Raw genomic sequence first — 121,896 nt, forward strand, 5'->3', positions numbered from 1 at the left:
CTCAAGGCAGGCAGCTTGAGAAGTAATCATATGAATGCATACCTGTGGACATCAGTACTTGTGACGCGTCTGTGATGAGTCATCAACTTCAAAGCTGCATGACAGATTATGCTGGTTTTTTTGTGATTTAGATACAATGCTGTACTCTTATCTGCATCTCCCCCTGCTGTTTTCTCTCAAACTCTCATATTCACAGTGAAGATCCTCTTCCATCGCTATGAAGTCCGACATATTTGTAATATTGGATTCTTTTTTTTATCTATTCCGTCTTCCTTCCTTTATGGGAAAGAAAATCAAGAATCGTTCTGTCCTAAGCTATCTCCACTCCGTACTTCCATCCATTCCTCCATCTACTCCTCTCCCACATCCTAAAACATCACCAGCAACATTCCCTAGTTACTTCACCCGCTGATCCCAGGCCAGCCCTTCATCATCCAACCAGGCATCAGCCTCCAAACTTCCTCTTGTTAACATTCACTAATTACTTCAATAAATCGCTGGTTCATATGCAGTGTCTTGGGTACGAACCCTTCACGACCCTTTCAATAAAGTTAGAGAAACCAATCTCTGGTAACCATGACTACCAAACTTTGTCTCGGTTTCCAAAACTTTCTAAATTACAATTTGAAACACCTTGTTCCCCTAAACCTGTGTTCCTGATACAATATGCTCGACGAGGGTCTTAATTGGTGACACAAACATACAGGAAACTAGCCATTAAACTGAAGGTAATTATATATTTTCTAAAGTCACACACACACACACACACACACACACACACACACACACACACACTCACCTCTTACTCTCCCAGTTTGTCAAAGTGACTACCAAATGCTCTACATATTGTATGTAGCAAGGCTTTCATTCCACCATCATGATGACAAATGTAAGACAAATTCTTATTCAATGCAAATTTCATCTCCATCGCTGCTCTCTTGTGGAGAAGTTAAACTTTATACAATTTCTAGAGCTTAAGGGGCTGGAACACCAAGAACACTATATGATTTCCAGACTCTAGATGGTACGTATGTGTACAACACTGGGTGCGGAAGCTGTGAAATTAGTCGTGAAAATACAAAACTAGAATGTGTGAGAACCACACTTCATCAGCCCACCAAGTATAACCTGTGGTTGTCTACAACTTGGATTCCCACATGAATACATTCATAACATTTACCAGTAATGAACCAGTAAGATAAATAATTGGCGAATGACGAGACATACATCACTAACGATGGAGAAACCTATAAAGTGTGAGGTAAAAGGAAATACACAAGACACACTGTGGTATATCATTGACTGCAGTCAATAAAGGAACCGCTCTGGTCAGCGCAAATAAGTGACTAGCAAAAAATTCGGGTCTGCTTTCTCCATTTCCGTCCGGGTGTTTTGCACGGTTGTCTGAGCACCATCTCGTGTCCTGTTCTTGTTGCTCCTGCTCTCACCTGTCACACTAAGCCATAAAAGACCCACTGTGGCGTCACACTGCAGTGTTGTCCCCAAGTGCAGACGATGGGGCCCCCGGCCATGAATGAGGGGACCCCCAGCCATGAATAAGCCCCCCCCCCCGCCATGAATGAGAGACAAAGGGGGAAAAAGGACACACTCACCGTGACAACCACTATGTCCCCACTTTGTACGCCCTGGATGAGCACCACACAAGGATCCCTCCACTGAGTCTAGACAGACAACTAATTAAAGGATAAAAACTCAGGTCCGCTGTAAGGAGAGGCGCGCCATCTTGCTGCGTTCTAGTGACAAATTGTGGTCGTCTTTCAGAACATTATACCATAGTAGACCGGAGTCCAGACAGAACAAAAACCAGTACAGTCCCTCCTGTGCGTCAGTCCCGCGTCCGGATTATGGTCAAGGCCCAGGTTCACTCCCCTACCACAGGCTGACGTCTGTAAGTCCAACATAAAGACACAACATCTGGCAGCATCAACATGTCAACACATTAGATCCACTGAGCAAACAATGGCAGAGAGGAAAGGGAAAACATTCGCTGTTAATCTGGGAGGTTTTTCATAGTTTTCAGAACATACAAAACTGATGAGTCTGCTTTCGTCTCAAATAAGAAGTTATGACTGTAGGTCTCTCATAGAACTATATCAAATACGTTTATTTTTCACGCGAAAATAGAATATATGTAGCCAGTTGTTGAACATACTCAACTTCCGAGCTTAAAGTGAAGTCTGCGGGTACGGGCTTTAATCTCATAAGACAGCTATTTGCATAAATGTAAATTAATGACTGATAACACGAAGGCATCGCGAGCGCCCAGACGTGTATAAGACCAAACAAAATGTTCGAAAAACGGTTTTCACGCGCCATATACTGATGTCTTGTCTGGCTCACAGTTTCAGGCAATATCCAGCAGTGTGTAGTGTCAGATATGAAAGTCTGGCTTTCGCAGATTCTATTCTTTTTTCCGAATCCTCGAAAAGGACCTGTCTTTCACCTACACAAAATTAATCTTAGATTTATTTCAGACTGGAAAACCGTCTCCTTACGGACTTGTAGCTTTCTGATGTAAGAGGACAGTCTTTGTCTCCAGTTATTGCTACACATCATCGATTGTATTTCTTATTGTCAAATAAGGAAAAAAAATGACCATTTTTTCTGAGACACAGGACGACGGAGCGGTAGATGTGTCAGATATGTCCACCACAGTGGGTTATTCTTGAAGGAAACTGTCTCGACACTGCCTCACTCACAGTTTTGAAATCCACGTTCAAACAACTCAACTCTTGGTCCCTCCCTCCCTCCTGCTGCTGCTTCGGCGTTAGGCACCATACACCAGCCAGGGAGCGCGAGGTGAGGAAGACGGCTCCCTGTGACTCACGTCTCCAGCAGAGAAAAGGAGCTTAACGCGACCGTAAGTAAACTGGATCGGCCGACGCGGCGGGGAGGGAAGAACTGGATAGTCTGTGGACAATGTCATCGCCGTTTGGTTAGGACCTGTGGCTGGCGGACCCTTGGGCGCTGCAGACGCTGGGTCTATGGATGTCTGACCTTCTGGAGGACAACAATATTTATATTCCAACATTGGACGACGGGATTGTGTACGGTAGATCTGAACCTTGGGTCTATGTATATATGAACTTTGGAAAACGGGTTTGTATAGATGTCCGAACTGTGGATTGTAGATTTGAATACATAATTTGAACTGGCTTTTTCTATTTCCGTGCTTAAGTACATTGTACGTCTAAAACATATGTTATATGTATATATGTTAATTGTATGTATACTGCATACATGATGTATGTATGTCTTACGTATATTCTATGTACAATGTATAGATATCATTTCGCATTGATATACGGCTCTTATATGCATAACATCTGTGTAGTGAACACTTACTATATGTATATTGTATCTGTTATGTATGGATATCAAAACAATAAGCCAGGGCTATTCAGCACACGTATGAAAGATAAGATAACAAAGATAATGACCGGAAGTTATCATCATAAGATGTAACTGACCATCCACGTAACAAGAGCAGTAACACAAAGCAGCGCCTGAAGCACAATTGACCGCTTGACCTTACTTCATCCTTTGGCCTGACCTCCCAGGAAAATTAATAACGTTACAGCCCTAGTACAGCTGACCTTTGACCTCTACGCACGTGTTACCTCGCCTGTGTATATCCTCTGTGTTGTGGTCAGATTTTTTTGACCTTTGACCTTAGTGCAGGAACAGATATCTCAAACCTTTTGACCTTTCGTGAGGCTGGGTGTGGTACACTGGGTCTGTGTGGTAGGCGAGAGGTGTCAGAGGAGGAGTGTAAAGGGCAGGGGGTGGAGGAGATCAGGAACAAGGTCAACTGGGTCAGGGTGTGTAGTTCTAGGGTCAACTTGCGTCATGGGAGACTTAATGAACACACACACACACACACACACACACACACACACACACACACACACATTTCACTGGTTAGAGAGAATTATTTGCGCCCAAATAAAAAAGTGCAATATTTTTACCGAATGTTCCCATTACTAAGATTTAACAATTGTATCCCTAATATGATTCTCTCTCTCTCTCTCTCTCTCTCTCTCTCTCTCTCTCTCCTTTCTGCCCTCACTTCTGTTTCCACACCACACGTCCCTCCCTCAGTACATCACTACATTATTGATGACGTTTATCAAGCAAAAGGAATATCATGATTCCTCACAACCAAAGCTCTAGATTCAACTCAGTCACTGGAGGGCACGTCAGAGGAGAGTCACACATGAATTATTTGCTTCAGATCGAGTTCGAATCAGTTTGGATCGCGAGATGAGCATCACTAGAACTGTTAGCCTTGAGGCGTCCCTGTAAGCTGAGTTAGTCAGTACCAGGATGTGGGTAGCAAGCAGTGTGGGTGATAAACCGGAGTGCTTGTACTCCTGCAGGGTTAATGCTTGGGGATCTACGCAAGAGAGAGTGAAAGACGAACAGAGAGAGAGAGAGAGAGAGAGAGAGAGAGAGAGAGAGAGAGAGAGAGAGAGAGAGAGAGAGAGAGAGAGAGAGAGAGAAGAGAGGGTAAGAGTAGGTGAGAAAAGAACAGGAAGAGAAAAGAAAGGTTAAGAGAGAGAGAGAGAGAGAGAGAGAGAGAGAGAGAGAGAGAGAGAGAGAGAGAGAGAGAGAGAGAGATGAACATGGAAAGAGATAAAGATAGGGCAAAAGAGAGTGGGAGACGATAAGAGAGAGTTAAGGGAAGGGATCCGAGAGAGTGAGAGACGAATAAGGAGAGAAAAAGTAGAGGGCAAGAGAGAATGAGACAGTCACCACGAGTCAAACAGTCCACCACACTGACTCATGAAGGCTAACTATAAACACTGACAGGCAGACACGTCCAGGGACAAACATCAAAGATTAATCATAAAACAGTAAGAGACAGTTGGCATGAACCTGACAACAGAAATGTATAGAACAGATTAAGAGAGGTTTCTGAGGATATAGAAAAAAAAGTATGTCTACAAATACACACAATATCACGCCCATTAAATATGGTTTACGTCTTCTCTGGCGGAGGAGGGAGGGAGAGGGAGGGGTGAAGGTCACCAAACTGCCTCCTCTTTCCTCCCCGCTCCTCACGCCCCGCCACACGCCCCAGGGAGGACAGGAACTATAACAGTGGAGCTCTTGAGAAAGATATCTCGGTGGTTTGTATACCGCAGGTACGGCCACGACCCGCCGTTATCTGACCTCCACGACCCTGATCATAAGCCTATCCCTGCCTCCTACCTCACCCTACCTGAAGGGTGGCGGGTTCTGACACACAACGAACTTGTGGGAAACTGTGAAGTTCAAAGATTGGAAGTTGGTCAGTTGTAGAGGCTGGTCTGCCCAACTCCCAGACTGAGAAACAGCTGAGCTTCGACAAAAACAAAATCTCAAGGAACGAAAGATAAGAATTTGCTGAACCGGGATATTCAAATAGACATATCTAAAAACTGGTAGTAAAGAAACTTACTGACGCTTTGTCTCCGTGTAGAAACATAAAGGTAACTGCACTGGAAAATGTTAAATGTGAACTGCTATCATCATGATCTTATGGTAAGAAGGATTGCATTCAGATGACTTGGTATTAGAGTTTATCTAATCAGGATTGGTGACGAGATCAGGTGAGTTATGACCTGAAGGGTTCGAGCCTCCTTACCACTAACGACCAGCCTCCCTTCAGCTCCATCTGTCTCTGTGTCTGTCTCTTTATCTGTAATTGACAGTGTGTCTGTCTGGCATGATGCTCCCTCCGGCCCCACTGTTGTCTGGTTGTTCAGCTTTATGTCTTTGTACTTGTGTACCTCACAGTCTTTATATATAACTGACTATGTATGTCTGTCCCTTTGTAACAATATTTCCATCAGCACATATATGTACATTAGCCATTTGTATGACGGTACGTTCTGCGATGTCTGGTATGTCTATATCCTTTTATTGTCTGATTACGAACGTCTGTGTTTACCAATACAAAGTTTTCAGACTGACTCACACAAGGACGAACAGCGAGTCCAGACGTGTCTTAGCTGCACCTCACCTCACCTCTCCTCTATGATGGCGAGGGCGTCTACCAGCACCATTCCCAGACACTTTCTTTCATTTCTCACACTCTTCTTCGTCTGAGCAGGCTGGCGAATGGCAAGCTGGTGCATTCCTTCCCACTGTCTGTCGTGTTCTTCCTCTGGCTGTATCTGCTGCCTTCGACATGGACCTGCACGACTTTTTACGAGGCCTGAAGAGCGTGCCAGATATCCAAAACCCTCGTTTTGTTTAAAGTATAGACTCCCGAACCCAACATTGCGTTCTTTCGAGACTTGTGTATTCTCAAGGCTTCACAATCAGTGCCAGGAATACTTAGGCATCAAGGGAAGTCTTTGTTTTCCAAAAACCTATTTCAACCATTTGAATGTGATTTTTCTCTATGATCTAGTTCCATCAGAGGCTCTTGAGTTTCAGATTGCACGTATTGCCCACTGATGATCCTGAGTTACTGAGTCACTATGAATGCTGACATCTCTCCACACATCTTCAAACTAAGTTTTCGTCTGAGTTTGGCTGACTAAGGAAGGTGTACTACACCTCGGAATGTCTCTCCCACAAGATGATTATATTTTTCAATGGTAATTTCCCTGACTGGTTCGTTCGGACCTGATGCTAAAGCTGGTGTTTCTTGATGATTGTGAGGTCATTCTCGTCAATAATCCTTCAGTACTGATCTTCTTTTCTTAAATCCTTCCTCAACAAGTTTGCAGATAATGCTGGAGCTGTGAGACAGATGAGGAGTACTAAGACAGACAGCCTATAAGGAGAGCAAGACAGACTACAGCGTTGTTTAAGTGTATTGTTCATGAGGCTCCACTCCTGCACACAGTGGCAGGAGGCAGGACTGGGGGAGGAGGAGGAAGGCAGACATGATCAAATCCTTTAAGTTCTTAAATCGATATAACAACGTCGACAATGACCAGCGTTCTCAGGCAATTAGCAAGGGATTCACGTGGGAACAATAGAGCAAGAAATGAGTTCGAAAAGACCTGAAGAAATATTTCTCTAGTGGCAGATTGATGAAGAAGTGGAGCATGTGGCTGTGGAGAGTATTGTGAAATATAATGTTAGTATGGTAGTAAAGAAAGATTTAGTGTTCTCAACGATTGTATGATATAGCTTGCAACGTACAGAAAAGATGTAATCCTAAGTAGTTAAACCTCTCCTACACTCACACACACACACACACACACACACACACACACACACACATATGCATGTGCGTACAGACAAAAAATTCCAACAAAGCTAATGAGGGACGTATCTTATAAAGGCGACTTGTAACACTCAAAACCACATTTTTTCTAGTTGACAACACCATTTCCAGTAACATAATGTTCGCCTTTGGCAAATATCATTTCAGTACATTGCCATGACAATACTGGTACGACCCGAATCTAAGTGCATTTTAGAACATTTTGAATAACTGATTAACTTTGCAAGAGTTGATGTATGCAACTCTGTACCATGACTGCTGCTCGTGCACACTGAACATCCCTCCTCCCCCACCCACCCACCCACCCACCCTGAACAAGCTCATAAAGAATGGGAAAGATGGAGAACAGCAAACCTAAAGCCACCCACACAAAGACTGCCGGGGTAAGGACATCAAAGACAGAAACCTCCTACGTCAGGTTTGCAGGGGAGGAACACCAAGGCCAGTGGCTACCCACGCCAAGCTTGCAGAGGAGGTACACGAGAGCCACGGGCCACCCACGCCAAGATTGCAGGAGAGGAACACCAGGGCCAGGGGCTACCCACGCCAAGCTTGCAAGGGGAGGGGGGCACCAGTACCGGTAGGAGCCAGTATTCCGCTCCTCCTGGGCAGAAAATCCATTCCTCTGGACCACTCAGAGTGGCAGTGAACCACAGCGGTCTGGCCTACGCGCACTTGGCCTCCCAGCCCCCACAACCTACCTACAGCTTCTTCTTTGCACCTCACGTCCCACATTCGTTGCTGCGAACATATATTTATAGCGTATTTCTGGCTTCCTCTCTGTTACCAACTCCCTTACATTTCCTGGTGATCTGTTGTTATTTCTATACACTTGTGTCGTGGTACAGACAACCCTTTCGATTTATATTTCTTAGAAGTATAGATATATTTTTGTTTCGTCATTTTCCGCAAACTGATATATCTCAAACCTGCTTCTGCTTCAAGATACTTCTCCTTCCTTCACCGATATCCACATATTCTTGAAATTCTTCATATTGTTTTCATACGTTATTATCAGATTGCTGGAACTGATCACTGGCTTAGTTGGTCAGAGTTCTGAGGGACTGTTTCACTGTTAACAATCAGCAGTCTAGTGACAGTTTAGTGAGACTCACAATAAGTCCAGCCTCGACCAAAGGCCCAGATGGTAGGTCACACTTCTCGCCTCAGACTTCACATTCTGGAAGTCATGACATCCAAGAGCAAGATATACACCTTTCTTGCCCCCATTACCGTGGAGGCCACCAGCACAGAAGGTCGATCTGTCCTCATATGCTGGTGCAAACTTTTGTCTTCCTTGCTGGAGGAAACGGAATGAGCCGTAATATCGGCGCTAAGTTTCTCCACCGTCTCTCAAGTATTTCCTCTGAGCAAACAAAGTTTTCCTGACCATCTTAAGGTTCAGTGTTACCATCAAGACAATGTCATGTGCTGCAATTTTCTTCTTGAACAGGTTCTCTGACGAGCTAACTCAGCGCTCGTACACCGCATGACCCTGGCTGTAGATGGTCGGGAAAACTCATCCTTGCCTCATCCACCTCATTATGATTCATTCATCCAACGCTTGACACCTACAGCAATGTCTTGGCAGTCACAGCAGTGTCTTGACAACCACTACAAAACAGTGACCCAATTATGGTCCACTGACACTTGATGAGTCATTGTAATAGCTTGACCAGATTACACTGAAAGAAGACTTGACAGCCACAGTGGCAGTATCCTGACCAGGTTTACACCGAACTACCACTTGACTGTTGGCTGAAGATTCTCATTACGTTTGACCCCCCGGATGAGCCATTTGTCTCTCCTGCAATACCAGACACTCTCTCTCTCTCTCTCTCTCTCTCTCTCTCTCTCTCTCTCTCTCTCTCTCTCTCTCTCTCTCTCTCTCTCTCTCTCTCCCCTCTTCATTTACTCCCGCATGTGTTGTTCGTTGTAGCTGCTGGGCGCGTTTAAATCTCGCTCACCATCGATTTCCGAAGTGAAGTTGGTAAAGACGAATATCACCGCCCAGAGTTACGCCGCCGGCAGCGATGGTCGCCCGTTACTGGCAACTCCCCATCCAGGGTTATATTGGCCGATCGTTCGCCAGTAGCGTCGGTCTCTCATTACTGGTAATTCTCCATCCAGGGTTACGTCAGCCTAACTCTAGCTGGTAGCAACAACCGCTCAGGTATCAGAAAATTCCCACTAAATAAACAAAGTAGTACAGTATAGCTCCATTCATCCGAAATCCAGTTAACCGAAGGGTCTGGACAACAGAGAGTCAGGTAAATTTCCCCGTTAGGAAGGAACTTTAAGGCCGATATGAATTAAAGCGGAACTGAACCTGTGATTATTCTTTGTAGTTCGACATGCAGCCACTGCAGGGCGCTGGCAGGTGATTCTGTGTATCCTGTGGGCCAGCAGGAGCGAGTACTGACCCATTGTTTCCCATTATTTGACGAGAATGGCCACCCTTATGACGGTTTACGAACACCTTGGACAAGACAGTGGTTTCTAACAAGAGAAGCTTACGTGTTATTCCCAGTATGAAAACAAAAATGAAATTAATTCCCCGACGAGAGAGAGAGAGAGAGAGAGAGAGAGAGAGAGAGAGAGAGAGAGAGAGAGAGAGAGAGAGAGAGAGAGAGAGAGAGAGAGAGAGGAGAGAGAATGATGCATGCTTAACCAACAAGCAGATCTCTCGTGACCTTAGGTTTTTCCATGAAAACATGGAGATCAAACGACCTCGTAGTTCTTTCTGAGTTGCGTGAGCAATTCTGAGCTGTGACGCTGCGTCACCATGTTAACACTGAGACGTCATCATCAGCCAGTGCCTCAGCTTGTCTCGTTTTCATCATCACCTGCTGCCAGGCCACCAGGTGACTGCCACCAACACCACACGGTAACCAGCAAGTCCAGGGGAGCCTCCGGGAGCCTTCTGAAGGTTACGTTCAACTCTGAAATCCACATGATATATTTCGGGATTTGCTCTGTGAAAGAAGGACGCAGCAAACTGAATCTTACGTCATCTGAATTCAGATAAAGTCCCACCTGAGTTGGATGAGTGATGGTCTGCTGTACACGGGTATGTTCTGGATGATCATCCAGTCCCTGTGTTCTGAGGCAACTTGGACGGGGTTGGTGGAGGAGGTGAGGATCGTTCTCAGGGTTGGAAGGAGTTAGAGGAGTGAGGGTCGTGTGCTGGACTGACCCCTCACCAATCCCATCCTCCCCGCGTTCTCTGGGATGTGGGGAGGGAGGAAGAGGTGCCGTGGGCCGGTCATTAAGCAACAGATATGCCCGTTCCAGATCACTATCCAAAGTATTATAGCTTGATCCCTTATGTATCTGCTCAGCTTTCGGTGTCCTTATATGAGGACTGCATCTAGCACCATCCAACCCTCTTAGTACACGATTGGATCTCCCTCATCCTCAATGGTTACCTTATCCTCCTCCAAAAGGTACTGTACTTGTGCCTTGGTCACTTCCTCATCATCGAGGACACTGAGTCTGACCAAACACACCAGACTAGGGGGAAAAAATCACTTGCCTTCCATGAGTACATGAAGTGCGTGATAAACAAGACATACAACGGAGCGGAATACCCATTTCTTACGAGAAGTGAACGGAAGCAACGGCACGCCAGTCTCCGGCTTGACTTGGGACCTGGAAAACGGAAGAGTCCTGCAACAATCGCCTGGCAAACTTCCCTACACGATTTTTTGATTCACTGTAGAGTTTTGGACCAAGAGTTTGTTTGTATGTACGTACATATTCTCGACGCTATATGAACTTTTGCTTTCTCTTCACCAGAAAAGTTAAAAAAGAAAACAGAGTTGTAAGAGAGGATGCCATTTTGTGATACAGTCAGAGTTCTGACATTTCAATGTAGCAGTAATATGCGTGACCATAGAATTCATTGGTGCGATTTCGTATCGACACACACGCTTACAAATCAGGGCACACACTCAGACACAAAAAAATCAACAAATATACAAACGAAGGCACAGACAGACAAACGAACATCAAAGAAAATAAACACACACACACACACACACACCCATACATGCACACACCAGACGTTCCGGACGCCCTGACTGATTCAAAGATAAACACTAGACGAATCATAACTTTCCTTACACCAAATCTTTCCACAGCGCCGGGAACACTGGCTGCCTGGGTCACAGGTCACACGAGATACGAAAGAGAAACACTGAAACAACTTGTTTTTTCCCCCACAGTGGTGGAACTGTGTATTGTTAACAACGAGGGACCTGGGATCTGGACGCTGGATTAGCAGCAAGAGAATGGGGCGACCGGGAATAAGAATCTTAACAGAATAAATCTGCTCATACATGGGAAGCTGCGGTGCAGGTGGTAAAAATGGAAGTAAATGAGATCAGAAACAATGAGAAAGTGAGGGGCAGAAAACAAGTTTTCTGGGTCAGATATTATTGTTTATTTTCCAAGTTGCATCGTCTGCCGGCTGATTGGTTCCTCGCGTACCTGTCGGCCAATCAGCACACACCTCCAAGGTAAATACACACTGATTGGTTCCCCGCACTTCACCCAGAAAATCAGCTGATGTGTGTCGTGCAAACATCGAGACACATCAAACATCTCACATGAAAACTCATACCACTCTAAACCTTAATTTGTATCTTGTGTCCCTAATATATATTTTTGATACATTCCAACGACAAAGAATTACAGTCATAACTGGAGACATTTTCTTATTTTTTTTTTAGTCTTTTAAAAGTTTTCAAAGAAGGATAATCCCAGGTCTCGCTAAGACCCGTCTACACCTGCCAGGATTCCGTCAAAACCTCCCCTCTGCTCTACCACTCGACCTGCACGATGCTCCATCACTTGACCTGCACGATGCTCTACCACTTGACCTAGACGATGCTCTACCACTTGACCTCTCCTGTTCTACCACTTGACCTCCTCTGTGCTCTACCACTCGACCTGCACGATGCTCTACCACTTGACCTGCACGATGCTCTACCACTTGACCTCTCCTGTTCTACCACTTGACCTCCCCTGTGCTCTACCACTTGACCTACACGATGCTTTACTCAGATTCACTAAAAACCTGGGAATACACACAGATTTTTTTTTCCTGTTCTCAGATACTCTCCAGATAAGCCAAGAACCATCACGTCTCGCCAAGATCCACTGAAAATCCGCCAAAAGCCCGCCAGTACCCCCGCCAAAATGAACCCAGACCCAGTAAAATCCACCGTAACCTCGCTAAAACCTTCCTTCTCCCCACGACAAGAGCCCAGGCGGATGCGAACCCGGCCCACCATCTATCCAGGCTCAAACCCTGCTCGTCGAAGGGGAAAAAAATATATATATTCAACAGTAAGTAGGGGAGCCATTGTCCAGCGCGGGCGGTGCTCGCCCGTAGAAAGGGGAGCTCCGCCTTTGTGAGCCAGACGTCCCTCCTTGCAAGACGTCCTCCTACTGTTATCCTCCGAGGCTTTGTTTAGTACCTTTTGTGTACACGACTAAAACATTGACGCATTAATTTTCTTATGTCTTCAGGGCGAGGGACCAGGCTCTCTACCTCTCTGATATCAGTTTCCGATAACTCATTTTCCTCATTGTAAGTTGGGTGACATATATATATATATATATATATATATATATATATATATATATATATATATATATATATATATATATATATATATATATATATGTGTGTGTGTGTGTGTGTGTGTGTGTGTGTGTGTGTGTGTGTGTGTGTGTGTGTGTGTGTGTGTGTGTGTGTGTGTGTGTGTGTGTGTGTGTGTGTGTGTGTGTGTTTAATGAGAGTAAGCGTAAGCAACGTCAGTAGACCGTGTCCCTCAGTAAAGGCAACATTCTCTTCCACTGCCACTCAACTATCGCCACATAAAGGAAACCCTTAGCTTAATCATGCCAAGACTCCGTAAGCCACCAAATTGGACTTTCTATCGTTCGTTATGGTATAACTTAATGACCAGCATAATCGAGTTTCACCAGCAGGTCACCCACCTTTCCCTCTGTGATCACTGTGTTTGCTTAGCGTCACCCCCCCCCCCCCCCCCAGGGGCCCCTGGAGCCAATGAACCCGCTCCATAAGCCTGACCTTGATGGTACGAAAATTATCCTCACTACGTATGAATTTGCTCTTCTGTAAGTCACATGGGTATTTACCATCCTCAAAGCTGCCCTGAAAGTGGAGAATCTTAACTATTTCACACTAAAATCTACCTTAAAAACACCACCAGTGTTTTCAATGCCGTCAAATTTGCCACAAAAGAGCACTAGTCTAGTGTTATCGAAATCACCCATATGCATACTGATAATGAGGTCGTCTTCAGCATCAACAAAGTCGATCACAAAGATAGCAAATGTCTTTACGTGAACAGAACTCACAACTTTAAAGATACTAGAATCGTCTTCCCCTCCATTAATTCATCTCTAAAGATGCCTAAGTTACCCTAAAGAAAGTCTATCAGATTATCTTTTGCTTCGCCCGCTCTGTCTCACCCTTCGCTCTCTAATGCCAGAAATAATATAGAATTGAAACCCCCTGCCAGGGATCTCGCAGGGTAATTAGTAAAACCAGCTCCTCGTCTCCAGTCCCCCGTTCTCAGAAGAACTTCAGTTCTTTGTTCGTCGATAACAATAGTTCTGGAGATCTTCTGGAAACGGTAAGATTAGCGCAGCATAACATGGTGTCTCAGTGAAATCAATTCACTTATATTTCCCTTGTTTCCTAAGAACAGAGACCTTTTCCTCCTTCGTCTCAGAAGAGAGTAAGTTTCCCCCATGCCTTGGAAAAGAGACGATTCTCCTCCATGTTCTGGAACAGAGTCTTAAGGTCTGGAAATCATCTATGCTTCAGCTAAAACTCGACCTTTCCCGACCTATCCATACACCAGTACAAATTATAAAAACATATGAGGAATTTTCACAACAATGTAAATGATAAATGACCTTATGTCCCATGTGATGTGATATGTCATTTTGAAATACATGCTATAAACGGTCATAAACCACACACACACACACACACACACACACACACACATACATACATAAATAAATAGAGAGAGAGAGAGAGAGAGAGAGAGAGAGAGAGAGAGAGAGAGAGAGAGAGAGAGAGAGAGAGAGAGAGAGAGAGAGAGAGAGAGAGAATCAGTTCTCTTCGCTTTTATGGAAAAAATTTAGTAAATCATTCTCATTCGTTCTTAAAACATCTATGACAAATCACTTTTCTTCGTTTAGAAAAAAAAAATGTGAAAGGAAATCTATTGGGAATCAGCGTTCTCGTTCTTACTAGAGAAAAAATCTTATGTTTGATCTCTTCGATGCAAGAGAGGGTAGAGAAGACCAGCGTGTGCCAGAGGGGCACTGTAGGGCCAGATGGGAGGGAGTGCCACCCTATATTGCCACTCACTAGGTTTCCGTACAACTTGCCTTCCTTCCTTCCTTCCTTTAGCTTTTTGCTCGGGTTTGAGGGGAGGGAGGAAGGGGTCGCTCTTAATACTTTTAATATCCGCCCATCACCACATCCTTCCTGGAGAGTTACCAGAGGGGGTTCACTCACACATCATGGACGATTTCTTTCCTGTGACATGTCTGAGTGACCCATACATCCCAGGTTCACACACACACACACACACACACACACACACACACACACACACACACACACTGGCCTCCTCACATGTCAACCCACCTCAACTTTCCGCTGCTTATCAACTGACTACCCAACACATTAGCCTGGTTTACGTAATCTTAAAGAACATCACACCAACTACAGTCGTCGAACAATGAATATATCTGAACAGTTTCAGCCCATAAAGGAACTGAAACGACCAGACGGTATTTCGTCGGCAAATTCAAATCGATTTTTCTCTTTTACCGACACTATGGCCAACCTTGACCTCTCCCCTCCCATGACCCAGCACTCTAGGATGCTGACCCTCCCTGCACAGCTACGGCAAATCTCATGAATTTCTTCTACAACTTGTCTTTGTGCCTCTGCAACTGCTTGTTTATACAAACCGTATTTCGAGGTCATATTTCTGTGTTTCCAGCTTAAACTCTACTTACAAAATGGCAACCCTTATTGATTTTATATTCTTACACACACACACACACACACACACACACACACACACACACAGTCATTTCCATCATGCTATTCCATCTGGTTTCAATCATCACTCACTTTACCCCAGGTCATACAATTCAATTCCTATCCATCTTTTACTCGTTTGCTGTTTCATTTACCTAACGCTCAGCACGCCCCAGTAACTCTCAATAAACAATTGACAATTACATGTCACATTTCTCATCGTTCACTTCTTTTCAATTATGCAAACTCAAATGAAAGATAGAGGCCTCTGAGCTAACGTTTATCCCACACTCTCACTTGATCTCTTTGTAAGAATTTGGTGTTACGGTTGGGTATTCAGACTAGAGCACAGACTAGCCTTAGTTATCTGTATATTCTTGTTCTGTGCCGAACATCCTGTGGTGGTAGTGAGTCCAACAGAACCAAGGTGTGGAGTTCAACAGAAATGAGGTGTAGAGTACAACAGAACCAAGGTTTGGAGTCCACCAGAACCAAGGCGTGTAGGTCTGATGCAATACCCAGGAAAGCGTATGTCCAAAACCAAGACATAACGTCATCTGAATTAACATTTATAAGTCTACAGAAGCCTATAAAAGCAAACAGTGAAATCCTGTTGCTCCTGTGTGTCCGAAACTACTGAACAAATGAGCCACTGTGTATAAACCCGCAGACTGGCTTGAGAAAACCTTAGAGAAAAAGACGGAAACCTAGAGAGAAGGTTTTGGACTCAAACAAAACCACTGCGCTAAATCCTGAGTCAAAAATGTGCACAAGTTTCCTACCACAAGATATGGAAACCTACAAAATCAGTCTTTTAAGGCCATAATAACATTCTTGAGGACAACAAGAGGGCCAGCTTGTAGAAGCTTTTAACTCAGCATTTGAAACGTTATGGATAAGTAGAAACCTAACAACTAACAATGAAATTAGCTTTACAAACTCTGTTTCAAAGATGCTTACAGAATTAGCATGTTGGAGCCCAAAGAACCAGGGCGGTCAAGTTCAAACGAATCAAATTTAAAAGCCTACAAGAATTACTCTACAGATACATACGAGAACGAGCCTGTAGGATATAAACTATACTGACCCAGGATCTGCAGGACTATCATCCAGAGAAGCATGAACTATGACCCGGGGGCCTGCGGAACTGTCATACAGAGAAGCATGAACTATGACCCGGGGGCCTGCGGAACTGTCATACAGAGAAGCATGAACTATGACCCGGGGGCCTGCGGAACTGTCATCAAGAGAAGCATGAACTATGACCCGGGGGCCTGCGGAACTGTCATCAAGAGAAGCATGAACTATGACCCGGGGGTGTGTAGAGCTGTCGTCCAGGACCAAGCAGGCAGCAGTGGTCCGGGGAAGCATCGCGAGGGGTAACGCACCACTGGGCCCCCAGATGTCACTACCTGCCGCTTCTCCCCACAACCTCCTCACAAGGTTTTCTCCCCAGAAATTAATACAATTCTGTTCACTAAACTTCAACTCCACAGTTGTTACTCTGGATTTATTTACCAGTGAGCACACATATAAGGAAAAGTTCTGGTTCACCTATTTTAGCCAGGACAGATTAAATAAGTCATCGGCTCAAGTTCCTTATGAGACAAGAATGAAACAATCTTTTCAATTCGTTTACATCTCAAGAAATACTGATAATGTATTCATCAGATCACAAACGATGGTTCGATACACCACACAACCTCCCCGGTTGCCATCACCACGTAAGGGAATTCAGTGCCATGATCCACAAATGTCCCACAATGATGTGAAATATACCAAAATGCTCGGAAGACATGTCCTATGTCCCAAAATATCCTGGAGTGCCTCAGAAACTCTCAGGCACGTCTTGAAATGTGCGTGAATATCCCCAAATGTCCTAGATATCCCAGAATACCACGTAATTTCACGGAATACCCCAGTTTCTCGATGTCTCCTTCAGTTCCAAATGTTTCCCGAAATTCCAGAGTGCCAGAACTCCGTGTAAGTTTCCGGCGTCTCCTGCAGTTTCCCAAAACTTCCCAGCCTTATCCATCGTTGTCAATTTCCTACCAGCTCCTCGTAGTCTCCCAGAGTCTACAGCAGTTTATTGTGGTCTCGTAAAATATACAGCAGTTTACCGTGATTTACTGAAGGAGTGAGGGCCACATCAGGCGGTGGTACCCCTCTGTAGTAAAACCTCTGGACGCAGAACACATTCGTTTATCCACACTAACTATATATCACACGTAATGATGTAAACCCAATTGGTAACCAGTAAATCACCAGTTAATAAACACGTCACCCCCAACCACAGTAAACCGCATGTACATTATATGTAAACCATGTGATAATTTGGAAACCATGTGATGCCTATCATCGACGTCACTATCAAAATACCTATCAATCATCAATAATTAACTAAAGATTAAATCCAAGTAAATCGAGACTGAATCTTGACTGAACTAGGCGTACTGAAGTAACCAATCACAAGTCAGCTATAGCTAAACTACTTATCGTCACAAGTAATCTAAGTCTAGAGTAGACCAAAACTTTATCAAAACAGTCCAACTGCAATCTAAACAAACTACTGTATACCCAGATTTCAACGGGATGTAAACCAAGATAAACTCGACAGTTTACCTACAGATCACAAACGTAAGAACAAGAGATAAGCCAGAGAGATATTCATTTAATATCCGGTATGAAGGATGACATGCACAGCTCTTAAAGGATATAATGCCACTGGCTCTTATAACATCCTTCCTTGTACGAGTGGTGGGGGGAGGGAAGAACACTGCAACTGAGGACAACATTAAAGCAAACACAAGCTATACATGATGTGTAATAATAATAATAATAATGATAATTATCATAATAATAATAATGATAATAATAATAATAATAATAATAATAATAATAATGATAATAATGATAATAAATAATAATAATATAATAATAATGATAATAATAATAATAATAATGATAATAATAATAATAATAGTAATAATAATGATATTAATGATGATAATGATAACAGTAATAGTAATAATAATGATAATAATTATAATAACAATAATAATAATAATGATAATAATAATAATAATAATAATAATAATAATAATAATAATAATAATAATAATAATAATAATAATAGTAATGATAATAATAATAATAATAATAATAATAATAATAATGATAATGATAATGATAATAATAATAATGATAATAATAACAATAATAATAATAATAATAATAATAATGATAGTAATAATAATAATAATAATAATAATAATAATAATAATAATGATAATAATAATAATAATAATAATAATAATAATAATAATAATAATAATGATAATAATAATGATAACAACAACGATAATAATAGTAATAATAATTATAGTAATAATGATAATAATAATAATAATAATAATAATAATAATAATAATAATAATAATAGTAATAATAATAATGATAATAGATAATGAATAGTAATTACAGATCATATGGTTAGGTTATGCTAATCGCTTCCTTAGTTAGCCATGTTAAGACAATCCTCACAGGTAGTCACATTATATGTTACAACTGGTTATGGTCACGTTATATCACACCCGGTTACCGGTCACAATATGTTACATCCGGGTTACAGTCATGCTATGCTACACATGCGGGTATGGCCATGTTATGTTAAACCCGGGTTATGGTCACGTTGTGTTACATCCAGCGCTTAGCCAATGTTACGCCGGTGGTAGGGCCATCCTGTGTTACACCGAGGGTATGGTCATGCTGTGTTACACCGGGAGTTTGGTCATGCTGTGTTACGCTGGAGTTATGGCCATATTTTGTTACAACCATGGATATGACACCGGAGTTTAGCCATGTAATGTTACACACCAGGTATGGCTATATCATATTACATCCAGGGTATGGCTACATTATGTTACACCCTGGGATATGACTGCTATGTTACGCCCCTGAGTATGGCCATGTTATGCTCCACTCAGGAGTATGGCCATGCTTTGCTACACCCAGGGTATGATCATGTTATACCCAGGGCATAGCCATGCTATGTTGCATGCTGTGTTAAACTCGGGATATGGCCATGCTACCTTACACCGGGGGTTTAGTCATGCTATATTACACTCGCGGGTATGGTCATGCTATGTTACATCCTAGGATATGGCCATGCTATGTTACATCCTAGGATATGGCCATGCTATGCTACAAATGAATGGTTTGGGTATCGATCTCATCAGCAACATAGTGAGTAAAGGAGTGAGGAGAACATAGTTAAGACGCTACTCTGTATGGAGTGAGTCATGACTCAGTGGGTAAAGCAGAGGTTAACGTTACTCATTTACTCACCAGCAACGACCAAGACGGCAGCGAAGGAGGACTGGATGACTAAGTGTCTGACCAGCTTCGCCTTCATGTTGGTCACCTGACCTCTCCGTCAGCAGCAGCAGCAGCAGCAAGCTCCTCTCCCCCAGCACCCAACACTGTCCCCTCTCTCACCACGGCGACTCACCCCCACCTCTCACCATAGCTCCACCACACCCTCAAGGTTCAAGAGCAGCGCCCGAGTCACGCAGAGAGAGTAGCGACCTCCCCCGGCCGAGTCTCCAGCCACACTGACGGAAGGCCATGGGTCTGATCTCGCTCTCGTTGCTCCTCCCCCGTTCCTCTCTCTCTCTCTCTCTCTCTCTCTCTCTCTCTCTCTCTCTCTCTCTCTCTCTCTCTCTCTCTCTCTCTCTCTCTCTCTCTCTCTCTCTCTCTCTCTCTCTCTCTCTCTCTCTCTCTCTCTCAGTATACACTTCCCCTGCGGCAAGATCCCCGCCATCCAGTGTAGTTACGGCAGGGAAGGACATGGCTGAGTTCCTGAAGGAGAAATACTTCTAAAACGATGACAAGACAGACGTCAGACGTGCCGCGCCAATCGTCATGCTCTATGCTGTTTTATTCCCAGGGTCTGCCAGACCTCCCTTAAAGAGAAGCCGAGGGTGGAGTATAGGCCGAGGTAGATGAGGGTGGAGGTGATGAGGAAGTGGTACGAGTGGAGGAGAAGGTAAAGTGGATGTGGAGTTTTACTGATGTGAAGTTAGGGATGTGGAGCAGTGTACTGGTGGAGGTGAGACAGATGGTAAGAAAGGGAGAGAGGAATGAGGGAAGAGTATGCAGACATGGAGGAGGGAAGCTAAAGGTTTAGGTGGAAGAAGGAAGGAGTGTGGAAATGGATGAAGATGGATGAAGGGGACACAACAGGAGAAGGAGGCACTCATGCAGGAAAGGTTGAAATTCAGAGTAGTCAAGAAATATCTTTATCATTTGTTTTCATTTGTATCAGAGTGGATCTCCAGAGGACAATAACCAAGATGATATGTTTCATCTCAGTAGGAAAACACAGGGACATTGCGAGAGGCAATGGACCCGCACCCCACCTTCATCACTCTCAGTTTTAGTGTGTGTGTGTGTGTGAGTGTGTGTGTGTGTGTGTGTGTGTGTGTGTCCCGAGGAGGATGGAGGACTGGGTAGGGAGAGAACTATAACACGTGCACAGAGGTTCGACCACAGGTGACGGGAGGGGGGGGGAGTGTTGTCTGCATCCTCACCACACAAGTCGTGAACCACTGTGTTTCCAGGTCGTGTTGTGATCACTGGCCACATGTGGACGATGTGTCTTACGCATAGTGTTTTGTGGTTAGGTCTCTTGTGGTGTCTTTGTTATCTTTATGATAAATCGTTTCGATAATGGACGATAGGAAAGCAGCTAAAGCAAAATGTACCGCACAAGGAAGAGTTTAATTATTATAAAAAAGAAAGACGATAATTTCCCCTCAACCTATTGGATCTTCGACAGTTACGACAGTAAACCATCACTGTGTCAATAAGGACTTTTTCAAAACCAAAAATACTGAATTTGTTTATCATCTTCAGACTCGCTGTATACCGACCATAGCATGTCCCTCACATCATCTTCAGACTCGCTGTATACCGACCATAGCATGTCCCTCACATCATCTTCAGACTCGCTGTATACCGACCATAGCATGTCCCTCACATCATCTTCAGACTCGCTGTATACCGACCATAGCATGTCCCTCACATGATGGATGGGAATCAAAGGTCTCTAAAAACGTTCTGTGCTGAAGACCAGAAATCTTTCTGCTTCGATTTTAATTGGAACGGTTCAGTGACAGATGGCACTAGCGATCCACAACTTTTTTGTCGTCTGCAAGCCTCCCTTTTCGTTCCTATTGCAGCCGTAGCCGAGAGGCGGGCTGGGAAAAAAAATATTTGTTTTCACACTTGTCACGAATCATTGTTCCTCGGTTGTTTCAAATGCACGTAACCATCGTTCGGTCGTTTCCGTAAAACTCAGTATTGTCCTCAAGTTGTAAATGGCTCAGCTTTTCACTGTTCACATCGACTTCCACACACATGTACACCAACAAGAACCCATAAACAAAGATGATAAAAACCAACACAACAAAATGAATCTGTAAATGTTTCCAGAAATTGATGGTCGTTTGACCTTAAAACAACCGTTATATACACAGCAGTATTTGTACGGTGTGACATATTAAGGTTCAGTTTCATCAAAGGTCTGGATCACATACAGGTAGGAATAGAACTAATTATAAATACCTATCACAACTACTCTAAACAAAAGTCGTGTGTACCAAATTACCAAGATGCTAGATAACTTATGCAAAACTTTCAATTTTTTTACAGGATCAAAACTTTACATAACATCTGCAATATTATACACATCACTAGCAATGTTATCTTAAAAAAGCAGTTTTAGATATTTCAAAAAGCAAATTCTTTGAAAATTACGTTTCTTGAGTGAATCATTACAAATCATCTTATGAATTGTTACCAGGAAGTTGGTCGACACTATTTTCCCATGTACAAAACAAATTCCTCAGAATCTCCGAAGTTTTTCAACAAATGTGTAAAGTTAGAAACTACCATATAAGAAACAGCATTTCAACAGAAACATCTGATTGTTAGATTTGTCTTCCGCCACACGATCTGATTCGGAATAAGTTTATTCTAACACCACAGTTTGAAATGTGTTCTTGACTGTATCAAATTACGCGGGAATATTGGAAGCTGTTATTAAATTTCAGGATGTGTGGGGGTCAGATATTTTCCTCTGATGATTTAGAGTACCAGCAGGTAATATCTGTATTTGTGGCGTTAAGGTATGAATATTGATTATGGCAGTCTATGGTAAGAACTTGGGGTAATATATCTAGCCCTTATGTGGGGAGGGATCTGGCTTGCATTGTTTTGAACCGGGTTCCTCCTTTAGTGGAGGGGTCCTAAAGGATCCACTTTCAGTGAGAAAGCAGAGAGAGAGAGAGAGAGAGAGATTTAGTTAAATGCCGAGTCCAACACTGGCAGTGTATCCAAACCTCTGACAGTTAAGGAAGACACTTGCTTCAGTAGCTTCGTTCTGTCCACAACAGACACATAACTTCTCTAAACCACCACTTCTCTACGGTGTGCTTCCCCGTCCTCGATAACCATGTCACAATGCCGAATGATCTTTTCGCTTGTTAAAGCTCTCTCTCTCTCTCTCTCTCTCTCTCTCTCTCTCTCTCTCTCTCTCTCTCTCTCTCTCTCTCTCTCTCTCTCTCTCTCTCTCGTGACAGCATTTTACCGTACCTCTCCATCTGGTCTTATCTTACGAGGATACAGGAACCTCTCTCAGAACTCGGACGTTGTCGAAAAGACTTTAATCTGTCCACACGAAACGATTTCCTAAAAATATCGGATTCAAATTGTCATTTTCAGCAAGTTTATAACATGTGAACAGATGGACAGTATCACTACACCATCACCACCAGACCAGACGCTACTTAATGCTCCTTTGTCGCTATTGAACTATATCTGGCTAACTAGACGACCACCGAACTCAAACTCGTAATGCATTCTTGTCACTAAATCTCCTAATTACGTTTAATTACTTCTCAGTTACTTATGGTGTGAGATGTGTACTGGACGTATATTGTTAAATTTGCTGAGGTGAGAAATCCTGCTTAATACCTGATGTTAAATTACGCAAAATTGATGAAGAGAATGAAAATAGATGAAGGATAATGATAATATTTACAAACTGCAGCTTATGAATGATGAAGTAAAACAGTAGGATGTAAAAGAACAGATGAATGACGAAAGGAAAACAAAGAAAGGCAGAGAATCAATGAAATAATATATGTTCAAAATATAACAAATAAAGAAGAACCACTTAATTAAATGAGAATTTTTGTAGTGAGATGAAATGAGGTATTGATATTGGATGATGAGTCAGTAGAGATTATACGAAGGAGAAATTTAAAGGAAACGAACAACGATGAATACAAGGTAGACGTGAGGAATGACGGGAGAAGGTGAGTGACTGTGTGGCTGTTGAAGGCATGACTGGGTGTAGCCTGGCGACTGTGAGTGGTGTATTAACTGTTATACCCACTCATATAAATGGACTTTCTCCACCACATCAGTAGTGATGACGCTCATCAAACGATGCGCCGCATCAGAGTTCTTTCTGACTGTTGTTTTCATCAAGACAAAACACTCACTGATCAACAGGTTTTTCACAAAGAGTTCCGTTGTGAGTGTCTTCTGAACCATCACAAATCCTTCCTTCATATCAGCTTTACTTACAACTCTCCCTCAGTCTGATCTCTTCGCTTCCAGGTGGAATCTCTGCCTTCTTAATTATCCATCCCAATTACTGTGCATTTCCTCAGAGAGCACGTCTCTGGACGAATCATGAGTCACACACTCCCCGCCTTCTTCATCAATAAGTTCATTAATGGCGTCTGTTTGTTTATCTTCTCATTTACTGAGCCATCAAAGACTCCTGACCAAGTGGCCATGAGAGTGGCTCCTCCAGCAGTCTCTAAACTGGGTCAACAAGTTTCCTTTACATTAATCACACAGTCCCGCCTACCCGCCACCTCTACCAAATAGGTCCCCGGCTTACAACCATCCCCCCGACCCCAGACACATACTGCATGGACGGTCTGCAACACTGTCGTTCCCCAGGCCTGTTGCCACCCTCCTCTCGCTTTCCTTTCCCTCTCTTCCTCCCTCCTCTTTCCTCCCTCCTCTTTTCTCCCTCCCTCTCTGATCATCCAGTTTAACTCGACCCACTTGTCAGGCTTCCCAGTGACTCGCTTTCCTCAGATCACAGTAACCCTTCCATGGTTTGGTAGCCTTATTTTAGTCTACATCTCCAACACAACGTCTCTCCCAGTGTGGTTCGGAGACGACACAGCTGATCCTAGACTCATCTTGCCCATATCATGTGTTCAGGCAGATCATTAACGCACTTATTTTGTCGCTGCTCGCACTCTCTATCACTTGTGTTCTGTTTCTTCAACTTCAGGGTGTTGCCATCTCGCTTCAAGAATCTCTTCTGTTTTCGCTTGTCTTCATCTGGCGCGTGACGCGATCCTCAGGGTTTTTCTTCATGCCACTGTCCAGAGATCCTCTCTCCCCCGAGGCCCGTGACCACCCCAGGGTGCTCACCCCGCTACACTCTGCACCAACCACAGATTTTCGCCTCCCTTCTCGCCGACTTGCTCTCAGAGTCCGGATCATCCCTATGTTCGCCACCACTCTCACCTCTCCCTGTCACTCTCACATTCTCACTTTTTCTTCTTTTTTATGCGTCCCTCTGGCCTCTGATACACGAGCTATGGACCCCTGCCCCCGGTGCCCTGAATCCCCTCTCTTAAATACTTCACATACGTAACATACACACTTACATATCCATACATATATACTTAACCATTCATACATATATACTTACACATCCATACATATATACTTACACATCCATGCATCCATGGATAAATGCACATCATCCAGGATAGTGAAGAGAATAATCCCCTCCCTACGTGTCCACTCCTCCAGCCCCACCAATATGTATGGACGGCTGTCCGGCTGGAGTATTTGACAGTATGGGATATGATATCCTCATGAGACTTCCTGCCACGACCTCTGACAAAGTTCCAACCACTGATCCTCCTCAGACGTGACGTTCCTCAGAGCTTCTGCCCTCATGCCGCTGAACACTGCAACCTCTGGCCGAGCCCTGAAGATCCTCAGGCTGTCAAAACCTAAGTTTTTTTTCAGGAATTGTTTTCATAAGTCATGTGTTGATATTTCATGAACTCGGCACCCTCACCCACAACACCCTAGCTGGACGTATTACACTCTCACATACTTCCCTTAACATTGTCCAAGCTCTGTTATACACGGGCTCACCTTCCCTTAACACTGTCCTAGCTTTGCCAAACACTTCCTTGGTTTCCCTTAACCCCTTAAGCACGACGGTACTAACCTCGAGCACCACAAGGATCAGGTGAGAGGCCAGGTCAACGTACTCGCGGGCCTCACGTACACAAGATCGTACCATCGTGCTCAAATATCGTACCATCGTGCACAAGTGTCGTACCATCGTGCACAAGTGTCGTACCATCGTGCACAAGTGTCGTACCATCGTGCACAAGTGTCGTACCATCGTACCCAGGAGATGGATGTTGCTGTGTATAAGAGCTATGATGAACCAGTCGTGCGATGTGCGTGATGAGGTATGTACAAGTTTTTGAAGACGCTCTTAAACGATTTTTTACATTGACGTCGACCACTACTTCTATATCATCGAAACCGATACACTTAAGTGTAAAACTTAGATCATTCTGTGCAGTTAGACCGTTCTATCTACTACTATATGAGCGGATACTTTCAATGCTAAGTATCAGTCCTGACACGTAGAGGTTTTTAGAATACATGACAAAGGTCAGAACCACTCGGACCTAACTATTTTCGTCCTTTCCTGGAGAGTGAAACATGGTGTTTGGGTCAAATGTCTACCAGAAACTTTGAAACTGAAGTGTGTACATCGCTTGTCTGCCAGAGAACCTAAAACTTAAGTCTCAACACGAGATATTTCCAGGAATTCTAAAAAGTATTCACGCGCTTCCTTAAAATGTTGTCAAAGGGAAGCATTTATGCCTGGAAGAACCTCACTACTGGAAATATTATTATCATTATAGTAAATGTTTCACTGAAATAACTGCAGCAGAATACTGGAAATATGTAGAAAAGAATATATAACCGCGCAGTATAGACACAAGGGTTATAAAAGTGTTCTGGCTGGCAGGTAGGCCGGGAGGAGAGTAGTGTCAAGGTGAGCGAGTCTGGCAGGTCATGCATGGCCGAGAAAATGTCAGGAAGTCGTCCCGCTCTCACTAGAGGAACGACTAACGTTCAAATCCTCGACTTTTTTGGTATACTTACAGCTCTAGCAGCACCACCACAGGAGAGGCTGTTCATCCACTACCCACTACTACAATTGTAGTGTTTTACATCCCTTCTAAATCTCTGTTGTGTAGATTCTTCGTGAGGCTTCTGGGTGATCTGTCTTTGCATGATTTGATGAACTGATCACTCTCGACGTCATCAAACTGGCTTAGAAACTTGAAGGTGTTGATTAAGCCAACTCTTACTCGTCTCTTCCATAATGGGCAAATTGATGGCCTATGAATTCATATTATAACTCAGTTCCCATGTTTGTTGTCTCCTCTGGACCCTCTTAATGAGACCTTGATCCTTCTTTCAAGTGATCGCTAATCAAACTCAAGAAACATATTCTAGTTATGGTCAGACATATTCTCTGAAATGGTTGCTGAATATTTAATTATCAAAGTATTTGAAAGCAATCACAGTATTATCCAGCAGACAATTTCTTCTGTACACTTTTCCTGTGGTTGAGTTCCTGCGTATAGGACAGGTACAATGCAGACTCCTAAAAGTCCCTCTTCCACACAGCTTCCTGAAGGTTGTGTCCTGCTACATGACGAGACCTTCGTCAACCGTGCCTCATCCTCAGCACCTTGTAATCACTCGAGCTGATTTTCATCGGTCATGTATCATCAGAACAACTTTAAAAGTTTGTTCAGGTCCTGGTGTGAGTTGCTGCAGGCCTCATCATTGGTGATGTCCCTCATAATCCTGGCATCATGGGTGCTCAGCAGATTTACGCATGAGTTCAGTCTTCCTGGTTGTCCTTCTGCGTCTCTGTGTGCATATATGGAGAAGGGGAATAAAGTGAATAAATTCCATAATCGCGTATGTGAAAGAGAAATAAAAAAAGAAAGAAAGCAAGAGAGAGAGAGAGCGCGTCCTGGGTGGGTTAGGAGACAGAGGTCTGGCTTTATGGAGGCCACTCGGATATAAACTTATTTTGGGGACGGTTTGGACCATCCCCCACCCTCACCGCCCATCCCACACCCTCACCCCTACCCACCTGGCTACAGCCAGCCATACTGCATCCTCCCCCCCTCAACCCTGATGATATTTGCGTCCCATCCGGATATGTTATATTGTTATTTTTGTAATCTCTCTCTCTCTCTCTCTCTCTCTCTCTCTCTATATATATATATATATATATATATATATATATATATATATATATATATATATATATATATATATATATATATATATATATATATATATATATATATGTATATATATATATATACGTCTGTGTGTGTGTGTGTGTGTGTGTTCTATTTTCCATACCCGTAAAGCCATACGTTGGGAAAACCTACGAAAGGGAAATCAACTTTGTAGTGATCAGTGAGGCGGCTGGGAGGCACTAGAGGGCCGGCCAGGCGGGCGGGGCGGGCGGGCGGACGACCACCATAATACGACACAGTCGTAATCTCTGGCTTGTGGTCTGTGTCGTCCCTCTAGCCTGGGCACCTCATGCTATACGTCCAGTTTCTCTGACTTAGACCCATATTCCTGACGGGTGGAACATATGACACTTGGAAAGAGAGAGGCGAACAAAACATTTCCAGGAACGAGATACGATCACGAACTCAGTAACATATTATGTTCATCTCTGAAGAAAAGACTGAACACAGACTCACCCGCTGTAACATTTCGAGAAACCTGAAGGGTGCATTTGCCTCCCACCTTCCTACCTCCAGAGAAGGAGATTTTCTCGTTAGTTTTTTCCTGGAAAGTATCAGTGTGGGGCGATATGGGACCTCCGTCCAACACCTCACTTCTGCCCATTTGCGTGCACTCCTCCAAACCCCCGCCCCTCAAAAATGAGTACCCTCATTCTTGATACCTATCTCACTCTTCCCTCACATACTCCCTTGCTTCTACCTTGCTTCCCTCACAAGCCAACCTCCATCATTCTCTCTAGATCATCTTGTCCGCCAATCCCTCTCTCCTAAGACCCCCAATATTCCATCAATTGATTAACCACCTTTATAACATCTATCTTCGTCCTTTCTCCCCATCCCACCATCCATCCATATGAAAGATAGAGAGAACGAATAGAACATATCTAGTATCCGGTAGGAATATTCCCTTGCCTGGCTCACTACCCACCCGTCCTCTCCACTCGCATTAAAAAATCCACCTAATCCACGTCCGGTGAGACAATCCATGTAAGATCCGAGCCTCTAAGCGAGTCTGCCTCTTAATCTTGACTCCTTCCTCACCAAGGGAAATCTTAATCAAGATGGACCACTAATTCTAATGACCTTTGCCGCAGTTCTGGGGAAGCATTCTTTTAACGCCGCTGTCTTCAGCTCTTAAGCCGTGGTGTCGTAACTCAAGCATGTCAGTGTCTTTCGCAACCATTGTGACGCAACACAACCTTGCTAGTGTCTTTCACAACCATGACAAGATCACACAACCTCGTTTACTGTGGATGGACAATGGTTACTGTTCAGTACATCATCAGGGATCACTGATGACCATCTTACCTCTGGCTAACGCTCTCACGAAAGTCTCCGTCAGCCTCCTCTCATACAACACCACACTCGTAATGTGTTTTAAAACCTTCTTCGTTGACTCTGTTGCATACGTGTGTGTGTGTGTGTGTGTGTGTGTGTGTGTGTGTGTGTATACGTAGGCGTAAAGATACAATACATATATACAAAGTTAAGGGACGGGGCAGCATGATTGTAAAACTCTCACCTTAATACACAAATGATAATCTCACACACAAGTATCCTTACATAAACTGACCTTCTTCATTCTTCACTTTACCTTCACAACAGCTCATTACTTCCTTCCATACATTCATCACAGCTCTACCTCTTCATTCATCAGCTCACTACGGTCCATGTGAGTAGGGAAGGTACGCTGCCATCCGGTCCACCCAACTGTACCAGTACTTAACATTTCCACAGGAAGCTTCAAAGTACCAGACGTGATGCCTGCTATGTACCTTCCTCGTGTACCCTCGGCTACGGTACTTGTGCCGTCTGACACGAGTGCCACATTACTCCACTCGAGTACCCTCGATAATTAATGGCACTGATGCAACTTAAAAAAAGTACGTATGATTAATCACACAGCTCTTCCACTGTATAGTAATAAGTATGATTAATCACACAGCTCTTCCACTGTATAGTAATAAGTATGATTAATCACACAGCTCTTCCACTGTATAGTAATAAGTATGATTAATCACACAGCTCTTCCACTGTATAGTAATAAGTATGATTAATCACACAGCTCTTCCACTGTATAGTAATTTAAACCATTAGTTGTATAATTGATCATTCACAGGCTTCACAATATTGAGGAAATAACTAACAAACCACAGAGGCAAAAACTCTTCGGTTCTTCTGTTTTGTTTGTGTGATCCAAATAATGCAGTCCTCCCTAAAGACGAGAGGACAACACCTATGACGTTACACCTGCACATAACAACTGTGGTCAGGTCGGAGGTCTAACCTTCATACCCAATGGTCGCACCGTCGTGCTCCTGGATCGCACAGGGTCGTACCGTCGTGCTGCAGGGTCGCACCGTCGTGTTCATGAGTCATAACCTCGTGCTTCAAGGGTCGTAAGGTCATGCTCAAGGGTCGTACTGCTCAGGACGACTTTCATAAAGCCAATGAAAATAAATTCGAAATTTCCCCAAACGTGGTGCAGTGGAAGAACCCTGGTGCGATAACAGTGTCAATGACAGTGTTCCGGAGGGCGAGGTGTACTGTGTTGGGGGGACGTCCCCGACATTGCGACTGCACTACTCCGTTGAACGGAGGGTCGCCTCTCAGCACCCTAGCCTATGATTTTCGCCATTCGTGGCCTTCTGATGAAGGCTTGAGATCAATCATTTGATTAAGGCAAGACAGTGACGCGTACAGCCAGGAAGTGTGCCCCCGGGGGCCAGATACACATCAGGGTATGGCCCCACGCAACACACCCCGAAGGGGACCTTTATTCTGCAAATGGGACCTCGGGGTCAAGCATCGTCCTGACTTTACATGACGGAAGGGCTCAACTCACAATGATGACCTAGACTCTCCATCGCTGGGGAACTTGGAAGTTTCGCAAAAAACAATTTCAAGAATCGTAAACATAAAATACCAGGACTTTAAGAGCAGAGAAAGGTACAGCAACATAGCCAGGGAGAAATGACCTTCATTCAGGGAGGAGGACAACCCTACCGTAATCTCTGGGGAACCAAAACCTCAAGGAAGTGTTCGTTCTCACTGTATCAGCAACTCTGCTCAAACTTCGGTGGAATAAACTGGAGAAGGTTTTCTCATCAAGTGATGGAGGGAGGCAACTTCCTGACAGCTTTCTTGACGTCCTGTCGCAGGCGCGTGTCTGCTGAGGTAATGTGGCAGGCGATCCCCAGGCAAGGCTGGTCTCCACCTTACCGTAGGCCTTGCCTACAACACCCGAGGTAGTGCTGAAGAAGGGAGGAGCTGAAGGCATGACTTAGTGACCGGCCGCGGCCATATAGGTACGACAACTACGAGAAACTACGTAATTGCCTTTAAGGAATCATTAAGCGATGCGTCAGTAATTAGTGTAACTCATGGATTTTCTTATAATATCTTTAAGAAAAAAACACTTTGAGAGAATTTCAAGAAAACGTGTTTGATTTTTCATCATATTTACACGACCTCACTCTCACCCTCCTCCCAGGAAAAGCTGTCTTGAGACCCACCGTCTCTGATGTAATGTGTTTCCATTAAGTTCTTTGCAAGTGGATTGTGAGCAAGCATCTTGCAGCACGAACACCTCCCTTGATCCTGTCATGTCGATATTATTTTCACATCTGTGAGAGACCTCAGGACGTCCACGTATGTCGCTTGGGATGTTGCCAACATTTTTCTGTTTCATTTTTATATGTTCGACGAAATTCGTTTTTGCCATCTGGCATCGCCTTTTGACCTGCTATCCAACAGGTTACTGAACTCCCACTTCCGCCACATACTGGACCGTGTCACCTATCTAGCTGGATGTCATCAGCTCCAGCTAGTTTACCTCAGACTTGGTCTGAGACGTGACCAAGTTATCGTTACCACCTCCACAAAGTCTGGTCTCCACTTCTAGTAGAGACCTTCCTACTTGAACCACAATTTCAATATTTTTTTCCTGAAAATACAACAAAATGGCGATATATGCCCAGCATGACTACTGAACTCTATATATGAACGACAGGAAGGAAGGCTAACGAGGGGAACATGTGCAAGGCTCACAAGGAGTACAACAAGGCTGACGAGGGGTACAACAAGGCTGACGAGGGGTACAACAAGGCTTACGAGCGGTACAACAAGGCTGACGAGGGGTACAACAAGGCTGACGAGGGGTACAACAAGGCTTACGAGCGGTACAACAAGGCTGACGAAGGGTACAACAAGGCTGACGAAAAACACAGTAAGAAAGCCTGGTACTGTTCTAGTGAGAGTTGTGGCACAGTTTGTTTCAGGTGTTGGCAGAGTGAGTGTTGTCAGGATGGTGGTGGTGGTGGTGGTGGTGGTGGCAGGCGCCTTTCCATCACCTTTAAGGTAGAGAAGAGGAGGAGGTGTACGACCCAGCTGTGTGTGTGTGGAGCGTCGGGTGTGCTGGCAACACCCCTCTCACTCACTCTCCCAACCACCCACCCCCTGCACCCGTCTCACTCACCCCCTGCACCCGTCTCACTCACTCACTTACCCACACATTCACTTTCTCTCTCCCTCCTTCCAGCAGTCTCGGCGCCCGCCAGCCAGCCCGGGAGAGGTTTAAATTCTGTGTTGTGATTGTGAATAATTCATTTCATAACCTTGCTCGCTCCTCCCCCTCGGGCCCTACATCGCAAATCTTCACCAAGCTTGATCAATAATGGAGTTTGATTACATGGTTTTCTCACGGTAACAAAGCGTGTTTGGCTGTTATTGGTTGTCATAACCCATGGTTGTACCAGTCATAAGAAATGTAAATATGTATTGTACAGACGACTGCATCTTTAGTTATCAGAAACTCCTCATAAACATTTAGGTAATCTCTCTCTCTCTCTCTCTCTCTCTCTCTCTCTCTCTCTCTCTCTCTCTCTCTCTCTCTCTCTCTCTCTCTCTCTCTCTCTCTCTCTCTCTGGGTATGCTGCGCTCAGAGGCACACAACACAACACACACACACATATGTGCATAAACCCTGCGACCTTCATCGCCTCACAAAACATCCAAGTGTTGACACTTCACCGTAGACACTTGTTCCCCACACACCACTCACTCCGTCATGAAGCACCTGGTACATGACATGCTTCCCTCTGCCTACCTACAGTAACCACACATTTTCCCTCACATCCAAAATCCTCCTCCGGTCTTGGAAAACTTCACGTGTCATCGTTAAACTTGCTCGCAAGTCGGTTCTGATGGTGTGAAGGTATTCTGATGTACAACAAATTCTCTGAAAAAAAAAAAATTTCGATCAAAATCTTATGTAAATATCCTTACATTTGCAGAACAAACTTTTAGCACAGGAGATTTTATCTTCACCTTCGTATATTTGATACATCATATTATCTTCACTCATATCTCATATCTTCTCACCATCACAAACAACCAATTATGAACTGTCTGCTGTTTTCATTTTCTTAATAACACGACTCCTACTAAAGCCTTCCATGAGGTGGTAGCGACCCAGAGTTGCTAATAGATTTCCATGTTGTGAGGTGATCCAGGTTGAGTATTGTTGACACCCCGGCGGGAGAACCTCTTCATGAACGTATCACCTCAGAGATGGAAACCTTCCAACCACATCTATCATGGCGCCCCTTCCCTCTCCCTGCGGGTCACAGCACACTCTAGTGGCAGCAAAACTCGGCTATTGACTCGGTTTTTAATTTCCCTGAATGTGTAGCGGAGTGGAATGATTTGTCTGCGCCCCGGGAGGCTGTGAGCTAGACAATGTCGCACAGCTGACGTAGACTGCGTCATACGCCTCGTGTTAAATCCTCTTTCTTTTGTATTTAACACGATATTGTGGCATAGAGGCAGACGCGCTTGTTGGTTTGTATGGACGCATGTGTGTGCAAGCTTACATAATTTTGTTGTGTGGATGTGGATGTGTATGTATATAGGTGCTAACGTAACAAGGTTTGTATGTACATAGTGTGTTATCTATAGAGAGTTAGATACATAGACTGTAGATATGTGTTATGCGGCTAAACAGACAGATGGGTATCTGAATAAACAGATGCAAAGGAAGACAGGCATTCAGGTAACAAACAAAGAGACATCCACACACAGGAAAAACACTGAAACAGGAACACAGACAGAATGTGAGTAAAAGAAATAATGTGTAAAAGACAGGAAAACAGACTGTTATAAGGAGACAAGAACTGAAAGAATCTGCTGAAACATTAGGAAGATATGAAACCAAACCCATGTGAGGATACTTCTCACACGACCATATTGGAATGATCCAAATTCCGTTTTGAAGCGGATTACGGAGGGCGGCCACAGGGACTGACGTACTACCTCTCTCCGGGGATTAATTAGCTGCCGCGCCTCCACCAGCCCTCCTCCTGCCCTCCACCAGCCCTCCACCGCTGTCTGTTTAGGGGTCGAGACAATGGCCCTGTGGGAAGTGAATCCCACTACCCCTCCCAAAAGCCCTGTCGGCAGATCCCGACCATCATGATGAATGCGAGCAGCTGGAGCTGAGGTGCTGCCACAAGTTCACACACACACACACACACACACACACACACACACACACACACACACACACACACACACACACATATGATAAAACTTCATCACTAGATTTCAAATGTCTAATCACCTTAAACAATTATCTGCTGTACTAAAGGAAATAAACAGTAATATTTCTTAAGTTCGTCCAGTGACACGTGCAAAATGGAAGCATCAGAGTAAATCTGGCAACAGATAACGCCACTAGGACGTTTGTCATCAATTTCTTAACCAAAGATGATCATGTCTCTGACCGAGTCCACACAGACGGTCGCGTCAGCAGTGTTTATGATCAGCGCGAGGAACTGGAAGCAGTGCGGAGGGCAGAGCTTATCATCACCAGTCATTATGTTCGTATGATGCAATACATCACCACTTGCTGACCACATAGTGGCGTGTGGACACTTGCCTCACGCTAGTGTTGACTCCCCAACACTTTAACTCATCATGACGGTGAAATTCATTTCAAAATTCTGGCCCCTAAAAAATAATCCATTTGAATAATGTGTTTGGTGGTAAATGTGCGACGATTTAGAAACATTTGTGCGTAAATATATTTTACTGATATCATAGAGGCTGCCACTTTGTGAAAGTCAAGTGCTCTTGTCTCTACATAGAGCTCGGGTTAATTGTAAAGTATAGACATCTGTTACGGGAAAATGTATAACGTATGTTTTTTTTTTTAGAACAAACAATGTTAAAGACGCGATCATACGATGTGTACATGTACAATGAGGCACACAACAGGGAAACAGAGATAAATGTTTCCCAGAATCATAGCTCACGAGTGGTGACCTGTGCGGCTAGAGGAGGAGGACTACACTGGCCTCACAAGATCCTCTGGTGGATTTAAAGTCAACAGAATCATCAGACTTGCCTGTGAAGCATCAATCACCAGCATGGAAAGACACAGAATGGAGGCATGGTAGGGGAGGCATCCATCATTTCAACACACATTGGGTCGAAATCTATAAGATACATATCTGGATATTGGCAAAATGTGTACCTGGATAATGACAAGATAAAAACGTGGTCATCCACACATTTAGGAACTGCTAAATGATATCATGAATAAGATCCATGAACGATGTTGTTCTTCAGATTGTAGATAAGAAAGCAATAACCTTAAAAACAAAATAAAGAACACAACAAATATCTTAAGAACTATAACTATAACTTCTCTTCAAGAAGAGAGGAAGGAAGGAATGATGCCTTCCAGTGGAGAAGAAGGAAGGAATGATGCTTTCCAGTGGAGAGGAAAGAAGGACTGATGCAGAACTGAGGTTACACAGAAAACTTAGCCAACTGCGGGAAAATGTGCTGCTACAGGCCACCACCACCAGCACGGGACGGACCACGTCGGTGGTGGATGGTGGGTCAGTGGGCAGAGCGGGAGGCCCCCGGGGGTAGGGCTGGGGGCCTCCCAGGATTATTAACGAGGCAACAGGTGTGTGGGAGGCAGGACGCAGCCCACGACCAGTCCAACACTTGAATTATCCAGGAGTTGTTACCCGTCGGCGTTACCATCACCCGTTACATCCCTCAGTCACCCGTCTCCCATCCCGGCCCTGGGTCACCAGTAACCCATCACGGTCCTCGGTCACCCGCCATGGCCCTGAGCCAGGTGTCACCCGTCACAGCAGGTCATCATCACCCGTCACAAGCCACCGCAGCCAGCCTCCCTGGTCCCCAGTAATTACACCAACGATAATTAGACTCACTAAATGCCTTGATTATACTAATGACGTCACGAGAAGTATTCTAAAATATCTGAAGCAAAGTTCTGAGGAAGGAACATCTAACATACATTCATGATAGTTATCATAAGAGCCCATCATATACGAACCAGGATCTAACGATTGTGTTAAGGGAAGTCAATTGGCTAAAACCTCCAGCGAAACTGTGATGTTTGAAGGATCCATCTCCTGCGTTGGATGCGAAATGTCTCTCATGTTTCTCGACCGCGAGATGTCGTCTTATTCAGCACAGTGAGTGAATCCCAGAGTGAATATTACACAATAGATCGTTCACTGTGATGATGTATTGTTCATGATGAAGGATGACTTGATGATGATGAAGGATGTATTCATGATGATGTATTGTATCAAGAATGTAGCGCGCGCATCAGGCATGAAAATTATTCTTAACCTTATGAGTGGGACAGTTCGACCCTTGGGTATAACTGCGGGATTCTTGACCTCACCGTGAAAGGTCAGGTCAAAGGTTGGGTCACTATACCTGAGCAGGTACCGCAAGGATCACGGATCCTGTCATCCTCCTGGGTGATCAGAGGGTTAGAGTGTCACATGATCTTGATCACAATATTAAATATTCATTTTCTTAAGTCATGACACTGAGAAATTCACATCGGTCCTGTTTACATATACCGTTGTACTGTTGGCCGTTGTGCTAAAATGTTGAGAGAAAAGTTTACAGACGGCTGACTTAGGTATGTTAAACTTGTTCTGAACATTGGACGTATTTTTGTTATCTGAATTTTAGATGAATTTTTATTGTTGAGTAAAATGTTTTTAATGGCTTTTCGAATGTAAGCCACACTTTCATTGTGTCGAGAACACTGAACATTCTACAACCTTTTCTAGTTAAGTTTGTTGTGTATGCATGCTCTAGATCAGGGGCTCCCTACCTGGGGTATATTTGCACTTCTCAAGGAGTACATAGGTGGCTGAGAGTAGTGCAATGGTGTACACTGCTGTACAGTGTGCACCACGAGTGATGTGGAACATAAGCAATATAGAACACCCTCGTTACAAATCAGGATAAAATCCTGATATAACCTTTAACAGATTTCATGTCCAAATGCTGTAAAATCAACATAATTCATCAATTTTTTATCCTTAACTCTTCGGGGTACGTGGGAACCTGTCCGAATGCTCAAGGCTTAGAGAGGAACTAATAGGTTGGGGACCCTACCCAGCTCTAGAACATGTAAGATGATATATGTTCTCTTTATCGTATATTCACGTCGTTTATGTCTAAGGAGAGATTCTCTCGGATATTTGCACAGCACGTCAATGGATGTGAGCTCAATACAGTCCCGTTCTTATCACAACTTCGTGTACTTGCACATGCTCACGGATTCCGGTCCAGGTGATGCTCAAGCTCATGGTGAGGTGGTGGGGGAGGCAGACGCCAGCCGGGTCGTGTGGAACTCGGGGAGCCCAGTGACGCGGCTGCCCGGGCCCCAATAACCGGCCATATTCGTGCGACCAACCGTCACCAGGCGCGCCAACCGCTCAGGCCTCCAACTGACACCTCACATCTTTTTAATCGATCGTGGCAACGCTGCCAACCCAGCCTACCGACCCAAGCTCGTAACGAGAAATCAAGATGAATGAAATTTTTGACTACAGTAAAGTAGAAAAAAAAATATATATATATATTGACAATTGTGCGTCTTTTTCCTAGACCGACCACCTGCTATACGTTGACTGGGATGAGTATAATGACCAGAAAATATATGCATGTGTGGAATGATTACCATCGCTGAAACACCAACCTGACCATACCCAGGCTGGTTACACGAGTTAGACCAGCGGTCTCTCTCTCTCTCTCTCTCTCTCTCTCTCTCTCTCTCTCTCTCTCTCTCTCTCTCTCTCTCTCTCTCTCTCTCTCTCTTCTGGCGAGCATGGACACAAAACTCCAGCAACCCCTCAAGACTCGAGTGACTGGCAGCTACACCAGGCCGACATCATGGATCGTGCGACCATGATCATCACCTCTCCTCCTCCTCCTCCTCCTCTTCCTCACAGGTGCCACAGAGTCAGAATGTGTCAAGGTTGGGCCCGGCAACAGGGGGTGACCCATCTGCTTACTGGGTGGACGACATATTCAGAGGTACTTACATACAAGGTCGGCCGATGGTGGATGTCATCCGGTGAGTTATGTAATGATTCACCAACTCTGGTTTTCATCCACACACTCACACTCTCCCTTACCCATACACTCACACTCTCCCCCACCCACTCACTCACGAGTCACTTTTCTTTGTCTTCGACAAAACATTATGAACAAAAGGGTTGCTTCAGTAGCGTAGTGTCATGGTGAAGACAATAAAAACATCACTTCATACAAACTTCCAGCCTAATCTAGAGAGTCAAACTGCCAGAGGAATCATTTTTCTTCATTTAATAATGTTTCGTACCCTTGCTCTCAATCTGTAAATAAAAACATGATGGGCTAAAAAAATTTAGCGTCTCATCTTTTCAAACACTGAGTATTTTTGTGCACCAAAATATACGGTAGTTTCCCAGGGTTATGATAATGATACATCTGACGTTTGTAGATCTCAGCAGAAACTTCCACTTTTGAGGCTTTTGTAAGCCAAGAAATGTGTTTAAAGCATTACTAAACTTTGGTCCATTTTCCTTCAGCTTAAGATGGGTTGTCATATAATTCATTCCTTAAGACTCTTTTTCCTCCAGACTCCCTTCTGGACTTTAGAGTCTTACCAAAATAAAGGAATGTCTTTAAATGTCGTTTCTGAATTCATTATAACCAAGATGTTTTCTTGTCTTCGTGTTACAGGGATAACGATTAGGTACCTCAGCTTGCTGTCCGTTCATTACAAATATAAAGATAAAAGGTTTTCAATACCTTTAAAACAATAATCAAAGAAGCAGGAAGAATTCCCTGTTGCTTCTTAACCCACAGGCATAATCGGTTTGGTTCTGTCATCAATACTCCCAAAGTTTCCTTAGAGACAGTAACATTCCTAGTTTAATAACTCCATCCATCAGAGCGGTCTTGGATGTGCCATTACTGGCACAGGTCGGATGTGTATTCTCAGTGCCACCACTGACATATACTGGGTTTATATTTATGTGTGCATGGACACTTATAGGAGAGTTTGTATGTTTGCGAGTGTTGTGCATAGCATGGTTTGACAAATGCTAATAATGATGATGATAAAAGTGACCTCAGTGATAATAGTTATTACTCGATTATTCCTACACATTCATCCTATAAATTACACAAGATTCATTCATATTTCGATAATCAAAAATGTATAAACAATATTGCAGGCTACTGAAGATTATCAATAACGGCACCTAATAGGTATCTAGTTTTGTATAGTTACCCTACAAAGTAAAAGAAAACGTTTTAAATTAATATTATAGAAAATGAAATATTAGGGATAACTAGTTTCTTTATAGCTGTGCATAGACGATCTATAATAACATTTATTTTTGTATCTCAGAAAGACAGTTTATGACAGATTTTTGGTTTTTCTTTCTTTTTACATTCCTTGATACAGTTGTAGTTTAATTAGCACATCATTAAATACACTACAGAAAAATATAAATCGATTCCCCTCGTAAGATGAAATTATATTGCCTTAACTGTCTGGCAAACCTAGACCAGTAAGCCAGCGCAAGAAAATCAAATTAAAAGTTGAAATTCTTCTAGGTATGTAGATTTTGTAGCTTTTTCTTTCTCTCTACATTTCCTCCTCTTTGTTTTTGGGTTTTTTTCTTGCTCTTCTCCTCACTTCGATTCCCTGACCTTGCCTTTTCTCTTTACCTTCTTCCAAGTTTTAGTTTCTACTTCTCTTCCGTCTTTGTTTTTTCTTATCTCGGTCGTTAAAATATGCATCGTGAATAGAAAAATTAAAAGTAATGAACTGTTTACCAGTTCTAAATTAACATAAACTGTGCACATAGTCATCATTTCTATTTCTGTACAAAAGACAGTCAGTTTCTCTGCTCGTGTGTGTGTGTGTGTGTGTGTGTACAATCTGATTGCTTCACCGTGGGTTATGCGTCAGCAAGTCTTTTTGCTGGAAGTGTTCGATTGCCATACCCTTTGTGTTTTGAACTACAACAGACATATAGATAGAGGTCCTGTGCCTCTCACTCATGCATATCATAGCTGGGATCAGATGCAGATATAGCTGGCAATAGCAATGTATATCATTCCAGTTTCGAACTGACTGCGAGTACCTCCGCTTAAGCTAAATTTGTAATAGTTTAGATAAGCATCCTCTGCTACTGGCTGTTTTCAGTCAGCTCACGAAGCTTCTGATGTTCGATGTTGAAGCCAAGTCTAGTATATACAGACTGGGTTATGGCTTTACCAGAGAGTATTTTATGGCCCTATCTTAGGTTTTGCTACACATTACCGACATGCCTCTGTAGGCAACAAAGACGACAATTGGTTTCCCAGTCACGAGGTTACCATCCATCTGTGCATTCCCGGAGCATCATACACTTCCCCCCAGGCCACTGCTGGGGGATGGTTATGGGGACGAAGTCCAACATAGCCGTGATCATGCACTGGTCGGTGCCAGATTGGTGGATGACCGGAAGGCAAGTAAGTAAATGCGGGCTGGTGGATGAGCAGTGGGGCTGGTGGATGAGCAGTGGGGCTGGTGGATGAGCAGTGGGGCTGGTGGATGAGCAGTGGGGCTGGTGGATGAGCAGTAAAGGAAACGGAGTAGATACGAATGCGAAATATGTGAGTAAATGAACAGGAAATTTGATGAATAGATGTACTGAAGAATATAATCAAATGCACGGAAAAAGCTAACAGAGAACCATACGAGAGAAACTGGAATGCTGAGTACTGAGAAACGTCAGAATGACCAAACGGAAAGACGTAACGGGGATTAAATCAGGAGGAAACTGAAAGACACTTAAACAGGAGAAGTAACAGTAGAGAAGGAGGGTAGGTTGGGCCGAGGAGCGTCAACAGCATCAAGGCAAGATTCTCATACTCTCCTCCCACTTCCGGCCCAGCCCTGAGGCCGTCTCCAGCTGGTCGTACTATACACAACACTTCACTGACGTAAACTTTCCCATACGTCGTCCATCGGCGTAGATTTCATTAGTCCAATCTAATTATTTCCTGGTCTCTATGAAGAAGCCTAGAAACTCATTCGTAGTCGCAATTCTATTGTTATATATTTCACCATCACAGTTCGTGGTCACGTTTCATGGCTTGTGTTCGTGATTGACGTGTGTTCCTCCTGCCCTTGTTCCTACCCCTGCCCCTGCTCCTACCCCTGCCCCTGCTCCTGCCCCTGCCCCTGCTCCTGCCCCTGCCTCTACCTCCTGCTCCAGCCCCTACCCCTGCTCCCTGCTCCTGTCCGTAGTAGTAGTAGTAGTAGTAGTAGTAGTAGTAGTAGTAGTAGTAATAGTGTTGGTGATGTTATCGGTAATATCTGCTCATATTTTATCTTATCTATCATTAATACAGTTTTCAGACCTTCCATTTACCTGAATTACTCTGTTTACATTCACTGTCCCATGGGCATAATGGAACGACCTCTGGGTCTGATGACCTCGTTATCAGACCCAGGGGTCGTTCCATCATGCTCAAGGGTTCAAGGGTCGTACGCTCTAAGCCCGCACCGTTATGGTCGTACCGTCATGCTCAACCTTTAATAACGTTCAGTATGTAACATCCACTCCCTGTTACTCTCAGACCCCCCCCCCCATCCTCTCTCATCTGCTCCGGATGGGAAAGATAAGTAACAAACTGTGTCGTATCTACCGTCCGTCCGGGAACGTCACGGAGGGTGACGGGTGTGACGCGTCACTCCTGCTGACGTCACGTTACACGGCCGACCTGAGGAGCGTGGGGAGGGGAGGGTGTTGTGGGGTCAGCTGGGGCGGGGAGGCGAGAGCAAGTTTCTCGCTCTTAACAATTCTTACATTCATCAGGACACTCGGGTCGAGCAGTGGAGTAGCGAAACACACATGTTCCTAATACGATTCCCTTCGTTCGCACAGACAGCTTGGGTGTCTCTACTGTATCTTGTGACCTCAGGTGTCTCTGGTTCAGGTAGGTAGGGTCAATAAAGCGTCATGATGGCGCTTATCTAATAGACTTATCTAATATTCGTCTACATATGATTGCCCCACATGAGATAATCAAAACCTCAAATCTTAAAAAGATATCTTCTAGCGAAGAAAGATCAACATGCACAGTGTGGTAGGTGCCTGCACTACGATATAATACATTTCAATTGGCTTTACACATGTACACATCACGTAGACTCGACCACATACTATCATAAATCTAGCTGTCATTATGGAGTTGCAACAGGTATCATCTGATACCGAACTTCACACGATGATTCGTGAAATGATTTAATTCAGGTGTGAACTTCCTTGCACCTGAGGTGGGAAATGATGGATATGGAAGATGTCTTGGGATGACCATAGCAAAAATATTACGTTTGAATTTCAAAGGTAGACATTCATACCAAGATAGTGACTAAGCAATGTACTGAATCATGCGTAGTGCGGGGCAAGATAACACCAAATCTACAGAAACCAGAGGAAGAGATATCAGTGTGTACTGACGAGAGCCAAATATCCCAAAGATTGATTTCTCAAGGTTTTGATTTCAAGTATAAACCAGAAGCGTCACCCAAAAGGTCACGGATATTAAAGTTGAGGACTCGACCAACGACACACTATATGAGAGTCACTTTAAGAACAAATATCTAACTATGCAGAAGCTTCTAACTCATCAAATACAACCATTTGACCATTAAGCACGTCGTTAAAACCCTTTATCACGAGGGTACAACCTTCAGATATCATACGGTGACCTTTGGCGTATCCCGTAAAAATCAGGTCGAGGTATGAGAATGTCGTATATCGTATCGTGACTGGGGACTGTGTTCATGACGTCGTCTATACGATACTACCAGTGAAATGCACAAACAATCTACCAAAACCTTTGCTAAGTCGACAAACTAATTATGTATATTCTCTTGTAACATATGGCATGACTCTGGCATGAAATGCCTAACCTTTCTGCCCACGAACTACGCAGACCATCCCGGCTCTGAATCGTCAACACGGACGCCTCAAGCACGAGTAACTTACGACCCTTGGGTATGACAGTGTAAACTCTGGCCCAGCCCTGAAGAGCCAAGTTAAAAATCACACGATCATACACAAGGGAGGCAACAGTTGTGCAGAAGAGGTTATTGCTGTAAACCTTCGTCCATTGCAGACTCAGTCACTTGCAATCTATAACAGAAATTCATACAGATTCATTCATAAATTACGTCTCATTATTTTCATGAAACTAACTTGATCGTAGATCATATTCAATAAAACGAACAAAGCTCTCAATCATCTAAACATTCTACAAATAAAACTGTAATTCAATGGTTGTTCTGCTAATTTTGATACCGTATGATAATTTTCAAAAAAGCGAATTGATTTTCTTCCAAATGTTGATATGGTTCAGGCTTTTAATATCGTCTGTTCCTAAAGTCACTTCAGTTCATTCAATTCATGTTTCAAACATTTAATTAAACGGCTATACGATATCTAATCGTTTCCTTCTACATATATCTGTGTTTGACTCCTTGATGACGGTCTAGTTGTACCTAGAAATCCTGTATATTTGTCCATTTTGCCGATAAGAAACCGTGCCACTTTCTGTGTGGTAATTTGTCATTAAAAGGACAAGTAATTTATATATGGTAAGTCATCAGCAGAGCCGTAGCCACCTGGCGGTGTGATCTGTTTTCAATCAAAAGTCGCCAGCTTTCTATGATAAAAGAAGTCGGTCCACTTTCTATGGTGAGCTGTCAGGTAGATGCCTCGCCTTTTACTTGTCTGAGGTGCGCTGTCATCAGGAAGCCGAGTGTTTGTCTTTGTGTAGTGTAATGTCAATAAAAAAGCCACTTATTTGTTATGCTATCAAGAAGCTAAGACACTAACTAGGCTGTGACATGTTGTCGGTAAGATGCTTAGTACGCAAAAATGGGAAGAAAATGCATACAAGACATACTCGCCTTATTTTGATTATTTCATCGTATCGCATTAACCAACGCATCGATTCTTAGTATGAATTAATATTTTCGTCTTTGAAGCTTGAATTTACTGAAGTCACTCGATAGACGTAATGGTCGGTGTAAATCTATTCTCGCTTAATTTCTGATTACAACGAACTGAAGATCGTTAGTAAGACTGGATAGAGGACGTAGACACATCTGGTATTAGGCAGCAGCTAAAAGCCAAGTAATTTATATTGGTACATCATCGGCAAGGCTCGAACTATCCTGCAGTGTCTGCAGAGGTCCAATCACTTCCCCGCTGACTTTGGAGGTCATCATAGAACCAGTGCACATCTTGCAATGGTCGGGTAAGCTTTATTGTTCTTTCTGACAAGTTACAAGTGTTTACCCGTGGAAAGAAGGTGCAAAAATGAACAAGGCATGCCCAAAAGAAAAGTTGTACATTGAAAGGGAAGCAGGATCCAATGAACAATTAACTATATAAGCCACTTACCGAGTTATCTCAGTCCTGACAAACTGACCAGGTGATCAATTCTGGCTGTCAATGAAGATGCAACTGGGAACTCAAGAAGTGGGACTAGGAGTGTGGAGGCAAATTTGGAATGTCACATGTGCCGTAAAATCATACAATAAAGTACCATCAAAATGTTGGCCAGACCGATTAGGACGCGATAATAACATTACCCGGAACTGCAACTTTACACACAGATAAGTTGATGTGATATAACCTACAACTGCCATACTGTCTATTATTATCAACTTTATTATTAATTATTCTTTGGGCTCAGGGCTTCCCCAAATTTGTCGAATTATAGAAAGATAAAACTATTACATGCAATAATTTGTTCTTAAAAACATCTTTTGATGGAATCTATGCCAATATCAAGCAAACACCATGGAAACCTTTTATATTATTGTAATGCTTGTTACTCGTATTAGGATTTGCCAGAAAGACAAGTTTATAGGAAATGCTTCATGTTATAAAAAGAAAAAGTGAAAAAGTTGAGTACTTCCCTTGATTTGTAGGACTGAATCTTCAGAGGATGGTCCAGAAAAACTTGCGACGTCTCCCATACATGGCCGGTGTGGCAGGCAGGTAGCATCTACCTCCCAGAAGACCATCTTTGTGGCCTACTGACGAGTTGTAGCAAGTTATGGACTGTATTCCTCACACTGGATCTACTCCTCACGTCACCTGGAAGTTTTTCTAAATATAACTTCCGTATTTTTCTTTGTTATTCTTTCCATATATATCTATACTGGTGATGCATGGATGGTATTCTATGCACAAGCTATTGTTATCAATAAGAATGATCACAATTAGTATAATCATTATTTCACTATCATTATGTAGTCTATTTATAACTGAAAATGTATGGATATAATCATTACTGATAACATCATTTTATGGTTATCAGTATCAAAAATATTTCAACAAATACCACTGCTGCTAATTATTATTTTAATTATCATTATCATTATTATTATAATAATTATTATTATTATCATTATTATCATTATTATTATTATTATTATTATTATACGAAAGTTGAGGTGCTATGTACTGAAGCCGTAATGAATACAAAATACCTTAGTTCGAGATAGCTTACCCATAGAAATTCTGAAATCAACTGTTGTTTTGACTGTAATATCGATCATTATAACATTGTGCAAACTGATCCATTATAAGTACCTGTCATACCCCCGACTGGGTGCGTTACTGATACATACACCGGCGCTCATACAGTACACGACAGTGAAATATGACTCACGTGAAAGTACGGAACCATGAGCCTGCGATTCCTAATCACATGCACTCCAAGTATACAGGTATTTTGGGATGACCTTAGATTGGCCCTGCTCATCATGGGAGCATGAAATGTCGTAACTACGGCTCAAGAATGTGGTCTGAGACGAAAGAATTCGCGCTTGTTTTGCGGTGCACATGTACCGCTACTCTTTTATGACCGCTAAGCGACAATCCGGTTTTACTGCTACCATTAGCGCCTTTCTTTAGCATCCATGTTTCCTAACACAAAATGGTCTTGTTTATGTACCTACAGTTTCCAAGAATTTTTATGTTATATTTTGTTTAAGATATTCTTATAAATATAAATGGAAATAGAACCAATGGGAATTGTTTTAAGATATATTGTTCTCAAAACATATGAGCGGGACGTACACCTGGAGCGCTAGACGGCCTTCACATACGGCAGCATAATGACCTGGAATAGCACATCTGGTCTTTATCTTTGGCATTGACATAGTAGTATGATAACATTATCTATTGCAGAAAACCATTTTATGTTAATACCAATACATACGGCTATTAGCAGTAGTTTCTTAAATCGACCGCCAGCTGGCTGTCAGCAGACGATCTCTCTTTTCAATCTGGGAACTAAGATGACCAAGACATTGATGGATGTCTCAACCTGGGGGAAGCAATAGAACAGAGTTAGCATTAGTAAGTATTATATCGATAATAAACATGATAAAGGTGACGCGTCCGGTACTCAATTTGTATCAAACCATATCAAAGAGGGGAGATAATCTAGTCCAGAGTAAGACAAGGAAATCATGACCGCCATGGCGCAGCGCATTCTGGGAGTGACGTCACCATATCGATCCCAACAAGCTTGGTAGAGTTCGCCATTTTGACATTCGCTCAGAGGAGCGTAGTGTTAGTGAAAATATCGTAAAATTCTGTCGCCATCCGTCCCATTACCTCTATTATTAGGATAGGATTAATTTTTCAGTCATCCGTCATTGGAACGAGCCCAGGTAAGGCAAGATTGGAAGAGTTTGTTATTGATAATTATTGATAATAGTAGCAGACGACCCAGATAGATCAGCGGTTTCATCGTGTCGTATATTCATGTTACCTTTTTCCAAGGACGAGAGAGAGGGATGGGAATACCTACGTTGTAGAATATCGTGTAGTATCATGCATTGGCAGTGACACCGGTGTCATTGTTGTGTTATGTGCGATGCGGGTCGGAGGTTGAAGTGGGAGTGACGCTGTTGGCAGCCTGGGTGAGCCTCTTAGACACTGGAGGAGGTCACTTCCGCCCTTCCTGCCGGGTTCCTATTAAGTTTTGGCGACGTTGGAGGGTGCGGGCGTCGAGTTAAGGTGGTGTTGGCGTTCGTGGTTGTGGTAGGTGGCGATGAGGGAGCTGGTTGCGCTAGGAACATGCTAGGTGAAGCTAGGAACACAGGTTGTAGGTGACGGTTTGTTGTGTTTGTGCTAGCAGTCGCTCATGTTGTGGACGTGAGATCTGCTCCTACTCTCGTCTCTTTCTCTCTCTGATTTTCCCACAGATTATATATACTGTTACCTACCATTGTAAGTAGAATTCGTTATGTGATACTTGTGATAGATACTAAGGAAATATATATAGATAGTTTATATGAATTTGTTTTTTACGTCACGTTTGGTCAGGTAACTTGCCGAGGACGTTGTTGGGTGTTATTGTTCTAGTGGAGTCGAGCTAACCTTGAATGTTTAGTCATACGTGACTGAATATTGTACTCATATGTGTAATATATCTACAGTACTGTATAATATTGGTTCGGATAGGGAACATGTGTGATACTGTTTGTGTATTTTAGATTGGATGACAATTTTTGAGGTGAATACTTTCCCTTTTAGGAATATTTGTTGTGGGTCACTTTCTTCCTAAATTTTATATGAGCTTCGCTTCTTATATGGATTTGGATGGATTTTGTAATATTCTGAGCTTTTGCAGAGTAGATCCTGTACAGATTTTTTTTGCATGGTTATGTTGGTATGGAGATAAGTTGTTCAGACCTGGACAAGGGTTGGTTTGTATTCTTGCTGGTTTACAGTAGTTTCCTGTATGCCTTTATCATAATCATTAGCTGTTTTGATATTTTGCGTATTTAAATCATATGTTTGGTTCATATATATATATATATATATATATATATATATATATATATATTTTTTTTTTTTTTTTTTTTTTTTTTTTCGCTGTCTCCCGCGTTTGCGAGGTAGCGCAAGGAAACAGACGAAAGAAATGGCCCAACCCCCCCCCCATACACATGTACATACACACGTCCACACACGCAAATATACATACCTACACAGCTTTCCATGGTTTACCCCAGACGCTTCACATGCCTTGCTTCAATCCACTGACAGCACGTCAACCCCTGTATACCACATGACACCAATTCACTCTATTTCTTGCCCTCCTTTCACCCTCCTGCATGTTCAGGCCCCGATCACACAAAATCTTTTTCACTCCATCTTTCCACCTCCAATTTGGTCTCCCTCTTCTCCTCGTTCCCTCCACCTCCGACACATATATCCTCTTGGTCAATCTCTCCTCACTCATTCTCTCCATGTGCCCAAACCATTTCAAAACACCCTCTTCTGCTCTCTCAACCACGCTCTTTTTATTTCCACACATCTCTCTTACCCTTACGTTACTTACTCGATCAAACCACCTCACACCACACATTGTCCTCAAACATCTCATTTCCAGCACATCCATCCTCCTGCGCACATCTCTATCCATAGCCCACGCCTCGCAACCATACAACATTGTTGGAACCACTATTCCCTCAAACATACCCATTTTTGCTTTCCGAGATAATGTTCTCGACTTCCACACATTTTTCAAGGCTCCCAAAATTTTCGCCCCCTCCCCCACCCTATGATCCACTTCCGCTTCCATGGTTCCATCCGCTGACAGATCCACTCCCAGATATCTAAAACACTTCACTTCCTCCAGTTTTTCTCCATTCAAACTCACCTCCCAATTGACTTGACCCTCACCCCTACTGTACCTAATAACCTTGCTCTTATTCACATTTACTCTCAACTTTCTTCTTCCACACACTTTACCAAACTCAGTCACCAGCTTCTGCAGTTTCTCACATGAATCAGCCACCAGCGCTGTATCATCAGCGAACAACAACTGACTCACTTCCCAAGCTCTCTCATCCCCAACAGACTTCATACTTGCCCCTCTTTCCAGGACTCTTGCATTTACCTCCCTTACAACCCCATCCATAAACAAATTAAACAACCATGGAGACATCACACACCCCTGCCGCAAACCTACATTCACTGAGAACCAATCACTTTCCTCTCTTCCTACACGTACACATGCCTTACATCCTCGATAAAAACTTTTCACTGCTTCTAACAACTTGCCTCCCACACCATATATTCTTAATACCTTCCACAGAGCATCTCTATCAACTCTATCATATGCCTTCTCCAGATCCATAAATGCTACATACAAATCCATTTGCTTTTCTAAGTATTTCTCACATACATTCTTCAAAGCAAACACCTGATCCACACATCCTCTACCACTTCTGAAACCGCACTGCTCTTCCCCAATCTGATGCTCTGTACATGCCTTCACCCTCTCAATCAATACCCTCCCATATAATTTACCAGGAATACTCAACAAACTTATACCTCTGTAATTTGAGCACTCACTCTTATCCCCTTTGCCTTTGTACAATGGCACTATGCACGCATTCCGCCAATCCTCAGGCACCTCACCATGAGTCATACATACATTAAATAACCTTACCAACCAGTCAACAATACAGTCACCCCCTTTCTTAATAAATTCCACTGCAATACCATCCAAACCTGCTGCCTTGCCGGCTTTCATCTTCCGCAAAGCTTTTACTACCTCTACCATTTCCCGCATTAGCGAGGTAGCGCTAAGGTAGTACTCATACCTATGTCTTTTTCTCATCATTCTTATGTTTTTACTTGTACTTGATGTAGGCATTCAGAGTCTTTAATATTATCTTATTGTCGATGTAATGAATGTCTGTTGACTGTGATTTGTTTAAAAGAACGTTTTTTTTTTTAGTGCAAACCTTGTTGATTTTACCCAAAGCATACATTGAAAAGGTTATAGTATTTGGCTTGCATTTTCAAGTAACTTTTCTAAGTGGGCTTTGTGATTTCTTGGATAATTTGTCTTTGTCTTTTTCTTTTTTCTCATGAGATTTTTCAGCTGTTCTAATGAGAGAAAATTGAAGGGAATTTCCAGGGTTGTTTATAAGTTTGGTTAGTTTATGTTGTTTTTTTATTTATTTCAGATGCCTCTTGTGTTGGATGAGTAGAAAAGCAGCTTAATCTAACATGACCCCAGTAATAATATTACTAAAGATTGCCGTAAAAGTTTGGTTTAGATGTCTATACCATTGGTTTTAGATCTGTTAGTTTTGGTATTTAATGATATGATTCAGCAGGGTTAGTTTAGTGCTTAGATGTTATGATCTGTTGTGGCATGATTTAGGCTTATATATTTTACTGAACAATATTATTTAGGCAATGATGCTAAGGGTTATATACTGTAGTGGTAATGTACGGTTGACTAACCCCTTTATGTCCCACAATGTTATCTTTCCCAACTCTTAGATGTCAGTTTTTCACATTTAAAGATGCATTTGAATTACGCGTTTAATTGTATTTATATAACAATGAAAAGAATCACGTAAGAAGTGTTTTTTGTCCACTGCTTTGACTGTAATGACGTGAAGAAGTTTTCAACATGTTTCATCACAGTGTGCTAAAAAGTGTGAGAGTAAAGTAGGAGTTCAAAGTGAGATGCCATTACACATATATTGTTTATTCTGTCTGCATGGAAACATCAATTACAGGGGGGTCCCCAGCTTAGGAATGAGTTATGTAACTGGATCCAGTTTGTAAGTCTGAAGATATAAAGAAATGATAATTTGTATTAATTTTGAGTACTTATAACCTCACCGTAATATGTATTAGATATTGTATTCCTAAGTATAGAAAATAGAACGATGTCAAGCAACACTCGGTGGTAAAAGATGGACATTTGATTAGTTGTGTGATTTGTAACTATGAGTAATCAATTTTATATCAACCCAGGAATTGATTCATCTTTTTCGCTCATTCTTGGGTGGATATTTCTAAGGTGAGGACTCCCTGCACTGTTTTTTTTTTTTTTTTTTTTTTTTTGACTGTGCTGGAAATTGCTTTATTGTATTTGGTAAAAAAAAAATTCACTTTCATTGAAATTTTTCTTTGACATATGTTGTAAAAGTTTGTAAAATTATCAGCTGCACCAGTCAAATGCAGTTTTTTCAAAGTCAGGTGTGTGCTGGTATACTGCTTCTGATATTGCTGGAAGCCATTTTTGTGCCTCATCTTGGTCAGCTTTTGATGCAAAAGGAGTCATTGTTCATAGAATCAGTTTCCACATGTTATGAAGATAAATCATCATCAAATAATTTAGGATCATCTGCTCGGTCGTCAAAATCAAGCTTTCAGATTTCTTCCCTAGGAAACTCACAAAACTGTGCTTTCATTGGCATGTTTGGAGGATGACTGCTGTTGGGAGAAATATTTGTGCACTGTCATCTCAACTACTACCTAGGCTTTATTTACATCTTTGAAGATGTGGTTCAAAACTTTATTTGTAAATATCCATCCATAGGTGGTGCTTAGCTTAAAGGGGTCTATTATTGAAAGTACGATAGTAGCTAAAACACATGCAAATGTTAACTATCTTTGAAAACTGTATGCATTCATATGTTGAGAGACATGATAATGTCCACTGTTCAAGTCATGAGATATCAGCCACACTTATGATGCTGTAGAAAGTCAACAGATTTATGTATGACAGACCAAGTGGTTCTGCAATCTCCACCAGCAGACTGGTATAATGTTAATATGTTCTGCATGCGAAGTGGATTTGGTAAACCATGAAAAAAGTCTGTGGGGCTAGGATGAGGATGGGGAACGTTGGTGCATTGCACATGGCAGCAAGGGAATGCATGTGAGTGAATGCAGATTTTCTTTGTTCCTGGCGCCACCTCATTAATGCAGGAAATGGCAGTCAGATATAAAAAGAATATTTTTTATAAAAAGAAAATATTTCTTCTATATTTTGCCTTGTAGGTGAGTGGGAGGTTTACTTTGGTTTTGTTGAATCTTTACAAGTGTATTACCTTCAATTTTGTTCTCATTAGACTGTACATGATTGTCATAACCTATTATGTACAGTGGATAGATTGTGCTTGATTAATATGCCCATTTGTTTACTGTTGATAGATCATGCATTACTTTTATGCACCATTATGTTCTTTGGATATATCATGCTTGCTAATCCTCATTATGTAGCTACTGTGGCAAGATCATGCTTGATAATTATGCCCTGCTACATTTTTTGGATAGATTATACTTAATTGTTATGTTCCACTGTGGCCTGCATAGATCATACTTGATTCTTATGGCTCATTTTTGGACTGAATAAATCCTGCTTGAGTATCATGCCCCATTGTGAATAGGATAGATCATGATTCATTATATAATCTGGATAGATCATGCTTGATTATTAAGCCCAGTGGTTTTATTTGGAGGGATCATGTTTGATCATATGTAAATGAGCACAAAGGTTAGGGACATAACTCTTCAGTTCAGCATAGTTTTTAGATTGTGTACATAAGGTTAGAGAAACTGTATTGCATTTCTAGGGTAGATTTTAGAAATGTGATGGTATACCAAGATTTTTTTGTTAGACTTGCACTGTAGCTTTTTGAAAGAGAGTATTTATTTAACCCGAAGCATGTACATGCAGCAGGCTGTTGAGAGACTTAGTAAGTAATGGTGCAAAACATTTAGAAAATTAACATAAAAGTTGTCAAAGAAAAATCCAATTTATGTTAGGGAATTGAATTTTAGTATTGCTTGTAGCTCTTAGAATTCACACTGCACTGTGAATATCGCTCTGTTAATTGTAATTTAATGCTGTGGTATGTAAGTGAAATCATTCATTTAAAGTTAGGATGTGTTTTAAGAGTCCTGAGAGACTGTGCTTTAGATAAATTGTAACGGGAATGGATTTTGAGATAATTAAGAGAGGTAAAGTGTGAAAGTCCTTTGTTGATTGTTAATTGTAGTGCTTGTCAGCTAAGCAGATGGAGAGTGCAAATAGCACCTCAGTTTTTTTATTGTCATTATTGATATTAGTTACAGTAAGACTCATTCTAATGGACTAATTATACAAACGAATAGCCATGGTAATATTACACATCCCTGCCACAGACCAGCCTTCACCTAGAACCACTCTCCTCCGTCCTCCTACTCGTGCACATTTTACACTCTTGATAGAAATGTATCACTGCATTGATTAGCTTTTCTCCCACACCATAAATTTATAAAACCTTTCATACAGTCTTTCTATCAACCTTATCTTATGCTTTCTCCAAATCCATAAATGCCACATACAAATCCATCTGTTCCTCAAAGTACTTCTTACACCTTTAAGCAAATACCTGATCCACACATCCTTTGCTATGCCAGAAACATCATTGTTCCTCCCCAGTCTGACACTTTGAACATGCTGTACTATGGTTTTAGTAATAGAAATTTGTAATATTTTGTGTAGATGGGTACTGTGTTATTTTACTTCTGTAATTTTTCTTTATCAGATGTTCTTAGAATATTTTCTTTCAGTGTAGGTATTGCTTCATATTTTTTAACTTATTTATGTATAGTGTTAGTTTCATTTAGGTTACGTTAAGCAATTCTTTTTTTGGGATTTGTTCTACAGTTATAATGGGTTTTTATTCTTCCATTTCAGCTTAGCGGTTCGTTCCACAGGTTCCTCAGCATCTAAATGAGCGTCTGTGATCAGCATGTCAGCATCGTCCGGGTCTCAAGCAAAGGGGGAGAAATCAAAGAAGTTCCAGTCGCTGAACATAAATAATATATTTAAGGTCTGTATATCCACTTATTGCTCTTCATTGACCCTGTGTATAGTAGTTTGTTTTACTTCTGCTTCATCTGCTCTTGGATGTAATAGTTAAACAGGCCTGTATATTCTTTGGCAGAATTTTTCTAATTGTTGATAGTCTCTTAGGTATGAATTGAAAGATATTTACATGAGGATTCTGTGCCAGATATATTTTTTTATTATCTTATGTAACATGGCTTTGCTTAGTGTAAATGTATGAATATTACATTGGTTATTATTTTTTTTTTATATGAAATATCCTTTGTATTTGATTATATTGGGATTGCATTTTGCAGTTGTTGGGGACAGAGTTGTTGAATATTTTACTGTGCTGTCAGATGTGGCATTGAGTTCTTCATTCATTATAATTTTTTTTTGATTTTCCCATGGTTTGGATGAGGATCTCTTTCGAGGAAATATTGAGTTCCATGTGTTCAACAGCAGAATTTTTTAATCTTAAAAAAGATAATGTTCCCTCATATAACTTGTGGTGTTACTTGAAGACATTGAGAAATATGTTGGTCATTATGATTTGACTAGTTTTCCATCTCCACCTTTATCTAAACTTGATTTTATATATATATATTTTTTTTTTTTTGCCTGTAACCAGGTATACAGTATTAGAATTTTTGTAATTGGAAAATTGGCTCTTTGATTCATTTAGCAAAAGTTTTTAGAGCTGTTTATTGAAGTAATGTCTTATAAATTTGTTTATTCATTACTTTATTCACACATTGGAGTCTTTATAAGGGAGGGATGATCATGCAGATTTTTCCTTTATTCCAGTTGAACTGAACCAGACTAAAAATTTTTGCTTCTTGAGTAATGTAATATCATCAGTATTTTTGAAAAAAAATCTTGATACTGCATATGTAATAAGAATGTTTTCTTGAGTTTACTTTCCTTGCACTGTGTATTTTAGACAGACAGTATACACCATTCCCTTCTCGGGAACACCTCTACTCCCAACCTTGCTAAAGCCATTGGGTATATAAATAAATTTTGTTTATCATGTAATTGTCTTATGACTGTTGCTGCCGCCACACACATTTGATTTTTGCCAAATTTAATGTACTCCAGTATTTTTCAAATGAATCGTTTTAGCTCAAGTTGCCTACATCTTTATAAGCTTTGGAAAAAAAGGATGACAAATTGTTCATATTTTAAACATTTGAAAATATTGGACTCTGTCTGGGCTTTCATTGGATTATTATAGTATGCTTTTCAAAATTATTTTTTTATGCAAATGAAAGAAGAACCGACAGAGAATGCCGCTCCTCTTACACTGACTTTTTTCCTTGACACTTGATATAATTGTACAATATAAATCCTCAGATTTATAGTTATTCGAAATGGATTCTTGCATAACTTAAATGTCTTCCAATATCTGCAGGGCAAGTCTATTGAAACAACCCAAAAAACTGTAATCCAGAAACATGGCATGCAAAGCCTGGGTAAAGTGGCGTCTGTACGGCGCGTGCCTCCACCAGCTAACTTGCCAAGCTTGAAGGCAGAAAACAGTGGTAACGACCCTAACGTGAATTTGGTACCAGCTGGTGGGCAAGGATGGGGCAGCAAGGCGGAGGAGATGACCCCCGATGGGTCTTCCACCCCACAGGAAGTGACGCCAACACCAACACCACCACTCGACCTCACTCTAAAGGTATTGACCCCCCTTCTAATAGTTGATGATTAGGTGATATTGTTTGCGTCTTAGCTTTGGTACTTTTTTTAAGATGTCTGGAATGCAGATTGATTGTGCAGCCTTTAGTAAAATTTTTATTACAATTAAGGTACTAAATTTTTATTGAATCTCACCTAAGAGCTGTTGAAAATAAATGTATAACATACTCTTAAGTTCTGATGAAGTCCAGGCATCTGTTGTTACATAGATTGCATAACCTGCTATTTATGTTGGTGTTTCATACATGAATAAGATCCAAGGTGAAATGTGTTTTTTCATAAGTATATTAAATCGTATTTTGAACTCCAGACTAATGGGATCATTGCTTGAGGCATGATTGGCAGTGGAACTTACCCACAACACCCTTTACAGACATATTCAATGAAGGAAAAGGATAGCTAGACCACAAACAAGAGTTCATAAAATTGTAATGATTGCTGAAATATTATAACTAGATAATGTGAAAGTCAACCCTACTGTACCTAATAACCTTGCTCTTATTCACATTTACTCTTAACTAACTTCTTTCACACACTTTACCAAACTCAGTCACCAGCTTCTGCAGTTTCTCACACGAATCAGCAACCAGCGTTGTATCATCAGCGAACAACAAGTGACTCACTTCCCAAGCTCTCTCATCCACAACAGACTGCATACTTTTCCCTCTTTCCAAAACTCTTGCATTCACCTCCCTAACAACCCCATCCATAAACAAATTAAACAACCATGGAGACATCACACACCCCTGCCGCAAACCTACATTCACTGAGAACTAATCACTTTCCTCTCTTCCTACATGTACACATGCCCTACATCCTCGATAAAAACTTTTCACTGCTTCTAACAACTTGCCTCCCACACCATGTATTCTTAATACCTTCCACAGAGCATCTCTATCGACTCTTATCATATGCCTTCTCTAGATCCAGAAATGCTACATACAAATCCATTTGCTTTTTTAAGTATTTCTCACATACATTCTTCAAAGCAAACACCTGATCCACACATCGTCTACCACTTCTAAAACCACACTGCTCTTCCCCAATCTGATGCTCTGTACATGCCTTCTTCCTCTCAATCAATACCCTCCCATATAATTTCCCAGGAATATTCAACAAACTTATACCTCTGTAATTTGAGCATGCACTTTTATCCCCTTTGCCTTTGTACAATGGCACTATGCAAGCATTCCGCCAGTCCTCAGGCACCTCACCATGAGCCATACATACATTAAATAACCTTACCAACCAGTCAACAATACAGTCACTCACTTTTTTAACAAATGACACTGCAATACCATCCAAACCTGCTGCCTTGCCGGCTTTGTTGCTGTCTCCCGTGTTAGCGAGGTAGTGCAAGGAAACAGACGAAAGAATGGCCAGACCCACCACCATACACATGTATATACATACACGTCCACACACGCAAATATATGTACCTACACATCTCAACACATACGTATTCCATGTGTGGCGAGGTGGCGATGGGAATGAATAAAGGCAGACTGTGAATTGTGTGCATGGGTATATATGTATGTGTTTGTATGTGTATATATATGTGTACATTGAGATGTATAGGTATGTATATTTGCGTGTGTGGACGTGTGTGTATATACATGTGTATGGGGGTGGGTTTGGCCATTTCTTTCGTATGTTTCCTTGCGCTACCTCGCAAACGCGGGAGACAGCGACAAAGCAAAAAAAACATCTCGTGTATATATATATATATATTTTTTTTTTTTTTTCATACTATTCGCCATTTCCCGCGATAGCGAGGTAGCGTTAAGAACAGAGGACTGGGCCTTTGAGGGAATACCCTCACCTGGCCCCCTTCTCTGTTCCTTCTTTTGGAAAAAAAAAAAAAAAAAGAGAGGGGAGGATTTCCAGCCCCCCGCTCCCTTCCCTTTTAGTCGCCTTCTATGACACGCAGGGAATACGTGGGAAGTATTCTTTCTCCCCTATCCCCAGGGATATATATATATATTTTTTTTTTTTTTTTTTTTTTTTTTATACTTTGTCGCTGTCTCCCGCGTTTGCGAGGTAGCGCAAGGAAACAGACGAAAGAAATGGCCCAACCCCCCCCCCCCATACACATGTACATACACACGTCCACACACGCAAATATACATACCTACACAGCTTTCCATGGTTTACCCCAGACACTTCACATGCCTTGATTCAATCCACTGACAGCACGTCAACCCCTGTATACCACATCGCTCCAATTCACTCTATTCCTTGCCCTCCTTTCACCCTCCTGCATGTTCAGGCCCCGATCACACAAAATCTTTTTCACTCCATCTTTCCACCTCCAATTTGGTCTCCCTCTTCTCCTCGTTCCCTCCACCTCCGACACATATATCCTCTTGGTCAATCTTTCCTCACTCATTCTCTCCATGTGCCCAAACCATTTCAAAACACCCTCTTCTGCTCTCTCAACCACGCTCTTTTTATTTCCACACATCTCTCTTACCCTTACGTTACTTACTCGATCAAACCACCTCACACCACACATTGTCCTCAAACATCTCATTTCCAGCACATCCATCCTCCTGCGCACATCTCTATCCATAGCCCACGCCTCGCAACCATACAACATTGTTGGAACCACTATTCCTTCAAACATACCCATTTTTGCTTTCCGAGATATATATATATATATATATATATATATATATATATATATATATATATATATATATATATATATATATATATATATATCCCTGGGGATAGGGGATTAAGAATACTTCCCACGTATTCCCTGCGTGTCGTAGAAGGCGACTAAAAGGGGAGGGAGCGGGGGGCTGGAAATCCTCCCCTCTCGTTTTTTTTTTTTTAATTTTCCAAAAGAAGGAACAGAGAATTGGGCCAGGTGAGGGTATTCCCTCAAAGGCCCAGTCCTCTGTTCTTAATGCTACCTCGCTAACGCGGGAAATAGCGAATAGTTTAAAAGAAAGAAAGATATATACACAGACATATACATATATACACTTGTACATAATTCATACTGTCTGCCCTTATTCATTCCTGTCGCCACCCTGCATTACATGAAATGACAACCCCCTCCCCCCGCATGTGTGCGAGGTAGCACTAGGAAAAGACAACAAAGGCCACATTCGTTTACACTCAGTGTCTAGCTGTCATGTATAATGCACCGAAACCTCAGCTCCCTTTCCACATCCAGGCCCCACAGAACTTTCCATGGTTTACCCCAGACGCTTCACATGCCCTGGTTCAATCCATTGACAGCACGTCGACCCCGGTATACCACATCGTACCAATTTACTCTGTTCCTTGCACGCTTTTCACCCTCCTGCATGTTCAGGCCCTGATCACTCAAAATCTTTTTCATTCCATCTTTCCACCTCCAATTTGGTCTCCCACTTCTCCTCGTCCCCTCCACCTCTGACGCATATATCCTCTGTCAACCTTTCCTCACTCATTCTTTCCATGTGACCAAACCATTTCAAAACACCCTCTTCTGCTCTCTCAATCACACTCTTTTTTATTACCACACCTCTCTTACCCTTTCATTACTTAATCAAACCACCTCACACCACATATTGTTCTCAAACATCCCATTTCCAACACATCTACCCTCCTCCGCACAACTTTATGTATAGCCCACGCCTTGCAACCATATGATATTGTTGGAACCACTATTCCTTCAAACATACCCATTTTTGCTTTCCGAGATAATGTTCTCGCCTTCCACACATTTTTCAACGCTCCCAGAACTTTCGCCCCCTCCCCCACCCTATGACTCGCTTCCGCTTCCATGGTTCCATCCGCTGCCAAATCCAGATATCTAAAACACTTCACTTTCTCCAGTTTTTATCCATTCAAATGCACCTTCCAATTGACTTGTCCCTCAACCCTACTGTACCTAATAACCTTGCTCTTAGTGAGATTTACTCTCAGCTTTCTTCTTTCACACACTTTACCAAACTCAGTAAACGCCCACATACATATATATACATATCAACATATACGTACACATTTGCAGACATTACGGTGCATACACATGTACATATTCATACTTCCTTGTCCTCATCCATTCCTGTCCCTACCCTGCCCCACAGGAAAACAGCATCGCTAACCCCTGCTTCAGCGAGGGGATAGCTGATTTATATATATAATAAATATATATATGGGTAGATGGGCCATTTTTCATCCGTTTACTGATGCTACCTCGCTGATGCGGGAAACAGCGATCAAGCATAATAAATGAAATAATTCTTGTTTCTTGCATTCGTAGGCACCCGGGGCAGGGGCACCTTCGAGTGTGGATGTGGGAAGCCAAGCATCAACCAGCAGCAGCCTCGGAAGCAGTACAAGCTCAATCCCGAATTCTCAGCCTCCAGGTAATGCCATGGATTTTCCATTTAGATTACTGTAAGTCTTGATGGGAAAAATGGTTACATGTGGTTTGCAAGTGAAACCAATGAAAGTTTGTCAGGGTTGGAATGTAAAAGATAAAAGTTAGGGTAAAAAGGTTTTGGAAGTGAAGTGAACCAAAGAAGATCCTAAGACTGTGTAGTTCGAAAGTTTTTACCCTGTTTTAATCTGTTGTGGTATTGTGAATATCCATCTCAGTGTGAAGTTTCATTCTTCACAGTATATCCTTATTAAGACTTATTTTCAATTTTAGGAAAGGAATGTAAAAGATAAAAGTCAGGGTAAAAAAGGTTTTGGAAATAAAGTGAAGCAAAGAAGGTCACCAAGACTTGTGGTTCAAAAGTTATTATCCTGTTCTAATCCATTGTGGTGGTGTGAATACCTTTCAGTGTGACTACATTCTTCACAGTATATCCCCATTGAGACATATTTTTAATCTGCCCTTGATGTTATCTTCACGTAGTGGTAAGATCATGATCTGCAAACTTTTATGTACTTTGTTTAGAAAAAAATTTGGATTTTGGTTGTAGAACCCTTAGAAAGTGACTGTTCCTGTTTTAAAGTACCTGCTACTGATTCACAGGAGCCTACATTATGAGTTAAGCACAACAGACATGTTCAGAAGGCCTGTCCTTGACTTGGACTTTCTTAGACTTTTTGAGTCCTGTTTCTTTTGTCTGCTCACCATTATGGATATTGCTTACTCATTATTATTGGTGATCATCTCTCTAATGTGACTTGCCTCTTTACTCCTAAAGAATTTTAGTAAGATGCTTTTAGTAGCCATCTTCAAATCTTGTAGCAGGTAGTGGTATAAGTCTTTGCTTTTTAAGCTCCCTTCCTTTGGTTTTTCTGCTTTTCTTTGTTCTCTAAAGCATAATTTCCTCTATGGCAGCTCCATTGCAGTAGTTTGCTGATTAATCAACTTACCTCTTACATCTTGTCATCAGGGGTGTTTCTCAGGGTTCTGTTCTATCACTTACTCTCTCTCTCTTTCAGGAAATGATCTTTACTCTTTTGCATCTAATGTTTTCTTTTTCTCGTATTATACCGTTACAAATTCAACTTGATGATCTTGCCCCTCTTTCTCCAAGCTTGTTCACTTCATTGTGCTGCATGTGTGTTTTCTCTCCTAACCTGTGCAGCATCTCAGAATGGTGAAATGGTAACCAATTTAGATTCAGTAGTGTTAAAATGCAATTTCTCGCTTATGTTTCTAGATAGTCATTCGTTTCCTCTTATCATTTTTAAAACCACAATTTATCCCAGTAATGATGTAAACTTGTTGGGCATTACAGTATTTCCATTTTTTCCTAGAAACCCCTCATAATCATCACAAAGGCTTCTTCCCAAATTCCTGGGCGTCATTAGGTTCTTTAAATTTCCTTTGAACAGCTATATCAAATCTGCAGTGGTTTTCTTCACTAGTATGGAGTACTACTTAATCATCTTGGATGGCTCTTCCTGCTACTCTTTATTAAACAGAATGAAATAAGAAGCCAACCGTCTCTCCAATTCTAGAATTGCCTCATGAACCATCCTTCTGTATGCTGTGACAGTGTTACTTTCTCCCTTTTTCTGCAGGTATTTGATTTTGAAATATTTGAGGACTGTTTGGTGTGAAGTGATTTGCCCAAGTAAGTAATAAAAGGATATGAGAAAGATGTGGTAATTAAGAGTGTGGTGAAGAGAGCTCAAGAGGCTAGCACTGAAATGCTTTGGACATAGAGAGAAATGAATGAGTTGAGGTTAATTGGGAGGATATATGTTGTAGAAGTAGGGGGACAAGGGGAAAGGCTTGACCAGATTAGAAATGGGAGGTTAGAGTGAAAAAGATTTTGAGTAATTGGGGCTTGAGCATGCAGGACGATGAAGAGCATACACAAGGTAGAGTGAATTGGAACGATATGGTATACAGGGGTTGACACGCTGTCATAGCTGTATTTTCAGCACATTATGTATGACAGCTAAAGACCTAATGTGAGTGAAAGTAACTTTTCTTCATCTGTAATGTGGGGAAACAGTGATCAAATATTACAAAGAATTTTTTGTCACTGTTCCTCAGAGCTCACTGCATGCTTCCTTTCCCCCAGTGCTTGCATGCAAGGTATGTACCTGTCAGCAGCTTTCCACAGCTTATATGTAGAGACTGGCCCTTTTGAGAATTGACCATTATGATAACTCTTTCGTCCCTGGAACAGATAAGTTTTGACATTCTTTTTGTCTTTTCCTCTCTCTATAACATTTCTATATTTAATGGTCAGGCCTACAAATACCCTGGAGCCCTAATTAATTAAAACTCTCTTTCCCTCCTGCTTTATTTCCTTCATTCTGGATGGTTTTGCTCATACCATGTTGGTCATTCTTATGAAAAAACATGTTAACTGATATCCTGTTTTGACACTTCTTTTTAGTCTCAGACTTGAGGAAACTGTTTTCTTTTCAGGTCACAATGGCTCTCCTACCTTAGAATTCAGTCGATGTAGTGTTGAAAATTTTATTCTTGAGAAAAGGTATTCTGCCTTCAATATGGTGCCTATAAGTGGTTCTTGTGCCCCTTTGTCCTCCTCAGATATATTGTGAGCAGGTCAAAGACTTGTCATCTCTCTCTGTAGCCCATTCCATTTGATTCTTATACCATCCTATTTGTGTTCCTTAGAATTTTAAGCAGTTATATGTATTATCCCACATAAGGAGCCAAATCATTTCATATTTCAGCTAGGATAGAGTAAGTCATTTTTATGTTTTATATAATTGTCCATATATATGGATGCAATCTTGTATGTTGACCAAAATGCAGCTGATCTCTCTGGAGCCTCCTCATGTTTTATGATGAATAGGCTTGATGTTAATGTATTCCTCTTTTTTTTCATGATTTTTTCTTATGATCCTTGGTATAGTAATCATGGTCTAGACCGATTAATCCTTTCCTTTATGGATTACTTAAGATGGGATTGTAGTAGTCACATGGTTAACCATTGCTTCATTTTTTTTACAAAGAGAGTAAAAAGAGACAGATAGGTGGAGAAATAGTAAGAGACAACTTGTATTATGCATTGAGGAAAACTGCTTCATTCTTGTTGCTAATGTAATTATATTTGTTATTCTAGTAATAGTTGGTGGAGGTCCAGTGCTGGATGGTGGGATCAGCGGAGTCAATATCAACCCTCCCACCATTATTACCAACAGCAGTACCACCACACCCACCAACAGCAACAACAGCGGAAATACCATCACAAACAACAAAAACAAAAGTATCAACAACAACCCCATTGCAAGCAGCATAACTATCACTTCTACAGCCAATACAACCACAACAAGCACCAGCAACCTGATCTGCAACAGCATCAACAGCAGCTCTTCCACAAACAAAACCACTGTTGGTACCATTATCACTACTCCCAGCCTCACCAACAGTGTTACCACCAACAGCAGCACAGCTACCACTTCCACAGTTACCACCAACCTCAGCAATGGCAGCAGCTGTTTAAACAAAAACAACAACAACAGCAGCAGCAGCAACAGCAGCAGCAAACCATGGAGCAGTGCAGCAGCAGGTGGCACAATTCCTGGTGGTTCCCCTGGGGCACCACACCCACTGGATGGTGGGCCCCCACAATCCTTGTCAGTCCAACAGTCGCCGTTTTTTCATCGGGAGTTCCCCAAACTTGGTGGTGGAAACTCGCCAGCAGAATCTTCGCCACAGTATGGTCCTGGGCCCAGCTTAAGGCCACAGAGTAGGTTCTAAAAATCATACAGTTCTACATTAGGTAGAGGTAGTTGATAGAAATATTAGGTATAAGCCTTTCAAAACACTGCATTAGAGTTGCCCTTTGCTGGTAACCTGTTAGTTAAGGCTGAGGCACGAAAGGCTAAGAAGTAGCACTGAAGTTCAATACCTATGGAAACTTTTACTGTGGCCACCCCCTTCAGGGAGGCTCCAAAAGGAACTAGTGTCAGAGGAATAGAATGATAGCTATTCCTCTTTAATGCAGTTGTAAGAACAATTATTACATAAATTGGTCCTGAACACTAGATAATCTGTCTTTAGTGACCCATTCCTCAACTGATGTTCATTACATTAAAGATGTAACATGAGTACCTCTACTGGTGGCTCTTTTACTAACTTTTTATTCCTGCAATTTCCTGGATTTCATTATTGTTGCATTTGTGTCTGCACCAATTTGTCTGGTTTTAGTTTAGAAGTTTACTGGATTTCATTACTGTTGTTTTTTTTATTTACACCAATTTCTTGTCCAATTGCTTAAAGCCTAAAGGTATTTTTCCTTCAATAGCAGAGGGCAGCTGGGTCCAGGGTGGGGGCCGTGGGGTAGCACAGCTGCCGCAGGATGATCGCTTGCCCAGCCCGCAGACCCCAAGTACATTTAATGGTAAAATAGTATTGCTTTTGTATTGTGTGTGTGTATATATATATATATATATATATATTTTTTTTTTTTTTTCATACTATTCGCCATTTCCCGCCTCAGCGAGGTAGCGTTAAGAACAGAGGACTGGGCCTCTGAGGAAACATCCTCACCCGGCCCCCTTCTCTGTTCCTTCCTTTGGAAAATTGAAAAAAAAAAATGAGAGGGGAAGATTTCCAGCCCCCCACTCCCTTCCCTTTTAGTCGCCTTCTATGACACGCAGGGAATACGTGGGAAGTATTCTTTCTCCCCTATCCCCAGGGATAATATATATATATATATTTTTTTTTTTTTTTTTTTTTTTTTTTTTTTTTTATACTTTGTCGCTGTCTCCCGCGTTTGCGAGGTAGCGCAAGGAAACAGACGAAAGAAATGGCCCAACCCCCCCCCCCATACACATGTACATACACACGTCCACACACGCAAATATACATACCTACACAGCTTTCCATGGTTTACCCCAGACGCTTCACATGCCCTGATTCAATCCACTGACAGCACGTCAACCCCTGTATACCACATGACTCCAATTCACTCTATTTCTTGCCCTCCTTTCACCCTCCTGCATGTTCAGGCCCCGATCACACAAAATCTTTTTCACTCCATCTTTCCACCTCCAATTTGGTCTCCCTCTTCTCCTCGTTCCCTCCACCTCCGACACATATATCCTCTTGGTCAATCTCTCCTCACTCATTCTCTCCATGTGCCCAAACCATTTCAAAACACCCTCTTCTGCTCTCTCAACCACGCTCTTTTTATTTCCACACATCTCTCTCACCCTTACGTTACTTACTCGATCAAACCACCTCACACCACACATTGTCCTCAAACATCTCATTTCCAGCACATCCATCCTCCTGCGCACATCTCTATCCATAGCCCACGCCTCGCAACCATACAACATTGTTGGAACCACTATTCCCTCAAACATACCCATTTTTGCTTTCCGAGATAATGTTCTCGACTTCCACACATTTTTCAAGGCTCCCAAAATTTTCGCCCCCTCCCCCACCCTATGATCCACTTCCGCTTCCATGGTTCCATCCGCTGACAGATCCACTCCCAGATATCTAAAACACTTCACTTCCTCCAGTTTTTCTCCATTCAAACTCACCTCCCAATTGACTTGACCCTCACCCCTACTGTACCTAATAACCTTGCTCTTATTCACATTTACTCTCAACTTTCTTCTTCCACACACTTTACCAAACTCAGTCACCAGCTTCTGCAGTTTCTCACATGAATCAGCCACCAGCGCTGTATCATCAGCGAACAACAACTGACTCACTTCCCAAGCTCTCTCATCCCCAACAGACTTCATACTTGCCCCTCTTTCCAGGACTCTTGCATTTACCTCCCTTACAACCCCATCCATAAACAAATTAAACAACCATGGAGACATCACACACCCCTGCCGCAAACCTACATTCACTGAGAACCAATCACTTTCCTCTCTTCCTACACGTACACATGCCTTACATCCTCGATAAAAACTTTTCACTGCTTCTAACAACTTGCCTCCCACACCATATATTCTTAATACCTTCCACAGAGCATCTCTATCAACTCTATCATATGCCTTCTCCAGATCCATAAATGCTACATACAAATCCATTTGCTTTTCTAAGTATTTCTCACATACATTCTTCAAAGCAAACACCTGATCCACACATCCTCTACCACTTCTGAAACCGCACTGCTCTTCCCCAATCTGATATATATATATATATGGTAAATTATATGGGAGGGTATTGATTGAGAGGGCGAAGGCATGTACAAAGCATCAGATTGGAGAAGAGCAGTGTGGTTTCAGAAGTGATAGAGGATGTGTGGATCAGGTGTTTGCTTTGAAGAATGTATGTGAGAAATACTTAGAAAAGCAAATGGATTTGTATGTAGCATTTATGGATCTGGAGAAGGCATATGATAGAGTTGATAGAGATGCTCTGTGGAAGGTATTAAGAATATATGGTGTGGGAGGCAAGTTGTTAGAAGCAGTGAAAAGTTTTTATCGAGGATGTAAGGCATGTGTACGTGTAGGAAGAGAGGAAAGTGATTGGTTCTCAGTGAATGTAGGTTTGCGGCAGGGGTGTGTGATGTCTCCATGGTTGTTTAATTTGTTTATGGATGGGGCTGTTAGGGAGGTGAATGCAAGAGTTTTGGAAAGAGGGGCAAGTATGAAGTCTGTTTGGGATGAGAGAGCTTGGGAAGTGAGTCAGTTGTTGTTCGCTGATGATACAGCGCTGGTGGCTGATTCATGTGAGAAACTGCAGAAGCTGGTGACTGAGTTTGGTGAAGTGTGTGAAAGAAGAAAGTTAAGAGTAAATGTGAATAAGAGCAAGGTTATTAGGTACAGTAGGGTAGAGGGTCAAGTCAATTGGGAGGTAAGTTTGAATGGAGAAAAACTGGAGGAAGTGAAGTGTTTTAGATATCTGGGAGTGGATCTGGCAGTGGATGGAACCATGGAAGTGGAAGTGGATCATAGGGTGGGGGAGGGAGCGAAAATCCTGGGAGCCTTGAAGAATGTGTGGAAGTCGAGAACATTATCTCGGAAAGCAAAAATGGGTATGTTTGAAGGAATAGTGGTTCCAACAATGTTGTATGGTTGCGAGGCGTGGACTATGGATAGAGTTGTGCGCTGGCGGATGGATGTGCTGGAAATGAGATGTTCGAGGACAATGTGTGGTGTGAGGTGGTTTGATTGAGTAAGTAATGTAAGGGTAAGAGAGATGTGTGGAAATGTAAAGAGTGTGGTTGAGAGAGCAGAAGAGGGTGTTTTGAAATGGTTTGAGCACATGGAGAGAATGAGTGAGGGAAGATTGACCAAGAGGATATATGTGTCGGAGGTGGAGGGAACGAGGAGAAGTGGGAGACCAAATTGGAGGTGGAAAGATGGAGTGAAAAAGATTTTGTGTGATCGGGGCCTGAACATGCAGGAGGGTGAAAGGAGGGCAAGGAATAGAGTGAATTGGATCGATGTGGTATACTGGGGTTGACGTGCTGTCAGTGGATTGAATCAGGGCATGTGAAGCGTCTGGGGTAAACCATGGAAAGCTGCGTAGGTATGTATATTTGCGTGTGTGGACGTATGTATATACATGTGTATGGGGGTGGGTTGGGCCATTTCTTTCGTCTGTTTCCTTGCGTTACCTCGCAAACGCGGGAGACCGAAAAAAAAAAAAAAAATTTTTTTTTTCTTTTATTTTGCTTTGTGATTGAGAGAGCAGAAGAGGGTGTTTTGAAATGGTTTGGTCACATGGAGGGAATGAGTGAGGAAAGATTGACAAAGAGGGTATGTGTGTCAGAGGTGGAGGAAAAGAGAAGTGGGAGACCAAATTGGAGGTGGAAAGATGGAATGAAAAAGATTTTGAGTGATCGGGGCCTGAACATGCAGGAGGGTGAAAGGTATGCAAGGAATAGAGTGAATTGGAATGATGTGGTATACTGGGGTCGATGTGCTATCAGTGGATTGAACCAGGGCATGTGAAGCGTCTGGGGTAAACCATGGAAAGTTCTGTGGGGCCTGGATGTAGAAATGGAGCTGTGGTTTCAGTGCATTATTACATGACAGCTAGAGACTGAGTGTGAACAAATGTGGCCTTTGTTGTCTTTTCCTATATATAATGGTAAGGCAAGGGTAATGATGTAAGACACCTTAGGATAAGGGCATTTTTCCATTTTGAGAATCTGAGTCTTTTTTAATTAGAATAGTTTTCCTGATATGTCTGATGCTCTTTTTAGAGCCTCTTAGTAGTCAACTTTTTATCATCCAAGAGCGGAAGAAATAGCTTGTTAAAGTGATAGGTGTAACTGACCATTTTCACATGGAAGAAAGATGTTTCACACATGCATTGAATAGATTAGCTTTACTTTGAAGTTTATGATTTGAATTGTTAATGGCATTGCTGTTTTATATGTTCTGACTCGTTTCTAATATATAGGTGAGGTGCATCCTCCTAATCGCTCTGGGGGAATGGGACCAAGAGGAACCCCTCCTGGTGGGCCTCCAATGATGCCTGGAGGCCCTGTTGGTCCTATGGGACCAGCACCACCCCATGGGCCCCAGTCTCATCAATTCAGAGGAGTTACTCCTCAGTATGTAAGTACATTAATACTTATTCATGGGTTATCTTTTGGTGTTAAATCCTGATATTGTTCTTTGTGATCAAGATAACTGACTGTTTTTAACTGCCTTTTACAAAATGGATTCTTTTATGATATGGAGAACTTGACACATGACAAGATGGGTATTGTTTTGGATTTTTTTTTTATACTTTACCACTGTTTCTTGAATTAGAAAGGTTGCATTAGGAACGGACAAAGGCTGCATCCACTTATGTTCATTCCCTACCTTTCATGTTTAATGCTTCAAAACCATTACTCTCTACCAGCACCCAGGCCCTGGATGCTTCATGTACCCAGGTTCAGTCCACTAACAGGACATCAACCCTTGTATACCACATTATTCCAGTTCACTCTACCCCATGCATGCCTTTCACCCTCCTGCTTGCTCAGGCCCAGATCACAGAAAATCTTTGTCACTCCACCCATCTGATGTGGTCTCCCTGTTCTCCTTTATTCCCATCTCTTCCAGGTCATATATACTTTTTGTCAACCTTTCTTCACTCTTTTTCTCTATATGTCCAAACCATTTCAGCTCTTAACCACACTCTTTATTACTATACTTCTCTCTTACCCTTTTATTACTTACCATCTCTCCATATTGTGTTTCTCTCTCTCTCTCTCTCTCTCTCTCTCTCTCTCTCTCTCTCTCTCTCTCTCTCTCTCTCTCTCTCTCTCTCTCAGGGCCTGAACATACAGGAGGGTGAAAGCCGTGTCAGGAATAGAGTGAATTGGAGCAATGTGGTATACCGGGGTCACTATGCTATCAAAGGATTTAGCCAGGACATGTGAAGCATCTAGGGTAAACCATGGAAAGTTTTGTGGGGCCTGGATGTGGAAAGGGAGCTGTTGTTTCGATGCATTACACATGACAGCTAGAGACTGTGAACGAATGTGGCCTTTTTTGTCTGTTCCAGGCATTGCCACACAGGGGGGGTGCGATTTCGTGTGTGGCAGGGTGGTGACGGGAATGGATGAAGGCAGCAAGTATGAATATGTACATGTGCATTTATGTATGTCTTTGTATGTGTATATTGAAATGTATGCATGCGTGTTTGGGCGTTTATGTATATACATGTTTATGTGGGTGGTTTGGACCATTCTTTTGTCTGTTTACTTGCGCTTCCTCACTAGAGTGGTGGATGACGATTAAGTATAATGAATAGGTAAGAAAAATAGAAACATTAAAAACATTAAAAAATGAATTAAATGAGCATGGGTAAAAAAATGTGGATGAATCCAAAATTGACAACTAAACAATTTGCCAGGAAGCAGGTAATAACTGAATTCTGAAACGAGAAGCATTAATGGTGATTGCTTCATGCAAGCTTAGAGTTAAAGTAAAATCTCATAATGTTTCTCTTTCTTGCATCTTGTTTCTCCCTCTCCTCTGACTGCACCTTTATATGCATTGCTAACTTTCTGTAACCCCCAGTTTTCCTTTCATGGCCCATACTGCCTTCCATTTCCCTCCCTTTTATCCAATTATAGTACTCTCTCTAATACCCTCTCCCTCTATACCAGTTAAATCATATTCTCGTAACACCCACTATCATAGTTAACAATGTCAAAACATTAATGTAATAACATCCATTCTTACTGTTCCTTCTTGCCCCATAACCATCCCACCCAAGGTCTTTTATACTTCCTGCTGTCCACATCCCAAACTCACTACTACCATTTCTTCTGCCTTATTACTGTTTTTTTTTCCTCTCACATCCACAATTACTTCATCTGTTATCTTCTTTCCTCTCCAGTCCATAATCTCATACCTCCAGCTTTCTTCGTTTTCTTTTTTCTTTCGTCATTTTCTTTCGCCTTCTCCTCATGCTCTTGTTTATTTTTTGTTTTTATGTGCTTGTTAGAATTTAACTTGTTCATTGTTGAAAATTGAATTGTTTATACTTTTATTGAAACTGCATAAGCACTTACATTGAGGTAATTTTGTAAAATAATGTTCACTTGGACAGATGGTGCGTAGTAACTTCCCAGGAGGTTTTCCACCAAATTATCCTGGTCACCCACGACCCCCCTATGTGCGTGACCAGCGATTTAGAGGGGGTGCCCCTCTGTCATCAGGCTCCAACGATGAAGATATTGTTGTGCCTCCACCAATTATTAAAAAGGAGGCTCTGGAGGGGTTTGAGGATGATCCATGTGTGACTGAGGGCTGGGCAACTAGTGCTGGAGAAGTTGACTACAAGTAAGTAGGCCAAGTGTCTTGAAATTCATCAGTTTGTAAAGTTTGTTGCTTATGAGGTAAGATTTGGGAGATGAATTAAAGAGCTTCATATTTCTGATTGAATGAAGGCTGTTGGGAAACACATGGAGAATAATCATGGGAAAATCTGAAAATTGCTATAGAAATAGCAGAAGAAATGGCTGTGTGTAGAATAGTTGGAATAAGGAGAATGAAAAATGAAACTTCCAAGGATATGTCATGTGAAGCGTGTAAAAATGTGAATGGGTGAAGATCATACAGGATGGTATGATCAATATAGAACTTAAAGCTGGGGATGATTAAGGGGTATTATGGTATATATGAAAACGGCTAGATTGCAGGATTGATTGGTATATGCTAAGAGGATTACTTAGGACTGGGAGTATTTGAGATGATAATATTATGGTAATGACTGGGAATTGTATGTGTGAAAGGAGACTGGGTCTTACTAGACTGTTAAACATAGCATGGAAAGTGAAAAAGTAAGAATCTCTTTCTGAGAGAAGCTCATGTTTCACTTGAACACACTTGGCATAGGTAGAGGAATGTGAGTTTTGATTGGCTGAATATACTAGATCCATCCCAAGGAATTGTGAATTGAGGTATTGGTGATAGATAAGTTGGATGACATATATTTTAACAACTGATGTTTTATGTAAGCATTGGATGAGTTTTTTGTGGTAGAGTGGAGTTGTGAATTATGGCATTAGTCATTTTCACCCGTACCAATCCGAGACTTGCTTCATTAGTTTCCGAAAGGTTTGTTGGACCTAGTTGTGGTTGGAGGAATTGTTTTCAATGAGTTATACATGACAGTTACAGAATGTAGCATAGAATGGATATAAGCAAATGAGTTCATTATTTGTATGTTGCCAGCACTTATGTCACAAATGCTGGAAATTTGCCAACAAACATGATTTTTTTCTTAACTTTTGCCATTTGCCAATTTTGTATTAGCGAGGTAGCATCAAGAACAGATGAAGAAAGGGCCTCATTCACTCACATCTATTCTTTAGCTGTTTTGTGTAATTCGCCAAAACCTTGTACATATACCTACTTACACATGAAGCTTTCAGTTTGTTGTCAATTGATTTTTACATCTCTTGTTTTTAGCCAAAAACTGAACTTTAGTGAAGATGAAGGAACTGCAGAAGAGGAGGGCAGCAAGCAGCGAAATGTAGACTGGAAGTCAGACAGGCGAGAAAGGTGGGAAAAAGACCGAATCCGTGATGTAGGTCGAGAAGGTGAAGAACGACGTGAAGAGCATCAAGTTTCAAGGGATCGGGAACAAGAGAGAGAGCCAGCCTTGAGAGAGAGGGCCCATCAAGGACCTCGAGATCGCGACAATAGACGAGAAGCTGGAGAGGACCGTCGCGGTCATGATAATCGACGATATTCTCCGGGTGAATCAGGTAGATGGCAGCAGCGTGGAAGTTTTGATTATCCTAGAGGCCCATCTAGAGACTATAATGGCCCACAGGGTTCTGGAATGAGGAGTGGCTCTTCTCAACATGGTTCATCATCACATATTCCATCACATACACCATCAACTAACTCTTCACATGCTCCGACACATACAGCTGGACACATGCCGTCACATCCTCCTCCTCTTAATCCAATACATCCTCCTTCACACACTACCTCACATCCTGTACATGGACCTTCACACTCTCCTGTACCACACCCTCGAGAAGAGGATGATACATGGCGTGAGAAACGTACTCATGGGGATGAAGTGCAGGTTGCTCTTGAACGAGCACGGCAGCGCCATGAAGAGGAAGAGAAACGATATGAAGAAAAAAAGAGGTATGAGCAGACTAAGGCTGGTGTAAAGAAACACAGAGATCCCTGGGATACCCGTTCTGACTTTGTTGATGAAAGGGAAAGAGAAGAGACCGACTCTCTTGTTGGATGCTCACGTGGCAATAGTGAATCTCGGGATGATAAATCCCAGAGTCGTGATGGTGGGCGTGACTATCGTCAATATCAAGATAGACGAGATAATTATAGGGACAGTTACCGGGATCACCCCCGCGACCAATATGAACGCCCGTATGATAGGCGAGATGGGCCACGGGACCAACAACCTGTGTTCTCCTCACAGTTCAAGAGTAAGTTACCTCCCAGGTTCCTAAAGCAACAGCAGCAGCAACAAGAGATGATGCGTGTAGGTCAACCCTTTCGTGGACCTAATGCTCAACCTCCACCCTCATTTGAACCTCGCTTTGGGACAGCATCTGCAAATCGCTTCATTGGCCGTGAGAATGAGGGTAAGTTACAGCAGTGACATTGAGATTGATATGGAATGTATATCTTAATTGGTTTTAGATAAGATTAGAAGAATTGTTGGAGGGATAAAGTGTTGGATTGCTATGATGTTTTTAATGGGAAAATCATTCAAAAGGTTGATTCATGTTTTTAGATTCAGGGTATTTGTGGTAGAGCATGATAAAGAATATGAGGGCTTGTTTTGAATGTCGCTAGACAGTAAGCTATAAAGTGAGTTGCTAGACTTTTAAAAAGAATGGAAATTTTCTTTATGTTGTAATGTTGTTATTCATGCTGGTGATGGTTCTTTTTTTTCTATGATTTACTAAAGATTTCACGTAAGCTGATCCTACAGGAGAAGCCTTCTACCAGAAAATAGAGGTGAATGGAGGGCATAGAGGATAGAATATAAAAGTATTGGTAGAAGAATTAAAGTGATGTGTATGTATTATAAAGGGTACTGATGATAAGGTTTTGGAAGAAAGGTTATTTAGAATTTAAAAGAATGACAGGAACAACAAAATGAAATGAGAAAGAGCTTGTTGAGTTGTGTTGAAAGAGGATTAATGGTTAAGAAAACCTGGTTTTAAAAAAAGGGCTTGCATATTTATATGTGGGTGAATCGGTTTGGATCAAGGGGCATTGTATATGTGCTAATTAGCAGGTATGTAAAGGAATGGTTGTTGAATGTGAATATGGTGAGAATAGTGGAACTGAGTTTGAAAGGTTGTAGTAGTGTTAGGAAAAGAGGAAATAATTTGTTTATGAAAGAAGGGTGAAAGTGAATGAGTATGATTAAGAAATGAGGGTAGAGATACTATGAAAGATAAAAAGTAGAGTAGCTCAAGGCAAAAGTAAAGGGGGAGTGGAAGATATTTGGATAAGCAGTGCTTTTACACGTGATTAAAGTGTGTATCATATGGAAGGTGGGCAATGGAAATACGAGGAAGAGTATGAATGATGGGATGAAGAAATTAAATTGGAGTAGAAAAAGAGAGGTGTAAGGATGCTATCAGCAGTGAAGGAGTGCAAGTGATTGGGAGGAGTACAAGACAAAGTGATAGGTCATGAGAAAGGTGCAGGAACTGAAAAAGGGCAAATAAGTGATGGGTTTAGAAAGTATCACTCAACTTCAAAGGATTGAGGAGGGTGCTGAAAATGAACTCATTTAAAATCAGTTCACAAGATTTTGAAAGGGATGGAGGTCTGTTAGATCATTTTGATAGGTGAGAAGTAAATTTAGATATTTTGGAATGAAGGTTATCAAGGATCTTAGTGGGAAATCTGAAATTGAAATTTGTCATGGTGAGGAATGATTATAAAATATTTGAGTAAAGTTAATGGAGGATCGTAGTGCGAATGTTGAAGCTGAAAGTTGTAATACAAGTGAGAAAATGTAGAATATGTTGAATGCAATGGTGAATGGGGAAAAATTATGTATATTATGTGGAAGAAGCTCATTGAACTTATGAAACCTGAGCATGTGCAAGTTAGGATAGGTTAGAGGTAAGAGTGGTAAAGATGGTTGATTTACATTTAGAATGAAGAACTGTGATGTGAAAAATCATTAAAAAGTTGCTGAAAACTTTCATTTAGGATGATATGTTAATGTAGAGTCATGGAAATATATAGTAATGCAGTAAAATTTAGGAGGAGGAGAGGTAGACCACAAAGGTGAATGGATGTACATAATGATAGAATTGTTTAGGGATAGGGGTATTTTTTATGAAATACTACCATATTCAGTTAGGATTTCATACATCTGTTTGGTGTGGATGGTTTTCATCACACCTGTTGAATTAACTGGATGTAAAGTGAAAAAGTTTGAATCATATTACAAGTGTGAAGTCGATGTTTGATACAGTAGGCATTAGTTGAGAATGTGTTTGATTAGTGTTGTAGTCTTTGTGTGCCTGATATCCATATGATTTGTGTTGTAGAGGCATTGTGTGCCTGATCTTATGAAACTAGAGTTGGAGTAATGAAGATATGGAGACTAGGTGAATGGCTAGAAATGGTGTGACAAGCATGGAATGTGCTTGGCAAGAGAAAAACAGTTTTGGAAAACAATTCTCGTGTGATGGACAATGTGTGTTTGTAGTGCTTATCGGTAAAATCTTATCATAGGTACTTTTCCCCTCCTCATGTACATGTTTTTCTTTTAGTATATGTAAAATATTTATTCAGTACCTGCTTCACTTTGCCCCAACCTCAAATCCCACAGAAACAGTGCTCGCGTGTGTTAATTTTATTACCCATATTAGTTCCTTAGAGCATTTCTTTCAGTTTTTACAAACTTTGCTCTTCTTTTATTGATATTTTACTCATGCCTTAGTTATCCGTATTAGTTCCTTAGAACATTTCTTTCAGTTTTTACAAACTTTTCTCTTCTTTTATTGATATTTCACTCATGCCTTAGTTTTGTGTTTCCACTTACCATCTTCCAAAATACTTAATTTTCTTTGCAATTTTTGATTTTAGCCTATCTAAGGATTTGTACTTCCCTATCTTTTTTTATCCTGCTTAATTGGCATTGGGGACTACAGGCATTAAAACTGATTTCTTTATAGTACATTTCTGTATGCAAGTGATCTGCTATGTGAGTGGGATTGGAATTAAAGATAATGGATAGATAGATAATGGGGGAGAGTGCTTGGAATGATGTGTGTGAGGGAGGCATGTAAAGACAGGAACAAGTAGAGACTTTTGCTTTGGCCACCCCTTTGATGAGAGTTTCCAGAGGGAATGGGCATCTCAGATGCAGATAGATATGAATAATATTATTTTAACCTTTTTTCTGAGACCTTTTTATACTTGACCTTAATTGATTTGTGCCAGGTTTTTCTGTTTTTCTTAGTTGTATCTGTATTTTTTATTAGGAAAAGTTATTTGAAGCCAAAAAGAGCCATAAAACTACATATATGTAGTTGAGTGTTTGATGCAAGTGTTATTTTGGTTTATTTTGTATTAATAGACTGGATGGCAAGCTTTTATTCTGTGAGCCAGCGAGAAAAGCTAGTGATTGTAATGGAAGAGTGGAAAGAATATCATTAATACTCACTATTTTACTTACAGTGAATATGGTAGTGGCTTGAGTATATTTTTGCCATTCCCACTGTAATGTCTAAATGAAAAAGGATTAACTTGTATACCAGACTGATTGATCTCTTCAGAATAAGTATAATTGAAATATGGTATCTATTGTATTTTTTCCCTGTTTATTTAGCAGGTGTTGTGAAGGAGAGACGTATGAGAACTGATAGTGATACGTCTGGTGAAGTTGAAGAGCGGCCTGCTAGTTTGCCTTCAGCTGAACGTCACCGTGAAGACAGAGAAGAAAGGAATGAACGCTCAGATCAGAGGGACTTTAGGTATGAGCGCCCTGAAAGAGTAGAGCGACCAGAGCGAGTTGACCGACCAGATCGTGTTGAAAAGATAGAGCGCCCTGAACGGGTTGATTCCCGGGGTCGCGATGAGTTTTATGAACGATCAGATAGAGATGGGTAAGTTAATAAAGACTAGGACTTAATTTTTATATACAGTTTTGTATGGTGTAAGCTGTGTAGTATATGTTGGTGGTGGGGGAGGGGCATGATGTTCTTTCAGTGGTCTAAACCAGGGCATAGGAAGTTATCAAGGTGAAATATGGAGTAAGCTGTGACTGTGGATAGTAAGTTCTGGGTTGGTACATATATGCCTGACAGTTTGAATGGATGTTTTCAAGTGTGGCTGTTTACTGTTCCTTGCACTTCTTTGGTAAGGCAGGAGAGGCAGAGGTAAAAAAAAGAAGTGTTAAATAATTCTTTTATTTTGCTTTATACTTGTTTTTGGTTTTGCCTTAAGGTTGAAATGTTATTGATCATATATCTTTTGTATGTTGTAGACTAAAAGGGCTGGAAGTCCACCCCTTCTTTATTTTTACTTTTTAAAAGAGGTGACAAATGAAGGAGCCATGCAGTGATTTTCCTTGAAGGCAAAGCCATCCTTTCTTAATCACCCTTGGTAAGGTGGGAAAAGGTGCTCTGGTAAAAGGGGGAAAATATTATACTTCTACTTGTTTGCTGTTCTTCAGTTTTAACAAGATAATGTCAGAAACAGTTGTCACAGAGTCTTATTTGCACATATCCACTGTGTCCATCTTGTATAATGTAATGAAGCCAGAACATACCATTGACAGCCAAGCCCCATAAACTATTCTATGATTATCAAGTTGGTTCTTAAATGTACCTTTGGTACTACATTCAACCACTCTACATGGTAAATCATTCCATGCATTAACATCTTGTTGAAGAAAAAGTAATTCACCTCGTTCAAGGTAAAACATTGCTCAGTGAGTTTGTAACTGGCCCATTGATATCATCTCAGTAGGGAGCAGAATTCTGAAAAAAAGATTACATGGTCTACCTCGTGGTAGTCACACAAACCATCAGTTCTTAGATGTAATGACTGTAGGAGAGTGAAAGAGAATAGATATTGGTAGTGGATAATTGGGCCATCTTTTAAGGTGATTTTGAGATTGATAAGCGGGAATCCTGGACTTAACTGTTAGTTCTTGTGTGTAATGGCTTTAGGAGAGGCAGAGAGAATAAACATAGGAAATGGACAATTGGGTCTCATTATAATGTCATTTTGAGAGAGTTAAGTGGGAATACTTTGGATTTAACTGTAAGGAAGTAAATAGAATGTACCCAGATTTTAGAGTAATGAAGAGATGAATTGGTCCATTTTCCTGTTGGAGCAGCTGCCAAAGGTGGAGGGAACAAGAAGTGGGAGACCAAACTGGAGGTGGAAGGATGGAGTAGAAAAGATTTTGAGCGATCGGGGCCTGAACATACAGGAGGGTGAAAGGCTTGCAAGGGATAGAGTGAATTGGAACGATGTGGTATGCCGGGGTCGATATGCTTTCTATGGATTGAGCCAGGGCGTGTAAAGCGTCTTGGGTAAACCATGGAAAGTTTTGTAGGGCCTAGATGTGGAAAGGGAACTGTGGTTTTGGTGCATTACACATGACAGCTAGAAACTGAGTGTGAACTAATGTGGCCTTTGTCTTTTCCTAGCGCTACCATGCGTGCATGCAGGGAAGAGGGGTGCCATTTCATGTGTGGTGGGATGGCAATGAGAATGGATGAAGGCAGCGAGTATGAATATGTACATGTGTATATATGTATATGTGTGTGTGTGTGTGTGTGAGCATTTATGCATATACATGTGTATGTAGGTGGTTTGGGCCATTCTTTTGTCTTGTTTCCTTGCACTACCTCGCTGACGCAGGAGACAACGACTAAGTATAATGAATGATAAGAATAAGGTTGAAGGTAGGAAAAGCATCTCGAATGGATTATGGCTGAAATGTGGAAGTATAGGGAAAGTGTTATGTTATTTAGCATGGCAGCAGAAGGTTGTGCTTGAGGTTTGGGTCAAAGTTATTGTTCCTTTATTCAAAGGGAAATATGCTAAGGATGTTATTAGCAATTTTCGGTGAATAAGTATGTTCAGTATACTAGGAAGAGTGTATGCAAGAGTGTTGATTGATAGTAATGGAAGTGACTGAATCCAGAGCAAGTGAAAAGTAAGGTGGCTTTAAGAAAGGTAGGGGTATGTGTATCAGATTTTTGCTGTAAAAATTACTGGAAAAGAATATTGCAAAAGGAGAGAAGCTCTATGCAGCTTATATGGATCAAGTGGAATGCTTTTTGGGATGTGTTGTAAGGATATATGGTGTGAAAGCCTTTTACAGGAGAACAGTTGCATGAGTAAGAGTGGATGGAAAGTTAGAGTAAAGTTTTGGGAGATGTGGGTGTGAGGCAGGGCTATGTGATATTGTGGCTTTTTGACATGTATATGGTTGGATTGATAAGACAGACGAAAGCAAAACTATGGAAAAGGGGTGTAAAGATGGAGTTTGGTAGTGAGATGTGATAGCTGATGACATGTTTGCAGATGATACTGTGTTGTTTACTGAGAGTGAAGAGGAGTTGTGTGTTTTATGATGTGTGTTAGTGTAGACGTTTGAAGATGAATGTTTGAAACGTGAATCTTCTGTCAGAGCCGAACATGTTGAGAACAGCATGACGTGAATCTTCTGTAAAGTTATGGTTATTGTGAAAGGAAACATTGAAAGTAGAGGTTTTGCAAAGTCTTATACAGTGAGAGAAGAAAGTGTACTAAACTGTGTGTTTTAGGTGTTGGGAGATAAAGAGTGGAAGAGGTAACAGAATTCAAGTGTTTAAGAACTATCTTGGATAAGTTTGGTGAAATGGAAAAGATACAAGGAAGAACAGTACTGAGTAGAAGAGTCACTAGTTCCTTATTAGTATAATAAGAGGTATAGGTGTTTGGTTATCCCTGGAGATTGGGAAGAAAGAATACTTCCCACATATTCCCTGTGTGTCTTAAAAGGCGACTAAAAGGGGAGGGAAGGGGGGGCTGGAAATCCTCCCCTCCAGCTTTTACTTTTCCAAAATAAGGAACAGAGAAGGGAGCCAAGTGAGGATATTTCCCTCTTAGGCTCAGTCCTCTGTTCTTAACGCTACCTCTCTAATGCGGGAAATAGCGATTATGCATGAAAAAAAGTATGTGGTATGATTAGATTGAATGAAAAAAGTATTGAGATGTATGAGAGATTTGGTATGGCAGGGAATGAACTATGGAATGGTAAATGGGTGAGATGAAATACTGAGGTGGTTAGGGCATGTGGAAAGAATGCATGATGGGGAGTTTACAAGGAGAGTGTATGATAGTAGGATAAAAGGGGTTGTTGTGAGAGAAAAGACCACCTGTGACGTAGGGAAATTGAGTGGAAGAACTGGACGAAGAGAAATTTGGGAAAAATACTTGTAATACTGGTGTAAGCAAGGGAGGCATGTAAGGACAGGGTTAAGTGGAGACTTTTTCCATGGCCACACCCTTGATGGAAGTTCCCTGAGGGAGCAGGCATCAGAGATATAGATGGATAGATAAATAGATAGATATATAGTAAATCAAATTTACTTTTACTTTTGTATTACTTTTTGTTAAATTATTATAAGTTGCCTGTAGTTATTTTAGGTCGCCTGTAATTTAGTTTTCATTGATATTACACTACATTTATATTTCTTTGTTTTTTGAAGTGTTTATTTTCTCAGTTTATTGTACATGTACCCTGTACATACATTTTCTGCTCCTTGTTTATTCCAGAAATCAGAAATTTCATAATTTGAGAAGGCCCAGGTTCCAGTTTATCAAAATTTATTGAGATTCTTCGTATAAGTACTTTTATTTCTCTTCAAATATTCTTGCATTGTTGATACTGCATGGCAGGGGACAGATCCAAACAGAGAAAGTTACCTGTTTGTATTGGTAATTGCAATTTATTTTCTATAATAGGAGATATCGTGGACGAGGTTCGCAAGGAAATTTTAGGGACCGGGATCGAGATCGTGATCGTGATCGTGAAAGTTGGGCACGCACTTCGTATCATGAGAAGTTTGAGGAGCGTGCTGCTCATGATCAGAGGGACTTTGATTATGACAGACGGTAAGCTGCTGATCTCAGTGCCTGCATTTTGCAGAGGAAAATTGTCTTTTGTATTCATTGCATTGCTTGTTTGGCATCACTATTAATTCAGGTGAAAAAGAAATACAAAAAGCTATAGTTTGAGCACTGTCTATGTGACTTATAAATTGTACTTTCAAACTAGACTTCCATAGGAGCTCCACATCAACTCGTGTACAGATATGGTTATGTGTAGAAAATGTATGGGAAAAAAATATGCACATATCTTTTCAGGATTAGTGATAACCTGCATGTTGGTCTTCCTGGTAGGGAACCTCAGTATTTCTTGAAGTTGAAATGCAGAAAAGGTGAATTCCTCTATGTTCATACAGGTCTACAAAGGTCTGATTTTGCACAGTCATTGATTTAGAGCTGAGAAGTGTAAACTTAATTAAAGTTGCAATTTGGTTTGCTTTCCAACTTTAATCCTGAAGAGATGAAATGGTCCAAAACATATATATTTATGTAAATTTTTTTCTGCTTTCAAGTAAGCCGTCTTTAAATTAATTTTTCTAACTTGTTCACTGTTTCCCATGTTAATGATGCAGCAGCAGGAACAAGAAATTGCTTCATTTTCTCAGCTGTTCTCTTGCTAGCATGCATAATACACTGAAACCACAAACCCCTAGACCCTGTACACCTTTCTGTGTTTTTCCGTGGCTGCCTTACATAACATGAGTCACTCTATCCCTTGTGTACCTTACTCCCTCCTGGATGTTCAAGCTTCGAGTGCTCTGGACCTTTTTCACATTATCTATCCTTCCATATCCAGTTCGGGCATCTTCTTTTTTCACGTAAAGTTTAGCCTTGAACTTAACCTCTTATGTAAAGGTGTGATATACCTTACCTTGTAACTTAAGAAAATTCTAACTGTCCTCAGAGCAGTTTCTAAGCATATGAATAACTGAATTTACAATTTGTTTCCCAGAATCTAAATTGAATGCCATAAGACCCATAAATTTCTTTCATCCCCATACACACACACACACACACACACACACACACACACACACACACACACACACACAAAGTTCAAATGTGATTTCACAGTGGATGACACTATAACCTCTATCACCAATGAGATGGATTGCTGAGTAGGCTTTAGAAAAAAATTTGACATCAAGAAAAGATGGAAACAGAATACCAGGTCTTACCCCATTTCTCTCCCTCCAGTACTCTTTCACTCTAAGGCTAAACTAGAATATGCTTTTCATGTTGGCCAGTACACCTAAAAAAGCAAAGTGAACCTTTAGTGGAGGGGAACAAAGATGTTATCAGAATAAAGAGAGCTAGGGAAAGATTGTACCAGAATTAAGATTGCTAAGTTATAGAGAAAGACCAAAGGCTTTAGATTTGCCCACCTTAGAAGAGTGATGGGTGACTTGATCACAATCTTAAAACTTTTAAAGCAGATGTATTATGCGGACAGTGAACAGTTCTTTTGAGAGATACAGGGATAGGGCAACCAGAGGATATACATGGAATTAATTAAGAAACTTATTTGGTAGATGTAAGGAAGTAATTTTGTAGTATAGAGATGTATGAATGGAATGGAATGACTGAGGACATGGTCATTGCAGACAGTATACATAAATTTTAAGATGTATGATTAGTGAATAGTCAAGAGCCAGGGCCCCATGAGTGTGAAAGTACTGTACTATGCAAATAAGTAATTACACACACACAAACAGATTTTATGATACATATTTTTTCACACTTGATTAACGTCTCCATTTTAGTTAAACAGTACCAGGAACAGGTGAAGAAAGGTCGCATTTGCTCACATCCATTCCATAGCAGTCATGTGCAATGCTCTTAAATCACACCTTTCACCCTACTGCATGTTTAGGCCTTTGTCATTCAGGCACTCCTACCATGACCACCCCCTTAAGGGACTTACTAAAGGGAACAGGCATCAGAGATATAGATAGATAATTTTTTTTTTTTTTTTTTTTTTTTTTTTATACTTTGTCGCTGTCTCCCGCGTTTGCGAGGTAGCGCAAGGAAACAGACGAAAGAAATGGCCCAACCCCCCCCCCCATACACATGTACATACACACGTCCACACACGCAAATATACATACCTACACAGCTTTCCATGGTTTACCCCAGACGCTTCACACGCCTTGCTTCAATCCACTGACAGCACGTCAACCCCTGTATACCACACGACTCCAATTCACTCTATTTCTTGCCCTCCTTTCACCCTCCTGCATGTTCAGGCCCCGATCACACAAAACCCTTTTCACTCCATCTTTCCACCTCCAATTTGGTCTCCCTCTTCTCCTCGTTCCCTCCACCTCCGACACATATATCCTCTTGGTCAATCTCTCCTCACTCATTCTCTCCATGTGCCCAAACCATTTCAAAACACCCTCTTCTGCTCTCTCAACCACGCTCTTTTTATTTCCACACATCTCTCTTACCCTTACGTTACTTACTCGATCAAACCACCTCACACCACACATTGTCCTCACACATCTCATTTCCAGCACATCCATCCTCCTGCGCACATCTCTATCCATAGCCCACGCCTCGCAACCATACAGCATTGTTGGAACCACTATTCCCTCAAACATACCCATTTTTGCTTTCCGAGATAATGTTCTCGACTTCCACACATTTTTCAAGGCTCCCAAAATTTTCGCCCCCTCCCCCACCCTATGATCCACTTCCGCTTCCATGGTTCCATCCGCTGACAGATCCACTCCCAGATATCTAAAACACTTCACTTCCTCCAGTTTTTCTCCATTCAAACTCACCTCCCAATTGACTTGACCCTCACCCCTACTGTACCTAATAACCTTGCTCTTATTCACATTTACTCTCAACTTTCTTCTTCCACACACTTTACCAAACTCAGTCACCAGCTTCTGCAGTTTCTCACATGAATCAGCCACCAGCGCTGTATCATCAGCGAACAACAATTGACTCACTTCCCAAGCTCTCTCATCCCCAACAGACTTCATACTTGCCCCTCTTTCCAGGACTCTTGCATTTACCTCCCTTACAACCCCATCCATAAACAAATTAAACAACCATGGAGACATCACACACCCCTGCCGCAAACCTACATTCACTGAGAACCAATCACTTTCCTCTCTTCCTACACGTACACATGCCTTACATCCTCGATAAAAACTTTTCACTGCTTCTAACAACTTGCCTCCCACACCATATATTCTTAATACCTTCCACAGAGCATCTCTATCAACTCTATCATATGCCTTCTCCAGATCCATAAATGCTACATACAAATCCATTTGCTTTTCTAAGTATTTCTCACATACATTCTTCAAAGCAAACACCTGATCCACACATCCTCTACCACTTCTGAAACCGCACTGCTCTTCCCCAATCTGATGCTCTGTACATGCCTTCACCCTCTCAATCAATACCCTCCCATATAATTTACCAGGAATACTCAACAAACTTATACCTCTGTAATTTGAGCACTCACTCTTATCCCCTTTGCCTTTGTACAATGGCACTATGCACGCATTCCGCCAATCCTCAGGCACCTCACCATGAGTCATACATACATTAAATAACCTTACCAACCAGTCAACAATACAGTCACCCCCTTTCTTAATAAATTCCACTGCAATACCATCCAAACCTGCTGCCTTGCCGGCTTTCATCTTCCGCAAAGCTTTTACTACCTCTTCTCTGTTTACCAAATCATTTTCCCTAACCCTCTCACTTTGCACACCACCTCGACCAAAACACCCTATATCTGCCACTCTGTCATCAGACACATTCAACAAACCTTCAAAATACTCATTCCATCTCCTTCTCACATCACCGCTACTTGTTATCACCTCCCCATTTACGCCCTTCACTGAAGTTCCCATTTGCTCCCTTGTCTTACGCACCCTATTTACCTCCTTCCAGAACATCTTTTTATTCTCCCTAAAATTTACTGATAGTCTCTCACCCCAACTCTCATTTGCCCTTTTTTTCACCTCTTGCACCTTTCTCTTGACCTCCTGTCTCTTTCTTTTATACTTCTCCCACTCAATTGCATTTTTTCCCTGCAAAAATCGTCCAAATGCCTCTCTCTTCTCTTTCACTAATACTCTTACTTCTTCATCCCACCACTCACTACCCTTTCTAAACAGCCCACCTCCCACTCTTCTCATGCCACAAGCATCTTTTGCGCAATCCATCACTGATTCCCTAAATACATCCCATTCCTCCCCGACTCCCCTTACTTCCATTGTTCTCACCTTTTTCCATTCTGTACACAGTCTCTCCTGGTACTTCCCCACACAGGTCTCCTTCCCAAGCTCACTTACTCTCACCACCTTCTTCACCCCAACATTCACTCCTCTTTTCTGAAAACCCATACTAATCTTCACCTTAGCCTCCACAAGATAATGATCAGACATCCCTCCAGTTGCACCTCTCAGCACATTAACATCCAAAAGTCTCTCTTTCGCACGCCTGTCAATTAACACGTAATCCAATAACGCTCTCTGGCCATCTCTCCTACTTACATAAGTATACTTATGTATATCTCGCTTTTTAAACCAGGTATTCCCAATCATCAGTCCTTTTTCAGCACATAAATCTACAAGCTCTTCACCATTTCCATTTACAACACTGAACACCCCATGCATACCAATTATTCCCTCAACTGCCACATTACTCACCTTTGCATTCAAATCACCCATCACTATAACCCGGTCTCGTGCATCAAAACCGCTAACACATTCATTTAGCTGCTCCCAAAACACTTGCCTCTCATGATCTTTCTTCTCATGCCCATATATATGTATATATATGTATGTGTGTGTGTGTGTGTGTATGTGCATATGTGTGTGTGTGTGTGTGTGTGTGTATATGTATATATATATGTATATTATCCCTGGGGATAGGGGTGAAAGAATACTTCCCACGTATTCCTCGCGTGTCGTAGAAAGCGACTAGAGGGGACGGGAGCGGGGGGCCGGAAATCCTCCCCTCCTTGTATTAACTTTCTAAAATGGGAAACAGAAGAAGGAGTCACGCGGGGAGTGATCATCCTCCTCGAAGGCTCAGAGTGGGGTGCCTAAATGTGTGTGGATGTAACCAAGATGTGAAAAAAGGAGAGATAGGTAGTATGTTTGAGGAAAGGAACCTGGATGTTTTGGCTCTGAGTGAAACGAAGCTCAAGGGTAAAGGGGAAGAGTGGTTTGGAAATGTCTGGGGAGTGAAGTCAGGGGTTAGTGAGAGGACAAGAGCAAGGGAAGGAGTAGCAATACTCCTGAAACAGGAGTTGTGGGAGTATGTGATAGAATGTAAGAAAGTAAATTCTCGATTAATATGGGTAAAATTGAAAGTTGATGGAGAGAGGTGGGTGATTATTGGTGCATATGCACCTGGGCATGAGATAGATAATATAACTGCTATTAAGTTTGGTCACCACTTCTAAAGAAGCATGTAAACATAAAGCTAATAGAGAAGGTCCAGAGGAAGGCATCAAAGATGGCACCACAATTAAGAGAGTTAGGTAACAGGGAAAGGTTAAAGGCTTTAAATTTGCCCATCTTGGAAGAGAGAAGAGCGAGAGGTAACCTGATCACAGCCTTTAAGTTTCTGAAATAAGTTGAAGATGTGGACAGGGAACAGTTCTGTTGGATGTGTAGTGATAGAGCAACCATAGGACGTAAGATGAAATTAAGCAAGAAACTTCTGAGAAAAGAAAGATAAAATGAATTATGTTATGAGTAGTGGATGAATGGAAAATAATGACTGAGGACATGGTTAGTGCAGACAATGTACATAGATTTAGGCAGTTACATGATAGTAGAGAACATTCAAGGAGTATAAAACTCCCTTCCCTTACAGTACAAGTGAGCATACACACACACATGACCTGAAGGAAGTGATTTTTACATTTTGAAATCTGTGACATATGACGGTTGTATTAAATACTATTTTTCCTGCCATATGTATTTCTACTTAATTCTCTTTATCAAAGCATTGCAAATCATTGGTCATTCTACTTCTCACCTATGTTTTTCTGACTGGTGGGAGCTCTAACCTTTCTTTTAGCTGAGGAAATAGTAATCATTATTTATATTGTATAGAGATTTCAGAACGTTTCATATTCTTTGCATAATCTGGTAATTAGCTGATGCTAACATTCCATGTTACAACTTCATCTATGGAAATATTTGTTGCACAAAATTTACTAGATAATTTGAAGTCTAGTGATTGTATTTTCCTTTGTAACAGGAGAAATGTTAATGGCGAAGATTGGGATAGCCGAGGGAGAGACTTTGAAAGAGAAAGTGGCAAGAATCGTCGTTTAGATAGCAGGAAGAACTTTGAGGACAGAATAGAAAGGCCTGAGCGAGGAGAAAGTTTCTTGGATAGACGCATAGAAGGAAAAATTGACTCCTGGTGTCGGTCATATGAAACCGAACCAGCGATCAAAGATTCGTCAGATTATGAATCTGGTGAGTTGCGCATGATGCACAAGGAATGGGACAAGGAGGTTGAAGCCTCTGAAAAGCAAATGGAACTGCGTGAAGAGCTGAGAGATCGTCCTCAGCGTCCTGATAGTAGGGATAGCAGGTCAAGTCGGGAGTCTCGGACAAGCAAGGACTCCTTCGAACGTTCCTCATCAGGTCTTCTTCCAAGGGAAAAGAAGTTAGAAATAACTTCTTGGGCAGATGCTACTTATGAATATGATGATTATTACAGAGCAGAAGGAAGATTAGATGATTTTATTCGTGAACCAAGTTTTCAGGAATCCCCAAAAAAGATTGATTTAAAAGAGGATAAACCTATTAAGGTATCTGAAAAAGAGATAAAAGAAGAGGTTGTCAAAGAAGATACTGAATTGCATCAGCGGGAAATTCAGAAAGAAAATGCCCGTGCTGCCCATGCCCCAGCACCCATAACTAGAGAGAGGTTAGAAGCCTCAGATAAAGAGAAAGAAATAAGGAAGAACATGACAACACTCAAGAAGTCTCCTCAGGGAGAGCAGGTTCGTAAAGTTGAGGTGAAAGAAAATGTGCACCCTAAGGAGCATAGAGATAATGTATGGGCGAGCCGTTCAAAAAACGTCGAACGCTCCCGCCCCGATTCCAGCGGCATGGCAACAGTGGCGGCCGGCAGTGCCAGCAGCAGTTTGACCAAGTCCGGGGAGTCAAACATTTGGGGCGTGGCCAAACAGGCAACTTTAAGCAACAGCGAGAGTACCATCCCCGTCACCATGGTAGTCGAGACAACAGAAGGCAGCCAAGTAAGCAGCAGCAGCAGCAGCAGCAGCAGCAGCAGTACTACCTTCAGCAGTACTGTCACCAGCAGCACAAGCACCACAACAGTAGAGGTGGCCACAGCGAGGCTGTCCACTCCACAGGAAGCTGTTGGCTCAACTCCAGTTTCTCAACCACAGCCCCTAATGCAGCAACTCATCCAAATGCCACTACAACAACAGCAACAATTACACCAGCCAGAGGAACAACAAGATCAGCAGCAGCAGCAGGAACAGCAAAAACAGCAGCAAGAACAAGAGCAGCAGCAGCAGCAAGAATATCAAAAACCGCAGCAGCTGCCACAACAGCTATCACCACCACCAACACAACAACAACAACTACAACAGCAGCAACAGCAACAACAACTACTACAACAACAACAACAACAACAACAACAACAACAACAACAGCAACAACAACAAAATGTTCAAGATCAGCTGGCCGGAACCACACTAGACGCAGCCACCACTACAACCACCACCCTCGCACCAGGGTGTTCTCCAACAGCAACCGTTGGAGGAGAGACCACTGAGGGAAGTAGTGAAACTGCTGAGAATAAAAGTGCTGAACGGGGCGGGGGCAGTAAATCTGTATCATCTGGAGGTCGTGGAAACCGAGGAAATCGCCATGAATCATCACGGAGTGGAGGACGTAGTAGTGGAGCTAGAAGTGGCACCTATCCACTGTATCGTGGAGGAAGAGGAAGCCGAGGAGGGGAATATAATCGTCGAGGTAGAGGACCACCACCAAGGTTCCGTAACTACAGAGGTGATGAAGAATATTACTATTATGAGGAATACCATGGACGTACCCATAGAGATCGCAAGGTATTTTTTTATCATGATGTATTTTTTTTTACCTAAGATTAGATATTGTAAATCTTCCAGATATCTAATTTTTGTTAGTTTTTGCATGATTCTGAAAGTTTCAACACTCATAAATTTTCACATTTGTAGGATGATTGGAGTAGCAGCTGTGAGGGAGATTGGAGCAGTGCAATACCAGCAGGAGGAGGAAGCAGCGGTGCTGTAGGAAGCAGTAACATCGGCAGTGGCTCATCTCTACCCAACAGCCGGGAGGAGAGCGGCGATGGTGAGCGCTCCCAGTTTGGTCGAGGTGGCGGCCGGGGGCGAGGGGAGGCCAGGCGGGGAAGCTCCAGGGGTGGAGCAGGAGCTTCAGCACTTCAGGGCCATGCAGGGGGTAGGGGGCGGTCAGCACCAGCACACAGTGGCAGTGGTGGTGGAGGTGGCAGCAGTGTCAGCAGCAAAGCTGGGACAACTGATGAGGGTAAAGCCTCAAGTAGTGAAGCTTGTGCATTGGATTCTGCAGGACGCAAACAGCAACAACAACAGCAAAGTAGGTTTGACAGAATGCCCCCTAGATTCCAAAAACAACGAGAATATGAACGTCAAAGAAGTGGTGGTGGTGGTGGTGGTAGTGGTGGTGGTGGTGGTGGTGGTGGTGGTAGTGGAAACAGTGGCGGTGGTGGCAGCAGTAGTGGTGGTAAGAGGGGACGTGGAACTCCTGCAACTGTTACAAGTTCTGGAGCTGGAGTGGTTGCAACATCTGCAACTACATTGTCAACCAAACCAGGCACAAAGGAAGGCACACCAGAGACCACTGAAGAGGCTGACTGGGAGACTGCATCAGAAAGCAGTGATCCTGAAGCTCGAAAGGATAATAAGGAGAAGGCTGCAGCTACAGCTACAGCTACAAAGGCAGACCATCGCAAGGGGAACAAGGTGGATAGGAAGATTGGTGGAGGTAGCTGGGCACCCTCATCAGGTGGGGGCTTAGCACAGGGACGTAATTCGCTTGGCAAGGAATCTCAAGCTGAGAGCCAAGGTGTTGTGCAAAGTACTAGCCAGCAGAGGTTTGGTGAGAAGAAGGCTCCGCATAAAAATGAGAAAAATAAGAATGGACCTACAAGTGGAAAAGGCATAAAAACTGAAACTACTGTCAATCAAGTGCATGAAATTAAATTAGACCCTACCATGGTACACCAGGCTCTCTCTGAAGTCAACAACAAAAGTAAGCCCAAGCAAGAGAAAGCCAACCCATTGGAGGGCATCGACTTGAATAATTATGCTAGTAAGTAGTTTCTTGTTGCCATTTCCACAACAATCCATATATACCAATTCTTGAGTTGATGAAAGTCAAATGTTGCCCATGAGAGGCGATTGCTTTAGCATAATCTAAGAAGAAATTTTTGGAGCCTTTTGTTTCACCAAGCTGATACCATGTATTGTTTTTATACTGAATTTTTTGTGTGTTTGGTTATTTATACATAAAGCATGCTACTAATACCTGGGATTAGACAACCTGTAAGCTCTTAAGACTAATTGTGTGATTAGTTTGTAGTTAGTTAGCTTTGCCTTGGAGTCCTGGTTTCATATGCACTTGGTTTTAGTGATGTGCTAAAGCAATGAGCCACAGTAAAAATTTGACATTATTTTATTCATAAGTGTAGTGTGGACTCGCTTGTTTTTCTTTTCTTTTTTCGCAGAGAGAGAACTTTATTTTAAGAGTATTGTTTTATTCCAGGTGTGGTGATAGTTGATGATCAGCCTCAAGTTTCGGAACTTATTGGTGACCACAGGGACTCAAATGATGGCTTCCAGGAAGTAACCAGACGAAAGTCTGGGAAGGAAAAACTAAAGTCCCAGTCACATGAACCTGTTTCTGTTACAACTGCTGTTAATGAAGCTTCAGCTGTGGGAACAACTAGTGTTACTGGTCCAACACCAGCAACAACTTCCAAGAAGCAACAGAAGGAAAAGAAGGGTCGTACCAACAAAACTGGTGGGTATGAACGCTCTCGTCAGAGTAAACTTCCTCCAAGGCTAGCAAAACAGCGAGAGAATAATAGAATTAATGCAATGAAGTCAGGAGGGTCATGTAGTCCTGTAGAATCTCCAACCAACACATTATTTCCTGTTAAAGATTCAACAGCTTTACCACCTCCACCAAAAAATGCCTGGGATAAACCTCTTACAGCTACATTGAGAGCTAACTCACCATCTCAGGCACCCACATCTGGGGATGGAACAAACCAACCCAATGTTAAGCCAACTTCCTTTGATAACCATGATAGTGGTGTAGAAATCAGTGACCAACCGAATTCTGCTGGTAGTAGTCAGCGTTCAAGTCCAAGTGACGATCCCACTAGCTTCACAAAAGTGGATAAGAGTACTCTTGATGGAACATCAGTGCCATCCCAGACTATCATATTTGAGAACACAAATTTCAAGGCTGCTGGATCAGTAAATGCTACTGTAGGGGCAGAGTACAAGGCAAAGTTTGGGGAGCCTCCTAAACCTCAGAGACAACGTGAAAACAGGGATAGGAAAAGTGCATCGCCAGAAACCACTTTGTCTTTAAAGGAGGAGAAGGATAAGAAGCCTGACAAACCAGAACCTATTGAATTACCTCTCAGTTTCTCGACTAAGGTGGAGGAAAATGGTGCTGATATGAAACTAGATTTTACATTTGACTCTGAGTTGGCAGAAGTATCAGGATCTGTGAGCACTAAGGGAATTAGTCTTCCTCGATCCTTAGTAATGACCTCTGGGAGTATGCAGAGTCCCATATCTCCATCAACAGATGATCTGAACCTTAAAATAGCTTCAGTTAAAAAGGTGTGGGAAACAATGGCACCTGTCCCTGAACATGCAGAGGATGTGACTAGTTCAGTGGCATTTTCATCTGCAAGTTTCTCGGCTGTTGATAGTGTAGCAGGGCTTGACCACTCTCCAGCACTTGAAGCATCCTTTACTCCTAAAGATTCGACTTCTGTAGGCACCTGTGAGGACCATTCTCAAGATGTTGGTGGGTACCAGGGTGGGTCACCATTACAACAAGGTGCTGCCATGGGTAGTGCTATGGTTTACACATCTTCTGCTGCAGCTTCACTGGCCAAAGCTGAAGTGAGTAGGTCTGGCAATGTATGTAAAGTGAAACCACAGCAGCAGACTGCAAGTAGTTCAGTATCCCCAGGACCAGCTGGATCATCCCTAGGGATCACAGGGGGCTCTCTCTCGCCTCCATTAGTGTCGGGTTCTACAGGGCCTTCTAGTAGTAGTGTATATCAAGCCTTAGGGAGTGCAGCACCATTTGGTGGAATAAGTGGTGCAATCCCATCACCTCCCATGGTGTTCAATTCCAACCCACAGACAGGTTTGTACCAGCCTTTCTTGGATGGGACTCCTGTTCTGGGGCAGAGAGGTGCATCTCAGTTCTCTCAGTATCCACCATATGGGCTAGGGCAAGGTCTGGGTAGTAATGCATTTGGTCAGCAGTCGATGTTTTTGCAAACTCCACCACCTCTCACAACACCAGATCTGTACACTAATAACTTATCTCAATACCGTTTGCAGCCAGCAGGAGTCACTGGCTTTGGACAAAGTCAGCCACAAAACCAAAACACAGTACTTATATCAACGGCATCTAATTCACTTATGTCATCAGCAGTGAAGCCATCATCACAAACGTTTGGCAATTCTCAGCAGAACTTTGGCACCATTGGGTCTAAGGCTGGCACACCATTCCAGCAGAGTGGCTTAGGAACAGCATTACAAGGTGGTCCTCAGCCCTCGCAATTGTACATATATGATCCCAGCCAACCCATGGGTCTTTTAGGATCCCAGTTGGTCCAGCGACCTGGTGTACAGAATTCTGTTATTCAGGCGATACAACCACCAAGTTCATTCTACTCCAATAATGGTGCTGGAGCTCCAGGTGCCCCACCTACAGCTCCTCCTACTGGACCAGGAGGACCCCAACAGGCAGCAGGATTTTATACTGCTTCTGGATCACCACTACAGGCAGCAGTGCAGCAGCAGGCACAGCCACCCTTACAGACACCTCCTGCTGCTTATGGTTTACAAGGCTTTGGTAACCAATCTCAACCTGGTCCAGCAGGTGTTGGTATGCAGGGATTTGGATCAAGTATTAGCCTGGCAGCACAGCAGCTGGGAGCACAGGCATTCCGAGGTGCTCCAACACTTCCGCCAAGTTTTCTCAAGTCCCTTCAGCCAGGGGCTAACATTCAAGATACAACTCGACAGCAACTAAAGAGTCCAGGGGCAGCCCAGAACTCTTTTTCTTCAACTTTTTTTCCTCCCTCAAGTGAGTATCTTTATAAGTCAAGTTTGGGATATTCTTTTCCCTATGTGGGTCAGTTCAGGAATGGGGCATTAATCTAAATTAATTTTGGAATTGGGCATTAATCTAGATTAAGAAATTAGGTTTTAATCTGGATTACATTGGATGTTATTTTTCATGTAAGGGAAAATTTCTCAACAAAAACCAAAAAGGTAAAAGTATTTTGAAGTTATCTTTTGAGTTTATCATATATTGATGTTAATCAAATTACTACAAGAAATTTCAAAAATCCTTTGAATTGGCTGCTCAAGTTCTGATGTGCTATAGGAAGACACAGCACACATCCTAGACATGATTACTATCACCATAGTGATCTCTTAGTATTTGTTTCAAAGAGGGGTGAGAATGATTGATTAAAGTAGCCTTTTGGGATAATAGGGCTTCCTTTAAAGTTGAAAGCAAGATTTTATCATTGTATAGAGGTGCCTTATGTCATGAGCAACTATAGTTAACACGTGAAAAACCTTATGGTAGTTACCAAAAAAGCAGTGTTATCCTGTGGGGACCGTAACCATACCTTTGTGGATTGCCTTTTTCTGATTTCATTTAAATTGAGAGTTGCACTTCGTCACTATTTAGTGATGCCAAATTTAGATATCTACAGCAAGAACTTTGTATAAGTACTTGCCTTTTTTGTCTATTGTATGGTGAACCAAAACTTTTTTAATTTTTAGGTAACCCCTTTTCCCCCAAGATCCCCCTGATTTATTAGATTAGGTTTCTTAATCTCTCATACCTCCAGATTGATATATATGTGGTGAAGCCTGTAGACAGGTATTTATTTTCATGGCTGTGCACCAAGCCTGGTTATGGCTTGAGGCAGCAGTGTGTGATAACTTCCTATCACATTCAGGCATCCTCTAGCCAATCCAATGAGTGAACATGTGCATGAGTTTTTTGACTGTAAAATGAGCAAGCAGGTCTTACCTGGAGTTAGAGGATCACGCACCTTTTGATCTGGAATTATTTGGTGATGATGTCTGGATTGTATGGAGAGTGGTTTTATGGGCACTTACATTTTCTGCATGAGAAGTTGACCAATATGAGATAGGAAAAGGCTTTCTAGTGAAAGTGGAGGCAGTGTTGCCAGTGCCTACCTGATTTTGATAACATTGTGTCTGACTAACATGACTGGTAATTTTACTGATGTTTGTAGTGTTTTGTTATGGAAAAATTATCATTACATAACATTGATGATAAGAAAAGGTTTATTATATAAGATAGAATGATATATAAAAGTGATCACTATTTCGGTGTAGGTAAAATAAACTGTAAAACACGTACAGTAGCCACTCACTTGATTAGTCCTCATTCTCTGTTTTTTAGTCCATTGTGATGAAACATCTGCCAAATATCTACTTGTTATGACTGACAGTAAACAAAGAATCCTTCAGAATTGATTTTCTTCATTGTTATCCGAATATCTTGAAATTGTAGAGCTAAATACACTTCTTGGAGTAAGCAATGATTAAGAATGAAAGATATGTGGAATATAAGAAAAAAAATGAAAGGACAAGGAATGTGGTGTCAAGAGAGTGGGTTAAGTGAAATGCCTTTAAATGTTTCGGTGATGCAGGTAGGATGACAGTTGGTGATAAAGAAGATATAGAGAATTGAAGTAGTAGTAAGTAAAGTGAGGGGAAATACATCGTGCATTGTGGGAGGAGAAAATGGAAGAATATGGTTAGAAAAGAACCCTGAAAGGTGTGAGGGTACAGAGCATGCTGTGTTAAGGTTGGGCAGCTGGACACCTTTCTGTTATGCTTCCCTTTCCCTCCAAGTGAGAACATGGCATTGGAGATAAAGATATATATCTTTGAATTTGATGTTCTGTGTTCTTGACCTTTTAATGGTTTCTCAGTTTTTCTCTCTTGTTTTTAGTTGTCTGTCACATTGTATTGTCATGATTAGAACATTTATCATCTGTATACTTTAGAGTTGTTACTTATATTTTCTTTCGTTTGTGGTATTAACACTTTTGGACACATGATAAGAGCTTTCCAGCATTGGCAACCTGGTGGTCAGGGCTGTTGGGTCAGCTGTCACTTTTCATTTTTAACCATCCTTGATATCTCTATTGTTTTTATTTGTTAGCATAACGATACTTTAATGTTTATATGAGTCATGAGTTTGGTAATACATGTGTGATGGGAACTGTGTAAAAGCCATCTTATATTTTGATAAATCGTGTGCATTCAGGTCAGACACTGATTATGAGTGAAGCAATCTTTGAGCAGTAATTATGCATTTATGTTGTAATTGTCTCCCACATTATTGTTTTGGGTGTTAGAGTACACATTTTTTGAAGGAACTTGTGTAAAACAAAGAAGTAGTCTGCTTTGTAATTTGACAAGCATAGGACTATAGATGGTAAGAATGTGAGTCTTTCAGTGTTCAAAAGGGGTTTAATTATGAGTGATGATTATGTATTTGTATTGTGATTATTTCCCACATTAATTTGTGTTAAGTGAGGCATTACTGAAGGGAACTGTATAATTTCAACAAAAATACTTCATTTGTATGAGTAGAATGTAATAAATGGCAAGCATTGGCTGATCGTTTATTATTATTATTATTATTATTATTATTATTTTGCTTTGTCGCTGTCTCCCGCGTTAGCGAGTTAGTGCAAGGAAACAGACGAAAGAATGGCCCAACCCACCCACATACACATGTATATACATACACGTCCACACACGCAAATATACATACCTATACATCTCAATGTATACATATATATACACACAAACATATACATATATACACATGTACATAATTCATACTGTCTGCCTTTATTCATTCCCATGCCACCTCGCCACACATGGAATAACAACCCCCTCCCCCCTCATGTGTACGAGGTAGCGCTAGGAAAGGACAACAAAGGCCCCATTCATTCACACTCAGTCTCTAGCTGTCATGTAATAATGCATCTGTATTGATAGTTTCTATGTATAAGTTAGGGAAGTTGTTTTTAAAGAAAACTAAATAAGGTAGGTTGTAGTTGGTAGGCAGCCACCAATCATGGAGATGTATTGCAGGTATTACCCACCTGAGTATTGGCAGGTTCGGTGATGGCTGCATTAGTGAGCCATGATATCACTTCAGTGGTTGTCAAGTTGCACTCCTCAGACCCAGGTAGTTGTCTTACTTTTCTGCCTCACCCACACCTGGACTGCTGATATTCTGTCCACAAACATACAATCTCTTGTCTACTAAATATTTGACAATGCTTAACTGGCTTAGCTCATTCTTAACTCTTGATTTTCTTGTGGTGAGCTTTATGCGCAAAAGGTCGGAGCAGTAGATAGAAACAGTAGTTAGGAACATTTACTTGGGAAGAGTAAGGCAGCAGCATTAGGTAGAGATATTAGGTAGGAACATTAGGCAGGAGCATTCAGTAGTAGTAATCAGTTGGAACATTAGTTAGGAGCCTCTGCAAACATTGTGCTAGAGTTTCCCTTTGCCAGTGGCCTGTTGAGGGTGAGGCATTAAAGGCAGAGAAGCAGCACTGAAGTTCACTGTTTATGGAGAATATTGTCATGGCCACTCCCTTGAGGGAGTTCCAAGTGGAAACAGATGTGAGAGATATAGATAGTAGGTAGGAAAGGTAGACAGGAGCTTAAGGTATAAGCTTTAAAGTAGTTGAGAAGAACATTATCTGAGAGCAGTAGGGAGAAGTAGTAGGTTGTAACATTAAGCAGGAATGTTTGTTAGACATTAGGTAGAAGCCTCTGAAAATTCTGTGCTAGTTTGCCCTCTTCTGATTGCCAGGGGTAAGGCTCTAAAGAAAGTGTAAGAAGTGGCAAAAGAGTTCAACATTTATGGAGACTCTTTAGCCAAGGCCACTTCCTTGAGGGGGTTTCCAAAGGGAATGGGCATCAGAGATATAGATAGATAGAACATACTATCTCTCTTTGTCATACATAACACTTGACAACACAACTTTCATGGCTTATTCCTTGTAACTCTAGCTTTTCCTGTTGTAAGCATATTTGCTAACCCTGTTGTTTGGCAGAATGGTTGGAGCGATAGGTAGAAGTAGTAGGTAGGCACATTTAGGGAGGAGCATTAGGTAGAAGTAGTAGGTAGGAACATTAGGCAGGAGAAGAAGGTAGACATAATAGGAACATTAGGAAGGAGTCCCTGCAAACGCTGCATTAGAGTTGCTTTCTGCCAGTGGCCTGTTAAGGATGAGGCAGTAAAGCCTAAGAAATGGGACTCTAATTCACTAGTTATGGGGACCGTATTGCCTTGGTCACCCCCTGAAGGGAGTTCCAGGTGGGAATAGGTGTCGGATATATAGCAGATAGAACTTTGTTAAAAGAGAATGTTTAACAAAATAATAGTACGGCACAGTGTATTTTGACAATTAAGCTTGCGTAATTGGTGTTGTAATTATGAGAGAATACTTATCTGGAGGGAGTTGTATAAAAATGGTCAGTAACTAAATAGCCAAGTGAAATTTTTTTTGACAGATGGGCACAGAGTGCCCAATCGTATTAGAAACTTTCTGATGCGTGATAATCATACTAAGTTGGTTACCAGTGAACTGAATCATTTGGTAGCCAGAGGCTTACATGGTTTTAGATTTATCATTGAATTGTCATTGCCTTGATATATACAGGTGAAAAATTAAATTTGGTGGTAATGTTGTGTTTGCTCTCCAGGTTTGAATGTTGGGTATGGGTGATATTCTTCATAAGTATGTTAATATGTGCACCAGTGAACAAGAAAGGTAAAGAATGCATGTGTGTATTCAAAATTTCAAATGCTTTGCCTCGCATAACGTTAACTTTGTTAAGCAGGTCCCAAATCTAAAGGATTTTCATATTTTATCATCCAGTCTTACTCTCACTTGCAGAGATATTCTTTAATATGGTTCATATGTTTTCTTGTAGTTTATCCTTATTTTAAAAGTATAATTTGTGATTGCTTTTATATTATCTAAAGGATACTTCTGCAGGCAGCATATCATCATCTGTGAATAGCAGTTGTAGTAACAGCAGCACCAGTCATGGTGGTTCCAGTGTGCCACAGATATCTTCCCCAAAGACACAGAGTCGAAAGATGCCCACTCAACCTGGCTTATCACACCAAAGCTCAAACAGGAACACGTCGTATGCTGCTCAGAATGCATCACAGGTAAGATTGTTAATGGAGTATATGTATTTATAAAAACAAGTTTTCACCCACTGTGTTAATGTCATTGGTTGTGCATTTAGTAATGTTCTATGACTTTTCTTAAGTGCATTTTGATTACTGTGTTGTGGTTTCAGACTCCTTGGATTAGCTGGAATGTAGCATATATGGAATTGTGAAGTTCTGGGCAAACTTAGAATGCAGAATTAGCCACTTGTAATCATTAGTAAAACATTCGAGAAAAGGATGTGCTGTATGGTCTTTGGAACATTTTATATAGTATATATTGATTCTGAAATGAGATATCTTTTCCAATGAAGTAGAGCATATGTTAAATAGGAATATTTATATTTGTTTTTAACCTAGATTTGCTCAAAGATATGTGTCTTCAGTTTATAGACTGGTCATTTGCATCAGTATGCAGTTAAGATTTTCCTTTTAGTAATGAATATTCCTACACAAAATAGACTATTTTTGTTGTAATGAATGCAAAATTTGTAAAACTGATTAAGAGGATAACTACATGCAGCATTTGATGAATGATAACTGGCTATCTGATTTGATTCTATGATTTGTCTTATTATACTAAACATTACAAAATCTTATTAAATAATCAAGACGATGCTTAATATGCCTTTTCTGATTTCTTATCTCATTTACCTGAATGATAAAAGTCAGGTGTGTCCCAAGATTTCTTCAAACAGATGATGAATATATAACATGAAGGCAGTGCACAGTTGACTTTTTTTAACATGTTGTAGACCAGAAATGCTTTGCACAAGTGTTGGAGGAGATTCATGTGGTATAGATACTATTTCAATGGTTTCAAAAGTCCTGGATTATGTCACCCCATATTGAAGCCATAAATGTACAGAAAACTGAAGTTTCACAGGTCTCACATGCATCAACACTACACTAAATTTTCTCATTTACAAAGTTAGAGAATCTTGAGGACTTTTTAAGTGTTCTGCAAATTAAGGTTGTTCATAGAATTATTGTGTTGATAAAGATCTACTATCTCACATTTTGATGGCATCAGGTAACCTCCAACTAGTGTGCTAGTGGCAAGGCTTTGAATTTCCATTTTCCCCCTCCAGTGTACCCAAGAATAAATATATACTGCAAAAGATAATGTAGGAAAAATTAATGAGGCCTTTTATTTCATCCTCATTGAAAAATCACATGGAAGTGCAAGGATTTCTTAGTAAATGAGTTAAAACACTTGATCATGTTTGTAATTCTTCATTGATCTGATCTGGTCTCTGCTTCCATATGCTGCAAGTATCGGGATATTTGAAACTTGAAAGAATCTTAGATGCAATATGAAAGCAGTCATCAACTTTCACAGTGGTGTAGAAAGAAAATTAACTTAAATAGCTTTGTATGTACATTCATGTATTTTCTGTGAAAGTAGTGTTCATAATTTTCATATTATTTTAGAAAGAAAATGAATTTAGATATAGAGCTCTCTGTGTTCATTCATGTATTTTTTCTCTGAAACGAGAGCATGGATGTTATAGCATTTAAACACATCTACATTTACTTTTCTTGGTTTTTGCTTACATTTGTGTAATTAATTAAATTTCTGTTTGTACTATAAGGGGAGTAAGTGGGATACTCTTGGGATCCCCATCTCTTGAACATTGTCTTTTATCATAAAACTTGAATTATTTCAAAGCTGTCTGCATTAACCATATCCTTAGTCATTTTATTTCATGCATCCACGTCATGCCCTTCGCATCATTTTTATGACTCTTAAAGAAGTATTTACTGTCTTTTTGTGTGTTATTACCTATTTGTACTCTAAGGAGAAAGTCAACTCCTAGAGCCCCATTTCTTGTACTTTTAGTGTCATCTTTGCAAGTTGCTTGTATTTATAGTGACCTTACTCCGGCCATCAGCTACCCCTTACACCAGAATTTCTTTACATCCTTAACCATTCTCTTACTCAGCTTCTGATTTTTTATTGTGGTAACAGTTATACTTTACTTTGTGATGGATTATTTTTATTATTGTTAACATCATCCATTTTATTTAGGAACTTAATGCCATTATCAGGTCGTCCCTCTTCTTTATCTTGTCAAAGGGAGTCAGCTATGTACCCTTCAACCTTTCATTGTAGCTAAGCTTTCTTAAATCTGGTCATTTTGTTTGCTTTTCTTTGGACATTAACAGTCGTCTGTATTTCTGTACATAGGTTCGGTGACCAAACCTGAGAGGCATAATCCAGTTCGTTTTAATAGAGGTTGTGAATAACTTTTTTAAAATTTTATCTGCGAATGTGATATTAATATGTGCTCCCTCTAGTGTCCTGGAGTACCTCATACTCCTTGCAGCTGTATGCCACATGTAAAGAATGCAAGGTTGAATTGTATGTCATTTTATTTAGAAAATTATGTTCCGAGTTAATTGAAATAGCAAGCCTACGGAGAAATTTTCATAGAATTGAAAATAGCCTGCGCTCACAGTTTGCCTTGATATTACGGTTGCATTAGTGTATCACCTAATGTGGGCCACCATTCTGCCCTTGAACCGTTTCAGTGCTGTGGGAATCAAACTACACACTGAATTTCCCATCACAAATTGAATTTCATATGTTGTGCAGGCTCTCTTTGCTGGCCATCGGGAGCAATCCAAACAAAGGATGAGTCACTGAAGCTTCTTGTGACTACAGTGGGTGGTATTCTCTGCATCTTGTAGCACCCACTGATGCATCCACACTTCCTATAATATGCTTAGTCACTTCAGTGAATAATGTTGCAAATGCTTAACTCATAAAAGGCAAACTTGATTTCCAGGTGCATTCCTTAGGAGTGTGAACAAAACAGTGAGATACTGAAATAGTTAGTCCTTTTCATTACTTTTCTTTTTTCTATACAATGCAAAACCATGTCTGACATTGATACATCCAAAAAACATCGTAGAATGGGCAAAAAATGTAGAGAAATGAAAATAAAGAATTTATAGTCTGGTGCCCGCAGGATGACATCAGCTTCCTCGAGTAACAGATTTCTTGGTCTTGACTCTCACAGAACATATTGTAAAGGGTGTGAAGCAGCCAGATTTAAAGGGATGCTAAGCATCCCCAAGTTGTCATCTCATGAAGGGAACTCTAATCAGTCCTGAACTGTCAGCTTGTAAACACTTCATATATTATTTAATGTTATATATCTCTGTTTATGCACGAACCAGGGCATGTGAAGCGTCTGGGGTAAACCATGGAAAGTTCTGTGGGGCCTGGATGTGGAAAGGGAGCTGTGGTTTCAGTGCATTATTACATGACAGCTAGAGACTGAGGGTGAACGAATGTGGCCCTTGTTGTCTTTTCCCAGCGCTACCTCGCAGACAGGAGGGGGGAGGGGATTGTTATTGCATGTGTGGCAAGATGGCAATGGGAATGAATAAAGGCATACTATGAATTATGTACATGTGTATGTATGTATATGTCTGTGTGTATATATACGTATACGTTGAGATGTATAGGTATGTATATTTGCGTGTGTGTACATGTATGTATATACATGTGTATGTGGGTGGGTTGGGCCATTGTTTCGTCTGTTTCCTTACGCTACCTCGCTGACGCGGGAAACAGTGACAAAACAAAGTAAATAAAATATAAAATAAATGCATTTAATGTAAGGTTACATAGATTATCTTGATTTTATAATGTCCATAAACTACCTAAATAATGCTGAAAACAAAGCATGGAGAGACAAAAGCGATGAATTAATCACCACATGGGTGTCGATGATCAGCTGACCAAGTTACTATTGATTCATGACACTTGTCAGCCAGTGCATATTGGCAGCTCTTTATGGGACCCTGATGCCATTTCCTATTTAGGGGAGGTTCAGCAAACTATGTGGGATGCACATACTATTTTCAGACAGATGTGGACATATTTTTCCCTTTGAAAAGGAAGATGTGTTGTAACTATATTCATAGATTGCAGGCAAAGGGTTAAATCACAAGAATAATAGTTTTGATATTTTTTTTTTTATCACAGTCATACAGATGATTAAATATACCCTGCATACGTTGGATCAGTCAATCCAGTAGATAACATTTTCCGTAAGTAGAAACTGTTATAGCTTCTTGGAAAAAGGATGTTTAATAATATTTTTATATCTTTTCATAAACAATTGCTTTTTTGAGCACAAATGGGAGGCTGGAAAAACATTAGGGCACCAAAAGGGTTAAAAGTTTAATAACAACCACAGAATACATCTTCCTTTTTCACCCTAACCAAACGTCTAGAGGATTTCACTAAATACTTTAGTAATTTGGAATGTATAATTACTGCTTGATCAAAATGCGAGAAAAGTAATGGGGTCATTGAAAAGCAGTGAAATGTGACAATAAACTCATAAAACTACATGGTTTTCTTTTAACATTGGTGATAACTCATTTGGTCATCTCATTGTATAATGTTTCACAAAAATATCAGTTTTCCTAAGCATGAACAAAGGCCTCAAATAGAATTTAGTTACTTGGTTATGAGTGGTGCATTAGCCTTTTCATGAAATATTAACAACTCATTTGGAATTTCATGGTCTGTAATTAACTGGTCTTTGGAATCTAAACTGTTCAATACCTCAGATATGACCCATCCCCCAGTGTGGAAAAGAAAAATCCAAACAAAGTTGGTAATAAACATTATCAAAGAAATATATATAAAATTAGTATACTTTCCTCTGTTGGCTTGGTTGGGTGTTGAATGGACATGGAAGGAGACAGATTAGTGGTGAGTGTACAATAATTATGGCATTTTTTTCAAGGCATGAATTCACACTATGCACTCTAAAGCACAGTACACAGTTTAAGGTTTCTTCACAGGCATGATTTTACACTATATGGTGAGGACATTACACAGACATATATTTTTGTATTATTTTTCATAGTATTTACACAGGTAGAGCTTGTTTTTACATAATGAAATAAATAAATTTTATCGGCATAAACATAACACATACTATAGCAATTTTTTCTTTCAAAATTTTCAATGCATCCTTAGTCTTTTACTTGGAGCTAAAGAGAGAATGGATACACATTACTAGATGTGACACATTAAAGCATAGTACAAATTTATGGTTTAATTCCAGGATTGACTTAATGCCATGTACAGTAAACATATCATGCACATATCATTTACATGTAATATCATTTATGTGTTATTTACTTATTTACAGACAGAACTGTTTACTTGAATATATGAAAATATGTTTCATATCACTAGAAATGGAAACACTAATACCACAAAAGTTAATTCTTTGTTCCAAAACCATCAAAATTTTTACCACATAGTCTTTTACTTGTGGCTAGAGATAAGGTAAGCACTTAATCAAATATTACAAGATACACATGATTCTCATATCTGAAATTGCATAGCATTGAATAATTGCCATCAAAATGGGTTCTTGATTTTGCTGTTTATAAGACAATTGTGGAATTACTAACGGTCAGTGTAAAGCTGTACCTTGAATAAAACAATTATTGTTTTTATTAACCTTGCTAAGAGTTAATATTGTTTCCATTATTACGAAATGTCTAGAAGCATTCTAGTCCTGTTCTAGTTCTACCTCAACCTTGTACATAGTTCTTTTCTTTTACTGCTAAAATAGAAACTCGTAATGGTCATAAGCTTTTCTCTACATCATGCGCCTTGCGTATGATACGCATTGTATGTTGGTGGTTTCATATGTTTGGTATTATCACGTCGACCTATGCACACCTTTTATGATTTTCTGTAGGTTACTGTGTTATATCTTTACTACATGTGGCAGTAAGCTGCTTATGATATTTAGGTAATTAATGGAAGCAAACATCAGCGGGGAATTCAGAGGTTAATGGTGCCAATGTCATGTGATGTGCACAGCAGTTGCTGTGTAATGTATCATAAAATGAAAGTGCCTAGAACAGTGAAAGGGTTAACGAGCAACTGTTTAAGGGTAGCTGGCTTCTGTGGTTGGTGTTGCTGATCATGATTCATGCATGGGACCACTGGGTTTCTAATCCTAGGTGTGGCAGCCAGCCCATAGGCCGTATCTTGCTAATGTGATAAATTGCAAACAAATGTGAAAAATATATTCTTAACCGTATATATATATATATATATATATATATATATATATATTGGAAAGGATCACAATTTTGCACGTGATCAAGATATTCCTATGAGTCCACGGGGAAAATGAAACACGATAAGTTCACAAGTGCACTTTCGTGTAATAATCACTTCATCAGGGGAGACACGAGAGAAATATAACTCAGTTGATATACATCAAAGAGACGAAACTAGGACGCCATTTGGTAAACATGCGATTGCTCAAAATCTCTTTCTCTCCATCTTCCATCCCCAATTTGATCTCTCTGTTTTTCTTGTTCCCTCCACCTCTGGCTCATATCCTCTTTGTCAACCTTACTTCACTCTTTCTCTGCATATGTTCAGACCATTTCAGCACACCATTTTCAGCTCTCTCAAACCACACACTTTATTGCCTTACCTCTTTTTTTTTTTAATTTCTTTCCCAATCAAACCAACTTGCACCACACTAGTGTCCTCAAACATTTCATTTCCAATGCATCCACCCTCCACACAGCCTCATCTATAGCCCATGCTTGCATCCATATAATATTGCTGGGAAATATTCCCCTAAACATACCCATTTTTGCCCTCCCAAATAACGTTCTCTCTTTCCACACATTCTTCAGTACTCTTAGAACTTTTGCCCCCTCCCGATGCTATGACTCCCTTCCATTTTCATGGTTCCATTCTCTGCCATGGCCACTCCTAGATATCTGAAACACTTTGCTTCCTTTATCTCTATACAAGCTCACCCCAACTAACATGTCCTTCAGCCTTGCTGAATGTTAAGAACAGATGACTGAGCTTGTGAGGGGGAAAATCCTCACTTGGCTCTTTGTTCAGTTCCTTCTCTTGGAAAGTGATACAGAAGGGAGGATTTCCACCACCTGCTCCCACCCCTCTTGGTCTCCTTCTACAACACAGGGGGCAGTATTCTTTCCCCCTTATCCCAAAGGATACCACGTTGTTCCAATTCACTCTATTCCTTGCACGCCTCTCACCCTCCTGTATGTTCAGACCCCAATTGCACAAAATCTTTTTTACTCCATACTTCCACCTCCAGTTTGGTCTCTCCTTCTCTTTGTTCCCTCCACCTCTGACACATATATCTCCTTTATCAAACCCTTCTCACTCACTCTCCATATGTCCAAGCCATCTCACCACACCCTCTTCTGCTCTTTCAACCACATCTCTCTTAACTCTCATTACTTTCTCAATCAAACTACCTCACACCACATATTGTCCACAAACATTTCATTTCCAACCCATCCACTCTTCCATTCAACCCTATTTATAGCCCATGCCTCTCAACAACATAATATTTTTGGAACTACTGTTCCTTCAAACATACCCATTTTTACTCTCCAAGATAATGTTCTCTCTTTCCACACATTAATCATTGGTACCAGAACCTTTGCCCCCTCCCCACCCTGTGACTCACTTCCACTTCCATGGTTCCATTCGCTGCTAAGTCCACTCTCAGTTATCTAAAATACTTTACTTCCTCCAGTTTTTCTCCATTCAAACTTACATCCCAACTAACTTGTCCCTCAGCCCTGCTGAACCTGATAACCTTGCTCTTATTCACATTTACTGTCAACTTTCTCATTTCACACACTTCCAAACTCACTCACCAACTTCAGTTTCTTGCTCGCTTCCTAGGCCCTCTCATCCCCAACAGACTGCATACTTGCCCCTCTCTCCAAAACTCATGCATTTCCCTCCCTAACTAGCCCCAGCCATAAACAAATTAAGCAACCATTGGGACATCAGTACACCACTGCTGCAGACCAACCTTCACTGGGAACCAGTCACTTTCCTCCCTTCCTACTCGTATATCTCCAGTTTTTACTTTTCCAAAAGCAGGAATGGATAGGGGGGGCCAAGGGAGGATTTTCCCAATTGGGCTCGGTCCTCTTTTCTTGGCACTACCTTGCTAAGGTGGTGAGCATTCAAATTACAGAGGTGTAAGTTTGTTGAGTATTCCTAGGAAATTATATGGGAGGGTATTGATTGAAAGGGTAAAGGTATGTACGGAGCACCAGACCAGGGAAGAGAAGTCTGGTTTCAGAAGTGATAAAGGATGTGTGGATCAGGTGTTTGCTTTGAAGAATGTACGGGAGAAATACTTAGAAAAGCAGATGGATTTGTATGTAGTATTTATGGATCTGGAGAAGGCAAATGATAGGGTTGATAGATATGCTTTGTAGAAGGTTTTAAGAGTATATGGTGTGGGAGGTAAGCTGCTAGAAGCCATGAAAAGTTTCTACCAAGGATGTAAGGCACGTGTACAAGTAGGGAGAGAGGAAAATGATTGGTTTCCAGTGAATGTCGGTTTGTGGCCAGGGTGCGTGATGTCTCCATGGTTGTTTAATATGTTTATGGATGGGTTGGTTAGGCAAGTGAACCTTTGGAGAGAGGGGTAAGTATGCAGCCTGTTGGGGATGAGAGGACTTGGGAAGTGAGTCAGTTGTTATTTGCTGATGATACAACGCTAGTGGCTGATTTAGGTGACTGAGTTTGGTAAAGTGTGCGAAAGGAGAAAGTTGAGAGTAAATGTGAATAAGAGTAAGGTTATTAGGTACAGTAGGGTTGAGAGGCAAGTTACTTGGGAGGTAAGTTTGAGTGGACAGAAACTGGAGGAAGTGAAGTGTTATAGATATTGGGAGTGGCCGTAGCAGCGGATGGAACCATGAAAGTGGAAGTGCGTCACAGGGTAGGGGAGGGGGCAAAGGTTCTGGGAGCGTTGAAGAATGTGTGCAAGGCAAGAACATTATCTTGGAAAGCAAAAATGGGTATGTTTGAAGGAATAGTGGTTCCAACAATGTTATATGGTTGCAGGGCGTGGGCTGTAGATAGGGATGTGCAGAGGAGGGTGGATGTGTTGAAAATGAGATGTTTGAGGACAGTATATGATGTGAGGTGGTTTGATCGAGTAAGTAATGAAAGGGCAAGAGAGATGTGATAATAAAAAGAGTGTGGTTGAGAGAGCAGAAGAGGGTGTATTGAAATGGTTTGGTCACATTGAGAGAATGAGTGAGGAAAGATTGATAAAGAGGATATATGTGTCAGAGGTGGAAGGAATGAGAAGTGGGAGATCAAATTGGAGGTGGAAGGATGGAGTGAAAAAGATATTGAGTGATCGGGGCCTGAACATGCAGGAGGGTGAAAGGCGTGCAAGGAATAGAGTGAATTGGAACGATGTGGTATACTGGGGTCGACGTCTATCAATGGATTGAACCAGGGCATGTGAAGTGTCTCGGGTAAACCATGGAAGGTTTTGTGGGGCCTTGATGTGGAAAGGAAGCTGTGGTTTCGGTGCATTTTATATATATATATATATATATATATATATATATATATATATATATATTTTATTTATTTTGCTTTGTCGCTGTCTCCCGCGTTAGCGAGGTAGCATAAGGAAACAGACGAAAGAATGGCCCAACCCACCCACATACACGTATATACATACACGTCCACACACGCAAATATACATACCTATACATCTCAATGTACACATATATATACACACACAGACATATACATATATACGCATGTACATAATTCATACTGTCTGCTTTTATTCATTCCCATTGCCACCCCGCCACACATGGAATAACAACCCCCTCCCCCCTCGTGTGCGAGTTAGTGCTAGGAAAGACAACAAAGGCCCCATTCGTTCACACTCAGTCTCTAGCTGTCATGTAATAATGCACCGAAACCACAGCTCCCTCTCCACATCCAGGACCCACAGACCTTTCCATGGTTCACCCCAGACGCTTCACATGCCGTGGTTCAATCCATTGACAGCATGTCGACCTCGGTATACCTCATCGTTCCAATTCACTCTATTGCTTGTACGCCTTTCACCCTCCTGCATGTTTAGGCCCCGATCACCCAAAATCTTTCTCTCTCTATCTTTCCACCTCCAATTTGGTCTCCCACTTCCACTTCTCCTCGTTCCCTCCACCTCTGACACATATATCCTCTTGGTCAATCTTTCCTCACTCATTCTCTCCATGTGACCAAACCATTTCAAAACACCCTCTTCTGCTCTCTCAACCACACTCTTTTTATTACCACACATCTCTCTTACCCTTACATTACTTACTCGATCAAACCACCTCACACCACATATTGTCCTCAAACCTCTCATTTCCAGCACATCCACCCTCCTGCGCACAACTCTATCCATAGCCTACGCCTCGCAACCATACAACATTAATGGAACCACTATTCCTTCAAACATACCCATTTTTGCTTTCCGAGATAATATTCTCGACTTCCAAACATTCTTCAAGACTCCCAGAATTTTTGCCCCTTCCCCCACCCTATGATTCACTTCCGCTTCCATGGTTCCATCCGCTGCCAGATCCACTCCCAGATATCTAAAACACTTTACTTCCTCCAGTTTTTCTCCATTCAAACTCACCTCCCAATTGACTTGACCCTCAACCCTACTGTACCTAATATTATTGCCTTGCTCTTATTCATATTTACTCTCAACTTTCTTCTTTCACACACTGTACCAAACTCAGTCACCAGCTTCTGGAGTTTCTCACATGAATCAGCCACCAGCGTTGTATCATCAGCGAACAACAACTGACTCACTTCCCAAGCTCTCTCTCATCCACAACAGACTGCATACTTGCCCCTCTTTCCAAAACTCTTGCATTCACCTCCCTAACAACCTCATCCATAAACAAATTAAACAACCATGGAGGCATCACACACCCCTGCCGCAAACCTACATTCACTGAGAACCAACCAATCCTTTTCCTCTCTTCCTACACGTACACATGCCTTACATCCTTGATAAAAACTTTTCACTGTTTCTTACAACTTGCCTCCCACACCATATATTCTTATTGAATATTCAGTAATGTGAGTGGAAATGATGATCAGCTTGAGAAATCGGGTGCTGAAAAAGACTGGTGATGTGGAATACCTGGCTTAAAAAAGGACATACTCAAGTATACATATCTTGGTAGGAAAGAAGGTCACTGGGCATTATTAGATTACATACTTATTGATAGGTATGTCTAAGAGAGACTTTTGAATTAGGATATGTTGAGAGGGGCAGCTGGTGGGATGTCTGATCATTACCTTGTGTAGAGGTTTTTAGAAAAGAGGAAATATTATAGCTAAGATAGTGTTGAGAGCTTAGAAAAGAAACTTGAATGAAGAATACCAAGAGAAATTGAGTGTAGAATGGCAAAAGGTGAGGTAAATGAAGCTAGGGGAGTGGGTGAGGATTGGGAAATATTAAGGAAGTAATATCAGCATGTGCAAGAGTTGCATGTGGCATTTTTAAGGTGGGAGATGAAGTTAGAAAGGGTAGTAAGTGGTAGGATGAAGTGATAAAATTGCCAGTGAATGAGGAAAGAGAGGTATATGAGTGATACTTACAGGGATGAGTGCAGAAGTCAAGAGGAAGGCACAGAGGTTGAAAAAGAGGGCAAATGAGACTTGGGATGAGTGAATATCTGTAAACTGCAGTCAATTGGTGCTGAACACAAGAGAACAAATGGGAGCATTGGTAAAAATTTTGAATGTGGTTGACAATAAGGTAGCAGATTCAAGGTGTTTGGGTTGGTTTGGTATTCAAAGTGAGAAAGACATGGAGATTAGTTTGGTAAAGAGAAAAGAGGTGGCTAAAGCCTTATGTATGGTGAAATGTGGCATGGCAGCTAGAGTGGATGGCACTGCAAGTTGAATTTCATAAGAAAGGGGTGATTTGTGTTGTTGATTGGTTATTTAGGATTTTCAGTGTATGCACTTAGTAAGGTGCCTGAAAATTGGGAGAATGCATGTATAGTGCCATTGTAAAAGGCAAGGAGGATAAAGGTGTGTTCAAACTACATAAGTATAAGTTTGTTGAATGTACTAGTTAAGTTGTATTGGAGGGTGGTGTGATTTAGAGGTTGAAGGTATGTAGAGTATGTTTGTATGGTTTTAAGTATTATTATCTCGGGACCAGTTTCTGTGAAAAAGTGCTGATGTTACCCAGATAGTTTACAATTTTGCATGTACATTTTTCAAAGATATTAAGTTATTTGAAATGTGCATTCATACACACACACATGCAATCCACATTCAAACAGTTTATTTTTTCATGCTTATTTTGGCCTCTTTAAAGCTATAATGCTATTACCCATTTTTTTTTTTTTTGAGATTTTGATGTTTTTTGATTTGCCAGTTTGTTACACCACATACTAACAAGATTGCTTATGCAAAGTTGTTAAAAGAGTAAGTGAATGTACTGTTTCCAAGATGGTATCAGGGGAGTAATGTTTTTGGGATAGTGACTTTAATGTGTTTGAAGTTGCAAATTTTCTAAATGACTTTCTGTCAGAACTTGTCTCTTAGCTGAGACAGGGATGAATGAGGTAAATAAAGTTTTTTGGTATATTTATTCATCAGAGTTTAAACAGTTTTTAGGCACAGAACTTTTAATCAATCTTCAGATGATGAGTGGGAGCCTCAGGTCGTCAGGTATGGTAATGGGCCTGCGTGGTCAACTACCTATGGCAAGCCAGAGTGGCTTGGGTGGGCCAACTCCAAGCATGGCTACAAGTTCCCGGTATCCAAATCCAGGGCCAATCCAACGACCCCCAGCTTCTCAGGGTTCTGGCACAAATAGCAGTCATCGTGGTAGCCGTGGACAGTCACAAGGGCAGCAGCAACAGCAACAAACACAGCAGCGAACTTCCAATCCACCGAGTTCTGCTCAACAAGCCAAACTCAGAGCTGATGCTTTAAGTACTACTCAGGCTTTCTTTAACCGTGAAGGTGAGTTGCATCTCTGGGAAGCGAGTCTAGGTATTTTGAGTTGCTTTTGTTCCATATTTTAATCAGTGGCTCAAAAATTTTATTTTTTTGCACAAAAGTTTGCTTCATTCATAATTACAGTTATTTAATTTACTTCTTTCCCAAGTACAGTACTTCTTTGCATAGATTTTACATTGCATAGATTTTGCACTGCTCTTTTGTTGTAGAGGAATTTTTTTGCCATTCATTGGTCATGCAGAACAGTTCTTGATTAAATAAAAATTTACTTTTGCAATGTATTTATGCCAGGTATTGTATGTTTGGAAAGAAGTCCATTGTTAATCTCTCTATTACTGCCTTTCTAAGGGAGGAAAGCTATTAGATGATAAAGAAAAATAGATTTAATTATTAAGATTTATGAAAAGATGGTTAACTTAACATTGCCATTTCAATGTCTCTTTTGAAACCAGTTATTCCCAATCACTGGTCTTTTTCAGCACACTAATCTGCAAGATTTTTACCATTTCCATTCACAACACTGAATACCCCATGTACACCAGTTATACATACCCTCAACTGCCACATTACTCAACTTTGCATTTAAATCATCTATCAGTAATACCTGGTTTCATGCACCAAAACTGCTGACACACACACTCAGCTGTACCCAAAACACTAGCCTCTCAAGATCTTTCTTCTTATGACCAGGTGTGTAAGCACCAATAACCTCCCATCTCTCTCTATCCACTTTCAGTTATACCCACATCAATCTAGAATTTACTTCCTTACATAATCCTGCTTTAGGAGTTTTGCTACTCCTTCATTAGCTCTTGTCCTCTCACCAACCTCTGACTTTACTCTCAAAACATTTCCAAAACCATTCTTCCCCTTTATCCTGGAGCTTCATTTCACTCAGAGCCAGAACAACTAGGTTTCTTTCTTCAAACATTCTACTTATCTCGCCTTTCTTATCTTGGGGTGGCCCCAGGATGGAAAAAGGCAAGCAAAAGTATGATTATGTGCATCTGTATATATGTATATGTCTGTATGTATATGTGTATATGTATATGTACATGTATGTGCATGTACGTATATGTTTGTACATGAGTGGATAGGTCTTTCTTCTTTTCTTTCACTCAATTCTTCCACCTCCAATTTGGTCTCCCACTTCTTGTTCCCTCCACCTCTGACATATACATCATCTTTGTCAGTCTTTCCTGACTCATTCTCTTTATGACCAAACCATTTCAATACCCTTTCATTATTTACTTGATCAAATTACCTCACACCACATATTGTCCTCAAACATCTCATTTCCAACACATCTACACATAACCCTATCAATAGCCCATTCATATATATTTTATTTATTCATTTATTAAACTTTGTCGCTCTCTCCTTCGTTAGCAAGGTAGTGCAAAGAAACAGACAAAAGAATGGCCCAACCCACCCACCCCAACCCACCCACATACACATGTATATACATACACATCCACACATGCACATATACATACCTATCCATTTCAACGAATACATATATATACATACACAGACATATACATATATACCCATGTACATAATTCATCACACACATGAGGGGGGAGGGGGTTTTTATTCCATGTGTGGCGAGGTGGCGATGAGAATAAATAAAGGCAGACAGTATGAATTATGTACATGTGTATTTATGTATATGTCTGTTTGTGTATATATATGTGTACATTGAGATGTATAGGTATGTATATTTGCGTGTGTGGACGTGTATATATATACATGTGTATGGGGGTGGGTTGGGCCATTTCTTTCATCTGTTTCCTTGCGCTACCTCGCAAACGCGGGAGACAGAGACAAAGCAAAATAATACTAATAATAATAAATATATAAATGGGTATGTTTGAAGGAATAGTTGTTCCTACAATGTTATATGGTTGCAAGGCATGGGCTCTAGAAGAGTTGTGCGGAGGAGGGTGGATGTATTGAAAATGAGTTGTTTGAGGACAATATGTGGTGTGAGTTGGTTTGATCGAGTAAGTAATGTAAGGGTAAGAGAGATGTGTGGAAATAAAAAGAGTGTGGTTGAGAGAGCAGAAGAGGGTGTTTTGAAATGGTTTGGTCACATGGAGAGAATGAGTGAGGAAAGATTGACCAAGAGGATATATGTGTCTAAGGTGGAGGGAACGAGGAGGAGACCAAATTGGAGGTGGAAAGATGGAGTGAAAAAGATTTTGAGTGATTGGGGCCTGAACATGCAGGAGGGTGAAAGGCGTGCCAGGAATAGAGTGAATTGGAACGATGTGGTATACCGGGGTCGACGTGCTGTCAGTGGATTGAACCAGGGCATGTGAAGCGTCTGGGGTAAACCATGGAAAGTTCTGTGGGGCCTGGATGTGGAAAGGGAGCTATGGTTTCGGTGCATTATTATATGACAGCTAGAGACTGAGTTTGAACGAATGGGGTCTTTGTTGTCTTTTCCCAGCACTACCTTGCACACGAGGGGGGAGGGGGTTGTTATTTCATGTGTGGCGAGGTGGCGATGGGAATAAATAAAGGGAGACAGTATGAATTATGTACATGTGTATATATGTATATGTCTGTGTGTGTATATATATATGTATACGTTGAGATGTATAGGTATGTATATTTGCGTGTGTGGACGTGTATGTATATACATGTGTATGTGGATGGGTTGGGCCAAGCAAAGCAGTGGGGGTTAATAATATACCTAATTTGGATGAGAGTAAATAGATTGAAGTGAGGGTATGTAGTATGAAGATGAAATGTTTTAGGAAGTTGTGGTCTTTTTTTTTTTTTTTTTTTTAATACTGGATTGCTGTTTCCCATGTTAGCAAGGTAGTGCCAGGAACAGATGAAGAAGGGCCACTTTTATTAACATCCACTCTAAAGCTGTCATGTGTTATGCACTGAAACCACAGCTTGCTGTCCACAACCAGGCCCCACAGACCATTCCATTGTCATGTAGAACATATAGCAGATGATACGTTTCATGAGAGGTATATCACTGTCGATGATACAAGGACTGATATCTGTTTGGTGATTTTGATAACTTATTTTACAGTACCCTTGATACTTACTACTAGACTCAGATGTCCCTTCAGTGTGAATGTTTTATTTACTGCATGCCTCCTTCCATACACCTTGACCATTCTTAATTTTAGTAATTTCTCTGTTGAGATGACCTTTTACGTACACACCCTCATAGTGAGTGACCATATTTCTTATGGTCTTCCCAGTGTCCAGTAACACTTGCCTTCGATATTCTTAGTGATCCTCCCTTGTTTGCCTTAGGTACTCTTAGCGATCCTCCCATGTTTACTCCTGCCTGTTATTTATATTTAGGTTTACATTTTCATCCATTTTTTAATACAGTAAAATGATTTGGCAAGTGTTTTAAAATTCCATTTGTTACGTTTGTTTCTAGTATTACTTGGGTATAAAAACCCATTAAATGTTTATTAATATCCAAATCTATTCTGCTTATAGATGATCATCTAATGATCTTCCTAGACAGTAGTCTTAACATGTATACATCCTTTTCAAACATTTGTAAATCGTATTACAGTGCCAGTGTTCTGCTGCAGCTTATCTTTCCAATCTGCCTATATCTTTCTATTTCCCTGATGCCTGTTCCCATTGGAATCCCTTCAAAGGGGTGGCCACAGCAAGTCTCCATAACTAAAGAACTCCAGTGCTACTTCTTAGACTATAGGGCATCACCCTTAACAGGCCATTGGCAGAGTCGTTCATTCTTCGTCATTCCTTTCACATGTCCATGAATCTTTTTTGTTTATTCCCTAGATATAATTTTACCTTTATAGTATCTGGCAGTACTCCACATTCAAAATCTTCCAAAAATACTTTCAAACTTTTTTCACCATTGTTAAGACTTTTTCTGCAAAGGGCAGAGTGTTTTCAGTATAATTTATTATTACTAATAAGATTCTTTTGTTTAGCAGCTGGCAAGTCAGATAAAAAAGTGGAAGACAAATCACCAGAATCAATCGTATCCTCGAAAGAGGAGCTGTCAGCTGATAAGGTAACTGCAACACCCGCAAGTGCAGGTGATGGCCCACCTAAATGAAGTAGGTGAAGGTCGTCATAGTTTCCAGGAAAACTTGTGAAGCACCTTTCTGGCATTGCTATACAGTTGATAATGGACTCCATGATGCAGTTAATAAGTGGAAGAAAAAATTTGAAGACAAAACATTTCATTCTTCTGAAAATTATGTGAAATAAAGTACTCACATGATCCCAGTGGCAATTCAAGATTTGCTGTGGTAGGACAAACCAGTTTCGTGCTTTATTTCACTTGTAGAAAGGCAAAGTGCATAATTTCTTGAGTGAATTTTTTTATTTTCCTATACATGAAAAAGCTTGAGTACCGTGCTAGAAACATAGACATATTTAATGCTATGGTTTCTTTTAGAAGTGTTAAATGCATATGGACAGTGCATATGTTACTCTGGGTTGATTTTCTTATATTTTGTCAGTTAAGGACTGTGGTACTTGGGATGGGCACCTGTGCTTCTTTATTTAATACAGGAAGGAATGTACTGGTCCACATAATGGAAGGAAGTGGGTAATGCACATGAGTCTCTTCTAGTTTATTAAATAAAGATTTCATTTGGTTTACTTGCTCCACACCTATGATTCCTGGAGCTAATTCAGAGTAGGGTTAGAAATGAGCTTTCAGAGGAGGATGAACCCTCTTGGAAAATACCCCTATGATGTGAAAGTAATGCTGATCACTTAATGAAAATGTTTAAGTCGAGACATTATTACTGGCATTTACATGAGAAATGTTTTCTTTTGTATATTTAAAGTGAGACTAGTAACTGATGAGAACCTTGCAGACTCTGGTCTTTGAGTAACTTCTTCACCAGTCTCACGAGTGTAATGAGCAGCTGAGGGAAGTAACCTGTGGCGCTGTCTTGCCTGCTGGCCACAGCGCCAACTTGCTGCTGAGGAACCTGGGGCCACTGCTAACCTTAGGGGACACATGGCGACAGAATATACCCCCTCCCTACCCCACCACCCTCATACTTTCAGATGTGGGGAAAGCACAGCATCTGGCCAAACTAAGTTGCTGTCACTGCCCCTGACAGTTCTAGTTGGCCAGTTGGGGTACCAACATAATCTTGTAACTTGTGGCATTTTACCATGTGTATATTACTTGATATATTGTTCCCTTATTGTTACGCTGTTAAAGAGCGCACTGTATGGGCAACTCTGGGAAGGCTTTGTGTTGCTTGACGTGGCTGTGGCAGCTAGTGGGTGTGGGAAGAATTTCATTGTTGGCTGTGGCCTACCCAACCAACCACACTCACATACCCACCCACGTGGCACGCCTGTGTTACAGTCTTTTAATTTTAATTGGCCCCACACTATCGAATGGATGGGACTCTTTTTAGACCCCTCAGCTTTTATACTGATCCAGATTGAGTGAAGGGGGCATTAAACCCCCTCCTCACCACTCTTAGCAGCAAGCTCAACACACCTCGTGTAGTTGTCTTATTGCAATAAACTCAATGTCTCTAGTGTGTTTTTAATTAGTCATCCTTTAAGAACAAAAAACTTCAACATGGAAGGCTTCCCATATACTGAGTGTAAGGATGTAATCCACTGATTTCAAAAACTGTAGTGTATGAAAGCTTGAATGCAAATATACACTTAAATGTACAGATGCACTGTGTTTTGTTTGGGTATAATTTTTAGAAAATTGCTGCACAATTCTTAATATTTTCCAGCACTCTTATGGTCATACTTCATTGTACATGTGATAACTGTAGTTCAGATATGTTCTAAGACTTGTACATCCATCTGGTCAGAAAAGAAGAGGTGCATCTTGAAAATGAGTTCTATGAACTTGAAACTTAAAATTGATGAGATTAAAATTAGTGCACTCCTTTAACACCTCCATAACTGTCACACCAAATACCCCATATAGCTCCCAAATACTTAAGGGAAAGAGTAATACAAGGTGGTAGAGTCACTAAGTTCCTTAACAAAATAATGTAGGGCGGAGGTATATGGATGAAAGCGAAAAAAGGATTAAGGAACAGCATAATCCTCCTGACATTGACCTGTGTAGCTGAAACATGGACATAGAATGAGTCTCAGTCTTGAGAATCCAGGCTGTGTAAATGAGCCATTTGAGAGAAGCATGTAGTATGACTAGATGGAATGACAAAAAAAAAAAAAAAAAAAATGGCGGTGTATGAAAGAAATGGTAAGGCAGGGAATGAATTTTGGAGTTGGTGAAATGTAACACTAAGGTTAGTGTAGCAATGTGGGAAAATGTATGATGGAGTTTACAAGGAGAGTGTATTATGGTACAATTAAAGGGTTTTGGTGTGAGAGGAAGACCACTTATGAAGTGGGGGAATAGAGTGGAAGAGTAATGGAGAGAGAAATGGTGGAAGAATGCATGGAAAGGTGTATGGAAGGGAAGCACATAAGGACAGGGATAAGTGGAAACATTAGCTGTAGCCACCCCTTTGAGAGGAGTTCCTGGAAGGAATGAGCATCACAGATATAAAGTGTGGAGTGGTGTAAGGACGGATATGTGGATTCTTCTGTAGTGGTCACCCTCTTGAAGGAAGTTCCTGCACAGAATGGGCACCAGGGATATAGACATAAATAGAACTGTCACCTTACTGTGCTTTGTTACAAGGATATATTTAATGAAGCAAAAGTTTTAAGTTTTGCCCATTTTTTACATCTGAGTTTTCAATATTCCATGGGAAATATATTAAAGGAAAATGAAAACTTTGAAAATATGATTATCAGGATGATGACGAATATTTGACGCATTTTTTCCAGCAAAAAGAATGGAATATGTTAAATGGTGCCAGAATGAGGTAAAAAGAAGCAATAAGTAGAAAAGTCTAATTGTAATTTTGTCTAAACGAGGTGCCAAACCACCAGTTGCCGGAAATTCGGTGGTGTACCTGTATGTTGTTGTATTCAATTCTATGTGCTTAGAGAAAACCTGCTCCAAGCTTATACTAATGGATAATTTTTTCATTATATTTAATCACCATCTCCTGCATTAGCGAGGTAGCGCAAGGAAACAGGCAAAAGAATGGCCCAACACATACACATATATATACATAAATGGCCACACACACACACACACACATACATACATACATATATTTTTTATTTATTTATTTATTTTGCTTTGTCGCTGTCTCCCACGTTAGCAAGGTAGCGCAAGGAAACAGACGAAAGAATGGCCCAACCCACCCACATACATATGTATATACATACACGTCTACACACACAAATATACATACCTATACATCTCAACGTATATATATATTTTTTTTTTTTTTTTTTTTTTTTTTTTTTTTCCAAAAGAAGGAACAGAGAATTGGGCCAGGTGAGGGTATTCCCTCAAAGGCCCAGTCCTCTGTTCTTAATGCTACCTCGCTAACGCGGGAAATGGCGAATAGTATAAAAGAAAGAAAAAGAAATATATATATATATATATATATATATATATTTTTTTTTTTTTTTTTTATACTTTGTCGCTGTCTCCCGCGTTTGCGAGGTAGCGCAAGGAAACAGACGAAAGAAATGGCCCAACCCCCCCCCATACACATGTACATACACACGTCCACACACGCAAATATACATACCTACACAGCTTTCCATGGTTTACCCCAGACGCTTCACATGCCTTGATTCAATCCACTGACAGCACGTCAACCCCTGTATACCACATCGCTCCAATTCACTCTATTCCTTGCCCTCCTTTCACCCTCCTGCATGTTCAGGCCCCGATCACACAAAATCTTTTTCACTCCATCTTTCCACCTCCAATTTGGTCTCCCTCTTCTCCTCGTTCCCTCCACCTCCGACACATATATCCTCTTGGTCAATCTTTCCTCACTCATTCTCTCCATGTGCCCAAACCATTTCAAAACACCCTCTTCTGCTCTCTCAACCACACTCTTTTTATTTCCACACATCTCTCTTACCCTTACGTTACTTACTCGATCAAACCACCTCACACCACACATTCCTCAAACATCTCATTTCCAGCACATCCATCCTCCTGCGCACATCTCTATCCATAGCCCACGCCTCGCAACCATACAACATTGTTGGAACCACTATTCCTTCAAACATACCCATTTTTGCTTTCCGAGATAATGTTCTCGACTTCCACACATTTTTCAAGGCTCCCAAAATTTTCGCCCCCTCCCCCACCCTATGATCCACTTCCGCTTCCATGGTTCCATCCGCTGACAGATCCACTCCCAGATATCTAAAACACTTCACTTCCTCCAGTTTTTCTCCATTCAAACTCACCTCCCAATTGACTTGACCCTCACCCCTACTGTACCTAATAACCTTGCTCTTATTCACATTTACTCTTAACTTTCTTCTTCCACACACTTTACCAAACTCAGTCACCAGCTTCTGCAGTTTCTCACATGAATCAGCCACCAGCGCTGTATCATCAGCGAACAACAACTGACTCACTTCCCAAGCTCTCTCATCCCCAACAGACTTCATACTTGCCCCTCTTTCCAGGACTCTTGCATTTACCTCCCTAACAACCCCATCCATAAACAAATTAAACAACCATGGAGACATCACACACCCCTGCCGCAAACCTACATTCACTGAGAACCAATCACTTTCCTCTCTTCCTACACGTACACATGCCTTACATCCTCGATAAAAACTTTTCACTGCTTCTAACAACTTGCCTCCCACACCATATATTCTTAATACCTTCCACAGAGCATCTCTATCAACTCTATCATATGCCTTCTCCAGATCCATAAATGCTACATACAAATCCATTTGCTTTTCTAAGTATTTCTCACATACATTCTTCAAAGCAAACACCTGATCCACACATCCTCTACCACTTCTGAAACCACACTGCTCTTCCCCAATCTGATGCTCTGTACATGCCTTCACCCTCTCAATCAATACCCTCCCATATAATATATATAATAATATATATAATATATAATATAATATATATATATATATATATATATATATATATATATATATATATATATATATATATATATATATATATATATATATAATTATATAAGTGATTGGTTCTCAGTGAATGTAGGTTTGCGGCAGGGGTGTGTGATGTCTCCATGGTTGTTTAATTTGTTTATGGATGGGGTTGTTAGGGAGGTAAATGCAAGAGTCCTGGAAAGAGGGGCAAGTATGAAGTCTGTTGGGGATGAGAGAGCTTGGGAAGTGAGTCAGTTGTTGTTCGCTGATGATACAGCGCTGGTGGCTGATTCATGTGAGAAACTGCAGAAGCTGGTGACTGAGTTTGGTAAAGTGTGTGGAAGAAGAAAGTTAAGAGTAAATGTGAATAAGAGCAAGGTTATTAGGTACAGTAGGGTTGAGGGTCAAGTCAATTGGGAGGTGAGTTTGAATGGAGAAAAACTGGAGGAAGTGAAGTGTTTTAGATATCTGGGAGTGGATCTGGCAGCGGATGGAACCATGGAAGCGGAAGTGGATCATAGGGTGGGGGAGGGGGCGAAAATTCTGGGGGGCCTTGAAGAATGTGTGGAAGTCGAGAACATTATCTCGGAAAGCAAAAATGGGTATGTTTGAAGGAATAGTGGTTGCAACAATGTTGTATGGTTGCGAGGCGTGGGCTATGGATAGAGTTGTGCGCAGGAGGATGGATGTGCTGGAAATGAGATGTTTGAGGACAATGTGTGGTGTGAGGTGGTTTGATCGAGTGAGTAACGTAAGGGTAAGAGAGATGTGTGGAAATAAAAAGAGCGTGGTTGAGAGAGCAGAAGAGGGTGTTTTGAAGTGGTTTGGGCACATGGAGAGGATGAGTGAGGAAAGATTGACCAAGAGGATATATGTGTCGGAGGTGGAGGGAGCAAGGAGAAGAGGGAGACCAAATTGGAGGTGGAAAGATGGAGTGAAAAAGATTTTGTGTGATCGGGGCCTGAACATGCAGGAGGGTGAAAGGAGGGCAAGGAATAGAGTGAATTGGAGCGATGTGGTATACCGGGGTTGACGTGCTGTCAGTGGATTGAATCAAGGCATGTGAAGCGTCTGGGGTAAACCATGGAAAGCTGTGTAGGTATGTATATTTGCGTGTGTGGACGTATGTATATACATGTGTATGGGGGGGGGTTGGGCCATTTCTTTCGTCTGTTTCCTTGCGCTACCTCGCAAACGCGGGAGACAGCGACAAAGTATAAAAAAAAAAATATATATATATATATATATATATATATATATATATATATATATATATATATATACACACACACACACACACACATATACATATATACACATGTACATAATTCATAGTCTGCCTTTATTCATTCCCATCGCCACCTTGCCACAAATGAAATAACAACCCCCTCCCCCCAAATGTGTGCGAGGTAGCACTAGGAAAAGACAACAAAGGCCCCATTCGTTCACACTCAGTCTCTAGCTGTCATGTAATAATGAACCGAAACCACAGCTCCCTTTCCACTTCCAGGCCCTACAGAACTTTCCATGGTTTACCCCAGATGCTTCACATGCCCTGGTTCAATCCATTGACAGCACGTCGATCCCAGTATACCACATCGTTCCAATTCAGTCTATTCATTGCACACCTTTCACCCTCCTGCATGTTCAGGCCCTGATCTCTCAAAATCTTTTTCACTCCATCTTTCCACCTCCAATTTGGTCTCCCACTTCTCCTCGTTCCCTCCACCTCTGACACATGTATCCTCTTGGTCAATCTTTCCTTACTCATTCTCTCCATGTGACCAAACCATTTCAAAACACCCTCTTCTGCTCTCTCAACCAAACTCTTTTTATTCCCACACATCTCTCTTACCCTATTATTACTTACTCGATCAAACCACCTCACACCACAT

The 121,896-nt window shown here is 41.2% G+C and overlaps 2 protein-coding genes and 1 long non-coding RNA gene across 14 annotated transcripts in view; 1 reads left to right on the forward strand and 2 right to left on the reverse strand.

Moving 5' to 3' along the window:
* Nucleotides 1–19,955, reverse strand: part of LOC139747961 (acetylcholine receptor subunit beta-like 2) — a 240,686-nt gene extending 220,731 nt beyond the window's left edge. Inside the window, 1 exon segment of the mRNA XM_071660469.1 lies at nt 19,701–19,955. Coding sequence (XP_071516570.1) covers nt 19,701–19,767 — 67 coding nt within the window. The 5' untranslated portion in view covers nt 19,768–19,955.
* Nucleotides 19,956–46,323: 26,368 nt separating this feature from the next.
* Nucleotides 46,324–47,208, reverse strand: LOC139747997 (uncharacterized). The gene is made up of 3 exons (XR_011712500.1): nt 47,075–47,208; nt 46,478–46,585; nt 46,324–46,378 (listed from the first exon to the last, which is right to left on the reverse strand). It is a non-coding gene; the product is annotated as an uncharacterized lncRNA (long non-coding RNA).
* On the forward strand, nt 46,769–116,541 carry LOC139747995 (uncharacterized). Of its 12 annotated transcripts, none has more exons than XR_011712499.1 (17): nt 46,769–46,934; nt 53,771–53,906; nt 55,317–55,586; nt 59,868–59,973; nt 63,118–63,744; nt 64,303–64,398; nt 68,376–68,533; nt 70,527–70,759; nt 71,891–73,047; nt 76,272–76,548; nt 80,411–80,560; nt 86,801–88,655; nt 88,785–89,919; nt 90,373–92,955; nt 97,942–98,133; nt 110,686–111,010; nt 114,961–116,541. XR_011712499.1 is itself a non-coding variant. In XM_071660532.1 (17 exons), the coding sequence occupies exons 2-17, from the start codon at nt 53,826–53,828 to the stop codon at nt 115,083–115,085; spliced, it is 9,360 nt and encodes a 3,119-aa protein (XP_071516633.1). In that variant the 5' UTR covers nt 46,769–46,934; nt 53,771–53,825; the 3' UTR covers nt 115,086–116,541. The 12 variants fall into 12 exon arrangements, 11 of the variants coding, with proteins under 11 accessions (XP_071516633.1, XP_071516638.1, XP_071516640.1 ...); XM_071660532.1 differs by having other exon boundaries at nt 97,955–98,133; nt 114,958–116,541; XM_071660537.1 differs by having other exon boundaries at nt 97,955–98,133.
* Nucleotides 116,542–121,896: the final 5,355 nt, after the last annotated feature.

The sequence above is a fragment of the Panulirus ornatus genome, chromosome 71, assembly GCF_036320965.1.
Source record: "Panulirus ornatus isolate Po-2019 chromosome 71, ASM3632096v1, whole genome shotgun sequence".
Taxonomy (NCBI): domain Eukaryota; kingdom Metazoa; phylum Arthropoda; class Malacostraca; order Decapoda; family Palinuridae; genus Panulirus; species Panulirus ornatus.

What these genes read in the sequence shown, in the direction of transcription:
- LOC139747995 (XM_071660532.1), top strand. Translation starts at nt 53,826, where the DNA reads ATGTCAGCATCGTCCGGGTCTCAAGCAAAGGGGGAGAAATCAAAGAAG. An exon ending in CACTCGACCTCACTCTAAAG is followed by an intron (nt 55,587 to 59,867) that starts GTATTGACCCCC and finishes TTGCATTCGTAG; the next exon opens with GCACCCGGGGCAGGGGCACC. An exon ending in GACCCCAAGTACATTTAATG is followed by an intron (nt 64,399 to 68,375) that starts GTAAAATAGTAT and finishes TCTAATATATAG; the next exon opens with GTGAGGTGCATCCTCCTAAT.